This window comes from Sebastes umbrosus, chromosome 1, assembly GCF_015220745.1.
Source record: "Sebastes umbrosus isolate fSebUmb1 chromosome 1, fSebUmb1.pri, whole genome shotgun sequence".
Classification (NCBI taxonomy): domain Eukaryota; kingdom Metazoa; phylum Chordata; class Actinopteri; order Perciformes; family Sebastidae; genus Sebastes; species Sebastes umbrosus.
In genome coordinates this window covers 27,237,710-27,364,594 of record NC_051269.1, presented here as the reverse complement: position 1 = coordinate 27,364,594, position 126,885 = coordinate 27,237,710, and the positions used below count along the sequence as shown (strand labels likewise).

The 126,885-nt window shown below is 40.7% G+C and overlaps 1 protein-coding gene across 4 annotated transcripts; it reads right to left on the bottom strand.

Moving 5' to 3' along the window:
* Positions 1–13,055: 13,055 nt before the first annotated feature.
* On the bottom strand, positions 13,056–101,421 carry col7a1 (collagen, type VII, alpha 1). 4 transcript variants are annotated; one of them, XM_037781834.1, is made up of 119 exons: positions 101,099–101,421; positions 92,143–92,215; positions 91,853–92,033; positions 91,077–91,233; positions 90,895–90,988; positions 90,629–90,787; positions 90,328–90,485; positions 89,896–90,025; positions 88,982–89,101; positions 87,801–87,956; positions 86,734–86,853; positions 86,471–86,620; positions 81,498–81,614; positions 80,913–81,059; positions 80,623–80,748; positions 80,359–80,505; positions 79,125–79,247; positions 78,724–78,990; positions 78,388–78,531; positions 78,143–78,274; positions 76,886–77,032; positions 75,602–75,733; positions 75,370–75,519; positions 75,136–75,272; positions 74,888–75,014; positions 74,645–74,788; positions 73,309–73,478; positions 73,078–73,119; positions 72,374–72,400; positions 72,235–72,279; positions 72,008–72,127; positions 71,853–71,924; positions 71,736–71,771; positions 71,601–71,654; positions 71,385–71,456; positions 71,058–71,171; positions 69,698–69,724; positions 69,545–69,598; positions 69,364–69,435; positions 69,221–69,280; positions 68,753–68,788; positions 68,625–68,669; positions 67,433–67,468; positions 67,296–67,340; positions 67,135–67,170; positions 66,957–66,992; positions 66,821–66,853; positions 66,648–66,719; positions 66,494–66,550; positions 66,266–66,301; positions 66,084–66,164; positions 63,931–63,966; positions 63,750–63,794; positions 63,587–63,658; positions 63,405–63,449; positions 63,281–63,316; positions 62,446–62,487; positions 62,207–62,287; positions 61,998–62,033; positions 61,864–61,899; positions 61,530–61,610; positions 60,805–60,840; positions 58,746–58,817; positions 58,545–58,589; positions 58,143–58,178; positions 57,094–57,129; positions 56,478–56,582; positions 55,981–56,037; positions 55,512–55,547; positions 55,384–55,419; positions 55,241–55,288; positions 55,104–55,139; positions 53,159–53,284; positions 52,761–52,970; positions 52,639–52,674; positions 51,401–51,445; positions 51,145–51,261; positions 50,985–51,056; positions 50,800–50,844; positions 49,611–49,646; positions 47,452–47,487; positions 47,311–47,355; positions 47,166–47,198; positions 46,334–46,396; positions 46,170–46,205; positions 45,545–45,625; positions 45,357–45,425; positions 38,201–38,236; positions 37,444–37,503; positions 37,283–37,327; positions 37,156–37,191; positions 34,028–34,063; positions 33,884–33,943; positions 33,647–33,772; positions 33,496–33,567; positions 33,228–33,263; positions 33,080–33,139; positions 32,922–32,966; positions 31,693–31,728; positions 31,519–31,554; positions 31,145–31,201; positions 30,968–31,039; positions 29,444–29,515; positions 29,277–29,312; positions 29,107–29,187; positions 26,663–26,716; positions 26,300–26,353; positions 26,123–26,185; positions 24,849–24,911; positions 24,582–24,698; positions 21,856–21,933; positions 20,832–20,885; positions 20,653–20,701; positions 20,435–20,443; positions 16,958–17,041; positions 16,506–16,631; positions 14,688–14,870; positions 14,119–14,301; positions 13,056–13,988 (listed from the first exon to the last, which is right to left on the bottom strand). In XM_037781834.1, exons 2-119 carry the CDS (start codon positions 92,204–92,206, stop codon positions 13,960–13,962), a joined length of 9,258 nt encoding a protein of 3,085 aa, XP_037637762.1. In that variant the 5' UTR covers positions 92,207–92,215; positions 101,099–101,421; the 3' UTR covers positions 13,056–13,959. The 4 variants fall into 4 exon arrangements, with proteins under 4 accessions (XP_037637762.1, XP_037637755.1, XP_037637775.1 ...); XM_037781827.1 differs by lacking the exon at positions 49,611–49,646 and adding an exon at positions 49,286–49,321; XM_037781847.1 differs by lacking the exons at positions 14,688–14,870; positions 49,611–49,646 and adding an exon at positions 49,286–49,321.
* Positions 101,422–126,885: the final 25,464 nt, after the last annotated feature.

Sequence of the window (126,885 nt, the reverse complement as noted above, 5' to 3'; positions counted from 1 at the left end):
AAACTAGTGATTGAAATATACAGTTCCTGCTCAGATGAAAGGCACTTGAGAGGCAAGATCGATCAGATAGACATAAGAGGAGAGGAAGCAATAAACATGAACGAGTAGTTCACATTCACTGAATTCCAGCTGATACAGAAGAACAAAAATTAAGTGCTTTGATGCAGACGAGTAAAAAAAAAAAAAAGCGGAGGAGTTGACACAAAAGAAGAGAACATTAAGAATCAAACTGTGCACCCTGATAACTGTATGCATGAGATGGCATGAGGAAGAAGAAGGGAATGAAAGGATAAAAAAATCTTTGTGAAGCCATTGTGGCTTGACAAAATGACCTTGAGCCGAGGTTTGAGGGAGGCAAACGCTGAGCAAGGGGCACGGGGCAGACAGAGAGGATTATGGGTGAGGTGGAGTGAGAAAGACAGCCAATAAAAAGAGCTAAAGCGAGAAAATAGATGAAGCCAGTGAGGGAAAGAAGGAGAAGTGAATCTGCAGTGGCTGTTTGATCAGAACCCAACCAATTACAATGATGCATTATGAAAACGAGGAGACAAATTTACCTTTTCCCAGCATAAAGAAGAGGAAGCAGGGCACACAGAGGGCGACTCACTAAATGCCACCTTTGAAGTGTATTTGTATAAGCCTGTGGTGTCCTGCCTGAAGAGGGGGCAGACTGACAGCTTGATTTACCCTCTCATTAGTGCACCCAGGAAGTAGCCCTGGACCTGCACAGGGGGTCTAATATTGACTGTGTCACCATGACTGTGTGACCGGCCACGGCTGGCCAATCACCTTTAACTGGTATTTTGCGGCGACTGTAAACTATAATTTTTTTTTTGCTGCATGCCCCACTGTGAGTCCACCGGCTGCTGCTTTTCAAATAAGTGTAATGGGCTGTGAAATTAGTTTTATCTCTGCGCACAACATGGCTACAGAACAATTCTGGACAATCTAGTCTCCCTAAAGGCCGGGTTCAGGAAATGCATTTTCACTCTAAATGACACACATATACGTGCTTTAGTTAATAACACATTTGACCAGCGCGTATAGGTTTCAATAAGACAGAAACACGTCTTTTCATTTGATTGGATGATATTTTTGTCCGGTAAGGACAAGTTGGCACAGGTGTCTGCATGACTACGCATTCACCTGTGCTCCCGCAGTCAAAATCAGTCAAGACATGTCTGGTTTGATTGAACCACAAAGGGACTGTGTGATGGATGGAAGATGAGACGCGCACTGACCTGTCACTTCAACCCATTCTCGGCCCCTTCCCACCTGACCCGCGCCTGTGCGGTCTGCTCTCCCTGGGCACCATCTCACATCCACGGCCCTGTCTTTCGGCTCAGCCCTCCTGTTCCTTGTCCACACGTACAGCCTGTCACTTCCCTCCCATCCTGACTCAGCTGCACTTCAATTCTCCAGCAGCACAGCAACAGCAGGGCCCTCCTGTACCCCATCTGCATGCATAAAGATGGTAATGGCTCGCGGTCATCATCCTCAACCATTTTCAACTAGCCACTACGTCTACAAACTGGTGTCAGTGTTTTCTTTAGGGTGCCATTTGATTCAGAGTGAAGATATTACTTGAAGCCTGCCTGAGATAATATTCTGAACAAGAGAGACGGAGCCCTGGAGCCCAGTAATCCAAGCTGATACATCCTCACAGACAGCTTTCAAACATCCATCTACAGAGACGAGAGGAGAATAATCTTCTGTTTCACCTCACCAGTCTTTCTTTCCATCTCCATTAAACTACAATTTCTCTGCATCAGTGTCATCCCTTTCTCTGCGTGTTTTAACATTCAGTTGTTGCAACATATTCAGTCAAAGAGGGAGCCTTACTTCACACAAATGTTAATGAATCAATAGGCAATTACTTAGGGAAGTGGTCGCATGAGCCCGGTTAGGGAGCAGAGATCAGAAAAGTCATTCAGGTAATGATCCCATGGGTCCACAGCGACAGCACAATTTGAGTCATTAAGGGAATGAAGAGGGAAAATGAAGATTATTGTATTTCCAAGCCGTTGACCCGAAGTGAAGTAGAGTCCAAAGCTGAGGACAAACTTTACTTATCCAAAATCAAAAGTGAAATATGAGCTGGAAGCTGCAGAAGGATCTTACTGACAAGGACGTCTGGCAACTCAGGCTACTGGCTAAGTGGGGTCGTAGGTCAACAGACTGCGCTGCGAACCATGTCTGAGGGAGTGGGGTGACATTGCTGATAACACAAACAAACTGAGAAGTTTAAAGGTGCTCTATACGATATCCAGAGCATCAATGTCAGAAAACAACTATTTTCTATGTAAAGATATAGAGGAGTAATGTCTACCTAAGCAGAGAATGAAGTCGGTTATATACGGCGGTTACAGCTGATAACGCCGTCCCGAACGACAGCGCTGTTACGGAAGCGTGGCACCCACCCTCCGGTTCCCCCAAAGTTAACACCTTTATCTCTGTCAGCACTGTAGTCATTGTTTTCACTGTTAGCGCTAAATTTGACAGAGAGTAACAGAGTCTACAACCATGCTAGCAGCTCTTTGAGTCTTGCACTTTGGCAGTAGTTTTAGTTGAGTGTGTTAGTGTAACAGGGTTTGTGTGTACAAACCCTCCGCTTGCCATAAATTCAGTAGTGTAGGTGGATTCATGAGAGTTTCGCTCAAGGTAAGTTGTTTATCTCCGGGCTCAGCATGTAACAAATTCATCTCAATATGTCTTCTGTATAAGCATGTTAGTGTTGTGACCTCTTGAAATGATGCTATGAAATGTAATGAGTGTGGATGAAATGCATTTTACAGAATTAAACTGGTCAACTAGTGCACTCAATAAACTAGGTGGCTGCTGTGTTAAAAATAACTTGTTCATCTTTTACAGGGTGTCGAGTCTGAACCGGACCGTTGGGATCCAACTGTTTGACTGACTGCAGCACAGAAATAGAAGCAGGCACCCCGTCCATTGTTCCTCCACCCAACACAACACAAAGTCAAAGAGTTGCTTAACCAGCCACTTTCAGTGGTGTCTGTCTGACCTCAGTTACACCACGTTGCATTAGCATGCTAACATTTGCTACATGCAGTTATCAAATTCATCATTTGGGCACCGTGGACATCTGTACCAAATCGTGATGGCAATCCATCCAATAGTTGTCGAGACATGTCACTGAAAAACATTAATGTCAACCTGCAGGTGGCCCTAGAGGAAACACCAGGGGATCAACAAGGTCAGTGGGATTTACCTTCTGGGAACCATGAGTGTCAAAATGTCATAGCAATGCATCCAACAGTTGTTGAGATATTTCAGTGTGGCCCAAAGTGGTGGACCGACTGACAGACAGATGTGCGTTGCCTTCCCTAGAGCTACATCAATAGAAAAGAAAAGACCACTTTCCGGTGAACTTTCATACTGCCTTAGTTTAGGCAGAGCACTGAAGTTGCATTTGCATGTTTGCTGACTGGCATTAGGGCTTCTTTCATGCTACACAATCACAAGCTTATTGGCTACCAGCTGACTAGTAACATCCAATCCAATCTCAGAACCCATCGGCCATCGGTCTGATGATGGATAAGCCAAGGTTGTGGCTAGAAGGTAACACACAAATTGCAAAACTCTCGCAAGATGGTTAAGGTTAGGCATTGACCTCGAATGGTTAGGGTTAGGAGAGGTTGTGTGAGCTCGTGAGAGCTTTTTGCAAGTTTTCACAATTTGCGGGTTACCTTCTAGACACCACCCTGGGACAAGGGGCTATAATTCTGGGGATTTGGTGTAGTCAGCGGATAGCTGGGCCAAGACTTCCGTTTCTGTACGCTGCTCATTGTTTACAGTCTGATTAGCAACTTGAGATGCGAGACTGGAGTTGGAGTTGAGGGACGAAGTGTACGACCAGATTGTTCCACACCTAGCAAGTTTACAAGCAAATTTGAAACCAATAAAAAGCTAAATCATTATGAGACGATAGCCGATGGATTCCCAGATTGCATTTCGGCCATTGCGTTCCGCTTCTTTTGCTCTCCACATGGACTGTTTACCTGCATTCAACCTAAGCCTGCTCGAACATATACTACTCTAACTACAAACAGAAACCAGAACGCTTCTGGTGGCAAAATCTTGTCTTGTTGCCTACAGATTCTACATATGAATGCAAAAATCTGCAATCATACAGGTGTACAGCGTGGCCATTATAACCCGACACTTCTCACTATCTATCTGCTGATGTGCTCATGTGTCATCTGCTGCTGCAGCTCCCTACACCACCTCAGCCACCACCCTATTGCTCGTTACTGTTGACTTAACAAAGATTTATTGTTCATGGACTGTATGTTTGTTCAAGGACGATTAGTTTTCCCATTAATGCTTTAAATCTTTCAGAGCTTCCTCATAGGAGGGAAAGCATTTTCATATGAAAATATATCACCAGAGTAATCAAACTGCAGGGACAACCCATGGACCGCCTTGTCATGCTGCTACACCACACTATCAGGAGCAGGTCTACATGTAGGTGTTGCACCAGTTCCAACGTGCAGGAAGTGCCTTACAGGATCCTATCTTATTGCCATCTCCCCCTCTCTTCCAATAACCAACAATTTCCACCACTCTCTGCTTCCTAGTCAGCTGCAAAATTACAGATTACAGATTTGCTTACAGTCAAGAGAGGGAAGTGGATCACTGGGAGGGAGCGGGGGTGAGAGAGAGAGAGAGTAATGGATGGGGAGAGCTGAGAAAACTAAAAAAGTTTGAGCATAAATTGAAATAGAGCATGTGCTGCTGAATGACAGCAGGGAGAGATGAGAAATGGCATATGCTAATTCAGGCTTATGCGCCTGAAATATCCCATGAGAGGCTTTTAATAATGCTGAGGCATTGTGACACTCAGGTGGCCACCATGCTCATCACTGCCATAATGAAGAGAAATATGCTAATAGCTGACTCATCTGCTGGAGGAAGAATCGAACAAAGTAAACAAGACTCTTCGCTGCCCTCTCTGTTAGTTTATGGAGGAGATGGACGGCAGAGGAGGCAAAGTGAGGAGGAAGCATTTAGGGGGAGAGAGATGGATGATGGGATGGAGGGAGGAGGTGCTGCCTGACATTACTGTAGAAATGAGTTGTTCAATGCAAATTCAAAAAAATTAGACGCAATTAAATGTCTTGTTTATAACATTTATATGTACACAAATACTTAAACAAACAAAAAAAACATCTACAGAGCCTTTAGAAAGGTGTCGAATGGCAATTGATATATTTAATCGTGATTAATCACATGATTGTCAATAGTTAATTGTGATTAATCACACATTTTTTTTTTATCTCTTCAAAATGTACCTTAAAGGGAGATTTGTCAAGTATTAAATACTCTTATCAACATGGGAGTGGGCAATTATGCGTGCTTTATGCATATACTGTACATGTTTATATGTATTATTGGAAATCAATTAACAACACAAAACAATGACAGATATTGTCCAGAAACCCTCACAGCTACTGCATTTAACATAAAAAATATGCTCAAATCATAACATGGAAAACTGCAGCCCAACATGCAACAACAGCTGTCAGTGTGTCAGTGTGCTGACTTGACTATGACTTGCCCCAAACTGCATGTGATTATCATAAAGTGGGCATGTCTATAAAGGGGAGACTCGTGGGTACCCATAGAACCCATTTACATTCACATATCTTGAGGTCAGAGGTCAAGGGACCCCTTTGAAAATGGCCATTTCCTCACAAAATGTTAGCGTAAGTTTGGACCGTTATTCAGCCTCCTTCTGACAAGCTAGTATGACATGGTTGTTACAAACAGATTCATTAGATTCTTTAGTTTTATATGGTGCCAGTATCTTTATTCTAGCTTTAAAACTGAGCTACAACCTTAAAATCACAAGTAGCATTAAGGAATTAAAGAAATTAGAAGCATTAAAATGAATTTGAGTTATCTCTGTGGAAGATATCCAACATTTGGTTCCCACTTCTAAGAAGGCTTGTGAGCCATTAATAAAACAACGGTGGTATCACGTGGTATCTCTGGGTCGTCAGTTATTGTGAAAAAAATTGATAAATGGCTGAGATTGACGGTAAGTGCCTGGCAACGACTTGTTGTGAAGTGAATGCAATGGAACGGGGGAGAGAGAATGAGTGAATGAATCTAGTGGCTGAATGTTAACAATGTTATCAATAGCACCTTTAATGCACAGCTAAAGCCTTTGTGACCTTCATTTAGCATTTTTAAAGGATCTCAATTTTTTTTTAAACACACCATAAAGCACCATTCTGTCACGCACAAAAATCTGGATTCACAGTCGGTGAAATGTGAGGTGATCAGAGGTAGGCTGGTGTGTAATATCCATCTGTAATTGAAACCACTTTGTGTGAGAGTGCCAAAAACCCAGAGAGGTTATCCCAAATGCTCAGATCAATAGACTGAATAAATGCTTAGACTGGCACAACTCTGGGTGCTCAAGTGAAAGACGTACAGGACAGAAGAAACTTCCGATGCCCTGTCCACACTCACAAACTCCAGGAGATCAAACAGAGAAAACGAAAAGGTCAAAGCATCGGGTGAATCTGCTGTGAACAGCACGCACAAGCTTTGCAGTAATCCCACAGTTTCTTTTTTTTCATTTATTTCTCCTGAAACTCACACTAGATGAAGAAAAGCATATGCACCTTAAAAGGACCCACACACAAATGGCTCCTGTGTTTTTGCTTAATGAGCGATACGTACAGCAAGTAGGACAGAAATAAAGATACAAGAGATACGGATCATATGCTAATATGGCTGAGAGGGTAAAAGTGAGATTGAGCACATTTCTAGCATGTTTCATTGCTATAGCAACAGCCTTTGTACTTGTGGAGGGAAGTGGGTGGCAGAAAAAAAAGAGCAAGAGTGAGAGTGAGAGGAGTGACGGAGAGAGAAAGAGAGAGACTTTGGCTTGCTCCGCTCTCTTGGCGAGGTTCTACCAATCCAGATCCCTGCCAACCCAGGACCCTGGGGCTTTAAACAGTCAAGGTCACTGAAGAGGAAAAATGAACAACTCCTAAACGTGTTTCTGCATACTCCACATCCGAGGGAGGTGATGAGGAGCAGTCCTGGTTCACACAGACAGGGGGAGCCACCATTGTACTCATGGCGTGTGCATGATTGTCCTCCACAAGACCCACTAGAAGTATCATGGTGGCTGTGAAATACCCTTGAAGGGTCACGGATAGTAATCCTTATTGTGCCTCATTTGAAAGCCTCAAATCTTATAGAGAAAAGCAACATAATATTCTGTATTTGCAAAAAATTCACACACAAGCAGCCCTGAATGTGCTTCCAGTTTTATGCAAATCCATCAATAATGTTGCATTCAACTTAAACGGCAGCAGTAGCAGCAACGCTGTTATGGTGGGAATTACAATAACACCAATAGAGCTCAGCACATAAATGCAGTGAGGCGGGCACTTAGTTCATATTAAATTACAATTCAGTAGTAGCCAACGTTCACACACACATTAGCATAAGTCTGCAAAGGACAACCTTGAGTCACGAAATCAGTGTGTGTGTGTTTAGAGAGAGAGAGAGCCCTTAGGAGCCCCAGAAGTAGCAGAGTGAATATCAAATTAGTTAAGGTTATTAAAGCTCCCCTCGTTTCATAGAGACCTAAGTTTGCAGTCAGTCTTCTACAGTCAGTCCCCGCACATACACACACATATACACACGGCCGTGTACTTCTATCTTTGTGAGGACACTCATTGACATAATGCATTCCCTAGCCCCTTAACCTAACCTTAACCATCACAACTAAATGCCTGACCCCAACCCTTACCCGTACCCTAACCTCTAAACCTAATTCTAACCTGAACCTTATAACCACGTCTGAACCCTCAAACTGGCTTTTGAAGATATGTCCGAAAGTGAGGACCAGCCAAAGTGTCCTCACTCTGAAGGTCTAAATCTAAAATCGGTCCTCACAAAGGTAGCTGTACAAGTACACACACACACACACACTATCCTCACATGTCCTCTGAAAGACTTTCGGGACCGCTCTAAAGGCTTTTGGTGTCTTGTGTAAAGCTCACTAGTTACGGCTGCCGAAATCAGTGACGGCTGCTATTTTTGGGTTATGTGAAATGTATCTCTCTGACACACCAATCATGAAGAAATGTGTGTGTGTGTGTGTGCGTGTGTGTGCCAGTGAGCGTTCACACACGCACACACACATGCACACAAATTCGATAATAACAGACGGGAGGAATGGAGCAGATTGGGGGGAAAGGCATGGCAGCAGAGAAGTGTGAGAAACATACATAAATTTATACATGTAGGTTCGGCAGCAGCAGGGTTGTATTACGGTGTTATGTCAGTGTATGAGTAACCACTACAGTGTGGGTCATATTACATAAGTCAGCCTCGCTGATGAAGCTGCAGTGCTTCAGGTAACGGTTACGTAGAGAAGGCAGCCCTCATGCTGTGGTATCATAGGAGGCTGGTGCTTTGAAATTTAACAGTGTTTAAGTACATTTGGAAATAAAAACCTATTTAGTCCGACGGTGACGCAGCTCTCTTTGCACACAGCTACAGAATCTATTTTAAGAGGCTGGATAGTCTTAAAGAAAATAATAGGCTTCATAATTTCATAGTATTGTTCATTTCTAGCTGCAAATATACTTAGACAAAAGCATGTGGACTATGAACCACTATGCATGCACTCGACGTTACACAGCTACTGTAGCATGCTACCAATGTTAATAAAATATGCCGTTGAACTTTTCACTTTGAAAATAATGTAATGTTATAAATGTGACTCGTCTAGACTGAACGGCGAAAAAAAGACAGTAACTCAGATATAAAAACACTGTTTTATATCTACAGTGTAAATTCTCCCTGCGATGGAGTTTCTATTCATCCGTAAAGAGATGCATTTCCTTGCGTTAAACACTACAGTAAGAGGTGTAATCAGTGTACTACACGGATTTACAGACACAAAACAAAACTGTGTGGAAACGAGGTGTTAGTACTGTTACAGCATGACAATCTGTGCATGAAAAAAAGTCCTTAAAGAAATGTTTTTTCTGAGTTTGGTGTGGAAGAACTTGCACAGAGTAGACAGCTGAACCCCGTCCAACACTGGCCAGACCATAAATCAGTGTCACACCTCACTAATTCTCTTGTGGAAAGCCTTCCCTACAGAGAGGTGGCTGTTATGCAGTAGCTGCATACTAACGCCTCCGGCAGCGGCCTGTCTTTGTCCATCACCTGAGCAATTTGAAGCCTTTTCCCCCGTATTTATCTTTACATCCACAATCACTGTCAGTATTGTCGTGATCATGTCCTCGCCACAGTGCGCATAAATTTGTTAAAGCTGTCACACAGCCGCTGCCAACACATGCAAGCACACAGCATGATAAGGTGCTGACTGAGATAACTTTTGAAATGAAGTCAGGTGAAGGAAGAGGACGAGGTGACGGCGGAGCTGCGTGAGGCCTGTTGGGGTGTGATGAGGTGGATACGGAGCCGGAGTGTCTTCCACCAGGGGAAATCAACCAAGGGCAGAGAGCATGGAAAAACCAAGGGGGGAGGAGTCGTGGCCAACAAGCAGAAAATCCTCTCATTAATAAAATCTGCTGATGAAATTAGAACATCTTGATCAGTCACACACGCACACACACTGGGCGATTTCTGATCTCCTAATCTTCTCCATTAACCCTTTCATTGACAAATGATGTGGTGAATTTCCATGACTGGAAAATGGATGAAAATTTTGTGTGCACATGGACGCAGATCATTGAGGCCTCATCATTTTATTTTATTGTCAAACAGTCTGCTAATAAGAAGGTCACAGGCTCAAAAGCTAAGTGTCGTGCATGGCTAACATACTGTTTACATTTAAAGTTAAAAGCTGTAACGATTAAAGGAACAATGTGTTACATTTCGTGGGATCTATTAGCAGAAATGGAATATAATATTCATAACTATGTTTTCATTAGTGGGTAATCATCTGAAACTAAGAATCATTGTGTTTTCGTTAGCTTAGAATGAGACCTTCATACATAGGAAGCGGGTCCTCTTTACAGAGTCCGTCATGTTTACAGAACGGATAAACCAAACACTGGCTCTAGAGAGAGCTTTTCATGTTTTTACGTTACCTTAAGGCCACCGTAGTTCTCTGACACAGTAACGTGAGCCACAGAGTGCAAAACCAAGGTACCGCCAGCCGCCGTCTGACTTCCGTTGCTCCTAAAGCAGTGTTATTATGGAAAGGATGACCTCTGAGCGAGGCGAATGACGCTACCATGGGTTTGGACTCAGCGGCTCACGTTACCGCAGTCTTGAAAAGGATGGAGTGAGCGGAGGAACACTCAGTTGGTTGCAATCTGCAACCACACCACTAGATGCCACTAAATCCTACACACTGCACCTTGAATAGCTAAAATCAGAGAATACACCAAACTAGTTTTTACTCAAACATTTTGTTTATTAGAAATGTCTTTTAACATGTGCCATAATACTAAAGAAACAGAATGGTTTGAACCACATAAAAAACCACACTCTTCCATCTTCAATAAACAGTACAAAAATACCTTTAAAAATAGCACCTTTTTCTCTGGCAGGTAAACATGCAGTCGTGATCAGAAACACAACTTCCCCCAAACAATAAAATACATTATATGTACAAAATATTGGCAGAATATTGTGCTTGATTCTTCATATTTAATACAAATGATAAAACTATATCCATAATAATAACCCAATATAGATGTGCTTGCATAGTTATCATGTAGAGAAGTGTGAGGAGTTATTTCAGGCACTTGGGGTTCTGGAAGTTTCTCTGCAGATGGTATTAGGTGACTTGCAGTTAGAGCACTTTTAAGGTTGGAGGGGGGTTGGTTAAATTCATTCATTTCAACCATGTTGAAAAAATACTTTAGGAGAGAAGTCATTAGGCTCGTTCGAGATGAACTGCGCGTTGCCTGGAAAAGTGGATGAGATCAGGCGGCAGCAGCAGGAGGCGGAGACAGAAAGATGCGGTCAAGTCGGACAGTTTCAAGCCGTTTTCCAGCAGCGTTCAAAGACTTTGCAGGAAGTCTCAAAAATAGTGACATCCTGTTAGATCCGATCTGTAGGCTACTTGTAGTTTGCAGACCTCGTTCGGATTTATTGCTTGTAAATATATGTGTATATAATATATGTATCTTGCATTGTATTCTATCCATTATTCCTTTTATGTCTGCCTTGTAAAGCACTTTGTAATTGCTCATTGTGATAAGTGCTTTATAAATAACCTTGAATATAATTATCATTATCAACCACACAAGTTGTATTTGTAAACAGGTGAAACCTCCATTGCACAATAGAGACTAATAGCCTACAATCTCGTGGTAAATATTACAATTACATAGAAAATCGAGATTTTCTACAACAGGTGTTGTCAAAACTAAGAGGCGATCAGCTCTTTGATCAGGCGACAGATGGGCGTTTCCCATCATGCCCTGGGTCTTGCAGTCGACGCCTGGCTCTAAAAACTGCGGCCGCCTCGATCTCGTGAGGTTATCGTTGCCCACGTGTGCATGACGTCAGAGCAAGTCGGACAGAAATCCAACCGGTATGCATTGTGTGCCGATTGCTGGGGATCGATTCTGCTTAGACCTGGCTCATCTCGAACGAGGCTAAGTTCAACTCCCAAGGAGCACTGCCGTAAAAACAACAACCAATCACGGAGCGGTGTTAAGGGCTGAAGCTAGTTGTATCAAGTTATGAGAGTATTAAGTTTCTTTTTCTGCTTCTGGTCTAGATATACATACTTTCTGTACAGTTTGTCATACAATGTTATTTTTCTTTTGACTAAAGGGATGTAAAAATATTCCCAGAACCCACAACTCTGCCCACTATGCTACTTTACTAAGTAGTACGGACAGTTAAACAGTCTGTACATATAAGGAGTGAGCTAAATAATAAAAACACCTTGTAACAGCATCCTTGCAGTAACTACCAGTCTGGTGAATAGAGGCTGTAGTTTGTAGTTTGTACAGTCCGTCAACAAATTGTCCTGTCATGTTTAATTCATTGTTGCTGAGGGTCGACTTGTGTTTCTCTTTGCTGATGCAGCTTTCATGTTTTTGGTTGTCATGATTTTTATTCTTCTCTCTTTGACACTTTTACAATTCAACAACTACTGCAAATCATGATTACAAAGACACAAGTGAGTAAGATGTGTCAGCTTTACTAGAGGACAATCGGACAATCACAATTTGTATTAGTGATTTTTTAAGGTAACATTTTTGAAGAAGCACAGCGGTAGAAGATAGAGATTGTTGCGTTGATGGTGCATCAGACTCAAATCATTAGGACATAGAGCAAACATAAGAAATCTTCATTAGCAAAGGAAAACACTGGTCACATTTAGACCTTTTTCCTTTTTAAAGGATAACTTCAGTACTTTTTTTTGACTAATGGAAATGACAATTTTTGGAACTGGTCCAGAATTGAGGGAGTACGCTGCAGCCGCCTGCCGCTGAACGAGCTGCGAGGCAATTGAGCAGCGTTAATGTAACGTTACGTTCACTAAAAGTGCTTGTTTTTGCTACTGACAGAATCAGATTGTTATTATAAGTGTCTGAGTACATTATGGAAAGGACCCTACAGAAAAATATAAAATGTTCTTAACCCTGTACTTGATCCGGTCTGTTTGTTATTGTTTCCAAATCCCGCTTAAGGAGGAGTCTCGCTGTGAAGTCTGAATATCTGTATACTCTGGCTCAAATAAATATCGGCGGTCGTCGAATTCAATAAGACTTTGGCCACACTGACGAAATCATCTAAATATTCAGCCATGACATTGAAAATGTTTCAGATAACACTAAGCTACGCTTTCTATACTCCAACACAACAATACCATGGAGGTATTCCACTATTCCACTGTTGTCTTCCAGCAACTCATCACCTCGCCAGATTTCAGAATGAGACTTCTCCTTGAGCGAGACTCTTTCCATAATGTTGTCAGACACTTATAACAACAATCAGAGCCTGTCATGGCAAAAACAAACACTTTTAGTGGACGTAAATGACGGTGCCAGCTTGCCCCAATAGCACCATATTGCAGCTTGTGAGCAGCTGCTGTCTACAGCGCTCTCCCTCAATACTGGACCAATTTCAGAGATTGTTGTCCCTATTAGTCAGTTAGAGACAAAAACATGGGAAAATAGGGTCCTGGGTGAGAAATACTGAAAGTACCCTTTAATGTAATCAATCCAATCAATGGCAAAATTTAATGACCACAAAATAAAATGAACCTGCGTCAAGTGCTCGGTTTACTAGTGTGGATTTGTAATAAAGATGTACTCGGAGGAAGTGTGAAAAGTGTGGAAAGAATATTTTCATTTTCAAAATATGCACCTATTGTGACAGATTTAACCATTGTTTTCTTGTTCTGATAATAAGTGGAGTGACCGTCTCCATGTAAACACACATAATCACTGAACAATACTACAAACTACAGCCTCAAAAATTACCATTGAGTTAAAGAAGCACCATGAACTTCACCATATTGGTATATACTTAAGGATATTGCATTATACTGTAAGGTGAGTCAGGTTTTTCCACTTCCGTTCTTTATGCAGACATAAGTCTTATTATCTGTGTGCAACACAATGGATACTAAAGGTACTTTACAACAATACTGTGGCAAACTGAGAAAATCAGGATGAAAGCAAAGACACTCTTCTTCAGTGTGCAGATGTACTACTGCACAAAAAGAAAAGTAGTTTTTAATCTAATAAACACTATTTTGTCTTTTTGCTTGCATGGTTTGGAGAACATAAAGCAAGTGGTATCCCCCCCTCAACCTGGGGTAAAGTTTGGTTGGGTTTATAGAAACAATAAATAAACAAAAACAAATCTTGACCATTGACATTTGAACAAAAATAATGATCTATAAAAGCTTTATATAAAAGGCTAACATTCCAGTGGCTGAGGAGGATTTGTCCTCAATCATCGTGCTGTCTTCAAGGGATGAGGACCTGCACAACAGATCACTCGTTAGTCTGCATTCATTCAATACCAGACGTTAAGTAGTATGTGTGTGTGTGTGTGTGTGTGTGTGGGTGTGCGTGCGTGTGTGTGCGTGTGTGTGTGTGTGTGTGTGTGTACCTTCGGCCTCCCCAAGGCAGAGCTCCTCGCACTCCTCCAGGTGGAGGAAGCGGTTGTCGTTTCCTTCACAGCCGCTGTAGATGAAGGGCCTGCAGGCCTGAACCTGATTGTTAAAGTACCAGCGCATAGTGTATCGTCCACAGCTCCCCTCCTCCATGGGCAGCAGGCACAGGTCTGCTGGAGCTGCACAACACACACACACACACGTGAAGAGTGTGCACGCAGAGACATAAAGAGGCACATACAACAAGAAAAGGGCCGGCCAGGCAGAAATAAGCAGAGGCAGAGCAGTAATAAAGAGCAGCGCACCCAAAACAAGCATTCATGACCACAGAGATCGAAACTCAATCTACACCAACCTGTTTATTCCAATCATAATATATGTTTTAGCTGTACAGTAACTCATTAGCACTGATATGTTATTCTTTGTTTTTGTATTTAATTTTACTGGATGCATTTATGCCTTTAAGTCAACAGCAAAACAGCCGACGCAGCCGGAGACATGCAGAGAGGACCAGACACCAGGCAATAAATCCCCAAACAGGACAACCGCACATGAGCTGGTTTACCTTCCCCTGTGACTCTCCTCTTGGACCTGACTGATTTGGACTTGACTGCTTTCAGAGGTGTAACTTTGGCTGCTTTCTGAGCACCAACTCTTGCTGTTTTCTTAACATCAACTGTGGCTGATTTCTTTGGTTCAACTTTGACTGTTTCAGTCTGTTTGTCAGGTTCATCCTTGACAACATCACCTGTCAGCGCGCACGCACACACACACACACACACACACACACACACACACAGACATACAGCAAAGACACATTCAGTATAAATAGAAAAAAAGGAGAAAAAATACATTAATGTGATAACGGATTTAAAGATCATGATCTATGTGAAAGTTCACAGAGTCATGATGGTATGTACGTTTAGCAGGCGTGGGTGAGAAAATATGCACGGCCAACATGTTCTCGTAATGACGTGAAATGAGCGCAAAGTGAAACACACACACTTGATATGAGACACACTCCTCCAGCACAAATTGGATTATGTGCCAATTGAATAAACCGAATTATGGGATATGAGCACAAATTTGACACGCCGTCTTCTGTTCATCACATGAAACAGAGTTTTGTGAATGTTAATAGACTAACATAATTTAAAAACGTGGGAGTAACAATCAGATTGACGTATTTCTTTGAAGTCAGGATAATAGTTTGGTCGCACAAACTTGATGGTATAAGTTGGGAGTTGAACAAATGAGGTCAGATGTATGTATAAACTTCCACTGTGTTGTTTAAATGCTCAATTAAAAAGGTACCCTGTGGAGTTTTTGACCACTTGTTTTCACAGGTGGCTCCCCATTTTGTCTGTGTAACATGGATGTAAACAATATGGATTTCAAATTCTTCCAAAAATCAGCTTTGGAAATATTTTATTGAGAAGGAAAAACATTCATAGGCCTTAAAGGGATAGTTTGGGTGTTTTTGAAGCGGGGTTGTATGAGGTATTTATCCATAGTCAGTGTATTACCTACAGTAGATGACAGTCGGCGCGCCCCCCAGTTTGGAGAAACAGATAGGAGTTACCGCACGGGAGCAAAGCAATGTACTGCTGTGGACAGCAGCAAAACGTATTTTAGACACAAAAGGCCCATCTAAAAAAGTGTACGCTATATTGAGAATATTTTCACAGCTTTACGTTGTCATCAGAGAACCCTTTCCGATGAGGAACTGAAGCCATTGTATCCATCTATGCTCTCAACAAAGCCACCAGACTCCATTGAAAAAAACTGGAATTTCATCTTGCAGAACACAGGAGTTGCAGGTCTACCGCTGCCTCGATTGGTTAGTTTGTTTGTGCTTTCTGCAGGAGGTAAAATTACTGTTTTTTTGGTCTGGTTGCTTTGGTGAGAGCATAGATAACGACTTCACGTCCCCGTCGGAAACAGAGACTGTTTAGCTGTCTCATGGCAAGGTAAACTGGTCAAAAGATTCTAAATATAGCGTATATTGCTTTGGTTCCCGTGCTGTAACTCCGTCATCTACTTCAGGTAATACACTGACTAAGGATAAGTACCTCATACAACCCCACTTCAAAACACCCAAACTATCCCTTTAAGCTGCCCGTGTGCTTCTTCAAAACTGCTTGTCAGATGGTTGTATAACTTCCGATCATTAAAAAAAACACCACAAGGTGTTGTATTTTATTCTGGGAAAACTTATTTTTTCACTTCCATGCAGGGAACACACACACACACATGTTGTTCAGACAATGTGCTCATTTCACAAATTTCACGCGAGACCAGGTTGGTTTAGGTGGTGCTCAGTGTGTAGGAAAGTGCTACTTCAATGCACGACAGCATTTGGAAACGGTGTGAAACAAGGTACCGTCACTCTGGTTGGCAGAGGGATTGAAGTAGAGCAGCTCTGAAGCAGGGTCGTCGTAGGTCTCGATGGAGTAGATGTGCTCGTAGTCCGGGTCGTTGGTGTTCACCACCACACGCAGCTCACGGCCTGAGAGAAATGCAACGTCACACAGGTCAGAGATCCTTCACCTCTGTGTGACGACCTCCAAGCTTCAGATAGAGGGAAGGCTCAACTCAAGAAGCCTCTAAATGCAAGCACAGAACAGTGAAACAGAGACTACGCACTAATATTTGTGAGATATAGAATACACAATATGTGACATAAACATAAATGGAGTCCTCTGTTTTCTTGCTGAGAAAACCACCCTGTGCTCAGAGGTCTCCAGACGCAGTGCCACCAAGTTAAACCTGTTTTGTTAGAGACAGACACACAGATGAAGACTGATAGGCAGAGGCATGGACGGACACACTCACCCTCCTGACCCTTCAGGACCAGCTGTTGCTCTGGTGCAGGCCGAGCCCTGACCGGGGGCTGGGAGCGATTTACCGGGCCTGAACCTGAGAGAGCCAGATAGGACGGGGAGGAGCGAACAGGGACACCGAGGGAGCAGAGACAGGAGTCAGGGAGCGAGGGGGGGACCAGGTAAGTGTTACACAGGAGGGAGAAAAGGAGGGCCGGAAAGGTAACATGTAGTAAAACCTTCAGACACGTGAGCCAACAACAACCCCAAAGCCCCACAAAAAATCATTCCACCGTTCCAACAGACGCACCAGCTAAAAGGATTTACAGAGTTTTTGCAAGACTGTTCAACATGTGGAGGCAATCTTCCAAAGACTGGCCGTAATCCTTTAAGGACTCAAGTCGCTGCCGTACGGACTTGTGTCGCACTCGAGTCAAACAATTTTTGACTTGAGTCCAAACCATCGCTGATTTGTACATTATGAAACACACAACTATTTATTAGGTAATAATAAATAAATTAAACATGAGTGAAATGTTTGTTTTGACCTCATTCTCAGCAACACTGCATATTTATTAACTGCTGCTTCACAACACTGGTGAAGTCCTGCATTGATTAACAGCCCACAACAAACACATGAGTTCAAACTTTGGGAAAGTTAATCATTTTGATGTTTTCACTCATTTTCTTTTTAATTAATTTACTTTAAAATATTTAATACGGCTGAACGATTTAGAAAAAATATCTAATTGTGATTATTTTGACTGATATTGCAATTGCAACATGATTTGCGATATTAGAGGGAATGATAATTTTTACATCATTATTCTCATTTTCATTGAAAAACATTAAAATGTTTAGGTGGGATTTGTACCAAACATAGATGTTTTCTAAAGTCTTTAGAATATGATGTGTAAGCCAGAACATCTCTACAGCACCACAATATTTAATTTAAAATGGTATTTTGACACACATTTTGCCTTTAACAAATATTGTGCCTCCTGCGATTTGAAGATTGCAGTTGGCTTTACTGCGATTTGATAAAATTTTGATTCATTGTGCAGCCTTAATATTTAGTGCTATCCCTTCTCACTGATTGGAAAAAGTACATTATTCAGTCTTTTAGTGTATGTTTATATAATATACAATATAATCAAAGGCCATTTGTCATAACTCTTTGAATGTATTTTGTATGTTTATGAAAGTATGTATGTTTAACATGTATGTAAATTTGTTGAACAGAGCTGCGTAAAGATGCAAAATTAATTTCAGTTTAAACTGACAATAAAGTTGTATCACATTGCCTTGATCAGAGCCTTGTGTCCAGTCAAAGGCGTTTATCATGAAGATAAATTAAATATCAAAAAAGTTTTTATAAAAGGCACTTAAACCTGCAGTAGGCAGTATATTTTTGGCATCATTGGGCAAAAATTCCATAATAACCTTTCAGCATATTGTAATTCAAGTGTTCCGAGAGAAAACTAGACTTCTGCTCCTCCTCATGGCTCTGTTTTCAGGCTTTAAAAAATCTAGCCTGTGACGGGAGACTTTGACCAATCACAGGTCATTTCATAGAAAGAGTGTTCCTATTGGCTGTGCTCTGGTCATGTGACCGGTACTTGATATTTTTAAATCCTATTTGCTCCAATCTCGCCTACTTCAGCTTTAAGACGAAGTATTTTTTTTAAGATCAATTTGAAAAAGTCTTGGCTATTGGGCCTCATGCAAGAACCTCTCGCACGAACAGATGTGTTCCTTGAGTGGTTAAGGAGAACTTGTTGCATTCCCCAATTTTCAAATATTTTGAATTTTCTCTTGGATACAAACCTGTCGTAGGTAGGATTAGTCTGCTGTTATCCAAACCTAATCGTTTCACTGATGGATTGTATATTTCATTACTCTGAACTGAAGCAATTTTGAGTTTGAAAATCCTGAATGAATTACACTTCATAGTTGTGTTGACATCATGTTTGACTCTGACATTCAAATTTAAATATAAATCTAAATGTATTCATATGGCCTATCATCATCTTGTTATTGTATAACATTACAGTATTAATATGAACATCTCAAGATGCAGAACCAATTAAATCATGCTCTAATTGAAGGTTAATTTGTCTGGACGGCACGAAAAAAAAGTAAGAGAAAGATAAGACAAGAATACAAAAATGTTGTTGCACGTGGCCCAATGTCTGGCTAACTGAAGGTCAATTTGTGTCTGTTCATACAGTAATAAGGTCAACGGGGAGTGTAACCAGGTGCATTATGGCTGACTCACTTCTTTTGGATGCATTAGTGCGTCCGGCCCTTGGAAGAGAGCGCGTCTTTAGACAGCGTGCTGATATATTGTCAGAGAAAGATGAATTGGACAGGACGTGTAGTCTTTTATGGTATCATTGGGGCAATAATTATGCTAATTCAGGTAACACTTCATTTTAATTAGGTGATACTCAGCAAGTAACCTATTTGACATTTCTTTGGAATTACTACCAAATTACCCCAATATTTATCAAAAAGCTATCAAAAAATACTTTATTATAAACATTATTTAATAATTATATTCCGCTATTTCCCAATAAGCAGTAATAAATAGCTGGTAATTTATTTAATATATTTTCAGGAAAAGAATACAAAGATAATTGATATGCTTTACTTCCATGTCTGCTGGTAAATAGATAATAATTAGCAAATAACTTATTTGAAATTTCTTTAAAAACTCCATGAATCATTACATTAACTACCAGGTTACATTTGTGTAGACAATAAGTCACACAATGGTGAGATTTGTACCTGATCAGAAGTGTCTTCTATTAGTTTTGGTTTTCCACCTCCGATGAAGAGCAGCCGCCTCTCAAGCCTAAGGGCCCTATTTTAACCATTATATGCTGTTTTAGCATATATTTATTAAATAATGTTTATAATAAAGTAATTTTTGAGGTAAATTTTGGGGTAATTTGGCAGTAATTCCAAAGAAATTATAAATAGGTTACTTGCTAATTATCACCTAATTACAATGAAATTTGTGGACCTGTAAAATGAAGTGTTACCTAAATTCACAATTCCCCTGAACGCGCTCTCATTTACGCACAGGTGGCATTCATCATGTTTACGCGGGTCATTTACACCATTTTCTGAAGTATAAGCCCACGTACGATAAAAAAAATAAGAGAAAGTTAAGATAAGAATATGAAAATGTTCTTGCATGAGGCCCAATAAGCGCATTTTACACCACCTTGTTACTTTGTTCAAACAGGTAATATAACTATTTTTGTGTGCATGAGGTTAAACTGATCATTTAAACCACACACAAAATGCTTCATGAGGGCAGATACCCCAAAGCACTCTAAAGATATATGATACATGAGACTGACTGCTCTCTCTACAGTCTCTGCAGCAGCATATGTGGTACAGTATACCGCTGTGACTCATGCTAAATCACAGCCCGTCTGTCCACCCTTCTCTCATCTGCTGCCGTCGAATGCTCACTCACCTCCACACGCTGAGGATCAGACAGATGGACGGGAAGGAAGCAGAAAGATGGAGAATAAAAAAAGGTCAGCTTAAAGAGTCATGGCATTGTTGTAGCTTCTTTTGTATCATGCTTTCAGAAAGTTTAGCTGTGACTCATATGCTGTGATTTCCGTCTGAAGTTCAACTTGGGGACAACTCTGTTATGAATTAGCAATGCGAGCTGCACGAAAGACTCACCACAGTGCTGACTCATCTCTGAGCGAACGTACTCTCTGACCTCATACTCCTGAATTCAAAATAAAAAAAGGGGGAACAGAGCAAAGAAACACATTTACAAACACAACCCTAATATCAACTCTGTATAAGTGTGTGTGCCGTCTTCAGATTGAGCCCCGCGGTAAGGCTCAAGCACTGACCGTCATGCCTGGCTCTCCTCTGTCTCCCTTGGCTCCATCTGGTCCCAGCTCTCCCTGCAACATGGACAGGTATTAGGACACACAGGCGACCCACAGAGAGGCTCGCAGCACAGTACTTCATTAGGTTGAGACCAGGTGCAGCACATGAACTAAATGCAAAGTCAAAGTGAAAGGTTAAATCTGCAATTGTGACTGTGAAAAAGGTTTTCTCAGTCTTGACGTCCTGTGTCTGTGTAAGGCAGGCGTATTCAAGGGGCCGGACATTTACATTTCCTAACTGATCTGCAGAGTAGATTAGTAGATTATTGTTTTATTAAAGATAATGTTGCATTTAACATCTTTTTTTATTCAGTTTGACTCTCCTAAATTCCCACTGCTTGAACATCCTGCGTTAAAACTTTTTAATAAAATAAGTATTTCTGTGTTTAACAAGACATAACTAATGAATGGGCTAATTAGCCTACTAATAAAATAATGATCTTCTAATAATCAAACAATGTAAACACCCATAAACTCAGAATGTTATCAGGTTATTTATATAAAAACACAATGATATTGCTTTTAACCATCCGTGACAATAGTGTGAGTGGTAATGTTGATGAACGGGAATAAACTATCTTGGAAGAAATTATTATTATTATTTAAAAAAAATAAAAATACTTTGTCATATTTATGAATGCCAATTAAATAGGCCTGGTGTATGGGATCCATTTGGTGAACAAAAAAAAACAAATTCAGCGAGGAAAGCTTTAATAATATGTGGTTGTCATTTCAAATAACCAGTTTTTGCTCCATACAAATTTAACTGTCAAAGCGGTGAAGTCTGGCGCTGAGGGAATTCAGTCTCCCAGAAAAATGTGGACAAATTGTCCCACTGTGGGGATGTGTAATACTGGAAGTAATTCAGCGCTGTGTGATGGTATGTTTTTGATAAGGGTCCCAAGAATTTTGTGACCTTGGTATGTGGTTTTCCTATCAAAGATGGTTGCCAAGAAAACAACCAGGAGACGAGTGTGACACTGACCGCCTCTCCTCGCTCCCCTGGGATCCCTGGGATACCGCGTGGACCCACCATGGAGGGACCGATTGGACCTCTCTCTCCCTGACAGACACACAGGCAAAACAACATTACAACACACAACATGTCTGCAGTGCACAGGTGTAGTATTACATATGTATTACATTACATATGTCCCACTGCCTCTTTATACACAATCTCTGGACACAGGTGGTATTTGCTTGCATAGTTTCAGTGAAAACAAAAGAAAGATAACAGTTTATTTTGCACTCTATTTCCATTGTTATCTTTCCGACTGTATTTACAGTGGTGGACGAAGTACTCAGATCTTGTACTCAAGTAAAAGTAGCAATACCACAGTGTAGAAATACTTCTTACTAATAAGTAAAAGTTACGCATTCGAATATTTACTTAAGTAAAAGTACAAAAGTATTGCCATCACAATATAGTTTAAGTACCGAAAGTAAAAGTACTCATCATGGAGCAATGGCTAATTTCAGAATAATATATATTATATTATTGTATTATAATTATTACTGCATTAATGCGTACATCACGTTAATGTCGAAGCTGGAGAAGTTGCAAACTACTTTATAAACTTTATCTGCTGGGTAGCTTGTGAATTTCCACTGAACATTAAAATCTTATTTTTATCTTCTATTATTTTATCTATAATAATGGTAATATTTTGTATTATTAATCTGAATCTGCAAAGTAACCTGTAACTAAAATTATCAGATGAATGTACTGGAGTAAAAAGTTAAATATATGCCTCTGAAGTGTGGTGGAGTAGAAATATAAAGTAGCAAAACATCTCAAGTAAAGTACAATATCCTAAAATTGTACTTAAGTACAGTACTTGAGTAAATGTACTTTCCATCACTGTATATTTACTGTACTTATGCGGCTTCAATCCAGACACACAGTATCCAAAAGTTAAATTCACAACGATGCAGACATCAACGCTACAGAGAATACAATTTCATACTGTAATAATGCAGTTCTGGTACATCATGTAATTATAGGTTTATAGTGTTTATTGCTTTTCCATCCTTATTAACAGATCAGATGCTCAGTTTTCAATTCCGAATGCACCAAAGCAAACAATATTGGTTTATGAAAATAATGCAACTAGGTTGACTCAAGGGAGGTGCGCCCATCAAAGAGACTCAATATTGCCCTGCTCTCCTGTCACCAGCTTCCTTTATTTACTTGATGATGCAGCAGACAAGCCAGTCAAACGCAGGACCCATCAAACTGTCAATCATCATGATGAAGCAATACACAGCAATCAAACAACACTAGCAGGCAGGTGAAGAAGAAACAGGAGAACAGTCTGAGGAGAAATACAAAAAGACTGTATTCTTTTTATAGCCGTCTTGCATCATATTTTTAATGTCACAACTGTCAAAAACAAAAGTTTTATCTTTGTTGCCACTCACACACCTCTGACTGCTGCTATTTTGTGCACTCACGTAGTGAAGCAATTGACACTTTTGTCTATTCTTGCTTCCATTATACATTATTTTGCTTTGCTAGATCGCCATCAAATGTGTGCACAGTCATAGTTGATGGTGCACCCATTAGCTGGTGTAACAAGGACTTTAATATTATGTAATGATATCCTATCTCATCTCTTTAATAGACCTCTGCCCTCGTAGATGTGACCTAAGTGTAGAATTAGCCGCCATCAAGCCAAAGTAAGGATAAGCCCTGTTTTGACCGCAGGAACTTTCCTCCAGAACTAGGAACCTTTTGAGGAACTGATTGCCTTTCGCTAATACAGGGACCAGGGTCTATATTAAGTTCCGGGGACATTTCACCCTACAAAAAGGCCCTGGTCAGGGGGTAGTACTATCTGGAAGTACAGGCTTTGCTGTTGGCTTCTCGACGCATTTTAAAAAAGACAGAGAGAAAAAGAGAGAGAGAGAGATTGCACGCTAGCGAGCTGAGAGGGCGAGCAGTAGAAGAGACTGGCAGTGCAGCGGTGCTGTAAATGAGAGAATAAAAGTAATTTTCTGATTGTTTCATGGCGGTTACGTTCTAAAGCACAAATAAATAACATGGCCATCTGGAATGAAGCTAAGTGAGAGTGGTGTGAAAATGGTCAGCAAACGTCGCTTTGTTTCTTTTACGTATCACAACAACAGCTTGTATATCTGCAGTCCTCGGTCTTCCGGTTTCTCTTTTTGAATGACGAATACAGACAAAACGTACGTGGTAGTTGGCCGTCGGCTGTAGTCTTTGCAGTGTGTTCGAGTGCAGCTTTTTGGCCAAAACAAAGGCGACGTGAGGCGACTCAATTGGGGGCGTTTGTCGACGCCAGTTCTTTGATGACAGGTCGGTGTGTCTGGTTTAGTTTCATTTTCCTCCTCTGCATTTCATTCATTACATCCAACGTGCATCAGTAAATATATCCAGCAGTAAATGCCGTTTATGTCAGTGTTGTAATGTTTATTTTTTTTTTTAAACATATCCTTTTGATGAAACTGGCGGACAGACTGGAGTGCAGGCTTCAGAGTGTGTTTACCACCGCTACCACCAGCAGCTCTCGTCCCATGTCATGTAGCTTTTTCATACGTCAGTGGACTAATTTGCCTAATCTTTGCAGGTCTTTAAACCGCGGTGAAAATGCAGACAACAATGGGCTGAAGTAACTTTTAGTTCCTTTAAAAGTAGTTCCAGGACTAAAATTACCAGGAACTTCTTTGTGGAAACCTGGTTATATTCACCTTCTGTCCCTGGAGCCCCTCTGGGCCTTTAGCACCAGCTGTTCCCTGAGTGCCAGTCAGGCCTGGGACCCCATCCACTCCTCTGGGGCCAGGAGGACCAGGTACACCAGACGGACCCTACGTGAAGCACAGAGACAGTTAGCTGTGGATCTCAAGGTTTCCTGTAGTTGTGAGGATGAGCGATGTTGTGTTTCTGATACATCATATGGAGATATAATATGGAACAGCACGCATACACACACTGTACTGCTGAAGTTAGACACTCACCCTTTCACCTTTCTCTCCCTGAGCTCCTTTGGGTCCTGCAAGCCCGTCAAAACCACGGTCACCCTACAGAGACAAAGAAAAGTGGTTACACTTCATATTGGACACATTTAGAATTAATGAAGCCTCAGAGACACAGATAGACTCGTCTTTTTTAGGGGGGTAGGGGAGCTTTAGGGGGAGATAGCAGTTCAACCATAGATGTCACATAGAAGTGGTGTATATCATCTCAAAGCTGGGAACCTGAAGACTAATTTGAGATGCAGCTCAGCACTGTGTGTCAAGTTGTTCTAGTCACAAATCAGAAAGTAAAAAATAAATAACTTATATAAAGTGTGTAAAGGCTAAGAACATTATGATAGAAGTATATAATGGTCATTCCCATGCTCTATTATGTCTCATAAGTTGTTGCAGAAATGTTGGGGTTGATACCAATTGTTACAAAGATTTTGTGCTAAATTTAACCATTTTTTACCACTCAAGAATTGATAAAAATGATCAATAATCCCTCCAAAATACCACATTAAGACACCAAGACCTTGAGGAACACCGTAGAAAAAGCCATGCTGTGATTTGGTATCAAAAACTTTTGACAGTTGGAGAATTGTGCAAGAATTACATTTTTCGGCGATTGGATGGCGAGCACTTCTGTTGTGGAAACTGATCAGAAACCCCCTTATTGTCAATCTACCTAGACAAGCCATTTATGCTCTGAATCTTCTTGGTCTCTAGTTTGTGGCTGTAAAGTTTCATGAGGCTGTGATTATCCGAGAGGTCACAACAGGTCATTTTATACAGTGAGGGCAAGTTTTAAATAAATGCTCTCACTACAATGAATTGGCTACTATGGGGACTAATATCATCACACATGAATACAATTGGGCTCATGTATGCAGAAATATTCAAACAGATCATTTTTAGAATAGGCAAAAATAATAGCGCATGAACATTTTTTTTTGTTTTTGCCCCAAAACTGCATGTGATTATCATAAAGTGGGCATGTCTGAAAAGGGGAGACTCGTGGGTACCCATAGAACTCACATACAGTATATTGAGAAAAGGGCCTTGCCAGCTTTCTCTCGACAAAATTTAGCCTAACCTTGGAGAGTTATTTACAAGTTCGGTTGGTACCAATGGATTCCTTAGCTATTGTAGTTTCATATGATACCAATATATTCACTCTAGCTTTAAAACTGAGGCCGCTACAGCCTCTTGAATACAGTAATATCGGCCGGGATCACCGGTGATCCCGCAGCTCAAAGTTATACAGCACATACCTTGGGACCGACCAGTCCTTCTTTTCCAGGGGTCCCTGGGGCCCCAGAAGCTCCGAGATCGCCCTGGAAAACACAGAGAGCATTCCTGTGGATGCCCAATCTTTAGGAGCACACTGGTACACAGATATAATACACCACATAAGGACTCTTTTTCTACCACAAATATATTACTCATACCTGTTCACCTTTTCTTCCTGGTAGGCCTGATCGTCCATGAATACCAGCATCCCCCTGCACACAAACACTCAAGATTCAATCACTTTCCAAGTACTTACCACACAGTACATGACTCATACATGTCTGACTCACAACTTTGTCAAGTTTGATGTATAATCACAACAAAAGGATAGAGTATCTAGCTTCACGCACCACCAGCTATTAGGGAAATGTTAACATGTTTCTTTCTTCATTATTCGGGCAGAATAAAATCCCACAGTGTCAAAATCCCATTGGATGTGAAGTTATCACTATACCATGTCTACATTCATGCTCATTTCTTCCTCCACTAAATCACATTTTCTCCGTCTGTCTCAATCCCACCTTGTCTCCTTTGGGTCCATCGCCTCCACAAGCCCCCTTGGGTCCTCGGTCACCCTGGAAACACACAAGTGCATCATTGACAGAGGCATGTGAAGAGTCTCAAAGGGACAAGATGCTCCGAACCAGCCAGACAGAGAGTCCATCCACAGACGGTACTTTAACCTGCCACTCAGACTGAATCATTGTCCACGAGCACTGACATACACAGCGAACATCACCCAACTAGTCCAGCTGGTTCCAAACAGCGACGGATGTGACGCAAAACTGGGTGCTATCATTCTCCTGATAATGGGTGTTGAGACAAGTGCAGCAATACAGCTGCAGAGGACCGGCTGATGTACTGACGTACAGGGTTTTTTCAACACAGTTTTTCTTTTTAAATTTTTAAAAGTGGCTACTAATTCATAAAACTTTTACACAGTAACTATAGGAGTCTTTTGTACACACATAATTTAGCAAATGGCACAGAAACTTAAGATAACTAGAATTATCGCTTTGCGGTTATATGCCTCCGTCAACATCCATGTCTGTCTAAAACATCATCACTTCATCCTGTTTTGTGAGGTCATAATGACCTTGACCTTTGACCACCAAAATCTAGATTTGCCAGATTTCAAGAAATCCCCTCAAGGCGTTCCTGAGATATCGCGAGAATGGGACGGACGTGAGGTGACCTTGACCTTTAACCTTTGAACACCGAAATGTAATCAGTTGATCGTTGAGATCAAGGGGACGTTTGTGCCAAATTTGAAGAAATTCCCTCCAGGCGTTCCTGAGATATCATGAGAAAAGGCCAGACGTACAGACTTACAATCCAAAAACATAATGCCTTCAGCCATGGCTGTCGCCGGCACGGAGCCATAAAAATTGGCCAACCATCATATCTGTACCCAACTATGGAGATATCCTGTACTCCCATGCTGCTCATTCTACTTTAAAACTACAAGGAGATAGTTATTGTACCATTCATTGTACTATATGAAAAAGTAGGATGTTCTTCACTGTACATACGATCATTCTTGTGTATAAATGTATTGTACTAAAGCTGCGTCACTATCTCACACCTATTCTCAAATTCAAAACAACTTTAAACACAGAACCAGACAGCCAGACTGGTTAACTCATGATATTGGAAAGATTGCCTTCCATTATTTTCCACCAAGAAAAAAGAATTAACTTTTAAAGGAATATTTGGATATTTTGGGAAAGAGAATTAGCTGAGAAGTGATCAATATCACTCTCATGTCTGTCCAGGCAGCAAACTCCGGGTCTGAGAAGTGAAGCCAATGCAGAAGTGTCTTAACCTTGCATTCTTTCTAATAGCCAGCAGGGGGCGACTCCTCTCGTTGCAAAAAGAAGTCTGATTTTATAGAAGTCTGAGAAAACTACGCCTACTTCTCACTTGATTTATTACCTCAGTAAACATTGTAAACATGGGTTTAAGATCTCAATCGAGAGTTTCAAGTCTTCTTCAATACAGCATGATGTTCATTTAGTAAATTATGGTCCCATTTAGAGTCAAATAGACCATAAAGCAGGGTATACTTTAGGGTGTGGCTACCTTGTGATTGACAGGTCGCTACCACGGCGTTGTCCGGTATGGGAGTTGTCCGTGTTTTTGTCTTACAACTTTAACCAAGAAATGCTCTGGCACATAACCTCCCGTAAAACGGCGAATTGTCGTTTTTAAACTCATTATTATACTTTTGTATGTATAAAACAAATATTAAGACATCTAGAGGTGCTGGAAGGTGGAAAAATAAATATTCCTTTAAAGATTCAACGTCTCATCCTACTGAGTAATTTGATACTTTCTACCTTTCTAGAGATGTCTGTGATGGAATTTTTCTCACTTATTTTTTATTGCAACCATTACTGCAAAACCAACAAATCACAGAAATGCAATCACAAAGCAATCACAGACATCACAATGTAATCATAAACCTGTTGATGATTACATTGTGATGTCTGTGATTGCTTTGTAGGTATATGCTTGTGTGTGACTTGCAGTGTTACCAGGATAGTTGTTTCTCCTGCTGTACTCTGGCCTCTCTTACAAAAGAGATCTTTATCTCAATGAGATTACCTGATAAAGGTTAATACTAATAATAATAAAAAATAGCCTGCCAACACCCTTCTGAATCGCGCCCACATCTTTGACTCGTTCAGTGATTCAAATAGAATTCAAATGAAGTGAAAGAAAGAAACAGGAATTAATTCCATCAGGCTGAGCAAAACACCCATTTTCGGGTATTAATCATCATAATGTTGGGGTGAAAGCAAATATTCTGCATGGATATTTTTAATTTAATCCTCTGCAATCATATCAATTTGATGCTATTATCGAGTTGTGACCGTCATCACCGACTCCTGAAAGAGGCTTCAAGGTTGAAACCACACAGAATGAACAAACACCGTCTCAAGCACACACACACTGATAATACCTTGACTCCTCTCATTCCTAGGACACCGAGCTCTCCCTTCTCCCCCCTCAGCCCCATCAGCCCGTCTTTTCCTGATAAACCCTGGAAGAGAAAACATCAGTCCATCAAAGAGAGAAAACCACACACAGAAAATGCTAAATCTGTATTTGGATGGAACTAAATCCACAGACCGATTCACCAGGTACTCCAGCGTGGCCGGCTTCTCCCTGCAGAGAGACGACAGAATTACAGTAATTAGAGCAGTCAAATTATTACGTGTGCCGACTACCGCCTGGCTTTGCTATTAATCATGACACTGATTTAATCACAATGATCATCCATGCTCAGCGTTACTCGCCTTCTGTCCACCGGGGCCACGGGCACCCGGGAATCCTGTGGACCCTCTTTCTCCCGGCTCTCCCCTCAGACCCTGATGTCAAATACACAGAAATATGCATATTGATCATTTGTAATATCAATACACTGACCTCTTGGTTATTACAACATAGGAATATTGTTTGAATGTCATCTTTTCCTGGTTGTGTTACAGTTAAATAATCAATTGATGCGCCTGCTTGGCCATCAGATCCACGTTACTACTGTCAATATATCATCCACCCCTAATCTAAATGAAATACTGTTAAAAGGCAAACTATCTAATGCTGAAACAACTAGTCTAATAAGCAATTAAGATAAATCACAGACAACAATTTTGGTAATTGTTTTCTCGAGTAAAAATGCTCAACATTTGCTGATTTCAGCTTCTCAAATGCAACAAATCCTGAAGCTTTCTCTGCTTCATATCAGTGAAAATTTAATATCTGAAGCTGTTTTGGGATAAAACGAGAAATGTCACATTGGATTTTTGGAAATTCAGGAGGGCATTTTTCGGCAACACTTTATAATAATATAATAATAAAATACTTTATAATAATGGTAAATTGATAGTTAATTAAACTTAAACAATGACATGATAATTAATAATGTTTATTAATTATTAATAATGCTATAGTTTGTTATTTCATCATTAGTTTGTGTAATGTGAAATCATTTGTTTATAAATTATGTATTGTATCATAATTGTTGATAACAATTACATTCTAATTACATTAGTTAACTATTTATTAACTGTTTATTGTTGCACACATAATAACCTTTTATATACTATATTAAGTATTTGTTAATGATTACCACAAATATTTGTAAAACATCTATAAACATTACGTAGATATATGGAGCAGAAATCAATTATTAACCATTAACAAACTATTAACTATTTATCTAAATAATGTTAATAGATAGTTTATAAAGTATTTATCAATCATAATCATCAGTTGCGACTTTATCATAGCCGTCCAAATAATGTTTATAGACGGTTTACAAACCGTTTATTAACCATTAACAAATACTTAATATAGTATGTAAAATGTTAAAATGTCAGTTACAATAAACTGTTAAAATCTAAAAAATTATGGCATTACGAATAATAAGTAAAAATTATTATCATTTCATTGTATGTTAACAGTAAAATAACTATTACTATAATATAGCAAAGTTTAATTAACTATCAATTTACCATTAATTAATGAAGATTATTATAAAGTGTTAAAGATAATTCATTGACAACAATCTTGGTAATTCTTATCAAGCAAAAATGCTCAACATTTACTGATTTCAGCTTCTCAAATGCAATAAATCCTGTAGTATTCTCTGCTTCACATCAATACAAATTTAAAATCTGTAATGTCACTTGGATTTTCTGGAAATGCAGGAGGACATTTTTCACTATTTTTTTTACATTTCTTTCACCAAACAAGTAGTCAATTCCTAAGAAAAACAGCAGATAACTCAAAAATGAAAAACTATCACGTAACAAACTTACCTGCTCCCCAAGAGGGCCCTCTTGACCCTTCACCCCTTTGTCTCCCTGCACACCTTTGGGTCCCCTGTCACCCTAAAATGGAACAACAGTGACATCCACAACAAGCAAAACCAAATATACACTGTAAGAACAAACGTGGATATTTTGTTATATTTAACCATCCAGGCGTTCACTGACCGTTTCACCTTTGGTGCCCCTTTCTCCAGCAGGTCCTCCCACCAGCACAGTGTCGCCCTGTGAGTGACAGTACAGCTGTAAACATCTGGCTTCCCCCCAAAGCCAAAACATCCACACACAATGTTTCATCCTGTTACCTTTTCTTAAGCGGTGTCACTTAAAGTATCACAGCTCATTAACATTGTATGTATTCATATATTCCTCCTGCTCTCTCATGAAAGAGCTCTTTCAAAACAGCCACCGCTGATACAACGCGTCTTATTGTCCTCTTTCTCCATATTTTTGTGTCAATGTCCGCTTTACAAATATTAATATAAAAAGAGAGAAAGAGAGTGAGCAGTGGTGGAGCTTATTAGATATTAAAATGCACACACCTTCTCTCCTTTGTCACCTTGCAGCCCGATGTCTCCCTGAAAAAAAATGATTGAGAGCAAAACATTTCATTCAAGCGTGTCAATTTAATTCACCACTTTACATGAGCATAATGCTCAGGGGGGACAGCTGGCCTTATGACACATTAAAATGGGAAAAGGAGTGGTAGTATTCACCTTCTCTCCTCGAGCACCGCGAATCCCAGCGGGACCCTGATGAACACACAAACACACATATTCCCATTATATACGGGTCCACACAGAAAAAGAAAATCCATTCATGTTTCTAACTCGAGGCATGTTGACTTTGGTCAGACAACAAAACTGAAATCACAATAATGTCATGACTCCTCAGGGTGTACAGTTTGATTAAAGGGTGAGCACAGGTTCATCTTGCTCTAAAATGATGGACACTGCAACGCTGTGAGGGAGGACAAGGCCTATTGAATAATTAGTTTACAATCTAATACATTGTGTCCTTGTGAAGAACAGCTCTTCTATCATCACCACAAAGATTTATGCAGGTGTTTTTTCCAAGTGGGCAACCATCCGGGCAAAGAACGTATATTGATAAGAGGTGAAAGCGCTCAACAACGTTCCATTGCAACGTTAGCGCCAAGCAGCAGAGCTATGCCTCCGCCATTTTGGACTGAAAGCGACTACAGGTCACCAGTAAAACGTCCGCCTACAAAGTGCCTTACAAAAATAAAACAAAATTATTTCTATTCTATTGTCATATTTAATGTCTCTACTGAAATGGCCTGGGTTGAAAAATACAAATATTATAAATATGCATGCTATTATAACTATTTACTTACTTATTTATTTAACTTTTTTGCCCGGCCGCTTCCCGGAGGAGCATAAAGTGAGCGATGGACTTAAATAGAAGTTAGAAAAATCCAGCACACAGATTTTGAGAGCAATCTCAATCTTTTTCAGGTCAAAGACCTCCAAAATAGATGTCCAATAGAACACAGACCATGGATGTATAAGAAGTTGCCGAACTCGAAGCTTCGAAACGGCTGTCCACAAACCAATGGGTGACGCCACGGTGACTACGTTTACTTGTTATATAGTATGTTTTTTCTCTTTATGCCTGCGTACATACAGCCTTTTAGGCATTTTGAAAAACAGAACACTCAAGAGATGTTGAAAGCCGAATGTCCAGGCTTTTTTTCTGGCAGAAAGGCGCTTGCGGGGCGCTGGGGAGCGCTTTGTCCACAGTCACGACACCAGCGCCTTTCTAAAAATGCGGCCGTATATGCTCTCTCCTCATTGGGAACAATTGAAAAATTATACTGGCGTTCAGAAAAGGACACGCTATATGGACACTCAGCCTTAGTGGAGAGGCTTGTTGGTGTATGTTGTGTTCCTGAGTGATGGATAAAAAAGGAAACACTTTTTACCGTTGTCCCTCTCTCTCCATCCAAGCCAGCACGGCCCTCCTCCCCCTAAGAAATGACAGACAGAAAAAGGCACACAAATACACCAGTTTCTATCACCCAGAGGCAGATTCATATTGGATCACATCTCCAATGATACACGGATGTAACTGATGTCTTACTCTGAGCCCTGAATCTCCTCTCTCTCCTCTGGGACCGGGGACGCCGATGCCAACCTCCCCCTGGCAACAGAAATAATATGAACACCCTTCAAAAAATCCATTAACATTTAAGCAGCTAGACAGAAATCTGTGTTGCTCGGATAGTCACCTTGTCCCCTTTGACCCCATTGGTACCAGGAGAGCCCTGGAAAACAAAGTATTGGTCGTATAAATCATAAATCATCACTCATGTTTTAGTCCATTTCCCTCTCTCTCTCTCTCTGACCTTTTACTTTAAAAATATCACAACCATCTATAAGCAGTCATCCAACAACAATCCAGACGTCCAGCAGGATCACAATAAAGCCTAAATATGGCTACTTTTAGCTGAAACTAGCTACTAATCACAGTGTAATAAAAACAGGATCTAGACTTACTGCCTGTCCAGGAGGTCCAGCAGGACCAGGGGGTCCGACATTTCCTGCACGGCCTGCAAAGCCCTGGAGACCCTGAAAATGAGACCTCAATAGTTGAAAACCAACCACAGATATTAAGACAGTATTGTGCATCAGCAGCAGCTCCACCAACCCTCTCCCCTTGTGGTCCAGGAGATCCTAGTTGTCCAATTTCTCCTCTCAGGCCTGGCGGCCCAGTAACACCTGACTTCCCCTGCAGCCCCGGAGGACCAGCTGGACCAGGAAGGCCTTGATCGCCCTGAAATTAAGTGTGAGTTATATTGGCACATCTGATAATTCACCTTAACTGATCAGAAAGGTAAAACATAAAGTAGATCAACCTATGTTGCACCACATGCTGTTAACTCACCTTTAAACCTTGAGGCCCGACCCGACCAGGAAGACCCCCCATTCCGATGCCCTTCTCTCCCTGCAACACACATTTTGTCATAACTGTCACATGGATTGGGTTCGATTTCGGGCAAATTAATAAAAACACATGACAGCAGTTTACCTTATCTCCTTTTGGGCCAGAAGATCCCTGTGCGCCCTGCATGATAAAACAAATATGGGGGTGTGAAAATAAGAATAACTGATTGTGGATTTTTTTAAGACCCATACCAATAATATTAGCAAGAAAACGGAAACATGCAAATCAGGCCTGGAATTGCATCATTTTAGGGGCAAGGCCACTTGGCCTTTGGTGTTGTCAATTGTTGTCAAAAGGAGAAGGAGCCCGTTTTGGGTACATCCCCTCAACCAGCTATGGAGACACTCTGTGCAACGCGCTGCGGCTCGATCAAAAATAGATTAGGCGGATATTTTTAGCGGAGCTTCTGAAACGTGCGGCGGCGTGTCTGGTGGAAACAAGCATTGTCTGGCGACCGCGGAGCAGCTGCGTCCGGTGGAATCCAGGGGTAAGATTTGTGTCAAACTATCACAATAAATAGTCTGGTTTTTCTATGGTTCATACCAAGGTCGAAATCAAACCCAACACTGGTGATGTGCGCAGCAACAAAAGACACTGGGGTCTAAAAAACGTATTAACAGGAAGGAAGCAGAGGAGAAAAACGGCGAAATCAGCTGGGGTAATGCAGGGGGGGCACCAAGGACACTGTGGCCGTAGGGCACATCATTTTTTGGAGGGGCCCTGGTGCAAACTATTGTTTGTTTTTTTAAATTAATATTTATAATAATAACAAAGTTTGTTTAAAGGTGCTAAATACGAGATTGGGAGCATTTCTATTGCTTCCACACAGCTCTCAACATGGAGACAGCTGAGTGGGGGAACCAGAGGGTAGGTGCTATGCTTCGGCAATAGCGGCATAGGTCGGAACGGTGTTATCAGCTGTAAGCGCCATATGAGCGCAGTGCAGAGCGGAGGCCATGAGCGAGCCATTGGGACATGCTTACATGCACAAACATGCACAAAAAGGTGTGTGCGGCTGGCTGGCCGGCGATGTCAACAAAGCACAGAGAAGCTTGGATTACAACACACACGGAGGGAGAGTGACTTCATTCTCTGCTCAGGTAGACATTACTACTCTATTTCTTTACATAGCAAATAGTGTTTGCTGCTATATTAATGCTCTGGATATCTAATAGAGCACCTTTAAATAGTGTTAAAAATTTCTGCATGCCCCCCAAATATCAGTTTGGCATTCATTATTATGCAGGTGTAGACACGTTCCATCAGTATTGGTGCGTACCGTCAGCGGCTTGGTTGTCATTACACTTAACATGCCTCGTTAACCTCAAGGACGACAAATAATCAAAAGCTCGAGCATCAGAGGAGATTGGTCTCAATTACAGCTGACACTTTTAGACAGGAGATCTAGGGACTTTAATAGCAGTGCTGAGGAAAAATGGTTGATTAAGGTAAGTATAAATAATTGGACCGACTTTGGAGAGGATGAGTTTGACATAAAGAATCCTAGTTTCAAAAGTGTGGTAAAATCTTCATACACTTACTTGTATCAATATACATTTACTGAATTCTTGTTTGATTTTGGGATAACAGAAATGTCAGTAGAATGCGATTACATAACTAGGATGAGTAAAACGTCCAATTTGGAGCTGATTACTGCACAGGCCCTCCGAGCAGAACCATGCTAAATATCAATATGCTGCGCTTGATGATTTTAATATAAAAATCTGAGCTGGATGTTGTTGAGTAGTTACTAACATCATTATGGTAAAAACAAGCAAAACCCTTTTTTTTCACAAAATAGTAATCATCAAGGATGTTAAATAACAAATGCACTTTGTTTAGTGTTTCATCAAGTTCATGAAAAAGTAAATATTCTTGAATAGAAGAACACCTTGGCTCAATAACGGATCAATAATAGTTATCCTTAATAATGATTCTGGAGCAATTTAATTTAAAATAGATATAATTGACAAGGTAACTATTTATACACAGATCACCGGCGATCCCGACTGACATTACTGTCTTTAGGAGGAAAACTGGCATAGCTATTTTCACAGGGATCCCTTGACCTGAGAATGAAAATGGGTTCTATGGGTACCCACGAGTCTCCCCTTTACAGACGCTTTATGATAATCACATGCAGTTTTGGGCAAAAATCATACAGTTTTTTGAATGCAATATAAATGTGTTAATTCCGCCTATTCTAAAATGATGTGTTTAAATATTTCTGCATACTGGAGTCCCTAAACTGTCTTGGAATTACATAAATTGGGTATCACTATAAAGCTGCCTCTCAATGTAAGCAATGAGCCCAATTATATTCAAGTGTGATGATGTTAGTCCCCATAGTAGCCATATAATATGGTGAGATCATTTTTTTTTTTTTTTAAACTTGTCCTCACTGTATAAAATGACCTGTGGTGACCTCTATGATAATCACAGCCTCATGAAACTTCACAGCCACAAACCTACAGACCTAGGGCATTCAGAGGATGGATGGTTTTCCTAGGTATGTTGACAATAAGGGGGTTTCTGAGCAGTTTCCAGAACTGAAGTGCTCGCACAAATCTCTGAATGTCAAAAGTTTTTGATACCAAATCACAGCATGGCTTTTTCTATGGTGTTCCTCAAGGTCTTGGTGTCTTAATGATGTATTTTGGAGGCAATATTGATCATTTTTTACTAATTCTCGCGTAGTAAAAAATGGTTAAATTTAGCACCAAATCTGTGTAAGAAATGGTATCAACCCAAAAAATTGCTGCAACAATTTATGAGACATAAGTGAGGATGGGTATGGTCATCGTATACTACGATCATAATGTTCGAAGGCCTTATACACTTTCACAATTTATTTTAATTAATTAATTAATGTTTGTTTCTGATTTATGAGTACAACAACTTGACACAGTGCTGAGCTGCATAGCAAATTAAGGACAAAGATGGGTTTATGTGGGTCACAAATTGTACAAATATAAGCCATCTGTTGATTAGTAGACATCTTTGTTTACATCCTGACTAGATTTTACCTTAAATTACACTGTACTAACGGCAGTGTGATGAATCTTCACTGACAGATGATAGCATTAGAGCTTTGGGATCAATGCGAGGCTATATGTACACAACTAAAACCACATTCAGTAATATAACATGAGAATCAGTTTAAAATAAATCCTGAAAAACAACAACAGTGTCAGTGGAAGCTAATTACTCACATCTTCTCCAGGCTCTCCTGGTTCACCATCCACTCCCTAGCATGACGACAGATAACATGATTGTGAACATGTTGTTGTGTTAACTTTAAGAATATGTGTTGCCCTGCAGCATGACGGTAGTACTCACTCTCTCTCCTTTGTTGGCAGCAGCACCTTTGTCTCCCCTGTTACCCTGAAAGACAGCAGTTATGATACGGTGTTAATGAAACGGCACTTGACATTGTCACACTGTCTCTGTGGCACTGACTGAGAGTGAGCCTTCAGGGTTAATGCTTTGGTCAGACTCACCTTTTCTCCAGGTAAGCCTCTCTCTCCAACGGTACCTGGCAGTGTTTGACCATTAAGACCCTGCATTACAAGCAGAAAAGTGATGTCAGCTGCATTCAGCCACTGCCTCCTCATATACACAGATCAGCCATCACATTAAGACCACTGACGGATGAAGTGAATAACATTGATTATTTCGTTACAATGGCACCTGGCAGTGGGTGAGATATATTAGACAGCAAGTGAACATTTTGAACTTTGAATTTTGTGTTGGAAGCAGAAAAAATGGGTAAGCGTAAGGATGTGAGCGACTTTGACAAGGTCCAAATTGTGATGGCTAGACGACTGGGTCAGAGCATCTCCGAAACTGCAGCTCTTGTGGGATGTTCCCAGTCTGCAGTGGTCAGGAAAAGTGGTCCAAGGAAGGAAAACCGATGAAACGGCGACAGGGTTCATTGATGCAAGTGGGGGGGCGAAGGCTGGCCCATGTTGTCCGATCCAATAGAAGAGCTACTGTAGCTCAAATTGCTGAAAAAAGTTAATGCTGGTTTCCGATAGAAAGGTGTCAGAACACACAGTGCATCGCAGATTGTTGCGTGTGGGGCTGAGTAGCCGCAGACCGGTCAGAGTGCCCATGCTGTCCTAATGTTATGGCTGATATGTATAATCTTTTAGTCTTTCATTTCCGGACTAAGCTGCGTTATTATGTTACACAATGGAGGAAAAAAAAGGTTCATGTAGCTACTCCCACGTTAATGCCAATGAAATAATGACTCACCCTCTCTCCTTTGGTTCCAGGGGGTCCGGCCACAGCCTGTAAGTGTGCAGAGAAATGGAAAAAATAATAGTAATTAACTGTGCAGCGTAATGTGGGTTATTGTTCGTGAAAAGACGTAAAAGTGTACGTAAAAGCATTAGTATTAGCTATTAGCTTTTCCAGCTCTCAGAGATTAAGAGCCTTAATGTCTTCAGGAAGAACTCCCACTGCTACAGCACTACGCCACAGTGAACGTGTTTGACAATCTATACTCTTCTTCTCTGTAGGAGGAAAAGGTCTTACAACAATTTGCTTAAAGGGTAACTTTGGTCCTGGACCCTATTTTCCCATGCTTTTGTGTCTAATGGGAATTGGTCCATTACTGAGGGATAACGCTGTAACCGGCAGCAGCGAAACAAGCTGTGAAGGCAAGTGAGCAACGTCAATGTAACGTTACGTTCACTAAAAGTAATTATTTTTGCCACTGAAAGGTTCAGATGGTTATTATAAGTGTCTGACGACATTATGGAAAGGACCCTACAGAGAAATAAAACGTTTTTCTTAGCTTTCGTTTGATCCGATCGGTTATTGTTGATGTGTCCAAGTCCCGCTCAATCGCCCATCGAATTCAAAGTCCTCATCCACATTGTGGAAATCATCTAAATATTCAGCCATGACCTTAAACATATTTAATATAACACTAACCACTTTCTGTACTTCAACACAACAAACTGCCCGGCTGGCACTCGTGTTTCCACCATGGATATATTCCACTATTCCACCGTTGTCCTCCGGCAACACGTCACCTCGCCAGTATTCAGAACGAGACTTCTCCTTGAGCGAGACTCTTTTCATAATGTTGTCAGACACACATAACAATCAGAGCCTGTCATGGCAAAAACAAGCATTTTTGTGGACGTAAATTAAGGTACCAGTTTGCCCCAATACTGCACCATATTGCAGCCTGTGAGCAGCTGCTGTCTACAGCGCTCTCCCTCAATACTGGACCATCTTTAGAAATTGTTGTCCCTATTAGACAGTTAGACACAAAAACATGAGGAAATAGGGTTTAAAATATCAAAGTTACCCTTTAAGAGATGCAATTCTTGTTTAAATAATCTGCCTATTCAATTGTACTTGACAACCAAGGAACAATTTGCCGATAATGTCGCTCAGGAGTTACTTTGTGATCAAGTGATGTTCCTTTTTTTGGTGTCCCAACATTTTTAGACTCCGTCTCGACAGTATGACAACTGCCAGGAAAAGTTGTCTGGGTCAAGAATGAGTCAATGAAGCAAAAAGGAAGCTCTAGTTCTTGCACTCAGAAGCACTGAAGCCAACTTTACACAACAAAGCTTTACACGTGACTGTTATCAAAGTCCATCGCAGCTTTGGAGCTGGAAAATGCATTGTCACTTCATCTTTGTTTGTGTGTGTGTGTGTGTGTGTGTGTGAGAACAAATGGTGGAGCTGCTGAGCAGATGGGCAAGTGTTGCCTTGTTATTCATCAAACTAGTGAACTCACTGACAGTGTCACGGTGGCTCTGTCCAAGGTGCTGAACCTGAGGCAGTCAGCAGTGAGGGGAGCTGTTCAAGACACTAGTCACGATTCATGTCAACATTACAAACAACAGGAACGGCAGCGAATACCGAGTACCTGACAAGCAAGCTCCATCTTTGTGTCTTTATCTTCAGACACTTGAGAGAAACTACAACACTGACGATCAGAGGCTGCTGGCAATGAGGAGTTTAAATTGCTGTCGGGTGGCCTAGTGGTGAAGACAGATACCATATGCTGTGATCGCAACATCTCTGGTTCAGCTCCAGGGATGTCAGAACTCCTCGCTCTGAGAAAAGCGACAATATGATATGAATTTAGGACACATATTCACTGAGACATTATGTAAATGCTTTTAAAGCCACACAAAAAACTACTCTAATGTAGCATGTGAGCTTGAGAGCAGCTGCCTGCTAGCATACATTTGATAAAAAACACCTAGGGGTGCACCTTTTGTGAAATTCTAAGCCGATACCGATGTTTAGAGTAACAATTTAGCCGATAGCGGGATACTGATGTTTTTGTATATTTTGTTTTTATCAGGGACCTCAGACCTCTTTTAAAGTAATTCAGCATTTCATTACGCTGTCTGAATAAGCACAAATTCAATAATACACATTTATGAAACGACCTTTAATATAGCCTTCTTTCACATTTATTCAAAAGCCTTTTTAGCACTATAAAACTACCTTCATGTGCTCAATGAGAACAATGTTTCAGTATGTAGCCCAACAAAAATATACATTTTGTGAAACATAAATGAAATGTAAATGTAAACGTGATTAGAAACATAAGCAGTGTTTCAAACACGTAGACTTTACTTGTGAGAGCCGCCCATATATTAACGGTCGCCCAAGTATGTGGCGACCCATTTTGGAATTTTTAATCAAAATTATTTTTTATCTGTCCGAGAACGACAGCATCTGCAATCAATTAACTAGTGGGCTACTTTTAAGCCGCCGAATCAGCAGCTGGTTACTGTTGTCCGAGACCGAGCAAAAATAACCAACACAACATTTAGCCGGCGCATAACTGATGCAACACAACAGTTAAACATCGGCCACTAACAAGTGCCATCTTAATTGCCGATAGGCCTCGGCAGTCAACAAGGCGATTATCGACCAATACCGATAAATCAGTGCATCACTAAAAACACCCCATAGAGGCATCATGCAAAAGAATATGATGAAGTTTTACAAGCAAACATTATTCAGAAGAAAAAGGGGTTGGAGCAACAAACGCTACTGGAAACAATACAGAAGTGTGATAAACTCCGTGGTTGAATAAAAATGTGCTTCGGATGCTTAACTGAACAGTTCAAGCCTTTCTCCGTACTGTACTGCCAAACGGCCATTTCATCTCTGAAACAGCTGCTCCGCATCTGTACAAGCGAATCACTGAATTCCTATCATAATGCTTGGAAAACATTGCGGTTTTAGAGTTAATAGCTAGTAAATGTGCATGCTAATACATGTCATTATGAAATCTGGCAGAAAACCTGACAGACTTGAGTTTTGCATTACAAAAAGCTGCGCTCGAGGCTAAAAAGTTTGATTGCTCCTGGCTCAGACGTGGAGGGGATCTGCAACACAACAACAGCAAATCAGAGTACAGATAAGGTCAGGTGCACTCATAGGGTACTAACAGTTTTGTAGCAGTTTAATATACGTTTATATGATACAATGTGTCCGATTGGTGTTGGTATTTGCAGTGTAATGATACTGATATTGCAAATAAAATAGTTATATTGAGCCATGTCTAATAAAAAGTGAAAAACAGAGATGATTTTGACTCTACATTATGAGCCCTGCAGAGAGGAAGTTATGAATGTGTGTGACCTTCTCTTGTCATTTTCAGTCTCACTGAGCTGAAATTTGGCTTAATTGAGATCCTCATCATCAGAATTGGCACAGACGTTGTCGCGCCGAGCCAATCCCTATTAACAGATGTCTGCAGTCATTCAAATACAGAGAACTGGCAGGCAATAATATTTCAGTGTCGGTGGTAAGGTAGTTTCCATTTGAAGGCCGAGTGACGCTGATGGCCGAGCAGGGTCGTGACTTATTGTAATGTTGGGAGCATATTCTAGGGAGAAATATTCAAATCAAGTAATAATGGGAGCAGCTACGTTGGAACATCCAGTTCACTCTGCTTTGCCAATTCCTGCCAGAGGTTTATGATGCGTGATCATGCATGATAAGATGATGATATATCAATATATCTGTCAAGACTCTTTTCCAGGCTCTCTTTCTTGTTAAAGATTTATTCTGACAAGCCATAAATGTAGTTTACATCTCATCTACTTCAAGATATATATGGATAAGGGCTGGGAGATATGGAGAAAAACAAATATCACAATATCTTTGATAAAATACCTCGATAATGGGATGATATTGTAGGATTTGGTGCTTTTACGAAATATTTACACAGTGAGATTTTTGATAAATAATCATCAGGAATGTGGATATAATGACTAAGTGGGTAAAGACAAATAATAGAGCAGCTATAACAGGCTGGTAAGTTCGGAAAATTACATCACTTTACGATATTACAATATCCAAAATCTGAGACGATATCTTGTCTCATATCACGATATCCATATAATATCAATATATTGCCAAGCTCTAATATGAATTAAAACAAGACAATCCAGAGCAGCGTGTGCCACTTGCAGACTGGCTGGTTCAGGCTTAAATAGAACACTAAAGCCAATTATCCATAAATGTATGCAAGGATTTAGCTGAAATTCACATTCATGGTTGGCTCCTCTGTTATTTTTAGACTGGGAGGCACTACAGGCCTCTACAGGGTTTTCCCCCATTTAGCTGCAATAAAACTCCAGGGCTGTACTGCACCAGATAATATAGACCTGGGAGAGTAGTGTGAGTGTAAGAAAAGAGTGACTAAATATCGTCCTGACATGTGAAAACTCATTTTCCTGGGTGAGCAAGTGCCAGAGAATTTGCTCTTTGAATGTCAATCAATAACAGTCGTATAACAGAGAAATCCCACTGAGACAGCTCGCAAGGGAAGATGGAGCTCTTGTATTTCTGCCTAATCCCAGCTCAAAATACCCACTGAATGGGAAGGATGTTAAATATTACAGTAGGTAGCTCACTGACAGACAAAATGTAATTTAATATAACAGTAGAGTTTTGTAAAAGTTGTGTTTGTCTCCTGATGAATGAAGACCAAATACAGATGTATTCTCACTTTCAACCGCTCAGACAGGTAGAGGTAGTTGTGGTACCACCACAGGGCACTTTGAACACGTTTTCACCAGGATAAAATTCATAAACCACACCTAAACATTTCCCAGGTTAGAGATATATAACCGACCCCATCATCTGCATATGTAGATTAAAAATGAGAAACAGAAATGAGAGCAGGTCCACAATCATCTGGTGTAACTCCATCATAGCACAATGCTTGTGTTTGATGTTGCTACAGTATGTAGAACACAATTTCTGGATTCAATAACCCTTCAATACCACAAATTTATGCTTTACCGATTGTATTGACTTTACTGTATTTAAAGGTGCTAAATGTGAGATACAGAGAGAGTGGGTGCTACGCTTTTGCGACTACCGTCTCACACTCAACATGTGAATTTAAGCACGTTCATGCATGAGTGTATATATGATTTATGTTTTATAGGTGTATGTACATTGTGACTTTGGTATGTTGTGTGATGCAGTGGCTTGGAGCCCAAGACGAATTTCCCTGTGGGACAATAAAGTATATCTTATCTTATCTTATGCCGTTGGTCAGGACAGCGTTATCAGCTGTTATCAATGTATGAGAGCTAGCCAGTGGTGCACGCTCTCATGCACAAACATGCACTAGAAGCATGTGTTGCCAGCCCGGCTAAGTAAATGATGGGTACTGAAGCCCCGGTACTAAATGAGCCCCGGGGCAAATTTTTTCAAGACCGTAGTATCGATAAGCTCCATGTTAAGGAAATGTATTTCCTATTTATTTAGGCTACACAAACATTATCTTACAACTTTGATCTCACAAGCTCTGTTTCTAATTTGTAATATCCACAGGAGACCCTGCTCTTAGCGACAATGGCTGAGAGAACAAAACGGTCCAAAGTGTAGTTATACTTTAGTCAGTCGATTCAGACAATGCTCGTTGCCAAAAGTGCAACGAGTCTTTTGCCTGTAAGGGCGGAAACACAATCAATCTGTCCAAACATCTAGCGAAAAGTGCATCAGATACCGGTGGAGAAATGCAACGTTTTCGACAGACTAGCTCATAGTTCATCCCTCATTGCCCCATCCACCATCATTACATCATAGTTTAATAGTGTCCTGTCTGAAACATGACTGTTTCTTATACTACAAGTAATTGTTTATTTATTTATTTTATATTATAATTATCACATTATAAGTGATTTGTTCAAAACAATGCTGTTTCTACTCGAATGAATCTATATACAGTATATATGCCAAAATAAAGCAATGTTAATTCTGTTATTCATTCATTATCTGTAACCGCTTATCCTATTCAGGGTCGTGAGGGGGCTAGAGCCGATCCCAGCTGACGTTGGGTGAAGGCGGGGTACACCCTGGACAGGTCGCCAGACTATCACAGGGCTGACACATAGAGACAGACAAACATTCACACTCACATTCACACCTTCACACAATTTAGAGTCAGTGGTCATGAACCTAACCTGCATGTCTTTGGATTGTGGGAGGAAACCGGAGAACCCGGAGAAAAGCTACGCTAACACAGGGAGAACATGCAAACACCACACAGAAAGGCCCCAAGCCAGGTTTGAACTTGCGACTCTCTTGCTGTGAGGCGACAGTGCTAGACACTGCACCGCCTTGGAGCCCGCTCAAGGACACTTTCGACATGCAGACTAATTCTGTTATTAATTTGTTAAATTTTTTTTCTCTTTAGAAGCGTAAGAGTAAGAGTAGTAGTACCATTAAAATGTTAACGATACCCATCCCTATAAACAAAGCATGGAGAAGCTCGGATTACAACACACACAGAGGGAGAGCAACTTCATTCTCTGCTCAGGTAGACATTACTCCTCTATATCTTTACAAAGACAATAGTTATTTGCTACTATATAAATGCTCTGGATATCGTATGGAGCACCTTTAACTACAGGTTACTGACACTATATTCCCTCATCAACAGAGAACGTCTATTATCTAACGATTGGAGCACTCATCATGTTCCTCTCCCTTCAGCCTCACGGCTCACACTGCTGCATCCTACTCAGAGATATCAGAGTTACAATATCAGTTTACAGAGACAGCTAGCAGCACCATATAACCAACTAACAGCGGGACTCCAGGACAACATTAACAAGTGTATAAATTGCAGGGGAATGTCTCTGGGTTACAGGCAGCCCCCGCCCCAGGTGGACAAACAACAGCAGCCCGACCACGGCCCCCTGAAGGAAGACTCGGAATAGGCATCAGATGAAAACTCTCGCAGAAGGAAGCTAATAATAGCAACACATAAATGTTTTTTTTTGTCACTTCAGGCAGCAAATCATTCTGTAGCTGGGATCCAATAAAAGCAACCACAAAACCAATTTCATTGACTGTCCTCTTCGCCAGAGGCTGCTCGGTAGATAAAGCATGTTCTTACCTTCCCCGGAGGGCCGCTGTCTCCCTGCTCCCCCTTTAAGCCGGACTGGCCTGGAGGTCCAGCAATGCCCTGAGGAACAAATTACACAATGATGACACCGAGGAGGACCTGATAAAAACAGCATACTACACACTACATATACAGTTGACTACATGAACACTGGCACATAGAGACACACACACACATACCAGCTTTCCTGGTAATCCAGGTATTCCTTCTTTGCCAGGCACCCCATCTCTTCCAGGGACTCCAGGTTTACCTGCTTCACCCTGAGGAGCAGCACATACATCAGTATGTTTAATATATGTGTAATCACAAGCATGTGCAGTCACGTTCACATTTGAATGCACTACACAGGTTGCAAATCATTTAAAAAGATCTGTACAGCTGTCTTCAATCTGGTGCCCAATTCACCTCGAACACCACAATTAATATGGATCAGTTATGGGGTCTTCACTTGTTTTATATATTTAAAAATAGTGAGATACTATTACGCAAACAGCCAACAGTTTACAACAAAAATTAAACCAAGAAAATGGTGATGGCATGCTGAGATTGCTTGTTTTTCAGCTGAAGGTACAACAAATCACATGTTCTGTGACCTGCTATTTCTAATTATGAACACAAACGCAGCCCTCCTTTCATCATTAAAGGCTTGGTACACATGTTTTGGCATTTTTATTTAATTACCTTCCCATTTTCAGTTATAATTGAAATGCCTCAGGCTGAGAACATTTCTTCAATTTCACACTTCCTCACTGTGCTCCACACAGCTCAGCAACAGTGGCAACCAGATCAGGATCACATACTCACCACCTGTCCTGACAGTCCTGGAGGGCCCTGTGGACCCTGCAGGGAGAAATAAATATAGCGGTGAGAAGGAACACAGTATGATACACACCGTGAGAGTTTTGATCAATTTCATGAGAAAACATGAAAGCAGTTTTCCCCGGAAGAGAAGCCGTGGGGACACTTACTACAGCTCCGGGGGGACCTGATGGTCCTGGCAGACCTGTGCTCCCTTGGGCACCGGGAGGACCCTGAAGACAGGAGAAATCAACTGCAGATCTGCTCTAAACCTTCACTGTCTAGATTGTAATGTGATTAGGCGCTAAGGAAATTGGGTAACACTTCATTTTACAGGTCTGCAAATTTCATCGTAATTAGATGATAATTAGCAAGTAACCTATTTCAAATTTCTTTGGAATTACTGCCAAATTACCCCAAAATTTACTTCAAAATGTATCGAAAATTACTATTATAAACATTATTTAATAATAAGATGCTAAAATAGCATATAATGGTTAAAATAGGGCCCTTAGGCTTGAGAAGCGGCTGCTCTTCATCGGAGGTGGAAAACCAAAACTAATAGAAGACACTTCTGATCAGGTACAAATCTCACCATTGTGTGACTTATTGTCTACACAAATGTAACCTGGTAGCTAATGTAATGATTCAGGGAGTTTTTTTAAGAAATTTCAAATAAGTTATTTGCTAATTATTATCTATTTATCAGCAGACAAGGAAATAAAGCATATCAATTAACTTTGTATTCTTTTCCTGGAAATGTTTTAAATAAATGTCCAGCTATTCATAATATAATTATTAAATAAAGACAGCTAAACATTTAATATTTAATTAAGTAATTTTTTAGGTAAATTTTGGGGTAATTTGGCAGTAATTCCAAAGAAATTTCAAATAGGTTACTTGCTAATTATCACCTAATTACCATGAAATTTGCGGACCTGTAAAATGAAGTGTTACCTGTAATTCTCTAAAAGATGTAAAATACCACTGGAATTGTTTTACCTGGACGCCAACACCTGGCTCTCCTTGATTACCCTGTGACAGACACAAATGTTTTTATGACTTTGTCCAGCAAGCCATAAACAAAAGAATTTCAGCACACATGCTGCAACACGTTCAGTAGCACGGCGATATGCAGCTAACTCACCTTCACACCTAGTGGACCTGGAAGTCCGTTGGGACCCATGGGGCCCTACAGTACATGAAACACACACCACCAACATGTAAACTGATGCTGTGAAGAGTCTTAATGTGTATACGTATGCTTCATCATGTGTGTGATACTTACAGTCGGCCCCCTTACGCCAGGCTCTCCTGGGTTTCCCTAGAAGCAAAATACAAGTCATATACAGTATATATTCACATCATAAAATACTCTCTGAAACTGCACACAGGCCACATTTTAAAGAAATATTTTGCCATCTTGGAAAAGCTTATTGACTTTCTTGCTGAGCGTTAGATGAGAAGATGATACCACTCTTATGTTTGTCATTAAATAGGACTTTCTGGAGCCTCCACTGATTGCTTGGCAACCTCACGGTGATGACAGAATATGAACGACAACGAACAGATATGACAGTTGTATTGACTAGGGTCACTAGAGGCCCAACGATACGATATTATCACAATACATATTGTGATTTTAAACATTTTGCAATAAGATTTATTGAGATTTATTACCTTACTCAACATCTGTTTAAGATACAGTTTTCACGCTGTTCATCTCACTTCAATAATTTTGATTGCAGGAAAATGGGATTGATAATCCAGCAGACAGACTGACCAACACATGCATTAAGCACCTGACAAACTAAACTGTTTGTATTAGAGTCTACGTAAAGTCCAACATAACTGAATGCGAACTTGTGTGGGCTGGACTACTGTACCATTGCAGGTATTTTGAACAATGCAAATTGCAACAATGCAAACAAAATTATGCAGTCACTTCATCTCACATTTTTACCAAAAAAAAAGAACATGATTCTAAAATCAGAAATATTGCATCATGCACCTGACAAACTCAACTGTTTTTATTAGCGTTTATATTGTATTTGCAATATTGATAGTTTCTATAATACAGTAAAAGACTGATACTTGACGTCCGTGTATCCATACAATATTGCAATGTAAAATATTGCGATACTATACGGTATTATATATTATATTATATATATTATATATTTCCCCCTACCCCTAGTATTGACCTTCTCATCTAACTCTTAACAAGAAAGCAAATAACTGCATTTCCTAAAATGTCCAACTATTCCTTTGAGCAACATATTTATGCATAAATATGTTTACAAAAATTGAGCGCTTGTATAAAAAAATATGTTCTTTTTTTAACAACTCAATATTGGACAACATGGAGTTTATATAAATAATACACAGACGTGTCACTGATTGACGCTCTCTGGGAGACACAAATATACAAACATCTGACTGACTGGTGACAACAGGTAGGACAACACAAACACAGAGGATCAACAATGTCAATAAAGAGACACTCGCATGGTAAGCTCTGAAAAATCAGTGCTGTGAGAGGGATAAGCACACAACAGACAGCAGCAGGAGCAGCTGCATGCACGATAAGCAGACTCAAGCGAAATGACAACACAGTACTTTTTAGAGTACCCAATTTCGTTTCCCCCTCTACTATTGCGCACTAGATCCTGGCGAGAGCTTCAGCTCAGGATGTCAGCTGACTTCCTTTCATCTCCTCCAACAAATCTGTGGTGTTTCATACATTTAAAATTCAACTTTTTCGAGTTTGACACGGATGCTTTGGGGACAGTTGGTCTTGATTAATATTTTATGAGGAACCGATCAAGGTCTGACTCGTATCCCAGACCCCAGCTCCCAGAATACAAATGCATTAAGATTAAAGTGGTGAAATTTGCCTGGGAGGTACATGACGATGTTTGCATCCTGATGATGGGTTGTTCTAGTCTCCTGTTGTTCAATGTGGATACATCTTTCAAGCTATTTCCTGTCTAAGCTAAAGCCCACTGGTATCTCTAAAGCTTTGGTCCATTCCCCTCTTGTATCCGATACCACAGTGACAGGTTCTCCCAGCCCTCCCGCCTCCAGAGCTCAAGCATGCCAGCCAGCAGCAGAGAACCTACCGGTCTGCCTAGAACTCCTGGGAACCCAGGCAGGCCCTGGAGAGGATGAAAGACAGAAGGAAGGTGGATGATAGGAGGGTGAGGAGGGAAGACAGTGTTGGAAGAGGGGAAACAGACAACATAGAGAAGGAGATGGACACATATGAGGAGAGAGAGGAAGTGTGAGGTGAGGTGTTAGCTGCACAGCTGCAAACGGTTACTGTCTAAGATCTATGAAGACTCGGCCCAAGAGGGAGAAAAGAGCGCTCCGTCAGCCAACCCAGTGGTTTGCTCTGAAGATCAAGCCTAAGAGGACGGCCCCTTCACTGGGTTACTGGTTACTCACTGGTTGACCTCGAAGACCAGCGGGCCCTGTTAGGCCCTGCTCCAACATGAAGGGAAGGAAAACAAAAAGTGTGAGGAAGTGCTTAATACCTCTCCTCTCCTTCCTTTGCATGTATTCCTACGCAATCATGGCATACAGTACATCAGCTGTGTTTGGGCTTTTAGTGATCACTGTAAATACTATGGTAAGGAAAAAGATAAAACCTTAAAGGGATCGTTGGGTGTTTTGAAGTGGGCTTGTATGAGGTACTTATCCATAGTAGGTGTATTACCTACAGTAGATGACGGTCGACGTGCCCCCAACAACGAGAAACAGACAGCTGGAGCAAAGCAACACAGTGCTGTGGATGGCAGATAAACGTATTTCAGCCACATAAAAGAAAGGCTCACCTTAAAAATTGATATCCATTTAAGTGTACGCTTTGTTTAGAATATATTTTTCACCGCTTTATCTTGCCGTCAGACAGCCCTTTCCTCCTTTCTGACAGGAAACTGGACTGAAAGTGAGACTTGTATGTGCTCTCTCCAAAGCCAGCAGACTCAGATGACAAAAACAGTACAGATATGTTTCACTTTCAGTTCAGTTCACCGTCGGAAAATATTCTAAATATAGCGTGCACTTAAACTGATTTTTTTAGGTGAGCCTTTCTTTTAGGTGGCTAAAATATATTTTTCTGCTGTCCCCGTCCACAGCACTGTATTGCTTTGCTCCAGCGCTCCTGTCCGTTTCTCGTTGCTGGGGACGTGCCGACCATCATCTACTGAAGGAGATACACTGACTATGGATCATACAACCCCACTTTAAAACATCCCAAACTATTCTTTTAAGGTTTCCTCTGATGTTAACTGGAATCCTGCTGGTTTAATATTTTCAAAAAGCTGAGAGGGTGCATTATGTCTTTCATATGAATTAATACTCCTATATTTACATATGACAATATTGCAAATTAATTTAGGCAAATATGCAATAAGAAAGAAAATAATTAATATATTATTAACTATAACTATATATTGTTATTCTCATAAGAAAAAAACACACTTACCAAGTCTGCTGAAAGAAATATTCACTAAATAGTTACACACGTGTCTCTAAACCAAGAAAGTCATTACTATATCACACTCTACTACAAAAACAGAAAGCACAATTTTGCCACATACAACTTAGCTCACATCCAGTACTTCACACTTACCGGTTTCCCATCCTGACCTGGCTTTCCTGGATCTCCTTGTATTCCCTGAAATGAAAAAAACACAGATTGCTTCTTATAATCCTGTCATAGATTTTCATCATGTCTTGAGTGTAGTAAGAGTAAGATCAAAATCAGATTTTCTCCCTTTAGGAGTCTGTGATTATTACATCTGAGAGCCAGCTCACCTGCGAGCCATCACGTCCTTTGTCTCCAGACTGTCCTCTGTCTCCTTTATCGCCACGAGATCCCACAAGACCCTGTAAGACGCATTAAAAAGTAGCTCATTTGCATATAGAAACTTGTGATATATGTGATAGTATTATATATATTACGTGTAAATCTTACCCGTTCTCCTTGAGGTCCCGGTGATCCTGCAGCACCAGGTTCTCCCTTCGGTCCTAAAACTCCTGGAGGGCCTCTGGCCCCAGGCGTACCAATCAGTACTGAGTCAGCAGATGCTCCCTACAGTGCACACACACACACACACACACACACACACACACACACACACACACAAATGCTTATGAACTGTGTCCTATTTACAAAATGTGGAATCTCAGTAGTTTTACTTCACTAATAACAAGTATGAGAAGAAGTTTACCTTTTGACCTGGTGAGCCGGACATTCCTGTTGGCCCGGTTTTACCCTGAAAAAACCCCAAAAATTCTCAGTTAAGCGTGGAAGTTTTTACATAAAGAGTGCATTTCTTGGGGGACCTCTATGAGGGGGATAACATGAAGTCATACACAGCTCTGAAGCAACAGTTTGATTTACCCCTTCATCAGTTTTGGAGGTATCTTCAAATGAGGCATCTTTTAGATCACACATGTGGCTCAACTTCTTCAAAACCCCCTTACTCGAACTGGGTTTAATTGGAAAGGGTGCTTCTGAATCACTCAGATACTATGTCATCTAATCTTAAAGCGTTGTGGGATATAGATTTAAATGTATCATTTTCTGAGGAGGCATGGACAAGAATTCTAAGAAATTTAAAGACCAGAGAGATTAAAACAAGACTGGTCCAGTTTAAAATTATAAATGAAATGTACTGGACTCCTTCACAGTTATTCAGAGCTAAGCTAAGGGAGAGTCCAGAGTGCTGGAGATGCAACGGGAAGGATGGCACTCTGGTACACCTTCTGTGGACCTGCCCAAAAGCGCAAGATTACTGATCAGCCATAAATGAAAATATTGGTGAGGATGTTCCAGTTTTTCCTAGTTTGTACATTTTGGGTGATCCCCTACCACTGTACGAGCTCCCCACATCAAATGCAGATTGGATTCATACGGCTCTTATGCTGGTTAGGAAAATCCTAGTTCGTGAGTGGAAGTCCGCGGATTTGCCCCCCCCCTGAATGTATGGTTCGGTCAACCGGGGACTGTAGCAGCATATCAGAAATTGTCTCTCCATCTCAATAACCAGGTGGTGAAGTATGCTCAGAAGTGGGGAAAAAACCTGGACTTTGTGAATGGTCAATAATAAACTAGCTTAACCCCTCTCAGATGTTGGACCATCTGTGATTACCTGTTTGTTTGATGTATTTGGCTGTGTGACTACAGCCAGTGTGACCTTGTGTATGTTTCCTTTTATTTTATTGTTGGTAGGATCAATTTTTATTTTAATTATTATTTATTTATTTATTTTTCATTTTGATTATATAATTTATGACATTCTCATTTCTTGTCTACTTCTTGTATCGTTTCTATTCATATTGTACCACTTGTACTGAAAATGACAATAAACAGTTGGTCATAACAAAAAATAAAACATGCATTTCTTCTCACTGACTTGATGTGGAGGACCAAAATAAACAACGTCAATGTGACATAAACACTTACAGATTCTCCTTTTTCACCTCTCTCTCCTCTCTCCCCCTGAAATACAGATATACACGATATTGGAACCGAATCATGTTCAGTCCATAATAAATCATTTGTTTACCCAGCTCTCCTCAACTCACCTTGTCTCCAGGTCTGCCAGACTCCCCCAGTTCCCCAGCTCGCCCAGGAACTCCCGGTATTCCTGGTTTACCTGACTCTCCAGCGGACCCTGGGGGTCCCTCTGGCCCTCGCTCTCCAATGGCTCTACCTGTAGGCCCGGTTGCTCCCACGGGTCCTCGCTCCCCTTGATCCCCTTTTGTTCCTCTCTCTCCATGAACACCACGGGAACCCTGGTGCACAACAGGAAATGGAAAGAGATAAACAAATCTAAATTTCAAACTGAATTATGTTGATAAGACATTTTAATAAACATCGAAATGGAGAGCACCATCTGGACTTGCTATGATCTTACTGGGGGTGTTTATCAATTTTTTTTATTTTTAATGTAAGCCTCCAAGATGCCCTTAGTCACACTTACATCTGCACCAGATAGTCCTCTCGGTCCGGGTTCACCACCGTCTCCTTTTTCACCTTTCGCTGCCTTCTGCACTGTAGGGGCCCGTGGTGATTCCTTCGTGTCCATAAGCACCTTCAACTCAGACGCCTGTGTGGAGGGAAGAAAAGGGAAATGGTTGGCAAGAGCTTCATAACTTTCAGCCAGACTGCCTGTGAAATGCTTTAGACAGACAGTAAATGGTTAATAGAAATGGAGGTTAGCAGACTCCTCCACACTGGCGGGGCGACGTTTATTCGAAGAAGTGACAATTCAGTCATAAACCGACGACTGTCATCGGTCAATCTTGGAACCCATCGACTATCTGCCTCTGGGAGCAACATTTTTGGGGTTCTGGTGTAGCTCGCGGATATCTGGGCCAAGACTTCGTCTTCTGTGCGACGGTCATTGTTTACTGTCCGATTAGCAACTTGAGACTGGAATTGGAATTGAGAGACGATGCGTACAACCGGATTGTTTCACAGGTAGCCAGTTTACAAGCTAATAAAAAGCTAAATCATCATCAGATGATAGCCGGTAGATTCCCAGACTGCATTTCTACCAATACGTTCCGCCTCTTTTGCTCTCCACACGGACACACATCAACATGTCCTATTGCCTACAGATTGTGCATGTGAATGCAGATGTCTGTTTATAGAGTTTAGTCATTGGTCTACGTCATGCTGCTGTGGGTTTTAACTACTTGAAGTCCTATTTTTATAATGCCCATAAACCAAGAGCCAATCCCATATTTTACCATAGCAACTCTGTTAATCCACTTTTATTGGATTGGAGACATTTTTATTTACAAACTAATTGAGGAGTTATAAATACATCCGGAAGCTGTAAATGGCACGATGACACTTACAAGAACAAATGGACAAATAAAAAACACCCAGTAGCAAAATTTAATTTCCATTAGCAAGACCATTCTGGTAAAATATTCATCCATATATCCATAATAGATACATGAGTAATAACTGAGACTAAGGCTGTTAGGCATTAATAAAAATGCAGTTAAAATGCTCTGACGCACAAATTAATTTTGACATTTGGTATATAAATATGATTAATATTGCATGCTTTCTTGGCTATTCTGACCCACAATCCTCTGCACAGCGGATATATGGGCAAGAATGTCAAAGTTCAAGATGCAATGTAATGACAAAGTAGTATGTCATATTGTATGCATAATGCATGCAACAGTACGTATTTTCCAAGGGCAGCTGCAGCATGTACTAACAGTAAAAAGAAAAACTATGTAAATGGACTTGCATTTATATAGCGCTTTTCTTTGTCTTTCGACCACTCAAAGCACTTTACACTACATGTCAGTATTCACCCATTCACACACTGATGGCAGAGGCTACTAAGGTGCCAACTTTGCCCATCAGGATCTAATCTAAATACTCATTCACACACTGATGGCTATGCCTTCGGGAGCAATTTGGGGTTAAGTGTCTTACACAAAGACACATCGACATGTGACACGGAGCAGCCAGGGATCGAACCACCGACCTTCCGATTGGTGGACAACCTGCTCTACCCTCTGAGCGACAGCCGCCCACTATGTGATTTGGAGCATAGCCCCAGTGTTTGGTTTTGTCCGTTCTGGGCTACTGTAGAAACATGACGGAGCAACATGGCAGACTCTGTGACTAGGACCCGCTCCCTATGTAGATATGAAGGGCTCATTCTAAGTTAACGAACACACAACGACTCTTAGTTTCAGGTGATTATACACTAACGAAAACATAGTTATGAATATTATATTCCATTTCTGCTAATAGATCCCCCGAAATGTTACACACTGTTCCTTTAAATGACAACAAAATACTGAGAACCAGAAACCGTTTTACACCTTTAAGCGCTCAACAAACAGAAATGTGACAGAATCATTCAAATGCAAATTGTGTGGCAGCCCACATACCGGAATGCCAAGGACGGCCAGAGCCTTCTGTACATCCTGGTAAGACAAATAAGCAAACATCAGTCAACAGAGAGGAACAACACTGACGATAAATGAGTCACCACTGAGTCATGACAGGTGACGTGCTGACGTCTTACCACTGCTGTCCCAGGTTTGCCTGGCATCCCGTCCTCTCCTGGGTCTCCCTGCCAATAAAAAAATATCAAATTGTCAACACAAAACACATAAAAGCTCACGCACGTCACACTTAGATTACAATAGGGATGGACGTTTAACTTACAATATCACCTTTGAGGCCAGATTGACCTCTATCCCCCTGGAACAAAGAAAGTTTGAAGGTCAAAATAAAAAAATGACGACTAAGTGGTTACTGATCTAAAGAGATCAATACAGACAAGTAGGACTTACTCTGGCTCCCACAGCTCCAGGGATCCCAGGTATGCCCTGAAGGACAGTGCAAGGACAATGATAAAACATCAACAGATAAGACAGTGGGAGGGCTGCAGCAGCACACAGGGACAGATGTAGATAAAAGACACATCTCTGCTGCTTCATGTGGGAGAGAGACGCTGCTGGGGACAACATGACACATACAGATATCCGCTACTATAGAGGTTTTCTAGCTGTCGTTTCTGTAAAATGACCTTTGCTATGATAGTATGCAAAAAGAAACACAATCGTATGAAAACACAAGTACATGCAGAGGAATTCTGTTGTATGCATACTGATGTTTATCTTCCAATAATGCACATTAGCCCTCAGAGGTCCATATCTTTCCAAGCACACATCGCTTCAGGAAAAGCAGCGACTGTAATATGCATTTTAAAGAATGTAATTAAAAACAATGTCAGAGTGCTGCAAAGTCATGCATACTCACAGGGGTTCCTGGAGGCCCCTGGGGGCCTGGGGTAGCTGCTCCTTTAGCATACACCACCTAACAGACAGGGACCATGTTTAGATCAGTAAAGATGACAAACTAACATTCCCATTTATGATGCATTTCAAATGTAGGGCTGCAATGATTAATCAATTAACTATTAAATGTATCGTTAACTATTTGGATCACAGTTTAATCGGGTCGAGTAATTTCTTAAGAGAAAAAAGTGAAAATTCTCTGATTCCAGCTTCTTAAAATGTGAATATTTTCTGGTTTCTTTACTCCTCTATGGCAGTAAACTAAATATTTTTGAGTCGTGGACAAAACAAGACATTTTTGGACGTCATCTTGGGCTTCGGGAAACACTGATCCACATTTTTCACCATTTTATAGACCAAACAACTAATCGATTAATCAAGAAAATAATCAACAGATTAATAGACAATGAAAATAATTGTTAGTTGCAGCCTTATCAAATGTGTCTACAGCAATCAAACCTGTCCTGGAGGACCAATGCTGCCAGATGCTCCAGCGGGCCCTGAAGGGCCAGAGGGTCCGGCAGGCCCAGCAAGGCCCCGGTCTCCTTTCTGCCCGTCCCGGCCCTGGAAAACACATCACACAACTGAGACTCTCTCTACACAGGGTTACTTCCTCTTGCGCTACAGCCGAGCCTGAACTATAAAATCAAAGCAGGTGGCCGCTGCCACCCCTCCACTGATGTTCGAGAGATAATTAATGTGAATTTGCACATGAAAACAGCACAGCACTGACATTTGGTGCCTCTCTGGATTCCTCTCAGAAGTGGCTCCCCCTTAAAGGCTAGGCCTGATCATTAGAGGCTAGTGAATTTATTATATAGCTGCTTCTGAGAAGCCTATTGATTCGGCAGTGAGTGAGAGTGTGACGGCAATGTCAATGTCAGAGCAAACTGCAGTTGATAAATACACACTTGAGTGGGGAAGTAATGAGGAGAAAAGAAAGGAGGAATGTGTAATACAATAAAGTCAAGGATCAATACAGGATGCTGAGGGTGAGACAGACGGGGCAGGTTGACAGGACGGACAGCGCAGAAACAAAGAGATGAGGATATAAAAGAGATTTAGCAAAACTGACATCTCTTCCAGCTGCTCCTGATTCTCCTTTGTCTCCCTGCAGATTAAAAGACAGCAGAGTTAGATTCACAATGAAATACAGACATAATGAGAACAATCTTCATAAACACTTGTCTAACAAGACTTGGTGAAAAACTATGACCGTGTATGGTCAGTCTGTGGATTTGTGGCTAAATTGTTACACAAATAGTCAGTGGTCATGTCTTTAATGTTTAATCCAGCAGTACATGTCCACCAGGTCCGGCAAGGACAGTAGGGGAAACACTGCTCCACTCAACTGGCCGTTCAAGCGGTGACGTACACAATCATGGACTGCACCTGATTGGTCCATGGTTTTCTGCTTGCCGGCCTGCTCATAAACTTTCTATTATTCCATCTAAACAATCCACCAAAATCTACTTCTGAAAACCTTTTAGGCGGTAAATAGGCGATGCCGCTGCTGAATCTCATTTCATTTTAGAACTAAATCACCTAGTTTCACAGATTGGTCCAAGTTTTGTGAGCCGGATGTGTAAAATTGAGATTTTTCAACTTTATGCAAAACAGACCACTCGTGCCGGTGAGTGGAACGGCTGACATGCCCCCCTGAAAACATAAACAAAGGACTGTTCCTGCCTTCTCATTTTGAAAGATCAACAACCAATGAGGAAACTCCAACACTCGACCAATCGTGTAACTTCATCTCTCAGTCGGTCACTCAGTGACACAGAGTTGCGTTTGTAGGGCTGGTCCTCTGTGGTCCAGCCAAAAAGACACCAGTCCTACCTACTGTAGCTAAAGTATTGATTGATTTCATTGATTTAGTCAATTTTGTTCGGGGTTCTACATGAGGTGTGTCCTGTAGTATTAAAAGCAGTGTAAACACTTCAAAATAATATTCACAAATACCTAGTATTTTATCAAAGATGCTACACTTTAACAGACATCATTCACAAGAGGATATCTAGGAAAGAAAGTTTATGGATTTGTCACATTATTTATTGAAAAGAATCCTTAAACGTCATCCTATCAGTGCCAGACGATCGTATAAAGTGATAAACAGCTACAAACCTTCCTCCCATCTTCACCTGGCACACCGTCCTCACCCTGTAAGTCAAAACAAAAACGCATTACAGACTCGAACAAACAAACAAACTGAATAATGGCCGCTCTGCTGCAGGAGCACTCAGGTAATTCAGTGCCACTACTGCTTTAGAGACTCACTTAAGACGGCCATTATGCAGCAGACCCCGAAATAAATGTCCTCACTGCTTTATTGTCGGGGCCATTACCAAATTAGAGAATGATAGAGAGACAGAAAAGGACGAGCACCACTGAACAAGATTCATATTGTGACTGTTCACAATAAATATCAAAGTATGTCAGGCAAGTCACTAATAAAATGCCCAACATGTCATATTAGAGTATGTCAGGGAGAGCGGATGTTACAGTCAAGATGCTGAGGAAAGTTACCATTTTGCCAGCAGAACCAGGTTTGCCATCTTCTCCTGCTTTACCCTGAAATATAACAACAAGGACATTGACACATAATGAATAAACGTGGTCGAAAAATAGACTGAGATGTAAAGAAACAAAAGAATGAATGAGAGTGATGGAGAGATATGTAAAGGTTAGTGTGTCAGTGTGTGTGCGTGTGTGTGTGTGTGTACTCACAGGTGTCCCTGCAGTGCCTGTAGGCCCAACAGGTCCTGGTGGACCCTGTTCCCCTCTATTTCCTGCTAAACCCTGGAAACCAAACCAACACACATCACAGTGAGTGGTTTAATCCATAGAGATAGAACAGAAGTAGAACAGACATTCAACTGTTTGCCGTGATAATTTGACTAGCACAAAAAAATGGTGATTGTTGTTAGTTGTTATGGTCGTGTCTAGAGGGTTACACAGAAATTTGCGAAATCTGGCAAAAAGTACTAAAAACTCTCACGAGACTCACTGCCCGACGACCTATCCTAACCTTAACCATTCAAGATCATTGCCTAACCTTAAAGCTTCAGTAGGCAACCATTTTTTGGCATCATTGGGCAAAAATTCCATAATAACCTTTCAGCATGTTGTAATTCAAGTGTTCTTAGAGAAAACTAGACTTCTGCTCCTCCTCAAGGCTCTGTTTTCAGGCTTTAAAAAAAATCTAGCTTGTGAAGGCAGACTTTGACCAATCACAGGTCATTTCAGAGAGAGAGAGTGTTCCTATTGGCTGTGCTCCGGTCATGTGAGCGGTGCTTGGTAGTCCCCAAGAGATCTCAACACGGCTGCCGGGTCACAAACTTACTAATTTTACAGCTAAACCGCGCACTACAAGATGATTCTGAAAACATTTGAGGAGAGAAATAGGCATTACAGTAACAGAATATTGATTCATATTTGATCAGCGCTGCCTAGTGTGACCGTTTGATCGGAGTTCGCAGGTGACTGACAGCCGGCTCTCGTAGACAGCAGATGGACAGCAGACCTCAGCTCTTACTGCTTGTTTTCCTCCGGTGCTGTGAGATCTTGCAGATGCCATTAGGAGCACCGGAGGACAAAGAGGCACATGATTTTTTTTCAGGTAACCTGTTTCATGTACTACTGTCACGATATAGTGACCATTTTATAAAAATAGCTTTTTTTAATCATATTTGCTCCAATCTCGCCAACTTCAGCTTTAACTACTCAAGGTCAATGCCTAACCTTAACTACTCAAGATCAGTGCCTAACCTTAACCATCTTGCGAGAGTTTCCCAACTCACGGGTTACCATCTAGACACAACCAGTTGTCATGGTGACAACGCACGGCAGCAGAGGTAGTCACAGAGCCGAATCAATGTCTGTTGAGGCCAATTCATACTTTCTTTCTTATAGTAGCATTACTTGTAAAAAGGACAGCCAGCATGGCGTGACTACACACACACTAGACGCCGACACTGTTGTTTTACACGACACGCCAGAATAAGTGAACCCACGACTTTACAGTTAGGTTAGCCCGCTACAACAGTTGCAATGGCAACGATACACATAAAAACGGCTGCCGCTCTGACCATCCTGCTACGTTGATTTGTAATTCTCGTTCTACTCCTATTCTATTTCTATGGTTGAATCTCACTTTTATTCAGACTGCTGCTGAGCTAAAACTGATTTAGACTTTGCAATGCATTGTGGGAATGAACGGAAAGTTAAAAAGAGAGTTTAAAAATGTATAATTTAGTAGTTTAAAAGCGCAGCAACACTTACAGCAGGCATGACAGAAATAGCAACTGCAATTTGTTTTGGATGGACAGCAGCAGTAATAGAGCTGTCATGTAAGATTTAGACTCTTTAACTAAACTGTAAGTTGAGCAGTTGAAGACTTTCAGAATCATTATGATGGTCAATATTACATAATAAGTCTCCTGTGAAACTGGACTGGCCTGGAGAGGTCTCTCCCTACAGTCGGCTTATGCAACTGGCCACAGGAGTGAAGACTGAGTTTTAACACCTCCACAGTGCCCTCTGCAGCACGGACACATGAAGTGCATATACTGTGAATGACTGCAATTCAGGTGCAGATGTGTGTTTGCAGAATATGGAAAATATGAAGAAAATCAGAAAATAAAATTAATTTAAACTGCTTACTGAAATACAAATCTCAGAACTAAAGTGAGCATCAAATATCAGCATCTATTGTCATATGATTATAGATAACTAATACAAATCAGGGCCAATTGTATTTTTCAAACACAGGAAAAATTAAACTCACATCTCTCCCAGGATCCCCCAGTTTCCCAGGATCACCCTGTAACACAAAGAAAACAAATACAGTGCATCAGCTACACACATTCACCACCCAGTGAGGCTCGACATACAATGTGTTTTATTAGGGATGCACGCTGATATCTGCACGTCATCACTATCGGCTGATAAAGGCTTTAAAATTAAATATATAGTATTGGCCAGAAATGAACATTTCCTCCGATATGACAGACCGATAAGATGATGCTTATAGGTGCATGTGACGCAAACCGTTGACCAAGTGGGTGCAAAAACAAAATATGTCTGCTGTGTGGAGGTACATTGTTTTGCAACTTGTAAAATTTGCCCTGGTGCCTATTTGCAGGACTGTTTCAGGGACAGCATCATCCGAGCCTGTTGAAGCAGGATGAATTTTTCTGATTTGTTTGAACATGTTACATAAAAATAAATATGGCATGTGTTACATGTAACCCAAGTTGAAGAGATGTGTACATTTTGAAAAGCATTTTATTTTATGCCTTCATCTGCCATTGGGCCATCACAATATCACAATATCGGGTTTTAAGGTATCAAGGTTGGCAAGCATGACGTGATGTTCTCTGCAATTAGGTGGCAAAAATATGTGCGTATGTCAGCATCGGCCAAAATGAGTTGGAAAATATCGGCATATCGGCAATATCGTGCATCCCTATGTTTTATAGTTTGGGGAAAAGATGGCATAAACTGAAGTACCCTCGAACCAGGTGGTCCAGCAGCACCTGGTTTACCATCCAGACCAGGACGTCCATCTAACCCGGAGGTTCCTCTTTCTCCCTGATCACACACACAGGAAAACCACATTTACATTACAGTCAGTAAGAGAACAGTTTAAGTGGCTGAATTCAACTTTTGGCTGTGAAGCTTTCTGCCAGTCCGTCTGCACTTCATCCCACCAGGAATCCGCTGCCTAGGTCACAGAATCCGGTGGGATGAAGGACAGCAAGTATTTTTCCAGCATTGATAAAATGACATAGGTCAGTTCAGTAGGCGAGATTGTGAGGACCAGCCACACTGATTGATATCAAACCTTCTCTCCAGGCGCTCCTCTTTCCCCTGAGTCACCCTGGAAACATTAGAAGTGAAAGTGATAATATTAAATATTTCAGATATCTTGTTATGAGAATTGTGATGTAGAGGAGCAGTGACGGAAAGCAAACTCACTCTCGTGCCAGCAGGTCCCCGTTGTCCCTCGGGACCCTTTATAGACAGCAGGGAAAGAACGAGAAGTCACAAAGGATCATCAGTCAGGCATACCAAATCAACAGGGAAAGAGGTCAGTGCGCATACAGATGCATATACTGTATGGTGTACTGTGGCTTATCAGATGCTCAGGGAAGCATTTGCAAATTGTAAGAATGAGGCAAACTCACTCGTAGGCCTGCTGCTCCGGGAATCCCCGCTTCGCCTTTCAGACCTTTGCCGCCGTGCTCTCCTGGGTCGCCAGCATCGCCCTGGAAATCACAATGACGTAAGCTGTAACTTTCAGCTAATCGTGACACTTTGTAGGAGTTTTTCCACAACGTCTGCAATGACTACAATGGCTGCAATAACACTGGATTTGGGTGATACTTACTGTAGCTCACAAGCTCTTCACGGGTAGAGTACATACCTTCTCTCCTCGCTCTCCTCTCAGCTGGCCTTGGATGTCAGCCTGTTGAAGAGGACAAACATGTAGTATCAGAATTAGGCTGAACTGTAGTTCTTTCAATGGTAAGAAGATGCTGCAGACTGTACTTCCTAACTCTAGTTTACTTTGATCAAAATGCTTTATTAATTATCATTATGGTTTGTTTTGTTTTGACCTTTTCCACTTCTTGATGGCCAGCCACAAACTATAGACCTAGGGCATTCAGAGGAAGGATGGCTTTCCTATGTATATTGACGATAAGGGGGTTTCTGAGTAGTTTCCAGAACAGAAGTGCTCGCCATCCAATCGCCGAAAAATGCAATTCCTGCAGAAATCTCCAAATGTCAAAAGTTTTTGATGGCACAGCATGGCTTTTTCTATGGTGTTCATCAAGGTCTTGGTGTCTTAATGTGGTATTTTGGAGGGATTATTGATCATTTTTATCAATTATCGGGTGGTAAACAAAAGGTTAAATTTAGCACCAAATCTGTGTAACAAATGGTATCAACCCAAAACTTGTTGCAACAACTTATGAGATATAAGTGAGCATGGGAATGACCATCATATACTTCTATCATAATGTTCTAAACCCTTAAACACTTTTAAAATTTTTGATTTATGACTAGAACCGCATCTCAAATTAATCTTCAGGTTCCCAGCTTTCAGATGATGTACACCACTTCTATGTGACATCTACTGTTGACCTGCTATCTTCCACTAAAGACCCCCTGTTCCACCCTAAAAAAAAGAAAGAATGGATCTATGATAAAAAGGGGTTGAGTGGAAAAGGTTAAACAATTCAGTGCGACACACTCACCACTTTTCCTGGTGGTCCTGGAGGTCCTTGAGGTCCCTTGAAGAAGAGAGTGAAACATGTGAATCCACTAACAGTAGATATAAAGTTGTATGAGCACTTTGTAAAAATAAAGCAGACAACAAACCAGTTCTCCATTCTCTCCTCTCGGTCCCGCGGGTCCAGGGCTGCCCTATGATCGAACACAGGTCAATAAATATGCTGAGCAGCTGACCTTCCTCACTGTGTCTTCTCTCGGGGCTTCAGTCGAAAAACACAAGAGCATATTGAAAAGCTGTCGGTATGATGATACATAAATGAATGCCTCACATTTCGTCCGCTCTCTCCTGGGTCTCCGATGTCTCCTTTCTCCCCTAATCGACCTGGCTGACCAGCCAGTCCCTGAGGGGGGTCAACAAAAACGTCCGTGAGTTGAACTTTCCATTGATGGTAGATTTAAAGTTTTAAAATGTGTCAAAGACACTTGTCCTACCCTCAGTCCTCTTTCTCCTGTCTTCCCTGGAAGTCCAGACTCCCCCTGATGAAAAGCAAGTTTAAAACAAACGAGACATTTGCAGTGACATGTACACACTAATCTTTATGAATAAACACTTTTTATGAGGAGAGTGGACGTTGCAATGTTGGCATCAATAAGAGGAAGAGATCATACTTACAGGTGTGCCTTCGTCACCCTTCTCTCCTCTGTCTCCCTATAAATCATAAGTATAAATAATAATTAGGTCAATCAATTAAAATATCGAATCGCGATTAATAGCATGATTGTCCATAGTTAAACGTGATTAATTGCAAATTAACCACACCTTTTTTATCTGTTCAAATTGTATCGTAAAGGGAGATTTGTCAAGTATTTCATATTCTTATCAACATGGGAGTGGGCAAATATGCTTGCTTTTGCAAATGTATGTATATATTTATTAATAGAAATCAATTAACAACACAAAACAATGACAAATATTGTCCAGAAACCCTCACAGGTACTACATTTAGCATAAAACAATATGCTCAAATCATAACATGGCAAACTGCAGCCCAACAGGCAACAACAGCTGTCAGTGTGTCAGTGTGCTGACTTGACTACGACTTGCCCCAAACTGCATGTGATTATCATAAAGTGGGCATGTCTGTAAAGGGGAGACTCGTGGGTACCCATAGAACCCATTTTCATTCACATATCTTGAGGGCAGAGGTCAAGGGAACCCTTTAAAAATGGCCATGACAGTTTTTCCTCGCCAAAATTTAGCATAAGTTTGGAGCGTTATTTATTCCTCTGCGACAAGCAAGTATGACATGGTTGGTACCAATGGATTCCTTCGGTTTTCAAGTTTCATATGATACCAGTAGCTTCACTCTAGCTTCAAAACTTCTACAACCTCCGAAAGATTGATTGCGTTAATTTGTTAAAGAAATTAGTGGCGTTAAAACAAATTTGCATTAATGCTTTATTATCGCGTTAACTTTGACCGTCCTTATAATAATTAATTCATTTTAACTGGGAGGAAACTTTAATTGTGTTAAATAAAAAGAAAATCTACAACATCAACTAAGCAGAGAGTCAGAGAACACATACAAAAGAACTTGTGAGAAAATGTCATGTCATGCACACAGAGCGTTGTTTTTACCTCTAAAATGACATCATTAGAAAGAGATGCATGTTGGGAGGAACAGAAGAAAGCTTAACAGACGGTCTGGTCTTTGATTACAGCACTGAGAGCAACATGCAATAACAATAACTGCTATAATAGTACAGTGCAATGTCTTATTTCACTGTGTATAAAGGAAGAAGAAGAAATATATGATAACATGATAACATGATAAGCTCACTAGAGCTGCAACTAATAACTTTCACTATTGGTTAAGCGTATTTTCTTCATTAATTGTTTGGTCTATAAAACGACACAAATTTGTGAAAAATGTTGCAAATTCCCAGAGCCGAAGTTGACATCTTCAGTCCAAAGATATTCAGTTTACAATGATATAAAACAGAGGAAAGCAGAATGTCCTCACATCAGAGAAGCTGGAACAAAGGAATGATGGCTTTTTATGCTAAAAATAACTTAAACTTAAAGTCAGCCATCAAAACAGCTGCCATTTAATTATCATCCAGCCCTACTTCCTACTGTATGTAGAGCAGAGCTTCCCAAACTTTTTTTCTGGGGACCCACTTTTTAAAAATGCCAAACTATCACGACCCAATTCACAATAGGCCTCATCTATAAATCAGGAGAAGAGCAAATGAATGTTCCTGACCATTGTTACTGCCATTTCCGCATCATCTTATATTATCTTGAATAGGTAAGTCATTTCAAAGAGATATATGTTTGATAAATCACAACTTTTATTAAGTTTTCTGCATGTGTCATTGAAAAAATGTACATATGTTAATTACTTTATAAATGAGACCAAATAAATGCATTTAGGCAGAGTTAACAGGCTCATGTTTTTCCTCTCATCAGTAAAACAAACAGACGTACGCTAGCCTTTCATATTAGATTGAATGTTATAAGTAAGCCACAATTATCAGAAAGATACGAACAATCACGCTCCCTCATGTGGCTCAAAGGTGTACTGCAGGTATAAATAAATAAAAGACAATGGAAGAAATTCTGCAAATTTAATTGGCGACACTACTAATATCTCCTGCGACCCAAATGTGGGTCCAATGTGAGAATGTGGGAATGACTGTATGTAGAGAAAGCTAACAACAACATATTGAAAAAGTTGTGGGAAGCAGTTATTGTTGAAGTGAATTATGCTTCTTTTCACAGTTAAGATTTTAATGTATCCAGACCCCGTACACCACTCTCACCTCTTTCCCAGCAGGACCAGGCTTTCCAGGGGTTCCTGGCCGTCCATTCTCCGCTCTCTCTCCCGGTTCACCTGGATCTCCCTAAAGAACCGTTAAAAAAACAGTTTGACAATCAAATAAACAGAAAGACTAAAAAAAAAAAAAAACGCACAAAAAAAAACCAAACACAGCAGGCCTCTCACCTTGCCACCCGGCCTTCCACTGATACCAGCCTGTCCCTGAGGGAAGAGCACATGTTTTATGTATTTTGGGTTTGAGCGATTTGGGGCATGACTTACACTGACAGGTGGCACAAGGGAATGTTTCATGAATAATGGATGGCTATTGTCAGGAATATATCACAGCACCTGTAAACATTATGATTGGGACATTTGTTGTTCTGATGAAGAGGTGCTACGACGTGAACTTACTCTCTCTCCCGGCTCTCCTTTAGGTCCGACAGCTGCCGCTCCTGACCCTGGAGACCCCTTGAAAAATGACAGGGAAGGAAATGCCACTGAGACAGATGTCAGGCTGTAAGTGTACCGCACACACAAACAGCATCATCATGCCCTGGTTGCTCACCTTCTCTCCTCTCTGTCCCGTGTCTCCTTTATCTCCCCTCGCCGCCTCGGGACCAGGCAGGCCTCGGTCTCCCTGTGGGTGAACAGCGGAGAGGAAACCAATCACATTGAAAAAAAACTGAGCTTTGATACAAAATTAAATGTGTCTTACGAGAACAGAATTTGATTGCTTACCTGTTCCCCTTTCTTCCCAGGAAAACCTGGAGTCTGCATGATTTTAATAATACAGCAAGGACTCGTTATCACAGACAAAGACGGAGACAGATAAATTATTATATGTCATGATTTTTTTCCTTATCTGATAACTCACACTTCTGCCGGGCTCCCCGCGTGCACCGTCGATTCCCTGGGAACAGACAGGTGCAATTGTTCTTTCATCTTTGCTTAGAAAATTCATTACATCACATTATGAAATGTTCTGAGATGGAATCACGTTCCTATTGACCCGCTGCTCCTCGTACGATTACACTTAATTTAATAAGTCTCACCTTTTCTCCCGGCACTCCGCTGGGCCCCGGTAAACCCTGATGACAAATGGAAACACTCATTCATGAGACCCTCTTTGCATTTATTACAGTCAGTGTGCCTTTTTGTTTCATATTTGCTGCTTGGTCTGATGTCATTAGCTACATGGAAGTCAGTCACTCACTCTCAATCCTGCTGTTCCTGCGAGGCCTGGCTTCCCTGGGTCCCCCTGCGAGACAACGTTATTCAGATAACAGCACACAGGACGCCAACAGTTGAACTAATTTAAATTAAGAACTAAAACAACGCTGCTCTACTCACTCTGTCCCCGGTTTCACCAGCCGGTCCTCTCTCCCCCTGCAGAGAGACACACACACAACAACAGATTCACTGATTGTCTTCAAGTCAAACTGCATGTTCTGTGACTCTTTTTTCATTGTCTGATTTACGGTCAACAAAACCTGCATCTTACAGAAAACAGTGACTGTTCTTGTTGCATACACCTTCTTCCTCGTCGACGCTATTTGCATAAATAATAATCTAAATAAATACATTAAATTAAATGAAAATTTATGTTTGACTGTAATGGTCCTCAAACCTAAATTCTATGCATCGATTAGTTTTATGTTAGAAGATAGAATATTGTTTATAGATAGATTTTTTCTGTCCATCTTAACTCATTAATCACTACATTAGCATTGGAAAGACACTATTGCCTATTATGGTCTTGATACAGACTCGACTGGACCTGGTCTTGGACTTGACTTGGACTCGATTAAGTTGGACTTGACTACAGCCCTGCTGTATACAGTACAGTACAGTACATTATGCTACTTTGAAATGATCCTGCTGTAAATGTGCTACAGTTACTTGGGATGGTGAGTTGTGTATCAACATGCATGGGCTCATCTACAAATAACTATTATGTGGGGAAAAGTGAGGGATTCCTTTTATTCCTTTTATTTATTACCACATTTACACTCATTGTGCACAACTATGAACATAATCCTGCACAGACACACTTCCATCTCATTCAAAAGAGAAAAAAAAAGAAAAATGGGATAGTAAGACCTTGGAATCGACATTAAAGCTGCCTTTCATTTCAGGTACAAGCAAGTTGTCTGCAGCATTTTTCTTTTTATTGAATTGATGAAAACCGACAGCCTACTGCGTCTCCACCTTTTTCTAACCAACATTTCCTTACTTTAACTTTTCAGACCAATGTGTGCTTGATGAGACGCACATCTGGCTCAGCAAGATTGTTAAAATCATCCCATTTTGACCTTTTAATTTTGTTGAAATTGCATGTGCACTTCCCTGTGGTAAAATGCACGACTACACCTGGTGCCATACTTGTGAATATGGACCATAATCATTTAGACTATAAACCCTCATCCCCCCCCCCCCCACACACACACACACAGACTCTCACACACATACAGAAACTCACACACACAGACTCTCACACATACAGCCATGCACATACTTGACTGACTCTCATCACGGTACTCACCCTGTCTCCCTGGGATCCAGGCTCACCTGGCTGCCCTCGGTCACCCTATCAGAATACAGAGAGCGACAGAGGTCATGACTCTATTAACAGCTTACAGAAGAAGTGATTTTTTCTTACCTTTATCTTACCTTGCCACCAATTTCTCCTGGAGGCCCACGGGGACCCTGAAAGACATGAGCAAAATGCTTGATCATAAATGTACTAATTCCATCAAGGAGGTTATGTTTTAGTCATATTTATTCATGTGTTTGTCGGTTAGTTAGTTAGCAGGGAATCTCACAAATAACATGAGATATTTCAGTGAAAATTGGGCCATGGCCAACAAAGGAACTGAGTAGTTTTAACTGTGATAGCGCCACCATGTGGCCATTTGTAAAGCACTTTATACCTTTGCTCCCAACTCCTAAATTGTGAGGAAGAGAAGCATCTTAACCAGATGCAGGTCACAATTTTTGAAATTGTAGCGGGCGTGATGAGGATTGTGTAGTAGAGGTACAGTATGTGCTCGTAGTACTCTCTACTGAATTTATATTGTGCAAAAACCGGATTCATCATCGTGACATCAGCCATCTAAAATTGCTGTGTGCTCAACCTACCCTGTCTCCAGGCTCTCCTTGCCTGCCTGGAGGTCCAAGAGCCCCATCACCACTATCGCCCTGAAAAACAACCACAAGCCATTACTCTGAGATGAACACCTTGCATGCTCCAACGCTCACATACTGAATCAATCTGCAGCTACCTTTTCTCCTTTGCTGCCCTGTGGTCCTTCTGTCCCTCTAGGACTCAGAGGCCCTGGAAGACCTGGAACACCCTGATAATAAAAATGCAATTAGTAAATGCAAAATACTCCCCCACATGCACACGGAGTTCATCTGCAAACTAGACATGTCAGCACATTGGCAGTGATTGACAGCGCTTACTGGGGAGCCCTTGTCGCCCTTCACGGCCACCCCGCTGCCGACTCCTGGAGGTCCCTGTCAGCAAAGAGAGATAACAGCTGAGGATCATTATGCGTGTTCGCTCCTTGGGATATTTCTGCAATGAGAGGGCAAGCTGGTGACGGTGTTACTCACCCGATCTCCTGAGCTGCCCTTGTCTCCCTGAAGAAAGAGAAAGAGAGAAAGAGAGGATGCTGAATGTTGTTGTTAGGAAACGTTTCTCTATGATGACCCAGGACATTGACTTGCTTCATGTTTATACACACTCACTCACAGTATCTCAACATTAAGGCAAACTAATAAATGGAAAACTAATGAAAACACAGTACCAGAACGAATACTAAATTATTGACATGATATAAATAAGTTCAATTATTTTTAAAAAACATTGCTTTCTTTACTGGGGAATTAAAAAACTGTTGTAATGCTAGTGTGATTCATGGGAGTTTCCAGAGAATCTCTCTTCCCATATACAGCATGTACTAGAAATACCATCAGTATCTGTCTCAACTACTAAATATCAAAAATGTATTTTGGATGCAGTGGAAACTATAGAAAGAGTGAGGTCTACATGCAGTCCTCTTTCTCAAATTTGCAAGGAAAAAAATGATAATAAAATCATTAAGATCTCTATAAAAACCTTGACTTTTGAAATTGAAATTATACACTAAAAAATATATTGTGTAACAAAAGCAGCCCCTAAAATCTCAGCCGTTCCTGGCACATACAGTAAATGCTTGAGCCTCCACTGAAGAAATACGCAAGTGGCTCAATGCTACCACCATGTGCACAAGTCTGACAATAACAGTTTCATCTTGGAGCCAAAAGACTGAACACAGCACACTCATGTTTAACAACCAAGCTGGCTCATATGTCACTCCAAAACATAATGATCTTCCAAAACATGACCAAACATTGCTAAATCCAGCTTCTTTTTAAAGTTATTTTGGAAAAGCATTTATTTCACGTTCATCATTTTAGATAGTATCAGTATTACTGCAAGTAGATTCACATACAGTAGCGTTGTGAACACTTAAAGGATCAGTGTGTAGGATCTGGCGGTATCTAGTGGTGAGGTTGCAGATTGCAACCAACTGAAGCCTCTCCCGTGTGCCAAGCATGTAGGAACTATAGTGGCCAACGTGAAAACGCGAATGGCCCTCTCTAGAGACAGATTTTGGTTTGTCTGTTCTGGGCTACTGTGGAAACATGACGGACATGGCTCTGTGAAGAGGACCAGCTCCCTATGTAGATACAAACGGCTCATTCTAAGGTAACCAAAACACAACATTTCTTATTATACATTAAAGAAAAACATACTTATTAATATTATATTCCATTTCTGCCAATATACCCCCAACATGCTGCACACTGTTCCTTCAAAGAGTGATGGGATGCTCATAGTATTTGAGACAGGTGTATTTTCAAAGAAACTCTCAAAGAGCTGATAGTATGCTAAAGTTACTTTATGGAGAGAAGCAGGGAGGAGGCTAACCTTGATGGAAATTCCTGGTGTTGCTTGTATACCTGGGCGACCATCCTGACCAGGTGTCCCCGGAAGTCCAATACTACCTTTGCTCCCATCGCTGCCTGGCCGTCCAGGAGTACCCTTAATACACAACACAAACACTGGTTAGTTAGTACATCCAAAATATCTAGACAGCTACTGTACACCCGACTTCTCTACTGCAGCTGCACATCACTGTACAGATGAGTGTGAGGAGGGTTTTTGTGAGTAAGGCCCACTGTATGATTTAGGATAAATATGGCCATACAGTACAAAGCAAACTTAGGATTGAAGTCACTACAGTTTGTTTCTTACCGGTATTCCCGGTATGCCTGACTCTCCTTTTCTCCCTGGAAGACCCCCTCCTATAGCCGAGCCTGGTTCACCCTGAAGCATCAGCAAAGTATGGTGAAAACACACACACATACACACACACACTTCACACATCACTTTGATCTCTGTGTCTTTCAAACTGGCACAAAGAAACTACAAACACTTGTGAAAAAGGTTAGAATTGAACGCTCAGCTCACCCTTTCACCTTTACTGCCTGTTGGCCCTTGAGGCCCTGACACACCTGGTCCACCCTAGAACAATAGAAAAACACTTAGGAAGCACTGCCATTTATACTCAGATATACACCTCTGTAGGTGAGAAGAGTTACTCACTGGATCTCCTCTGACACCAGGAATGCCCTGTGAACCCTGCAGACACAAAAACAACATCATTTTGTAAACTCTACGCTAATACGACAACATGAACACGGTTCTGGTCCCGAGACTCACCGGGACCCCAGCATTTCCAGAGGAACCTGGTCGTCCTGGCAACCCTGGACTTCCATCAATGCCAGGAAAACCCTAAAGTGAAAACAAACTGCCTGTTACTTCAGTCCTCATCAAGGAAGTTTGTATAGTTTTGGTGTGGCCTTAGCTGTACTCACTCTCTCCCCCTTCTCTCCTTTCACCCCCCCTGAGGGGTCAATAGTGGTAGTTTGGCCTGGTTGACCTGGGCGTCCATCAGCTCCTCTGGGCCCTTCCCTCCCAGGCAGACCATCACGACCCTACATGACACACACACACATACATATGGACATCACATTAGTTTGTACTGTACAATCAAAAAATCAGTACATTGCAGTTAGTAGGTCAGAGCTGACGAATGACTCACAGGATCTCCCTTCCGTCCATCTGTACCATCTCTGCCTCTCCCACCCTGTGGAGTCAGACAAAAACAATGTCACCTTAACAGCTGAAAATACAAGTTACAAGGAGAGTGGTAAAACATTTAGAAACTTTCTGCACTGTACCGTCTCTCCACGTATTCCCTTCTCACCCTAAAAGAAATTGGAAAGATTAAACTTAGAGATCATACAGTAGTGAGGAGGAGCCAAGAAAACTTGAAGGATGTTTCATCAAATCTACAGTACGCTCATCAAAGCTGTCTCTATTATCAGGGGTTCAAAGGTTTTAAAGGCGCAGTGTGTAGGATTTGCAGACATCTAGTGGTGAGGTTGCAGATTGCAACCAACTGAGTACCCCTGCGCTCACGCCTCCCTTTTCAAGACTGCAGTAACGTGAGCCACTGAGTACAAAAAATGTGGTAACGCCATTCACCTCACTCAGAGGCCATCATTGCCATAAAAACACCACCTTAGAAGCAATGGAAGTCAGACGGCGGCTGGAGGTACCAAAGTTTTGCACTCATGTTGGAGCGTGTTGGAGAACTACGTGAAAGGCTCTCTCTAGAGCCAGTGTTTGGTTTGTCCGTTCTGGGCTACTGTAGAAACACGGCAAAGCGACATGACGGACTCCATAAAGAGGACCTGCTCCCTATGTAGATATGAAGAGCTCATTCTAAGCTAACGAAAACACAACGATTCTTAGTATCAGGTTATTATACACTAATGAAAATATAGTTATGAATATTGCATTCCAATTCTGCTAATAGATCCCTCTAAATGCTACACACTGGCCCTTTAATACAGTATGAAAGTACAGTTAGAGAACTCACCTGAGGGCACTGAACGTTACACTGTTCTGGACCCGGACCGGGCTAAACAAGGACAGAGACATCAGGAGAGAGTTTTTGTATTATAGCCTTCTTTATTACAGTAATTACATTCCATGCCATATCCGTAAAAAAGCCACAAAGTGACATGAACAACATGCGTCTACCGGTCACGCCAAGCTTGAAAAACAAGATTACAGACAAAACATGTGCTTTCTCCAGGTTTCTTCTTACCTCTGGTATCCTGGCAATGCCACAGAGCAAGTCTGCCAGCTCAGTATGTACGGTGTCCAACTGTGCTGCATCACGGGCATACAGGATGTTCTGGGTGCTGCCGTCCGTCACTGACCGACGTAGCTCCTCGGTATTCGCCTGGTCTATACCCACTGCTAACACTGTCACACCTAGCAGACATACACACACCAAAACATTTGTGTCACAGAACAGAGGTGGACTTTTTGGATTTGTTTGTGTCGTATACGAAGAAGGGTTGTCTGTGTTTAGTAAAGTATCTATATATAGTTTAAGTTCTTGTGAAATCAGAAGAAGACAGAAGATGATTTCCACCTTGTTTAAGTTCCAGATGGGGGCATCTGTCACAGGGTTGGTGGCTTAAAGAAATACGTCACTCACACACTGACCATTTGTTTATCAATTACTCATCGTGTGTTACCTTAAGGTCTTGAAGAAAACTTTATTTTTCCCGCATGCCTCCACGGTGAACGAAGAATCAAAAAACGGAGAAAAGTGTTGATGAATTGATGTAAATGGGGGCCGCGTTTAACAACAGCAAAACTATATCAAAACATCCGTTTACAAACTCTCCCACAACTTCTTCAGTATAATCCTAGTCTCGTTTATCCAGTCGTATGCTTCCAAACACATGCATCTTAGTTAAAACCTTACTATTTGAAACACTTCAGACCCGTACTGACTGACTAGTAGCGCGCCTGCGCAACTGTGAGACTTTTTCTGCGGAAGCGTTAAAATAGTACGGTTTTAGAGAAGATGCATGTGTTTGAAAAGTAGTGGGCATACGACTGGATGTACAAGTATTGGATTATACTGCAGGAGTTGTGTGAGAGTTTGTAAACAGATGTTTTGATATAGTTTTGCGTTTTTTAAACACGCCGGGCCCCATAGGAAAAAAGATTTCTTCAAGAATTCAAGGTGACATGAGGTGAGTAATTGATACAGACCTTTCCATTGCCATTCTGTTGCTAGGGCAACAGCTTTGGTCCAAGTTTACTTCCTGTCAGCTACTGCATTCATAAACATTGCAACAGGAAATACAATGGGCCCTATTTATAATGTTTATGTCGCCAAGTTTGAAAAGGTCTAGACAAAATGGTCATTTTGTCAGTGAAGTATTCCTTTAAGACAATAATATAAAAAAAAAAAAAATCCATTTACATACACTTCTGTGACTGAAATCTTGAAACTAAATAATCCAGATGAAGCCAACTATAGTGATCTGGTGGGTGCAGGTAGTTACATCCAAACAGGTTAAAGCAAACCCTAAGTTTCATTCACAGATGACTACAGTGTGTCTGCTTGTTGGTCTTCACACCTGTAGCTCTGAGACCGCTGGCTGCCAGAGTCAGGTTGTCAACTGATTTTTTGTCAGCGATGATGACGACAGTACCAGGGACCCTCGGTCTTCGTCCGGCTGAGGGGGTCAGAAGGTACTGCCTGGTGTATGTCACCGCCTCACCTGCAGAGGGAGACAGACAATATAACAACTCCTAACACACACACAGACATACCGAGCAGTAAGTACAGAAAAGGACCATCAGAGAGAAAAAAAACTGACCAATGTTATTCCCGGGGCTTTCATCAAACGGTGTGGACTGGATCTCTTGAAGAAGTGTGTCAGACCTGCCGTGGCGATTAAGCCGGAACCATAATTTGGGTCTGTAACCGTAGACTACAACTCCCACCTGAAACAGGCAGAAAATAATCAAAATGTTTGCAGTGGACAGATAAAAATGACCGTCTGTGAGCCGACAGTATTGTACCCCTCCATGCCCTATTTTAATACTTATTCATCAAGAGCAGTACCTGAGAGTCACGGTCTCCGATAGTATTGAGCGACCCTGCTGCACTTGTGAGGAGTTCGCGCAGAGGTCTTGCGAGGCTAATGCGATCGGTAGATGCCGGCACCAGAAACACCACATCCAGACGGCCGCCCACACACACTGCAGACAGAGAGAGAAGTTTCTAGGGATAAGTACGGTATCAAAAGGTGTTTATAGGTATGCTAAGTATATGAAAGAGGATGTGTTGGTGTGTTACCAGTGCGTTCATCAACAGAGCTCTCAGTTCCAAATCCAGTTTCAAAGGAGGGCTGCACGGTGAAGCGATAGCGACGGCCCAAACGCAGCCCAGTCACCTGGTAAGAGCTAGACGAAGCGGGGAGCGAAACTGACAAGCCTAGACCAGTATCTGAGAGATGTGAACAGTTAAAATGATAGGACTGCAGAGTCTTAAAGAAATAAATTATAACACCTATAATAACATGTTTCACCTGTCTCGTCTCTCCAGCGCAGAATATATCCTGTGGCTCCCGGTAGTGGAGTCCAGCCAAGCCGCACTGAATTCTGAGTAACCTCCGCCACTTGCAGAGTTGTGGTACGTACGGGGGGAGAGGGGGTACCAGCTGTATTCACAGATACAGAGAAGCAGCATTGACATTTGATTTGACATTTCATCCAATATATTTGTTAAAATATAAGATTTTGTATATGGTACAATATTAAAGTATTGCACACAAGAAAGACAGTATTTGAATGCTTACTTACACATCAAGTTCAAAGGCTTCTCTGTGACTTTCAAGGTTTTACTTAGTGACTAAATATTGGCATGTTTTAGGGTAAGACTTGACATTATACAAGACATTATGGTGTGCTGCAGTACAATGCAATATGCCAGTGGTTCCCAACCTATTTTCCTTGAAGACCCCCCAACTTGTATCTAAGAAAAGCTGAGCCCCCCGACGTCCTCATCCTGAAAAAAATTACAAATCCTCGAACAAAATCCTCAGTAATTCAGTGTTTTAATGAGTTTTATTAAATCAATTTTCTTTAATGAATAGAACAGTCAGTTTTGTCCACATAAATAAAGTGATAACTCTTTGATGGATTCACCAAGTGAATGCAGATACATAATATGATCTCTTTTTTTGTAACAACTTAATTAATTTACTATATTGTTAGAGCCAAAATAGATTGTTTTGTTATTGTGGTGAAATGAATGTGATCTATAGTGTTGTTAGAGTGCTGCTAGACTTTCCCGTTAATACAGGTGCAGCCCTTTATGTGCGTCAAGCGGGAGAGAAAATCGTTTTTTTGACCGCAGTGAAAATAATGTTTTTGAAAGGCTAAACACCAACAAATATGGTTTGCAGCAGAATATTTTGTTAGATGTTGCTATTAAGTAGCAAAAAATATTTATTTTTAAATAGTTTTATATACAGACTTTTGTATAAATTATCCACAAGTGAGTTATTATGATTTTAGTTATACATGAGCAAACCTAAGTTTGACAACCTCAGAAAAAACAAATTCTGGCGCACCCCCTGTGATCTTTGGCGCCCCCCTAAGGTTGGGAGCCACTGCAATATGCAGTATGTTATATTTTGCTATATTTAGTATTTACTACATTCAGCACTGTTAAATCCATCTGTTCTTTTAATTATACTTTTAAAGCCTTACATCCACTGTTTATTTTCTCCAGTCTACACACTTCCGAGGGTTATTAAAACTTGCCAGAACCTTGAAGTAAAGTCTGAATATAGGAAGACAGGACTCACGTGTGGTGACTCTGACAGTCACTGGGGTTCCCTCTCTGTTTCGAACCAAAGCCATGACCCGCACCTCGTACTGGACTCCGGGGTCCAACCGGTCTAAATCCACCGCTGTCACATCTCCCCCCAGCAGCTGACTGCTCTCCTCACCACCTGCAGCAGATAATAGTCACAGCAGGGAGTAGTGTGACACAGCCTGGCTGTTATAAAACATCCATCACAGGAGAAAGCCATTTCATTCTCATTAAATATTTAAAGGGATAGTTTGTATGTTTTGAAATGGGGTTGTATGAGGTACTTAACCATAGTCAGGGTATTACCGACAGTAGATGACGGTCGGCACACCCTCAGCTTGGAGAAGCATACAGGAGTACGGGCACAGAAGCAAAGCAATGTACTGCTGGGGGCAGCAGGGGACGGGAGCAACAGCAAAATGTATTTTAGCCACCTAAAAGAAAGGCTTACCTAAAAAAAAGTCAATATCAGTTTAAGTGTACGCTATATTTAGAATATTTTCACCGCTTTAACTTGTCATCAGACAGCCCTTTCAGACGGGGGAACTGAAGCTGTTGTATCCATCTATGCTCTCTTTCAAGTCACCAGACTCCATTGACAAAAACAGTAATTTTACCTTGCAGAGCATAAAAGGTGCTGGTCTACCACTGCCGATTGGTTAGTTTGTTTGTGTTATTGTGCAACTTTGATGAATCCAAACTAACCCTTTAAAACACCAAAGTCACACAATAACACAGAGCAACAGATCGAGACAGCAGTAGACCAGCAACTCCCGTGTTCTGCGAGCTAAAATTACTGTTTTTGTCAAAGGAGTCTGGTGGCTTTGAAGAGAGCATAGAAAACGGCTTCAGTTCCCTGTCGGAAAGAGTTGTTTGACGGCAAGGTAAAATTGTGAATATATTCTAAATATAGTGTACAATGATAAAGATTTTTTTAGGTGAGCCTTTCTTTTAGGTGGCTAAAATACTTTTTGCTGCTGCTCCCATCCACAGCGGTACATTGCTTTGCTCCCGTGTTGGTAATCCTGTCTGTTTCTCCAAGCTGGGGGGTTGTGCCGACCGTCATCTATTGTAGGTAATACACTGACTGTGGATAAGTACCTCATACAACCCCACTTCAAAAACATACAAACCATCCCTTTAAGGGCAGATTGATGCTTTGAATGAAACTTTGATTATTTCACTAAGATGTGAGATCTATATGAGAGGATTTTATCACAAAAGTGAAATGGACCAGCAATAGATCTACCGTCCAGTCTCCTCCAAGACACACGATAAGCCGTTGCTCCCTGCACACCAACCCAAGTGACTCGGACAACCTCTCCTCTGGCCTCCTGGACCTGCAGTGATGTCACCGTCCCAACCACAGACTGATCTGACTCTGAAGTTTGGGACAGGAAACAATCAGTCAGTTATTCTAATAGCCAAGTTTCTTCCTAAAGACACTCTGGACAACAGCAGTAATGTGCATTTGACAGATCAGATTGACGGTACCTGTTTTGATACTGAGGGTGGATGGACTTCCCTCTCGAGAGCCAGTAAGTGAAGAAACTAATACACTGTAGGCTGAATCAGACTGTAGTCCATCAATGGTGTAGGAAGAGACGTCTGCGGCCACGTTACGAGTTGCTTCAACTCCTGCACCAGCAAAACATGGCAGAGAGATGGAAATGTAAGTCTTCCTCCAACTACAGATACATGAGGATAGAAAAGGCTGACAGCCTGATCACTATCCAAATCTAAACTAAACTTTTACACTTCTTTATATTGCCCTGTTATCATGTATTCTGGTCTGTAAAATACTGAGTATTAATGCTAATCGTTGCTTACCATCATCACGGCGCCAAGTGATCTTATAGCCTGTCGCCCTAGTGGAACGCGACCATGCAATGCGTATTCTCTGAGATGTGACGTCAACGATGCGAAGGCCAGACACTGATCCACCGTGGGGATTAGTCCGACTAGACAGTGTGACCACCTCTCCAACGCGCTGATCAAGCATAGATGCAACACCGATTACCAGCGCCTCATCTGGTGTTAGGCCGTCTATGGTGAAGGCTGTGACCTCCGCCCCCACAATACGGGACTGCTCTGCACCTGCAAGGTAGAATAAAATAAAATAAAATAAAAAAATCCCGCATATAAAAAACTGACTATTGATGTAAAAGATGAATACAATAATACAGGATTCAAAAGGATAAACTGACAAACACATTAACATTAACACTTACTGTTGCCTTGTCTCCAAGTAACCCTGTAACCTGTTGCCCCAGGAGCAACCGCCCACGCAATTCGAATTCTTCGACTGTTTGCGTGTGTCACTCTGAGGTTTGTCACTTTGCCAGCAACTTGCTCTGAAATAAAAAGCATACAGGGCCTCATGTGCCAAAATTCAATGTATAAAACTTTGTATTTAAGCTTGAGTATTTCACATCTAGAGAAATAACAGGTAGACAAAGAAAAGGTTGTTTATCAAAAATCCCAACCAAGGCTGTGAAGCCCACAAAGATATTCACAAATATGTAGACACATATGTTGGGTAATTGTTCCTTCATTTAGATATCCACAGATATACATAATATACTGATCTACAGTACCTGTGAACAGCATTTAAAAGATCCAGTTGTGTTGATATTGCAAAATGAATTAGATAATTTGATCCCAACACCCATTGTGAATGTATAGCAAAGTAATTGTCAAATATCAAGATAAAAAATAACAAATTAACCAGAACAGAAGAGGATGAATTACGTTGAAAAACCGATGGGTATTTAGTCATCTGCTGTCCAGGACTGGCTAATTTTATCTTCAATTTTTATTTTATATTATCCATGGTAATCATTATTCTTGCACTTGTTTTACTATGTAATCACCTTACATTAGTGTATACTCTATTATAGTGACAACTCTCTGGTGGCTAAACAACTACATCTAGTTCTTTTTTTTTTTGTTCTTTTTAGTTCTTTTATTTTTGCAAATAATAAAATAAAACAAAAGAGAAGAGATATAATAAGATAATATCATAAGAAAATGCAAAGGTGGGTTGATAAAAAACCTTGAGGGCTTGTAAAAGGGACCCTCCTAACACTGAAATTAAAGACAGCTGTATATGTTTGTCACCAATTTACAAATAGACATCTGTATTTTTAAAATTTCTAAAAGAAAGAAAATAACAACATTTCCAAACAAGAAATACTAGAGATAAAAAGACCAAGGAATAAAATAAAATAAATAAAAACCAGGATTATGAGAACAAATATTTGCACTGCTTTCTTACACTTCACTGCTGTTTTTTTGTTTTTATTTTATTCTTATGTTTTTATTCTTAATTCCTGTGTGTATCGGTATTTTGTATGTGTATGTGGATGCTTAAGTTTCCCTTGGGATAAATAAAGTATCTATTATTTACAGGAAGAGGAAAACAGGATGAAGCACACAGCAGCACAGTGTCACCGCTCCACCCACCTGGTTTGATGTAGACAGTAACCGGGTCTCCTTCATTTTCTCCCACCAGCGCCGTGACACTGACACCATAAGACACTCCCACTATCAGATCTCTGAGGTCAAGGGTCGTCTGGTTTCCAGGGATAAGCCGGATTTCCTCTGATCCCCCTGACATGACATGAAACAGAGACACTATTTTCACAAGCATGTTTTCATTCATATTTGGGCTCTAAAAAAAAAATCTAAATATATAATAAAATAATGAATAAAAATCAGTCAGTGTACCTTCTGTGTTCAGGATAATGATGCGGTACTGTGTGGCCCCGGCTACACCCGTCCAGCCGAGTCTGACAGTACTGCCCAGAGACTCCACAACTCTCAGGTTGGACACTCTCCCCACTGGCTGCTCCTCTGCAACACCACAGGATTAGGACACAATGGATAAAAGCACAAACAGTTTTAAACTTATCTACAGGAAAACATATTTACTCGGAATTCAACCCCATTACATTTATGCCACATAAATCAACCCTAGATAAATTCAGAGTTTCGTGCCCCCAGGCTGAGCTACTGACCTCTGGATGTGGTGGAGACAGGTGTGGCCTCCTCGCGACCTTCGTACAGGGTGAACATGGTGATGAGATATTCTGTGTTGGGCTGAAGGCCTGTTATCTCATAGCTGGTGGTGGTTCTAGGAAAGGTCAGGCTCTGGACACGACCTCCTGGAGACACAACAACGGTCCACCATCAGTGGATTTATGTTCAATATACCTACAGTCTCAGTATATACTTCCTACTACCTGCAACTGCTGGCATTGAATACATTATTTGGCTATATTTCAGTCAGATCATGCATTAATAAAAGAATGATTAAGTGATACAGTACAGATAGCATTACTGTTGTCTATAACACAAACAAGGTTCATTAAAATCAGTCACAAAATGAGATTTGAAGCATCAACACTTTCCTTTTTTAGGCTTGATGTTGCATTTGTTAGCACATATCACTACATAACCAAATCCTTTCTTGTGATCATAATAACAAAATGTCCATGTTGTTCAGCCTTCCTTAAAACTACAGACTGTAACATGTAATGTACAAAAAGACTACAAAAGGGACAAGTGATTGTTTGAGTGTGCGTGTGACATGCACATCTGACCTTCTCCCTCCCTCCATTCCAGGCGGTACCCTTGAGATGACTGAATGATTCTCCAGGTGAGGCGAATAGAGGAGGGGCCGGTGGTTGCTGCTCTGAGCACCTGCTGCTCCTGACGCTCTGAGGGAAAGACATAATATATGATTGTAGTTATGTAATATATCATAAATTAAGCTCTATTCCCATCAATGAAATATGTTAAAGGATAGATTTATATTTTGTCTGTCTTACAACAATAGTGAAACACAAAGAGTCCCTTCCTAAAGTGATTTCAATGTAGGTGATGGGGGACAAAATCCACAGTCTCTGTTCTGTGCAAAAAACAGCAGTCTAAAGTTTAGCTGAAGCTAATATGAGGCTTCAGCAGGTTAAATTAGTCAAATCAAGTGGAAATTGTAAGGATTGGCCGAGAGGTGGAAGGAAAACACACAGAGGCCAGATGTATCTGTATGTTTCATTTGAAGTTTACATAACACCAACAAGCAGGCTGGTGTTGGTGAGTTTGTGAAAAAAAAACTATATACAAAAAACAACCAAAACTTTTCAACTTTTCAAAAGAACATGATTTCATTTATAAGTCAACAACAAAAAGGCCCATGGCTGTCGGGCAGCTGTAATATGGATAATTAACAAACATGATTAATCAAAGTAAAATATAACCAATAAATTAATTTGTATGGAATCTACTAATAAATATGGTGAGTGGTTATTTCATTAAGGATGTGAATGATGACAGTAAGCATACTGAAAGGACTTATACTAGTAGGTTTGCATGCTATACCAACATCATGTGCTAATTATGCTAACATAAATGGGCTACACAACTAGGACTACAGATCTATTGTGCCGGCAGGACAGAATAAATAACAGAGCAGCAGAAAGGAGGTGCCTGGTCAGTGTGCAACGTAGTTAGCACCGACAGGTTTCTTCCAAAGTTCATCTTTTTGGTATAAAATTCCCTCCTTGTGCTTCCACAGGCGGTGTTACCTTGCCGAGCCATAGCAGAGGGATAGCAACACAAAGTGGGAACTTGGTATTAAAAAGCCCTTAACTTTGAAAGATATCCATTTGATTTGACTAACTCAGACTTTAGAATACATTTTTGCAAAGAACACACATTTATTTTGCTTTAAAAAGGCATCTCTTTATGGCCAGTATGGACAGAAAGAAAGACTGCAACAACCAGTAACTGAATAACCTTCACCATACATACAGTATGGTCAAGAGAGTATTGTATTAAGATGGATTTGAGAAAACGTGAAACTATCCTTAGAAAATATATCTGCATATAACTTATGTGGCTGAAATGTGAGTATGCACTCTCAAAACAAACTGAAAAACAGTGCATGTATATAATTATTTTATTTGTAGAAAGACATTGATTCACTGTAAACAACTCTGAATAAAGAAATGTTTTGCTTGCTTCTTTAGACTCAGCCAACATAACCAATATGTAACTTAATCATCACACAAACGCCACAGTAGCAGTTTTCATTTGATGCTTACAAAATGCTACCGCACCCTACTCTCCAGAGGTATCATATGACCAAGTCATGGTTTTGCAAATCCCAAGTAAGTCTATAGTCTTTGCGTTCAAATCCCAAGTCCTAAACTTTGAGTTTTGAGTCCTAAACAAGTCATAATGCATTCTTCACCTAATGTAATGCCATTTGCATCTGTAATTTTCAACCCGCACATCTTGCATACTTCAATTAGTTTTTTTGTTTACCACCGCATACAGCAGTTTTTGTACTCAAACAAAATTATCTTTGGTATCAAGTAGTTTTAAGTCAAAAGGCTCAAGTCCAAGTGAAGTCACAAGTCATTGGTGTTAAAGTCCAAGTAGAGTTGCAAGTCTTTTTTGATTTTTGTCAAGTCGAGTCTAAAGTCTTCAAATTTTGACTCAAGTCCAAGTCGTGAGACTCGAGTCCACATCTCTGCTCTTCTCCACTCAAATTTCTACAAAAGATACTAATCACATCCTCATATAACCATCCTTCTGTCTGTAAAGATGTCACACCCTGCAACATCCAACTTAGCATGGTATCATGTCTTATGCGGAAGGCTGACATTTACAAGACTGATGAGAAAATAAATTGTGCAACCGTCACTGTCACTTCATGTAAAAGATTCTGTGAGGTGTGAAGAGAAACATGAGAGTTGGCCTTGAAGTACCTAAACTCAGATTGATATAATTGAGTATCTTACTGGCCCCAGAGCAAAACAGCAGAGAACATCTCAACCAAGTAAGTGATCATGAATTTACATGCCACTTTGAAACCCTTCCAAACCCACAGTTCATTTGAACAACAGCCAGATGCAGTACTTTAACATATTCACAAACACCACAAACTGCACATTTTCATGCCAGAACTTCGTTGGGGTTCAAGAATCTGTTGCAAAATGATATAAAAGCTACTATTTTGAGGCGGTGCCCATATTCCAACACTGACAGCAAAATAAATTAGTTACTGAGTTTTGGATTTCACACCTCTGCCCTCAGGCTGCTGGTGTAATGGACTTTGTTCAAAGAAATGTTCCCTGTGACAAAGAAACTAGAATTACTGCCTTGCGGTTGTATGCCTCCGCCAACGAGTGAAGTTGCAGTTTACATCCATGACTGTCCAGACTCATAATATACAGTATGAAGTAAAGACTTTGAAGGACTTTAATAAAAAGGTATTAAGTGTATTCTTTGGCATAATGGAAGTTATAACTATATTGGCATGTATGATTCTAGTGAGAAACATGCTGTCTTCACTTAGACACTATTTTTTACAGCGGACTGACAATTCCTGAAGCGCAATATCAGCAAACCAATGAGCTTAATGTGGTGGACTACTAGAGGACCACCTGTCCTGGTTGTCATCCAGGGAGAGGAAGTGAAGAGTGGGACTCATACAAGCACCTCGGAGTCCAAATCAATAAAAACTGGACTGGACTCCCAACACTGAAACTCTCTTCAGGAAGGGACAGAGCAGACTGTTCTTCCTGAGGAGATCCTTCAGTGTGTGCAACAGATCTTCTATCAGTCTGCAGTACTAGACAGTGCTCTGTTCTTGGAGCTGAGCCGTCTAAACAAGCTGTTAAGGAAGGCCAGCTAGGTTATCAGGTTGGATCTGGACAGTGTGGAGACAGGGGAGGAATCAAAGCCATCTCGGATAACCTTTCACACCCTCTCTACAACAAGTTGTGGCAGATTGGCAGCTTATTACAGAGAGAAGGATGAAGGACGAGAACAAAGCCTGGGAGGTGTTCCTCATCGGAGTTGAGGGTCTAAGGATAGAGGATGTTGTTTGCTTTACAGATTGTGAAGCCCTTGAGGAAAATGTTTGATTTGTGATATAGGGATATATAAATATAATTGATTTGAGCTTTGTTTGTTGCCCAAGATTAGTGTCAACAATTCAGTATGAGACCAAATGTGAAATATAGTCAAAATCTACCCTTCTGTTTCTGGAGCTATGGTGTTGAATAATGGCCAGAAAAGTGTTTTTGAACATTATGATGTTACAGTGAAGTTGACCTTTGGGATATAAAATGTCATCACTTCATCCTTTTAGACGTTTGTGTGAAATTGCGTCATAATTAGCCTATGAATTCTTGAGTAATGGTCAAAAACACGTTTGGTCAGGTAACAGTAACCTTTGACCACCAAATTCTAATCAGTCCTTGAGTCCAAGTGGACGTTTGTGCCAAATTTGAAGAAATTCTGTCATGGCCTTCCTGAAATATTGCGGTAATATGAACGGGAGGAACGGACGGACAACTAGAAATTGACAGTAATAATAAAAATGATCACACAGGTCAGTCCCTTGAAGAGTTTCTCTCTGATACTGTATGTGGCCACAGATGTTTTCTTGTTTGCGTGATGAACACGTCAACAAATCAATGGGAAAGTGCCGGTGTCAGCGAGGAGCACACAGGAAAAGAACAAAGTCTTCAGACCAGTGGCTGCAGACGCCCACTGATGTCTCTTTTAGGCCAGACAGAGAGTCAGACTACACACTAACTAATTCAACATTTTACTCCATAACACATGTGCTTGGTTGAATGCCAGACAAAGCTATTTAAATGGTTGGGGATGTGGAAGAAGATAAACATAACCAAAAATCCATTTAAAAAAATTAACTTAAAATGTCATGCAGTCTTTGATGTATTGTTTAGAGCTGAATGTTAAGCATCCTACATGTAAAAAAACGTAAGCTATTGCTGAATATAATAACAACATATATGCAAAAAAACATGAAGACGTCATTCAATGTGGTCCTCTATAAAACCCCCAAAAAATGTCAACATTTCCTAATGAGAAGGAACAGACAACTCATCACAAACCACAGACACCGCAAATATGTGTTACTCTATTGGTGTACACAGGAACAAACAAGAGAGAAACAAGCTGAGCTAAAGTTTAAGTTACTGTGGTGTACAGTATGTAGAGCGCTGTATACATCTCACTTCTTTGACAGCAGAACTAGGCCACACGGACGTTTTCAGTCCTCCATTTCTGCCAGCTGTCTGATCAGTGGCCCTGCAGTGACTCAGCCTTCATTCAAATAACACTGGTCCGACTGAACTGACACCATATGGGACTTACTCACGAGAGACAGATGGTGTGTGTGTGTGTGTATAATGAGTGTGTAGGTGTGCACAAAATGTTCCTTAAACAGAACTAAACAGTAACATGTGAAGGTTTTCAGAAGAGGGACAAACAGCAGAGAGGGTTGATTCATCTTCTCCATCCCTGCTTCCTGTCCCTGTACTTAGCAGGACGCAACAGAAGGCAAGCTCCTCTTCAAAAAACATTATTTTAATTTTTATTAAGAATCACAAAAAACAAAAATAGAATATCATTTAGTGTATTGTGTCAATTAGCGGTTTTGGTGTGTGTAACTGTGAGTTTGAGAGGGAAGAGGGTACAATGAACACGGAGACAGATGTTTGGGGTTGTGATGAACTAGTGAAACCACACCTACCTATCTTGAAACTGGCTGTTGCTACAGGGCCCTCTATGTTGCCCTCATACAGCGGGATGATGGTGACGATGTACTCGGTGTCGGGCTGCAGTCTGGACAAAGTGTGACCGTCGCTGCCACCAGCAACCTCCACAGACTCCACATTTCGACCTTTGTGAACAGAAAAACAAAAATATAACGTCGGTGCAAATTTGTAAAGAAAATAAATAAAGAATATTGACTGGCAGATGTAAGATGTTGTTTGATGTGTGCTTTGTCCTGACCTGTAAATGGTCCCCAGACCAGACGGTAGGACCGCGCACCACTGACGCTCCCCCACCGCACACGAACACTGCCCTCTGACTCCGTCTCCACTGATAGCTGCTGCACCGCCTCAAGGCGCACTGACACATGCAAAAACATGAAGACACAGACACTTTGCTAATTATACTGAAACCCATTCCAACCACAAGGAGACAGTATCATTATATATGTGCTGCATTACGTAAGGGAAAATGCCCTACGAGGTGTCCATTATGTAAGGTATAATGTACAGCAAGCCGGTCATTGTTGCGTAATAAACCCCAACAGGATGATGCAGGTGGACCCCGACGCATCGCCCTGAAGGGGTTTATTCTTGCTGTACATTATCCTGCTTATTACACAGCTACAAACATAAGAAATCAATAAGTTGACACAAAAATGGTCCTCCAGAGTCTGACATCAGAACTGTGTCCATAGCAACGGTCTGTTATAAATAGCGACGGTCAGTTATACATAGCAACGGTGTGCTATGAAGAAATAACAGACTGTAGGATACTGTGATTGCCCAATCAGAATCGAGAATTCAACAAAGCTGTATAATAACAGGAATTCATGGACGACGTGTGCGTCGGACGGTTTGCCTCAGCAAAGTCCATTAATTCCTGATAATGCACAGCTCGAAGGGCATTATCCCGCTTATAACATGGTCACTTACCAAAGAAAAAAAAACTTAAGACCATTAATTCATATTTTCATGACAAGTTTTTCCCAATCCATTCACTCCGTTTCCCTGGTAGCCCTGAGGGTTTTGCTTATACCTGGAAAAATCATTACCATCCCATAAGGTTCTTATGCAATGGAAACATTGATCACTGCTCCAGTAAATAGAACGAACCATTGTATAAGTTCATATACTGTACTATGTACATATAATGTATCTAACAATTGTTTTAATATTGCTCAATTTTTTAACTTTATTACAAAATAAATAACCATATCATATTGTGTCTATCTATTATTACAAGCATTTACCATCATCATTTAACAGTATCAAAGACGTTAATAATGGGCCACAGGGTGGACTCACATGTGCGGGCGTTGAGGATGGACGGGGATGCAGAGTTTCGGGGGAAAAGGGGGTAGAGGCTGACGACGTACTCCGTGTCGGGCTGAAGTGTCTCCAAGGTGACAGATGTGGAGTCTGCAGACAGAGACTGCTCCAACAGCTGAGCATCTGGCTGACCTGCTCTTCCAACCACACAATAGACAGAGCAAGCAGACATGGAGGGCGTGCAGAAGACCAATTAGTTCACTGATAGCAATCACAAAATTATACTGTACAGTATGTCATTAGACAAATTAGCTGACAACGAGCTGAAAAAATATGGGATGTGTCCTCACTTCATTCTCAAGTATGGCAGCAAGCCACCTGTGGAGAAGTGTTGTTCAGAGACAGTGCACAATTTGAGTTGTGTTCATGTCCTGTACAGTATGTGCTTGGGTGTCTGTCAGTATCTCTCTTGTTTGTTTGAGTTATCAGTGCGAGTAGCGGCAGACACAGGAACAGGTAGAAACATCACACCTCTCATGGAAGGACACACACCGGCCTCATTTATATATTCTCACACATGTGCCAGCCTAACTAGTCAGAAGAGGAGCTCCATGTGAGACTGGCACTCCTGCCACATGTTTCGGAGGGAGAAACTGTTTATCTCAGCCCTCAGGGGCCACTTTTCTCTCCTGAATCACGGCATAAGCACTCAGACATCTTGACACTGTTATGATCTACGCCACACCCTGTCTCTGGAAATGTAAGGATGAAATTACTGCCGATCTGTGACATAAGTAAAGGTTTTCTCTGTCTGTCTTAATTTCAAGTCTGGTGATGATAAAACATATTTGATATTTTAGGTAATGATTGGGTTATTAAAATCCTAACTGACAGCCAGTGCCTGAGGGTGTTAAAGAGGCTCATGTTCCCCATACCCAGCCTTGACTGCTGTACATTCTCAACATGTTTCCAACTTGCCACCAAAGGTTAACTGTTATTGCTTGCTGTTGCTTCTTTCCCTCCTTCATTTTTACTCTGATCATTCATTCTGCTGAGATAAGTTTTTGTGACACCATGTACTTCAAAAGTACATGGTGTCAGTTTTTTTTTTAGTTCAAAAGAGGAGATGTTGCTGATCTAAGTGTTAGATGAGAGGTGGACAGAAAGAGAAAGACAGGTAGACAGGAAACAGATGCATAGATATGTGTGTGCCTGACCTCTTGGTCCATAGGTGAGTCTGTAGCCCTGCACAGGAGACGAAGGCTTATCCCAGCCCACAGAGAGAGAGAAGAAGCCGGCCTGGATCAGGCGCATACTGGTGACCCCCGGCAAAGACCCTATATGAGGAGAAATAAAGACATTACAGGTGTATGACTGTGATTAGTTATTAATTATTTTTTTTTAAAACTTATTCTATTCTATTATACATTACTGATCTTAAAAGGTTTTATATATAAACAATTCAACATGAAAGTATGTATAAAAATAAACCAAAGCAAATTGAAATAATAATGACACTGAATATAACCAATGAAAATAACACAAGCATATTGAAATAAAACTAAACATGGGTTACATACTCTATAAGATCACCTTACATAGGCACACATATTCAGTCCAATATACATAGGAAAATATACAAATATACATAGGAAAAAAATCCAAGATAAAATTTACTGATTATTGTATCTGACTTTAAAGAAGACAGAGTATTTCAGGGTACCACATACAACCCATTTCCTTTTCAAGTATCTGATCCTTCAATTATTAATCCCACTGTTTAATGTCCCAATTACCTCCATTAGTGGTGTCCATCTTTCTATAAAAAAATACCTCCGTTATCTTAGCATATATGTAATTTTTCCATTGTATGAATACTTGCACTCAGCATAGGTGGGGGGATCCTTTTAAAGCCATCCAATTGCTTTCTCTGCTGCTGCTATTAATAATATTTGGAAGAGGTACATCCTTTTCCTACCATGAATTACATCCGGTTTCACCCGAAAAATCACTATCAGAGGGTCCCTTACCAATTCAACATCTAATAGTTTGTTCACAGTGGTAAAGATTTATATCCAAAAGGTATCTAACAATGGGCATTGCCAAAATGCATTCTTCACTTTTCACTCACTGGTTCGTTGCTTGGCAGCAACAGACTCCCCCACACTGTTGGGGTATTGGCTGATGATAGTCACCAGGTAGTCGGTTCCTGACCTCAGCTCTCGTGCGGTATACGTCCTCTGACTGGCAGAGACAGTATCCTGCAGAACGAGACAGGGGTCATTTTAGTAAACATTCAAGCCTGAGACAAGTTTTTGCAAAGTGAATGACTGAAATAGATGGATGAGCCATGACATTCTTCTATCTTCGTCATGTCTGCCAGGGGAAGGGAATTTCACTCTTTGCTCTGCCAAATATTAATCTCTACAGTATCTACAAGAGGATCCACCCATTAGACATGTTTATACTCAGCCTGAAGGCACGTGTTTCTCTCGCGATTTGCTACTTCAATCTAGGTCATCTCCATGTGTCAGGAATATTCTCGCAAAACACCTGGACTCACCTGACGCAGTTCTGCTGTGATAGGCTGGCCCAGGCCAGAGAGTGGCACATACTGGACCACATAGCCAGTCAAAGGCCCACCTGCTGCACTCCAGCGAAACCGGAGAGTATCAGTAGTCTGGCCTGTGAACTGAATGTTGGACGGACCGGAAAATGCCTCTGAAAGGAGAGGAGAGGGTGGAAGCAGGATGAGACATAGATACAATTAAATGCAGGTTTACAGTCTGATATAATGGATACATATTTGTGACTGTGTGTATTTTAATATACTGATGTTATGTCATTTAAGGTAACCCACGTACCATCACTGGCATAGACTCCTCCTGCTTTGAGGCACACTTGGGGGCTCACAAGAGGAAGAAGTGTGTTAAGCAGTTTGAAGTCCCCAACAAAGGAGGTGAAATCACTGCTGGGTTGGGAGGAGATCTGAGCCAATTCATCCATGTCTGCACTCTTTATACCTAACAAACCGCAGAAAATTGACAAAGTCAAAAAGAAATAGTGGCTCATAAGCAACTCTAAAAACTAGTCTGAGTGAGAGAGGAGAGGCGGCAGGTGAGACACCTACCGACGGCGAAAACATGCACTCCTTGACTGCGCAGCTTCTGTGCTGGTTCCCCCACGCTGTCTTGCGACTTCCCATCTGTGATCAGGATAGTGATCTGAAAGTTAAGGAGGAGCCATTAGAAACACAAGAAGTGCTATGTTAAATATGCAGTTTTTATAATTATGAATAACTGCTCCTCAGACCTTTGGGACATCCCGACTGGACGTAGGGTTGAAGAAGTTATCTGCGACAAACTTGAGACCAGCACCAGTGCGTGTGTTTCCACCCTTATAGTTCAGATTCTCTACAGCGTTGACCAGCTCAGTGCCAACCAGGTAGGTAGTAAATGTAAACTCAACTCTGGAGGGAGAGAAATGTGCATTAAATACAGAAATCTGCACCTGGAGATCATTTGACATAGAGTGCTGCAGGGATGACATACTTTTGTAGGCCAACCTGGAAGTTAGCATCACAGAGATTTTTCCATTGGGTTTTAGATTATTGCAGAAAATAAGTTCTGTAGCAAACACATGCTTATGATACTTACACATTTTGATCAGCAAGATAATCTTCACAAATGAACACTATTTTTATGATTTCTGAAGCGTGAATGCAATCGCCAGAAGTAAAAAGCTAACATTAGGCTATAAACGAATTACATCACCACCACTTAGCTAAAGGCGGACTTGTGTTCGGCGTGATGACGTTTTGTAGCTTCATTTAGCCACTTGTTAGCAACCTCCTTTTTTAAGACACGTAAAAGCTAGATATTTTGTATCGTAGAACAAAACCTTAAAATCTCTTAATCTTGTGTTAACCACAGACCTTATTTTCACCCATTCAAAAAAACCATCGACTTCGAGACGAGGGAACCAGAAGAGCAAAAATGATAACTCATTTCTGTGTTTAGGTCTCATACCTGCAGTTCTTTATTGCATGTAAAGGAAGAGATGATGTGAATATTAATCCTGTCAGTCACCTGGAAGTGTCGCTGTACTGTATGGCCCCAAACCGTATCCCTGTCTCGCTGACAGAGCTGGCAAATGGCTTGACTATTCCAGCCATGAAGCCCTTCACCTGCAGGAAGTTAGCTCGGCCAATACTGGAAGACCCATCAACCAGGAAAACAATATCTGCTGCTTGCACATTATTACACCTGCCTGCAAATACAAAAGCGATGGAGAATGCATGTGAGCACATAAACTGATACATGATGAAAACACTTTGGGCTGATGTGATGGTTGGGAGAAAATATAACATCATTTATACCCTGAGCTTCAGCCCGTTTCATGGAGGACAGCAGGACAGTCACAGTGATAAACCAGCTCCACATCTTCACAACCTGAGCACACAAAGAGCAGGTTACACCTTTTTTTTAAACAGTCTGACCACATTACAAAATTGTGATATTATACTGCTTTTACATTTTCTGTTAACATCCATCCATTCATTGTTAGTTAAACATTTTTTTTCAGTATTCATGCTTGCAGAAGGGTCTTGTTTTTGTAATAATTACTACGCCTCGTTTCCTTGTGTCTTGAGGTCATATTAGTCTGTTTTGTATCCGTCTCCTGTTAGATGAAATGCTGCCATCCCTCAGCTTTTCATCCGCATCAAATTTCCTGTTTCTGCTAGTCACCTGATCTTGTCACTTTCCTGTTCAGCTGCATCCCATTAGTCATTTATTCCTCAGCATATGTTGAGGATAGTTCAGCCCTGTTATTTGTCAGATTGTCTATGTTTCCTTTGAGTTACAGCCATTGTTCCTGCCTGTACCTGTTCTGAACCACCTACTGTGGCATCTTTGATATCCTGCCTGCCAGCCTCGTCTCTTTGAACATGTTTTCTTGTTCTAAAGGTCTAAAACCTAAAGACACATTAACACCTGTAATTATTATTCCTAGTATTTCTATGACACACACTTCAATCATAAAGTTTGTCTATTATTCTGCCATATATACACAAATGACACCAACAGTGTTATGCCCTGCACAGCTTACTCCAGTCCCATTTTGCCCTTCCCAATTTGAGATGGTTTCCTGATTAGAAATTAGAAAGCTAGAATGCAATGTTTAGTTGTGTTTTATAAGGCCTTATATTACCATGGATGATGATCTTAGAGGATCATATGATCATACCTATGAACTCTCATCATGAAAACTGTCAACACCAACATTGGATGCCTACAAAAATGATTGGCAAATACATGTATACACAACAACTCATTCTCCCTGACCTGCAACCCTGAAACTCAAGTTTATAAAATAAGAATTATACTATGGTTCAATATGGTTATAATATGGTCTTTTCAGATTAAAAACAAGTCCACACAGTGTGTCAACCAGATGAATACTTTCATACTCTCTGGCTCTCTACATCATACTTACATTACATATTTCAATAATTATGTTTGTGAATAATGAGTAGGATATCTGACGTCCTCAGCACCCAGTGCAAGTGCACACCGGGGCAAGCGTCCCTCCGGACCATCCACTCTAGCATCAACCATCTTACTTCTGGGTGACCATTCCTCCTTAAACACTTCATTGTAAAAAAATATGAAGCTTGACACCAAGCTTACTAAATGAGCACACAGCAAAAACATGCTATTGGTGCATGCACGCATAGTGGTGCTAGCGATTTTGCTACTACATCCTACCTGCACAAACGATATGTCATTATGAAAGCTGAGACTCCATAGATTCCAACGGTATAAGTCTCATCACTACGAACAAAACTCACTGATCCAGCAGCCGAAGAAGAGAAAAAATAAACTTCACTTTATACAGACATAACCATAAATTATGTCTTACCTCTATTATCTTTGCTGTTTCGTGTTTGAGGGTATATCAACGCTGCTAATGGCTACTCCAATGTCTCAGGATCATTTTTGAGTCAATTCCAGCTGTCTGTATTCATTTGCATGGCACAGAGGAGCTTTTGCACTCTGCCCTCCTCCAGCATCTAACAGCCTATCCTCAACCTTGCATATGAAAACACGGTTTTATGTCTCCATCTGGTGGATGAGTCGTGGTACTCCACTCATACCTGTCTAAATGTATAGAGGTCTGATTGATTGAATTTTCAAAGAAAAGTCAAAACCAGTTATATTGAGATGACTTGTAAATGAAATTAAATGAGTTTTACAGTTACCTGAGAAAGTTTCAAATGGCACGCAAATGGTACCCAAATGTACCCAGATGGCCAATTCGAACAATCCGCCTAATCCGCCTTAACATGCCTCTACTAAAACCTCTTAAACTTTGCTCGGCTTCACTTTATTAGCATCAGTCTGTGCACAGGTAATGTTCAAATGTTGTGATATGGTTTGCTAGATGTTTTGGGCTGCAACTGCATCATTCCAAAGAAATATTCACTCTAAACGTGTACAGCTTTGTTCGGCGGATATGAAATCTTTCATTTATGCTGTCTTCTATCTTCATTTACTCTGACGCAGTAACATACTGATGCTTACACCTCCGCAGAAATCACAAGTGTTACCTTTATTATGACACCAAGATTATTCAAATAGACTTAATAGTTGCAGAGATACACTCACACACATTCATTTTGGGCATGTCATTTTCAAGCAGTGGCATGAGCCAGAGGCCTAGAGCTTAAGAAAATACAACACAGCAAACACCTCAGACACTCACAGTACGACTATCAACGATGATCAAACTTTTCCAAGACACTTGTTTTTGCATATTCTGAGCTCAATCCTTTTTACATCTGTCCATCCTGACACTAATTCAAGTATGTTGGAAACACATTAGGGAATATCATGATGAATATCATCCGTTTATGTTTTACTATTCATTACTTGTAGTATTTATTGTGTTTACCCTGTAAACTTTCTCTGCTTTGTATTGTCCTTGTGATGTTGTTTTTGATTGTACTGCCTTCTAAAAACAGAATCCTGAATTTGTAATAACTCAAAACTTTATGCACAAAGCATTTCTGAAATATTTGCATTGTTTTGAATATCTCTCCCCACATGTCCCATCCGGTTTTGACTAGAATTAAGTGGAATTATGAAACAAAAGAATCAATCAAAATACCATCTCCTTCTGGCTCATACTTAACACTTTAGTATAAGCTTTTTTTCACTTTAAATAGTGAAAATTGAATGAGGTTTTCTCCCTGCTATGGATGTCTAACATTTGCTCTCAATTGGTCCAGGAGTTACACCACAGATTGATGTCTCTGTGACATTGCTGCCCACTTTGGCAAAATAAGAAAAATACATTAATTTAGCTGAAAATACGTATGAATGTGGTAAGAAAATAGCTGCTGTGTTTCAAAGACCTCTGGGAAAAAAATGAAATTACGGGATACCGTACGCTGCAAACAATAGTAGACTCATGTAATGTATGCTGAAGATGAACTCCCTAAAATGCTGGTCCTAACCTGCATTAAACTGCTGCTGAAAGCGGTCGGATGCACATATTAACCTCCACTGATGTGACATTTACATTTTACAGAGCTGCATGTGTTTGCAGATGACAATACCATTAGTGTTAATGCTAATTGCTGCCATAAACTGTCAAATCAAAAAAGCCCAATTTTTCCTCCTTATTGACTTCACTTGTCATCGGGGTCTTGCATAAAATCTGAAGAAATTGTATTTGAGGTGACTAAATCTACATTTATGCTCAACGTCACCAACTGGTTAAAAAACATTCCAAGACTTTGTTGGTATTTATAATTTACACAAATGTGCATGCCTATTATCACTAGGTTTCCATTTTAACAGGGCATACATGGTACACTATGACACATAGAAATTAACGCGATAATAACATGTTAATGCAAATTCGTTTTAACGCCACTAATTTCTTAAAAATGAAGATACTGGCATCATATGAAACTAGAAAAACCTAAGGAATTCATAGGAACCAACCATGTCATACTAGCTTGTCACAAAGCAGGCTAAATAACGCTCCAAACTTACGCAAAATTTTGGCGACGAAAAACTGGCCATATTCAAAGGGGCCCCCTTGACCTCTGACCTCTAGATATGTGAATAAAAATGGGTTCTATGGGTACCCACGAGTCTCCCCTTTACAGACATGCCCACTTTATGATAATCACATGCAGTTTGGGGCAAGTCATATACAAGTCAGCACACTGACACACTGACAGTTGTTGTTGCCTATTTATTTATGCTAAATGCAGTACCTGTGAGGGTTTCTGGACAATATTTGTCATTGTTTTGTGTTTTTAATTGATTTCCAATAATAAATATCTACATACATTTGCATAAAGCAGCATATTTGCCCACTCCCATGTTGATCAGAGTATTAAATACTTGACAAATCTCCATTTAAGGTACATTTTGAACAGATAAAAAATGTCTGGTTAATTTGCAATTAATCATGATTAACTATGGACAATCATGCGATTAAATATTTTAATTGATTGACAGCTCTAATATAAATACAGTATATGCAGAGACATACAAACTAATAATGCAATGCTGCCTATAGCATACATCTTCTCTCTCTCTCTCTCTCTCTCTCTCTCTCTGTTATCTTTGCCCTCAACAGAGCAGATAAACATTTTGTTTCAGGAGTGAATGACGTAGATCATTCTTCTATTCACAGCATGACCTAAAACACCCTCAAACTGTACTACTGTATGTCTGGAACACAGATGCCAGAACCGTCTGGACAATATGTAACATTTTGAAAAAATGCATCAGATCTTTGCTCTTCTTTGAGACGCAGAGAAATGCAGGACTTTCTCATTGTAGATTTTATTTTTGGCCTGTGTCACCTTTACACATCATCAGTGTCACCAACCACTGCTAACCACAAGTTATGAACAAAACTATCCCTCTCAGCCAATTTCAGTAGCAGCCATCATCTGATGAGAGAAATCCAGTATGGATGTGGGGCACTTCTTTTCATGATAACCTTTATTCACATTCACCTTTTTACAGAGGTGCTGCACGTCACAGTGGCTACCGCAAATAGCTGACAGATGTTGAGCCAACAAACAAAACCTCTGATCTACTCCGTAGAGCTATCGTAGCTAGAGTAAACATCATCAGGGTCAAAACCATGAGAAACCACTTAAGTTGATGAAACCAAATGTATAAGTGAGAGCAGCAGAAAAACAGCAGGCAGATTTTCTGAGCATGTATAGGAATGCAAAGAAAATCAGCATCATCTGGAATTTGGTTGTTTTCATTGTGGTCTTGTTAGAAGAGCACTGACCTGAACCAGACTGAATGTCAAAATGACTCCGTCTGAATTAGCACACATGAAAGACAGCTGTAGTGCATACATGTGGACAGGCCTGTTAACATACAGCAGATATAAATCTACATTAGAGGGCCCCCACTTCGTTGTACTGTATTACAATTATTATAGCAATAGCTATTACGGATAGTTTGACATTTTGAGAAACACATTTATTTGCTCTTGCTAAGACTTAAATGAGAAGATTGATACTACTCTCATGTGTGTCTGGTCAATAGAAGGCTACAGTCAACCACCTGTTAGCTTAGCTTAGACTGTTAACAGGGAGAAACAGCAATTCCCGTTGTCAAAATGATGTGGATTTAATTACTGCACCTGGCCAAGAAACAGTTTGGCACGTAACCCCTCATAAAACCACAACTTGTCATTTTTACACTTTAGTTTTTGGATGGATTAAACAAACAAGATAACAACATGTTTATTAGTGAGTATAGGAAGTGTTGGTAGGTGGATTTTGTTCTTTTTGGAAAGAGCAAGGCTTGCTGTTTCCCATCCGTCTCCAGTATTTATGCTAAGCTAAGCTAAGTGTCTCCTGGCTTTAGCTATACATTTACCTATAGACATGAGAGTGGTATCAATTTTTCTAATCTAACTGAGCAAATGAGCAAATTTCTAAAAATGTCAAACTATTCTTTTAAGAATTATAATATACATATAGTATAGGAAGGATTGCACAACTCAAACTGATGCATGAGACATAGCATGACGTTGCACAAATGACAATGTCAACTCAGGATAACTGTAAGTTCAACCAACCACAACACGCCCAACCTCATCCAAATGCAGCAAACAGTATGGCATGGCTCCAAATCTTTCAGACTTTCTGAGATGATCCCGCAAATCACTGACATCAGGTGACAGCTCCCCCCCAGGAGAAGAAAAGAAGTAACAATACTGACACAAAAAGCAGAACAGACGCATGGCAGATCGACATTGTCAAGTTTGGAACCATAACTCTGCACAGAGATTCGCTCAGGAACTTGATACACAACTGCAAACAGACTGAAAACAGAGTCTGAACCACCACTGATACTGATAACACGGTGCAGTGCAGCAATGATCTAAAAACTTGCATAACTGAAAATAGACACCGGAATGCGTTGGTCGTTTCCTCTTTTAATTTGCTCAAGAATGAAAACTTTCAGACATCCCCTGAAGCCAGAAGCTCATAATTAGCTGTAAATGTTTGTTCCCTCTGTAAGATGCAGCAGAGCCCACAAACCCAACAGTGTGTGTCCCAAACACGCAGCACACACATTAAGCTTAATACGTTCCAAATGTAATGCCCTTTTCCCTTTTCAAGATTCAAAGTATTTATTCTAAGACTTCTACACCTATAAAATTAAATTATGTACAATTAGCTCCCGATGAGTCACATCAGCTTTCCCACCTTTGATGCTATTTTTCTTTTTCCTGTGGATTCTAATGAAATAATGTGTATTTCTGGTTTCATTATGTAAGCCTGGTGTTGAGCCCACCATCTATACCACAGCCTATCCGGAGCCCTTACATCGTGGCTAACTTAACAGATCATAATTGAAAGGCATTAATGATGTGAGGACCATTAAAAACACCAGCTGACAACTAAAAGAAGTGGCAGTAAACGCCGAAAGCATCACAAAGAACAGACTCCTTCCTCTTCCTGCCGCTCCCGCAACACGCCCACAAACCCTACTCTATTTTCAGGCCCTCTTCTAATGTGTGAGTGCATACAAGTATATATTTTCAAATAATTTGTTGAAATAATGCACTGGGCTAAGTGAAATGCCAATTGTGGAAGTAACCCACTTCCTCTAATAAACGCCTTTTTAATTACAGCATATGTAAAGATATTCATCATGTACATTCCTAGACTGCCTCAACACCTGGAATTTTAAAAGGATGAAGTAGCTGGCTCATGTATGGCCACACCCACTAAAGGGCACCTGGGAATTAAACCAAACACACAGGTTAAAGGTCGATGTCTTAGTAGCAAAGTGCTGCTAAAAGCCATCCTAAACAGAGATCAAGTGAGGACTTAGTGTCAAAAAAATCAACCTGTACACAACGGCATTGAGAGAGCAAGAAAAGGACTTTTCAGGGACAGGAAGAAAACAAGATTAGGGCTCATCCCAGAGCTTCTGGTAAGAGCTGTGCAGAGGCTGAGCTGTGCTTTCTGAAAGCTCGGCTCAGGCAGGATCACAGAGTTGTGGTTTAGTAGAGATGCCATTCTCCCAGGGGGGCGTGCAGGCCACTGCAATGTGACAGAGTGCAGGATTGTGTAAGAGCCAGTCTCCCTCAGCACAACATCAGTCATCAGGGACAGAGGGTGACACAAGTGGACGAGGGGATGGAGGGGGTCAGAGGAGGGCAGGGTGTCACAGTAAATTACCAAAGTATTCCTGTAAATTTGCTCACACACCAGGATTTTGTGTACTTGGATGCCAAAAGCTGCTGGTGGCAAGAACAGTAGAGCCGTACTCTGAGGCTGTCTGGGAGTAAAAAACAGGGCAGAGTGATCCTGTAACCTTTGACCTCTACCCTCAGGTCAAGTACAGCATCTCTCACATCCGCCATTAATGGATTATTAGTCGGTTTCTTCATCCAAACTAAACAAAAGTAAGTACTCAAGACAGGCTTCTGTGACCCCTTGTTGGAACAAGTTTGAGCTGATCTTATCCTCCTTTGTAAGTATTTCAGAAGAATTGAATAACTATTAAACGCCAGATGGAATAAATCAGGGAAATAACCCCATTCATCAACGGGTTATCTCCTTCTCATTCAAAGACATGAATGGAGACAAAAAGTTAAAATCCTCTAGTTTGCAGACAGTTTAATCCAACATAAACACAGTGAACAGATATTTAAGCACCGGTAATAATCAAAATAGGCACATATCCACTCAGAAAAAAAGTTCTGGCTGCAGAAGTTTACCACAAAAAGGCCCATTGTTGATACAAATATTTAAAGTTTTGCTCTTAAAAAAGATCTGAAAATAATATTCTTGAGGACAACAGGAAATTTCCCTTTACAACCACATCAAACACACATTAACCAGAAGCAGTCCTCCGCAGATGACACACTTGGGATCAGTCCAAAGCCATCCGCTACACTACATACAGGGTGGCACGCCAACAACTTAACCAAGGATGGCTGCAGCAATGCAGTGAATGAAAAGATGAGCGAGACAGTGGAGAGGGTGAAGGTGAGGCAGAGAGGAAGAGTCTAATCAGTCCTGCTAAAAGGTTTTTTCCAGACATAATAAATTCCATGTCATTAGGGGATTTCTTGCTGTTGCGTGAGAAAAACCACAACAAAGAATACTTAACAGCACAAGTAGAACAGACAATTGAAGCCAACCAAGACACAAAGGCAGAGGAGGAAGCGGAGGAGTGAGAGTCCCTTCCTCTGTGCAGCATCATGATGTGTAGCTGGAGTAATGCCCTATAACTAAATGAGTTCAGCTGAGGTCATCCTGGCTGTACACTCCCCCGTTGTCCTGTGCAACTGTAATGAAGACTAATGCAGACAGGCCCAAAGGAGTATAATTACAGGCTTTGTTGGGATGAGACATTCATTCATTTAAAAATGCATTATAAAGTTTTTTTTAGTCTAATCACCCAGAGGAGTTGTCTGATATATTAAATTTCATAAAAAGGTGAAAATGAGGTGACTGTTCTGCCAGATCTTGTTCAAAGTCAAGCTTTTTGCTGCAGGGAAAGCAATATAGGCTAAGGAGTGGTGTATTGGCCACAATTCAGATACAGTTCAGATAAGGGCTCTACAGTATAAATGGTATTACCAGCATGCACATATATGAGTAAATCAATGCCCAAAATTGTCATCAATACATGTATGATATAGCAGACATATCAATAATAATGTAATGTAGCTTACAAATGGTGCACAACTCCAATTCTCCATAAATTGCCACAGAGCCCAGCTCAGGACCTCATCTCCCCGCCTCTGCCTCATCTTACCTGGGGGATATGTGCTCGTTGCACCGGGGCCAACAGCCTGCCTCTTCTTCTCACCTTTCCACCTGTGGCATATCCAGCCAATAGCTCTCCGTGTATAGTGACAGTAGTATTCCCAGTCACTGGTGGCCCAGTGCCACAGCTTCAAACAAAAAAACAAAAGCACAAGGCAAATCCACGATCATCCACTGTATAGCTCAATAGCTGCACTCCTGTCCTTGCATCCCTGCAGGAGACTGTAAAACACTGTTTTCTGCTTCCTGAGGCTGCCTCTCTTCTCTGAGCTGAACACAAGCAGCAGCAGCAGCAGCAGAACAGTCCAGACTTGTTCGGATGCCTGAAGGGGAGTCCTAAGCTCTCCCTTTCTGATTTTTTTTCTTCCCCACCTCATTCTCTCTCTCTCTGCCTCTTGTCCCTCCCTGCTCCTGCTCCTGCCTGCAAGCAGCCAATGTAACCATGTGGAGCTGAAACAGTAATCTAATAATTCAGCTACTTTTTCCAGGTAAAAAAAAACAAAAGAGGTCAACCAACGTGGTTTAGTCTCTTGTATAAATGCAAAGCAGGAACTTGAATATTGACAATTAAAAACACCAAAAAAAAAAAAAAATACTATGTAGAGTTAACATGCATGCAAACATTTTCTCAAAATATATATTTAAAAAAAAATAAAGCTACATTTATATTTAAATTGTATTTTACCCCCAGATGTTTCTTGTTTTTATGATCCCTCTGTTGATTGTGTCTTATTCTTTGCTGATTTATTGTTTTTTTGTTTGTTTTTTTCTACTGAAAAGCACTTTGTTACCTTGCTTAGAAAAGTGCTATATAAATAAAGTTTATTATATTATTATATATTACTGAAGATCTGATGAAATGTTTTTGTTTTTTTACGTTTTTCAAAACATTCTATTCTATTCACACCGTAGCTTTGGTCTCAAGGGCCGGAGTCTCTGCTCTTCTGCTCCTCTGCTCCTCTGCCTGCCTGCCTTTACTCAGCTTGCTCCACCTCACGTGGATGCGCGCTCACTACACACTACAGAGGAGTTGGTAGCTCTGAGAATATCTAGTGAATGTACAGTGGACGTTTGTGCAGAAATAAATGCTGCAGCTCCTCCAGACCAACAGAGGTTTCCCGTGTCTTGTGAAGTGACGGGGCTCCGCAGCGAGAAAAGTTATCGTCTCTGACCGGGTGCCGGTGTCTCCCCTGTTCCCTCCGGCCGCGGTCGGGAGGCTGAAGCAGGAAAAGCCAACTCTAGGATCAGCATTGATTCATGGAGAGACCTTCGTCTGGTCAGCTAACATTACTGCCAAGCAGCTGAAATATAGAGTGATATTGTGGTTTTAGCTGACGTGTGTTGCCTCACTGTTTTGATCAATGCTCATTCATGTCTATGTAGAGCGAGCACAAGCGCGAGCCCGACGCTGACTTTCGTTGACTTAATGGCCACAGGTGTCGCTGTTAACAAGACATTTTGATTCTTACAACAATCCCCACAGATCCACCTTAACTTCTGTTTTAAAAGTTGCCTTTGTTTGGCTTTGTTTAATATGCAGGGGTAGGTTGTTCCATAAGGAGATACAGGTGGAAAAAAAGAGCTTCTTGCTATTTTACTTTGAACAAGAGGAACACTGCATGACATAATGCTTGCCCTTGTGTTGCAATTACGTTGGCTTCCAGCATGTCAATTTGACAGTTCATATATTCTGGGGCCCTCGATGCTCACTTGTTAGAGGAAATTGCCAGTTAAGGCCTGAACAGAACTTACGCCATAGGCAACTGTGACCTCAGTGTGCCAGGTTGAAAGAGATTCTATTTTAATTGTTTAGGTTATTAATTTTCAAACCAAACTCAGGACTTTTAAAGGGGACATTGCTAAAATGGAAATCCAGAGCATTTCTCCACCTCAGGGAGTTGAGTAATCCCCCTGCTTTTTTTATTTTATTTTAAAGCAAATACAATTATTACATTTTCCAAGTCAGAAAATACTGAATAACCACTTCATTTCCGAGATGTGGGTGGTGATTCAGAGATCTGGAACCAAGCTAACGCTAACAGCTGACACCAAATAGATGTGAAAGTTAGCTGGCTAGCACCCTTTGCAGTGTGAATGGCAGTATAGCTAGCTTAATGTTAGCAGGCTAAGTCACTCACTGTACATGGCCCCCACTAGAGTATTAGCTAACTTTCAACTGTTTTTATTATTTATTTGGATAACTAAACTTTTCTCCCTAATAGCAGTTTTGTTGTGCGGCTGCACACTATTTATCAAAAGTGTGACTGTCGTAGAGTCACGGACTGAACACAGCAGACTTTTTTGACTTGTCTAAGTAGGAAAAGCACAGGTGTTACTAATAACATTAATGATGGCTAAGTTGTATTCATCTGTCCCTGTAGGCCTTGACAATGAGTCAGCATACCAGGACCCTGAAAAGTAGCTTATGAAATTATTATTTACACCTGTGCTTTTTCCTGACATGTAAAAATGCAGTGAAAAAGTCTCCTGTCAATGTCACACAAGATACAGTTATTATTGGAGCAAATAAAAGTCAGAAATTGCGAGAAAGGTATGATTTTCACACTTGTCTTACTGAACCTCAACAAGGCAGCATAATGTGTTATAGAGTGAACGGGAGCGAGGTGCTTGGCTAAAGCTAATCAGCAGCAAGATGCCTCCCTTCTCCACGGATGACTACTACAAACTTCTACAGAAGATAGCAGTGCTGGAAACAAAGATTATCCGGCTCGAAGTGAATGCGGAGGTGAATGGACTATGTGGGAATGAAACCACTCTACCACTGACTCAAAACAGTGAACTGGAACAGGCTAATAGAAAGCTAATTAGCACCAACAAGACCACCAAGAATCAAGAAGGGGGCAATAAATCGACTAGTAGTCCTCCCTGGAACGCTCTTGGTGCAAAGCCAAAGCGTAAATCATGTCCCTGGGAAATGGGAGGAAAACTTACAGGCAGAACCCAGCACCCTCAGATATATGATGCGACCGGCTGGCCTGCATTAGCATCCGAGCATAGTGCCTCATCAACCCCTGTACAAAGTAAGGTCCAACCGTGGACAACTGTGAAAGGAAGGATGAGTAACAAACCTCCCCAACAAAGAAGTTTGCAACTGGAGAACAGATTTGCTCCACTGTTGCAGGACCCTGGATCTCGATCTGATGCCCTGGATAATCTCAACTCTTCACACAGCAGGGTAAGAACCAAAAGCAACTCTGAAGGTAAAAGGCTACAGGGAAAGCTAACAACTGGGCCTCAAACTCAAACTCTGATTGTGGGTGATGCTGCTGTTAAAGATGTGAAAAGCATGTGGAGTAAAGACATCAAAGTACTCTGTTTTCCCAAAGATATGGTCTCTGATCTGGCAGAAAGAATCCTGGATATTGTGACTGCACACCCAAATGTGAAAAATGTGGTATTGCACATTGGGTCGAATGATGTTGTGAAGCAACAGTCTGAAGTGCTGAAACGGGACTTTACTGGTCTGCTAAACACGGTCAGCTCTGTGAATGCTCAGGTGTTTATCAGTGGACCCCTGCCGCCAATCAGAAGAGGAGTCGAGAGATTCAGCAGGTTGCTGGGACTGAACACATGGCTTTCAACAGCATGCAAATCCCACTCAGTGCATTTTATTGACAATTTTAACTTTTTTTGGGACCGCAGACATCTCTTCAAGGCAGATGGACTCTGCCTAAACAAGTCAGGAGTAAAATTGTTCAACTCCAACCTATTCTACTTACTGCGTCATTCATCTGTTCCCTCTGCCAAGGACGCGAGACAAGAGGAATCACCACTGGAGGAAGACACAACACAATGTGCCAGGGGACCTCAAGGAGAATCATTTCACCCCCCACCACAAGCCAGCCCTGGGATACAGCAGAGACAAGAGGAGGCGTCCTCATCCTCGCTTATCACCCTTTCTCCCTCCTCCCCCCTCTTGGAGTTCACTGACCACATGAAGGAGCTGGTCAATGCTGGAACTAAACTTACTCCCCGCCCTACACCCATTTTCTCTCCCATGATCCCCCCACGAGGTCGACCTCGAACAACTTTGGCACTATCTCCACAAGCACGACACCTACCACCTCCATCCCCTCCACAATGGAATCAGCCTCTGTCTCCGCAGTCTGATAAGGATGTTCCTTTACAAAATGTTGCAAGCACAGATTGATATGTGCTGGGTCCAGGCTTCAAGGCTAATGATACACGTGACTGTTTCCAGGAAAAGCTGGGGCCCTGTGTGATGAGAGCTTCTTCTATCTCAGTTCTAATAAGTAGTAGAAAAAGAGAATGGTGAATCTGCAAAGAAACAGGAAGATTTTTACTGATTGTGCTAATTTATCAAATTTAGCATTGATTCCTTGCCAGCCAAACCATGTCCCAAAAAATAATAATAATGCTTCTAGCACATTAAAGCTAGCCCTGTTAAACGTCAGGTCTTTGGCAGGAAAAAGTTTTTTAATCAATGATTTTATTATTGAGCACAAGCTTGATTTTATGTTTTTAACTGAAACTTGGTTAGACCAAAATAACAGTGCAGCTGTTCTTATCGAGTCAACTCCTCCCAACTTTAGTTTTATGAGCGAAGCTAGAATGCATAAGAAAGGAGGTGGAGTTGCCATATTGTTTAATGATTCTCTCCAATGCAAACAGATATCTTATGGACATTTTGCTTCTTTTGAATATGTCGCTCTTCAGCTGAACTCCTCTTCTCGAGCTTTGTTTCTCAATATCTACAGGCCACCTAAATACTGTGCAAACTTTTTTGATGATTTTACTGAACTGCTGTCTGTAATTTGTGTTGACTTTGACTGTGTAGTCATTGTTGGTGATTTTAACATCCATGTTGACAACCAACAGGACAGAGGGGCCAAAGAACTGTGTCAGGTTCTTGATAACTATGGAATGAGTCAGCATGTGACAGAGCCCACACACAATAGGGGACACACTTTGGACTTAATCATATCAAAGGGCCTGAACATTTCCAAGGTTGTAGTGATGGATGTTGCTCTGTCTGATCATTCATGTGTATTCTTTGAGAGTACTCTTCCTGTGCACAGGAATGATAAGACAGAGGTAATCACAAAAAGGTATATCACTGAAAATACCAGTGATCAATTTGTTCAGGCTTTCTCTTCCACACCCACCCTCCCCTGGACCTCTGTCAATGAGCTTGTAGATAATTTCAATTCTAAAATGACAAATGTTATTGATACCATTGCACCCACCACGGTGAAGATTGTCTCTGGTAAGAAAAAATCTCCATGGAGAAATACCATGTTGGTAAGAAATGAAAAAAGAGAGTGTCGAAAAGCTGAACGCCAGTGGCGGAAAACAAATCTACAAGTTCATTATGACATCTATAAAGAGAGACTTTGCATTTATAATTCAGAACTGAAAAATGCAAGGCGGTCCTTCTTCTCTGACATCATCACCAAAAACAATAACAATGCACGTGCCCTGTTTGCTACTGTCGACAGGCTAACAAACCCTCCTGTGTCAGTAGCCTCTGAACTTTTATCCTCCAGGGCCTGCAATGAATTTGCTTCCTTTTTTACAGAAAAAATTCACAAAATCAGACAAGCAGTCACTTCCTCCATAGCAGGTACAGGATGTTTGTTTCCCCTGCGTCCACTTAAACCTGGTGCAAATACCATGACACAGTTTTATCCAATAAATCAGACATACCTGGAGGAAATCATACAACATCTAAAATCCTCCTCATGCTGCCTTGACATTCTGCCAACAGGCCTTTTCAAAAAAGTATCAGATTGTATGGTCTCAGAGCTTTTACAGATTGTTAATGCATCTCTTGTTTCAGGAGTGTTCCCACAGGCCCTGAAAACTGCTGTCATCAAACCACTCCTCAAAAAGAACAATCTGGACTCATCAATAGTAAATAATTACAGACCGATATCAAATCTTCCATTCTTGTCTAAAATAATTGAAAAAACAGTTTTTCAAAAATTAAATAGCTTTCTGGCACTAAACAACTCTTTTGATGTCTTCCAGTCAGGTTTTCGACGAAACCACAGCACTGAGACTGCTCTTGTTAAGGTCTTCAATGACATCCGATTGAATACAGACAGTGGTAGAACTACGGTTTTAGTTTTACTGGATCTCAGTGCTGCATTCGACACGGTTGACCATAATATATTACTAGACCGACTGGAAAACTGGGTGGGTATTTCTGGCATAGCACTCAGCTGGTTTAAATCCTACCTAAAAGACAGGGACTTCTTTGTGTCTATAGGTAATTGCAAATCTGAGCTGAACAAAATCACATGCGGAGTTCCCCAAGGCTCCATCTTGGGGCCTCTTTTGTTTAACATCTACATGCTCCCACTGGGTCAGATTTTTGAGAACAACAAAATAAATTACCATAACTATGCAGACGACACACAAATTTACATAACTCTATCACCAGGAGACTACAGTCCAATACAAGCACTGAGTGAGTGCATTGAACAAGTCAATAATTGGATGTGCCAGAATTTTCTTCAGCTGAACAAAGACAAAACTGAGGTTGTAGTTTTTGGAGCCAAAAAAGAAAGATTAAAGGTTAGTGCTCACCTACAATCTGTGATGTTAAAAAGCTCAGACCAAGCCAGAAACCTTGGTGTAGTCATGGACTCAGACCTGAGCTTTAACAGCCATATTAAGACAATTACAAAGACAGCCTTCTATCACCTGAAGAATATAAGAAGAATTAGAGGACTGATGTCTCAGCAGGATTTGGAAAAACTAGTACATGCATTTATCTTCAGCCGACTTGACTACTGTAACGGCGTCTTTACCGGTCTTCCTAAAAAATCGATCAGACAGCTGCAGCTGATTCAGAACGTTGCTGCTAGAGTCCTCACTAAGACCAAGAAAGTGGATCACATCAGTCCAGTTCTGAAGTCTCTACACTGGCTGCCTGTCTCTCAGAGAATTGATTTCAAAATACTGCTGCTGGTTTACAAAGCACTAAATGGTTTAGGGCCAAAATACATTTCTGATCTTCTGCTGTGTTATGAACCATCCAGACCTCTCAGGTCATCTGGATCAGGTCTGCTTAGTGTCCCCAGAGTCAGAACTAAACATGCAGAAGCAGCATTCAGTTTTTATGCACCAAATATCTGGAACAAGCTCCCAGAAACCTGCAGGACCGCTCCAACTCTCACTTCTTTTAAAACAAAGCTTAAAACTTTCCTGTTTGCGGGTGCCTTTTATTCTGACACTGCACTATAACTTTTACTCTTTTGAGTTTTATGCAATTTTAGCTTCTATCCTAGCTTTTATTTTTAGCTTGTTTTTATTTTCTAATCTTTAATGTTTTAATGTTTTTATGTTTTTATAACTGTTTTAATTATTTCTTAATGTTCTTTTGCATTTTGTCGCAATGTTCTTGAATGTTTCTGTAAAGCACTTTGAATTGCCCTGTTGTTGAAATGTGCTATACAAATAAAGCTGCCTTGCCTTGCCTTGCCTAGAGGAGTTGGGCTTCAACATGGCATTCTCAAATACAGTCCAACTCCTTTTAGCCTCTTCTCAGGTCTGAAGGTGTCATGAATGTGTTCAGCTTCTGGTACTGGATGGATTTATGAAGGACAATCTAAGTCCTGATCTTCTCAAGGTCCTCCTTGGTTCTATCAGCTGACCCTCATCATAGCAATTGGCAGAGTAACCATAATGGGAAGGAGAGGGATGGCCTGTGTGACTGAGAGTTCAGAAACAGTCTACAATTCACATGTATTTTTGAAGGAGACCAACCTGGCAACAGGAGGAGAAGGATCAAGAAGGAGATGAGAGGAGATGTTTCCTCAGCATCAACCACAAGCTCTGGGTTTACTGTAGCAAGGTGGTGGGTTCACCTATAATGGGTTCTAGTACAGTCTGGAAAGAAGATGCCTAGTTATGGGTGATTATTCCTACATAATCCCCAATGTTTACCAAAATTGCAAAAAAAATAAAGCCAATATAATATTTTCCAATGCCCCCTATAACAGAGTCAGATTCCCACCCTTTGCCCAATAATGGCGTCTTCGCCCAATGTCAGCTGGGATCAGCTCCAGCCCCCCGGAACCCTGAAAACTGAAAGCGGTTACTGATGATGGATGGATGGATGGATGGATGGATGGATGGATGGATGGATGATAATGGCGTTCTGAGATTCATTCAGTCAACAGATAAATTTGTTCATCAGATCTCTCAATGGAGCCTGGAAAGTGCAGACTCCTGCATTACAGAACAACTCGCTTGCACTACACCACCTGTTTTTATTCAAGTAGGCCTAATATAGATATTGTTCATGGTAATTAATAGTCTGACAGAGTCAGTCAACAGACACTCCTTGATTCTATTATCTTCTTTCCAAAAACCCCACCAGCCTCTCTAAGGCTCAACCTCTATAATTTGAATCAACACAAATTACACTTCCTCATCATTCTTTACAGACAGCTTCCCACTGTTACCTCTAATTAGTGTGCTATTTATTGTTACCATGGCAATACCTGTACAGCCCTGTTCTGCTCTCAATGGTGGTACTATTTCAGTACCGTATGATTCTTATTTTATGCATTTTATTTGGGTAAACCAATGATTCTCAAAGTGGGGTCCGGGGAGCCGAAGGGTTCTGTGGCAATCTCTCAGGGGGTCCGCCAAATAATTTGCTACGAGTTATAAAATTGTGCTGTATTATTAAAATATGCATATCTACAGATGGAGACCACTTGCGCAAATAAAACACGCATATTGTGCCCATTACTCCCATCCACGTTAGCTTTGGGCCAATAGAAACTCTGACATGATTGTGACACACAGCAATAAGTTAATTTTTAGGTTGAAGCATTTATTGAAAGTCAGCTTTAGACTGGTAAATTTAAATGTCTGCATTTATTAGGACTGTGTCAGTCTTGCTACTGTTCATTTTCTGAAAGCTTTTAAGATCAATTACTTGAAATATAGGCTATATATGCTGTTAAGGTTAGTCCAAATGCAATATGAATAAAATCATGCTCTGTTTGAAGTATTTAGGTTGAAAAGTTTTAGAATACAAATAGTTCCAATGGCATATAAGAGTAAAATGGTAGTAAGCTGCTTAATCGGTGTACAATTATTAGGCAAAATGTGCTCTCCTGTAAGGGGTCCCTGGCCCCAAAAGGTTTGAGAACCCCTGGGGTAAACCATGTCACAATGCTACTCAACAAACTGTGTTAGTCTGCAATGTGTTGTACTTTATATATTGTGTATGGAGTGCTGCAGGAATGAGTCCTAAAACCCGGAAATTCGTAGCATGTTGGTACTTCCGGTTCCCTTGTCTGGAAGACAATAGATTTTTTTTTAATGGGTTTTTAGTTAGACACCTGAAATAAGGTCTGTGGTTAACACAAGCTGAAGAGATTTTAACATTTTGTTCTACGATATAAAATACGTCAGTAAAAACTTCACTTGTGAATTTGTAAGCTTTTATATGTCTTAAAAAAGGCAGTTTCTAACAAGTGGCTAAATGAGACACGCCGCCAACTCGTCTGCCTTTACAGCCTCGTTGTTTATACTCGCGTTCATGCGACTGTGTAGTTCGTTTATAGCCTAACGTTAGCCTTTTACTTCTGGTGATTGCATTCACACTTCAAAAATCATAAAAGCGGTGTTCATTAATGGAAATTATTTTACGGAACAAAACGTGTAAGTATTATAAACGTTTGTTTGCCACAGAGTTTATTTTCTGCAATAATCCAAAACCCAATTGAAAAATCACGTCGGCTTTTTGTCGAGGGAACCAGTGCAATTCTAACGGGTTGGCCAAAAAAGTGCTTCATCCCTGCAGCACTCTATTGATGTCTCACTCTTTATGGGTTTTGCTGTGTGTGAGGTCCTGTCCTGTGCTAAACAAGGTCATGATGGTTGTAAATATGGCTGCACCAATAAGACACTTCTGTACATAGTAGATAAAGTGGTTTGTTTTCTGAGCTCTTTCAGGCCCCTAGCATTACAGATTAGATGTGCCATTTAACTTTCTCATGAAATTATTCATGTTGGCACAAGACTTTTGTAAGCGAAGCCACAGTATTAACATACACATTCTTTCAGTTTCTTTATGTTCTCCATGTGGGCATAGTCTTACAATTGCAATGTACTGTTTGCTAAATGACAGTAATGCCAAGTGTAATGATAAAAACACACTTCCTGCTCAAATGTATGCTGAATTTCTTTACATCCATTGCTTCTGATTTAAAGTTCATCTTGTTCTGTACTATCAGAGAGAGGAAGACGACAGAGGCTGGTGTAAACAGCCAGGCAGGCAGGCAAGCAGACTGAAGAAATCTGTGTGAGGCAGATGTGTTACGCAGCTCTGGATCTTTTTGAACCAGCCAACAAAACTGAAACCGTAACCATGCTGCACTAATAAAAACACATTCCAGCACTAGAATGTGTGTTCTCCCGACACTGCTTTTTTAAGCCTGTGTCGTTTAGGGACAATAGAGACAAGATGACTTGTGGTTTAAACTGCTTCAATTTGCACTTTGCACACGATTCCCCCACCTTTAAATCTTCTCCTTTGCATATTGTCATGTGGCATCCCTCTGTCTTAATCACAACCAGAACAACATAAACGACTACAACATAAACAGCCTAAAGGTCAGGAACGACGACTTTGTACCGGAGGTGCATTTTGCTTGAAGACAGTTACCCTATGCACTTAAAAAAAACACCTGGCATGCTCAGCAAACCCACCTGACGGGGTATCATATCTCAGTTACACAATATTATGTCATAGCTGTGCAGCCAGGGGAAGATATCAGTGAACAGATATAATAACATCCCCAACAAACCCTCTGGCCAACACTGAGCAATTTCTGTCATTGTCTGCCAGCTCTATCACTTCTCATGCAAGGATTCATAATGTAGTTCCCTACCAAGAACACTTCCCCCTTTTTATCATGACATATTTGCATATAAATATCAATGTCATACTTTTTCCATATGTAGGTCTTGTCTCTTTAGACTCCCTCATTCCCAAACTTTCCAATCTCAGTTTAGTTTATTCTACCGAGGATCCAAAATATGGAATTCTCTATTACAATAGTTACATATTTTACATATATTATATATTTATATATTACATATATTATTTTACATATTTTACATATATTACAATAATTCTCTATACAATTACATTGTCATATACTGTACATACATGAAATTTGACCTCTGCATTTAAGTATTTTAGGAGCCGTTTACATTTTCTGAACATATTTCCACCACATTTTAAAGGAGTCCTGAAATCAGTTCTTCTAACCAACCAATATTTTCCACATGGACCACCTATATAAATTGGGTCCAACCAAGTCTAATCTTTGATCTTCTATTTTTTATTATTTGTGTTTATTTTCTCCCTATTTTCTTTCTTATTTATCTTTCTTAAAAACTATTCCATATCACGAGTGCATGCTTGTTTAAGCAGCAGTGGTTAGAGTTGGAAATATGAAAAGTTATTTTTATAAAACTGTCACTATATCCTGACAGTAGTGCATGTAGCAGGTAATCTGAATAAAAATCATGTGCCTCTGTGTCCTCCGGTGTCCTTATGGCATCTGCAAGATTTATGAGCAGCTGTCAATCACTTATTTAAAGCCTGAAAACAGCCATGAGGAGTTGCAGAAGTTTTCTCTCAGAACACTTGAATTACAATATGCCGAAAGGTTATTATGGAACTTTTACTCAATGATGCCAAAAACCTTCTGCCTACTGAACCTTTAAGTACAGTGAATTAAGGGGGATCTTCTTGATGTGTTTCTGTGTCTGTGTGTTTGATCCAATATATTTGCGTAACAGATGGGTGTTTATGGGTTGCACTGTTGTCAAGTATTTTGCTAAACTATGTTTTTTTTACTATGTCTAAATTGTATACAAATGTGTATATTGCATTACTGTAATTATTTCCTGTAATATGCCGCTCAGAGAATGCCACTTTTCAAGCCCCTGGGGGGGGGGTTTAGGCAATTCTCCTTCACATTCCTTTGCAAATTATATATTATATATATCTTTTATATGTGTAAATAAAGAAACAAACAAGGGTTCAGTGTGGAGAGGCAGCCAGTAGGACCCAGCAAACATATAATATGTAATGAAACAAGATGAGTAAAGTAGGCATGAAGTGTAGCGTGTTATATGTGAAATGAATTCCTACAAGCAAGCTGCTGTCAATCAACAGGTGTGAGCATGTTTTATTATGAGGGAATGGGTTGGTTAGATACTTAAAAAATGTTAAATCATCAATTACCTACAATTTGTCAGACTCAGTAGAGCATTACAGATGTCTCATTATCCCTTTATAGAAACAAGTATAATTGGCATCTCTTTGGCAATACCTCTGATTTCAAAATAAGATTTCTTCTGTCCTTCAAAATAAAAGAAGTGTTTTAATATGCAGTCTTTATTTTTTTTAAACTCAAACTTTATGTTTATTACACAGCTTTGTTCTCAATTCTGATTGGTCAATCACAGAGTTCTACGGTCTGTTATTTCTTTATAGCAGACCGTTGCTATCTATAACAGACCGTTGCTATGGGTGCAGTTCTGATGTCAGACTCTGGTGGACTGAGTAATAAGCAGGATAATGTGCAGCTAGCGGGTCATTGAAATAAACCCCGACAGGGCGATACAAGACCCCATGTGAGCAATTTGTTGATTATTTTCTGTTTCTTGAAACATAATCAATTTGTAAATCAGATAAGACATAGGAAAATGGATTTATCACATTTACTTGCTGTCTTAGAGTTCTGTTTTTTCCCATGGTTGAGAGAGGAATGCAAAGGGACTGAATTATGACATGTAATGTCTGTCTCCTGTGCTTTCTTTTGTGACTGACACTGATCTCTCCATTCTCTCTCTCCTCCACCAGCGGTTGCTCGACATGTTTAGCTGATTTAACTGGATTTGTGAAGATGTGAGACAACCTGGGGGATAGGAGAGATTACAGAGAGTGAAGGTTTTTTTTCCTGAAGGGAGTAATTTTCCCTTTCAGCTTTATAAATATGCTATTGTGTGGGTGGATTTGGTGTTTTTTTCTGTGATTGTGTATACATGTCTGAGTGCAGACCGGTGACAAGACAGATCGGCTTACGATCATGTCATCCGAGACAGAACCAAAGCTCAGAGCGTGTGTTTGTTTAGAGATACCCTTAAGAACAATTTAGTCCTGACCCTGGCTGTATTTCTGCTGCAGTGACATGAAGGAGGGATAGTTTACCTCATCACAACTCAGGAATTCACAGGCTCACACCTCTTCTTTAGTTGGAGAGTATAGAGAGGAGGATGAACAGCTACAGGCTCTCTTGTGATCCTCAGTCGCCTGCAGCTTTCTCTCAAAATACCACCTGTCCAGGAGACAAATAGCCCAGTGGGCTGCTCTCATTCCTCCATTGCAGAGGCTGGCGATTAAAATAGAGGACAGGACAGAGGAAAAGTAACATGGTTATGCTGACAGGACAGAGGAAAAGTAACATGGTTATGCTGACAAGACAAGAAAAGTAACATGGTTATGCTATAACAAATGGTAAATGGACTTGCATTTATATAATGCTTTTCTAGTCTTCCGACCACTCAAAGCGCTTTTAGTTGTTCCCTGGGTGAGGACAAGAAAACAGTATATGAATGGCGGCCAATTCCTTTCTGTGTGGAGCTTCAATGTGTGCAGCAAATAGAGTTTTTACAACCAAGATGTCAGGAGATTTAATTCCTCGTTTCAAAATTGAAAGGCTGGCACAACGGTGGTGCATGAGGCAAGTTTGCGGGGGTGTAAAACTGACATTTTGGCATGGTGGTGGAGCTGACGTGACCTAAATCCATTAGTTTCTTGCACTTTACAATGTGAATGTGCACAAACTGGCCGTCACACTTTATTCAGGTCGTCCAAGTTGGATATTTAAGTGCGACACTGTTCAAAGTCACAATAATGTGGCGCACAAAAGTCACCTGAGTTCCCACTCGATATTCAGTTTCTGGGCTACGATTAATGTCTGGGTTGTAATTCATTTTAGAAATACAGTCCAGTAGACTTGTTTCAGGCTTTAGGTCAGTCTAGGGCTAGGACCAGTTGCTAAGCAACCAGCAGAGACCCCAATCTTCTCATCTAATCCTCGACAAGAAAGGAAATACTATTTCCCAAAATGTGGACTTTTTCCTTTAAAGTCAAGTTTATTATTTCATAATCCATACAGATGCATTAAATATATAATAAGTTCTGCTTTGTTAAACATCTACTTTTTGAAGAAGGTAGAATGATTTGTTTGTAAATTAACTCCAAATTATCTTTGAAAGAAAAGGCCTCTTTACAAATTCATAATTAATTAATATTAATAATTCATATTATTAATAATTGGATAGGGACACAGGAGACACCACAGACTGACATCTCACAAATAAAAGCAGAAACAGCTGAGAGGATGTTTTCTGCTTTGTAGCTATGGGAAGCATATGATGTGAGCATGGCTACATATTTTCCCACACGCAGCACACATGGGCATAAAGACACGACACATGCTGCGCAGACAAACAAAACAAATAACAGAGGAATCATAAAACAAATAAGTCGTGCATACCAGTGAAGCAAAAGAACAATTGGCTGGTGACACATTCAGAAGTGAATTAAGCGAACAGCTTTGACTGAAACCTGCATTCATCAGACAAAAGAAACATATTAGGACATTTAGCTGTACGTAATTGTAAAGAAATGGTTGAGTTAGTAAGTAAGTAAGTAAGTAGTGGCATGAATATCTGTCTGCAACAGTGTCTATTTCTGATACTACGTCTGGGGGTGATATGAGACTAGATGTTATCATAAAATCGTGATATGGCACAAGTGTTGTCTTTTCCTGGTAAAAAAGGCTGCATTACATCATAAAGTGATGTCATTTAATTATAACTTACCAGACTGGCTGTTCTATGATTTGCATTTAGTCATTTTATCCATGATTTTTGATTATTTATCATAAATCTGTGCATATATTTTTGTGAAAGTATCAACAGTCAACCGTACAATATCGCCGCGATATCTAGGTATTTTGTCAAAAATATCATGATATTTAATTTTCTCCATATCAGCCAGCCCTATATGGGGGTTTGTTGTTGTGATGCAATTTTATTACTCTACTCAGGAGGTATTGTATTTTATTTAGGAGCAGATCATATAGTACCTGGCTGAGACACTGTTGGCATAAAGTCAACTTTATAGTATATTACAAAACCTAAAAGAGAATTTTTCCAAAATTAGGGAAAGGGGAATACATGTAATCTAAAATGTCATTTAATAGATTTGAAACACTGGTAAATTATAACTTCCTGTAGGAATTGTGCAGGAGATGTTCATGTTTATTCTTGTTTACGATTCTGAAACTACATCATTATGATAATTTATGGTATCTTCTTTTGGATCTGACTAAAACAGGTGTGTTGCTGTGATAGTCAATGTTACTCTCCTGGCACAAGGCCTGTGTACACACAGGTTCAAATCAAATCATGTTATGTTATCATACCAACCTCTTCCATGTCCAACCTGACAGTCCCACACACGCCAAATTGCATTTGAAAAATTGCCAGTAAGAAAGTCTTGACATGCCAGCTTGGGAATACAAATAGATACACGTGTTGATTATAAATAATACCAATAAAACTTTGAAGTTAAGTCACATTGTGTTCAAAATGAAGAGCATACATGTAGGATTTAAAAATAACGTGCAGACATTTCAGAAGAAATAACATGTCTCCACATTTTACAAGAGAACTATGAATTGATAATAGATCACTTTCATAATCTGTTTACAAAACACCACATTATGCTTTCAAGCTAGATATCTGAGAGCAGCTCAGCTCATTTCCTGTAACACCCTGACATTCACAGCTCTGTTCTCACTGAGCTGCAGTGGAAACGCTGTGAGGCGAGAACAGAAAGCTGCAGCTGATGTTAATACTGAGTTTCTAATAACAGAGTAGATAACATGTCTGAACAAACTGATGGAGACAATGGCACCGTCTTTGATGATTCACCAGTTTGGCTGGGTTGTTCACATCCTCAGTAATAGCACTGGTGTGCATGGTTACTCTTGGCTGGAAGATCTGACACGTTTTAAAGAGATTTAAAGACAAAACCTCAGGATTAAACCAAAGTGACTTCTAGCTGCTTAGAGATAAATGTTTGCATCATTTAAGTCTTTTATTTCAGGAATCACATACCTTCACATTTTGGGTGTTGTCCTGCTTTTACTTTACTGCAGCTTTTGAAATAAATACCACTTTACCTTTCAAGCCCTCCCATAACTCTCGATAACAACAGGGTTCAGAGGCTTTAAAGTCGACTTGCAAATACCACAATGATCTGGTTACAAGAGTTATGTATGTGTCTGTTTGCAGATGCTCATCAACCCCAGCCTCTTCTAGAGTCTCAGGCCTTCAGATGAAACAATAACTGATCATTTATGCTTACAGTTGACTGTTCACCATGAACACTTTTGTCCTTTAATGAGTTTTACAGCCCGTCATTGGACCTACAGTAACAACTTAGTGAAAGGAATATTTTCACATTTTGGGATATACACATATTCACTTTCTTGCCGAGAAGATCGATACTCTCATGTCTGTACGGTGAATATAACGACAAATCCACAGCAGCGTCGAAGTGCTGCCTGCAGCAAGCTGCCATACAATGTCTATGACATGATGCGGCAGCCGCTTCCGAGCTTAGCAAACTGCGGCCGTTTGATTCTGCGGCGAAGGGCAGCCAAACAAAAGTTGGGAAAAGTTTAACTTTTAGCGGCAAAGTGCGGCCAGAGAGGACCTGCAGCCAATCAGTATGCATGGCGGTACTACAACTTCCGTGTCCGTCACGTGATGCCATTGGGCCCAAAAATACTTTTTCCCATAGACTTACATTGGGAAAGAGAGGTCTGTAACTTAGCGGCAATTTTTTTTTAGGTGAATCAACTTCCCAGTACGAACACTCTAATAGCCCTTATTTAAATCATTAGGTCATAAAAGTTGTAAAACGCACTAATAGCTGAATCCAGAGTTATTTCCCTTCCTCCGTTCATGTGAATGAGACTCAGACCGAGGCTGGAGTGAGGACTGGGAGGCGGAGTTAGCAAGCCGTGACGACACCATGACGGTTGTGACCCTTTGATCGAGCCATGTGACCGAGCGGATGCTACTGTGCCTGCTCCATGGGCCCAATGGATGCGGAACATCGCTGGAAGATCCAGGTACTTTTCCAGTCGGAAGTCGCGCCATTTTGGCTTCATGCACCACTGAGACACTTTCATAGGAATGAACGGAGCCTGTCTCCAACGCTGTATCCAGTTCTCTTTATACAGCCATGCCTGTGACATGTTGACCTTTGTTACAAAGGATTTCTTTCCGCCTGAAACACATGAACACGCTTCCCGGCTGCAGAACAATGAAATTATTGCGGCGAGCCACACTTCCTGGGATGAATTCGGCATAAAGCTACGGTCAGCAGCTAGTTAGCTTAGCTTAGCACAAAGACTGGAAACAGCTAGCCTGGCTCTGTTGAAAGGTAACAAAATCCACCAACCAGCACCTCTACCGCTCACTAATTAACACATTACATCTCATTGTTTAATCAGACCAAAAAGTGTAAAAACAACAATTCGCCGCTTTACAGTAGGTTACCTGACTATTTCTTGGACGGGAACGACTAGGCCACCAGCTGAGACCCATGGAAGTTATAAGGTTCAAATCCAGCTATGACCCTATAGCTGCATGTTATTGCCCCTCTCCTATATCCGTTTATTTGTTGTTGTGTCATACGGTTTCACTATGTAATAAAAGCAAAATGCCTTTAAATATAATATGAACAAACCTTTTGTTCAGTCATAGAAAGTCCTTAATAATAGTGATGAGTCATGTTATAGAGGTTCAAAAGGTATTTATCAAATATGAGCTGCTGTCATAGTACTGTGTGCATTAGACACTTTTAAGAACATGTAAGTATCAACCTCCCAGACAATAATGACAGTAGATGTGGTAAACAAAACAAAAACAAGTAAAATGTAAGCAGATATTTAGTAAATCAACATGGTAGATTTGGGGAACTTGAAGCAGAAAGGCTCAGACTGAGCTTTGTACATCAGTCAGAAACATGAAAAGAGATCAATGTTAGTCACAGGTGGGAAATGTTGAGGTTTAGCTTAAGGGGCTGTGTGCAGTGACTGGATAATCCCTTCTTTGACTTTCAAACAGATGACTAAGAAAATCCTCGCACTGCGTTGTCTCAAACAGACATTTGGGGAAGTTTCTAAGAAACCTGTCTGTCTCATTTGACTGTTTATGGGTTAGAGCCAACAGATAAACACAACAACTCTCTGAGGTCCTCTAGTGTTTCAGGGTAGTAGTACAAATTAATTTCACATCAGTAATTACTGCAGAGAAAGCCTGGAGTGTTGGTTAATATCTTAGACTGTATGTAAAGACGGACAACATGACAGCTGCCCAAAGTGAAGCCAAGACATCTCGATCGCCCCCTGGTGGCTGGCTGCAGTATAGGTCATTAACTCCGCCTCCTCCATGTTAGCGGATGGGATATGGGCAAAACTAAAAAGTCAAAGTACACATCAAATACATTTTTCCCAAAGATGGTGTCTGTCATTTTAGGTAGTTCTTATCACGCTGACGTATGTTCAAGTGTTTATTTTTCTGATAAATTTGGTTTTAATTAGTTATTTGATGCTATAAAAAGGGGGTGAGACGTCATGATTGACAGCTGTGATTCTCTCTCGCTGACAAGCTGCGGCCGTGCTCGCGATTGGTTCGGACGGGTGACCTTGATACTGCGGCTCCACCGCCCAATCACTACTACGCAGACTCTGGCTCCAAATGACATCAAAATCTCAAGATGGCAGTTCCTTACCTCTCCACTTTTGAGGGAGCCACTGAGTCTGATGGGAGGATAACATTGACTTGACTTTATAAATGGTGCATGGCCATGATTAATGATAAAATAAATGAAGGGTGCAGTAGAAGGCAGAGCATGTATCATATTATAAGTGTATCATTGTTTGAGTAAGAGGAGCAGCACGGCGTCTATGAGTGCAGGTTACATACCGATGTATAGCTGTACAACAGAAAGTAAATGTAATACTGTGTGCTTGTTAGAGCTTGTATGTGTGGATATTGATGTGTGAATGCCTCTTGTTTGATGACCCAAAAAATACCCTTCATCTAAAGATGACTATGAAACATATGATAGCATCATCACAAGTTAATACAGGTCGTCTCTTTGCAAAGCTGAGCATGGTAGTGTTACAACAGAATAGAAAACATTCATTTCCAAGACAGAAAAAAAAAAATTATGGTATAAACTTTAAGTGTTAGAATTAAGAATATGTAATAAAAAAATCTAACAGAAGCTGTTCACTATGAGCTCCGTGGATTTTAAAATGTTCCTAATGTAATGACCCACTTGTGACTCCATTTGTGTAGAAATCTGTTTAGAAATATACTGCACCACCAGTAGAGAGCACCACAGGACAACGACACTTTGTTTCATTTTCAATCATGCAGTGTGACCAAAAACTGTGTAGTTTAGGAGTTTAGGGAAGTAATGTATACATGTTGGTATTATATGGATGTCATCATAACTGTGGAATGGAAATTCACTGAAGCTTCAATGCTAAAATGGCTAGGGGAATATTCTGCAGGCTTGATGTCAATCTGAGAAGACTGCAGTGGACATACGAGAGTATGAGAGGCTGGCAATGTAGCTCAATTTTGACAAAATATCATTACAGATTTTTTCAATTGCTATTACACACTAAAATGACACATAAAACAAAATTATTGAAACTGACACTCAGAGAGCAAAACCTCAGCTTAAGTCTCCAAAACTGTAAACACATTTTCTGCTTTGCACCCAATTTGCAAGTCAGCATGGCACTTTTGCAACACACTAGACTAGGAGCTGACCCGAATGCTTCGAAGCTTCGACCGTTGCCATGGTATTCAACTTCCAAATCACTATTCGAATGCTTCGTTTTTTAAAATTTGTGTCTGTAATAATGATGTATAAAATCCCCAAAAAGCAACAAAGTAAGGAATAAACCCGCAACAATATTCATTACTCATATTCAACATTAATAATTATTAGTTATTCTCAGACGGATATCGCTGTTTGTTGTGTGTAGAGTTGTGTGTGTACAGTAGTAGTAGTAGTAGTAGCTTCGAAGTCCAAAAAATGGTATACGGGACAGCCCTACACTGCACACGGTTCTCTACATAAGACACAGGAATCAGAAAGAAAGTCACTTGTTTTTCCATTTCAAAACACTACCATTCAAAATGACTCACCCATGGACCGATTTGCCAATACACGCACCACCTGCCCAAACACCGTAATGCTTGATTGTCAACCAACAATGGAAGTCAACATAGCAGAGAGAGGCCAGTTTTCAAAACGTGCATTAGCATTTGAAAAATAACTGTAATTCATGTTTGAACAACAGACTTTCTTTTTGGCAATTTTTCAAATGCAGTTAGGCATGTGTGGGACTGTGAGGTTGGACATGGAAGAGGTTGGTATAATAACATAACATGATTTGATTTGAACCTGTGTGTACACGGGCCTTATGCCCGGAGAGTAACATTGACTATCACTAATGTTTGGCTGTGTTTATGTACTATATTTTATTTAAAATGCATCATCTTCTGATTTTCAGTGCAAAATGCAACCTTTGGAAACGCATGTATGCATGGACAGATTTTTACAATGTGGAGAAAAATACATATTTTCATCAGTGCTCAGGACAACACACTCTTGTGTGTTGCGTTTGGTTAATACATTCATGTACTTTACTCTGACAATATATCTGAAAAAATGAAAACCAGATTATATCATTAGAAAAGTAGAAATGTTAAAAGCGTTTAAGATTAATCAGAGCAGTGTGTAACTGGTTCAGACAGAATCAGATCGTATGAACCATGTGTGAACGCCATACGGTGACAAAATTGGGTTTTCATAAATTATTGTACAGTTTTGAATTAAGTGTTTCATTTTGCAAAAGATCTGAGGTGTTCTGCTACTTGTGTATGTGGTTGTATGAAATGTGTTTAATGTTTTGAGAAAATGAGCCTGGATTTAAAAATTGTGCTTAAGCAATCGTCAAAGAAAAAGCTGTACACTACATCGTCCCTAGAGAGCAGCAGAGATTCAGACTTTAAGAGTATTTGAGATATTTTGTTCACATAGCCTTGTGGTGATCAAATCTCTGTAGTTACTAATACAGAATGGCCACATATAGCCTAACATGTAATATGTATGCATGTATAATATAACATAAGGAAAACAACAGGCAGAATACCCAGATGATGTCACACTGTAAATGCCAAAGTTCAGTTTACTCAGAGGATTTAGATACTTAAAGCAGAATGGAAAGCTTTTGTTCCACGTCTCCCTGACCTTTTGTTTAAAACCAACAGAAGCGGTAATCTGTCCGATCAGCTGAGGATGAGTGGGTTGTTGCCTCATCATTTGAGACAACACATTTAGTCACAGACTTTAAAGTTATAATACGTACGAATATACGATAAGCTGCTGCAGGGGTGAAGTTTTCCACTGTAGAACAAACACACTCATATCTTTCGATGTCATTTGTTTTCCACCTTTCTGGCTTCCTCCCAGAGTTGCCGCCGTCATGTCCGGACATGTCAGTTCGTGACACTGCAACAAAAAAAAAAGTGGAGCAATAATGGGCACGTCGTGGATTAGAGAGTCCTGCCCATCCTAATGCTTTTGTGAAATTCAGTCTTGAGTTTTAATGAGTTATTGATGCATCATTATGCTTCAGTTCTCAGACACACACAGCTGGTAACTTAAACCACTGCTGCGCTTTTATCAGTCTTACATGTTGTGAGAGCAGATGAATAGATATCCATTTTTCTTCCACAGATTAATAATACACACACCCATCGAGATGTGTTCCTTTCATTCCTCTGATAAATGAGTTCTGCAGTAAATAGCACACAACAAAAAGTAATAAAGGCTTTGGGGATTCCTCGTAATGGGTGAGAGGTCTTTTCTGTCCTCAAGAGCCTTCTGAATGGACTCCAGCCTGGTCTTTTTTGTACATAATCACATAGACTTCCCCCTACAATCCTTTCAGCCCTGTTGCACTCACACACAGTGAAAGGCAGCGTTCTTCCCTCCAGTGAACTGCAGGGTGGACAAATGTACATAAAAGAGCTGAGAGCTGAGTGATGGGGGACTTATAGCTGTGGGGAGAGGTCTGTGAGGAGGTTCATGTCTTATGGCTCTGATACCTGCTCAGGTTTATGATTTATTGACGTGTTGAGAGTTACACTAGTATCCTGTTACCAGTGATGCAAACTGAACTGGTGTTTTCCAGACATTTGTGTGTAGAGGGGGCAGCTGGCCTTAGAGCTCAAACCTGCATCTCTTCAGCTCTCACAACGTCAATGAAACACACACTCATGTGGTTTATCGTTTATGGCTCCTTGTTGCACCATGTTTAAAATTTGAAACGCTAAATTATATGGCAAATGGTAGATGGACTTGCATTTACTGTATAGAGCACCTCTCTAGTCTTCCGACCACTCAAAGCGCTTTATACTTCATGTCAACATTCACCCATTCACAAACACACATTCACACACTGATGGTATAGGCTGCCATACAAGGTGCCCGTTAGGATCTAATCTAAATACTCATTCACATACCGATGGCACAGCCTTCGAGAGCAATTTGGGGATCAGTATCTTGCCCAAGGACACTTCGACATGCAGACTGGAGGAGCCAGGGATCGACCCACTGCTCTACCTGTGAGCCACAGCCACAACATTGCATGTCACGGATGTCATTTAAAGGACCAGTGTAGAACATTTTGGGAGATCTAATAGCAAAAATGGAATATAATATTCATAACTATGTTTTCATTTGTGTTTAATCACCTGAAACTGAGAATCGTTGTGTTTTCGTTAGCTTAGAGTGAGCCCTTCATTTCAACATAGTGAGCGGGTCCTCTTTACAGAGTCCGCCATGTTTCTACAGGAGCCCAGAACGGACAAACCAAACACTGGCTTTAGGGAGAACCTTTCACGTTTTTACGTGATCTGAAGGCCACCGTAGCTCTCCGACACGCTTGTGAAACTGCAGTAACTTGAGCCTCAGAGTGCTAAACCGTGGTACCGTCAACACTGATTTCCAACCATTTTTTGACACCCAAAGCCGTATCACATGAGCTCAAGCACACTGTTATCGACATCACCTGTCATGTGACAAATATGTTCATTTGAATAGATTTTAAACTGGATATTATTTAACACTTTCAATTAAGCCTATCCAAATTGATAAATTAGATATTGATATAAAAAAATTCATATCAATATCCAGTTTGCGTGATTAAAACTACCACTTGGACGTTTCAACAATTATTATTATTACTTTTCGCTACCCATTTCGACCCTTTTCTGCTCACTTGCAACTAGTTTTCATGCACTCTCAATCACAGTGTGTGTTGTCAGCAAGGTGTTATGACTGACTCAGGTTTGTGGGAGGTGTGTCCTGTACAACCAGCCTGTTATTGTGACAGTAAATACACTAAAGGTCGGCCTCACACCAACTTGTAATCCTGTGTATTATTATTTTTTTCAACCCCTGGTTGGAAATCACAAATTTAAAACATCTAAATATCTCATGCAATGTCTGATTGGCTTTTAATGATCTCATGATATAATGAGCTGTAATATAATATGTGCGTTTACAATGTTGCTGTAGAAATCTAAGTTTGTTACACAGAACCATCTGAGAAGCCGTCATTTGAAACTGTTTGGAAAAGGGCAGGCACTTTAAAAAAAATACTTGGCAGGTGATTGGATGAACCATCTGTCAATCAAGCTCTGGCCGAAGTCAGTCGGGAGAAGAGCGAAAACATCTTTTCCATCAAGAAAAACCTTCAGTGCCGTTCTTTTGCTCTTCTTTCAATGGAAAAATACTTTCCAGTTCTGATGTAACTGATGCTATTGCAGCTACTCTAACCCCTTATGAGCCATCATTGTTGTTAGGGTTTGCATCACACACACACAACTAAACCACACCTGTAGCTGCCAGTAGCTTCTTACAGGCTGCTGATTGGTCTGAGGTCTGGCTTGCCGGACACAAACGCATTACTTGAAGCCTGACAAGATAGATTTTCGTGTGATATGTGATGCCATAATCCAGCTGCCGTGCGAGGTAAGTAGAAATCAGGAGAGACACACATTTGCAGCTGTGTGTGAATGAAGTTTTAAGGCTGTACAACAGAATATGGAAGAATAGTACCTGCTGTTGCAGCTGGCCTTCATTCCCTCATCCTCATTAATTCCCATTAAAACTACTGCCTCTTACCTTTATTCTGATATTGTACAGTACAGATGAAGAGTCTATGTGTTTATTCCTGACTGCAGTGCACTGCCATGTGATGACAGAGGACTGGCAGCCTCTTTCTGTCAGGAGGCCATCCCTCTAGAGGCGGTCTGGCTCACCTATCTCTGTGTGTCTGATAGACTCATAAAAACCCTGGCTCTTGGCTGACCGCAACACACACCTATAAATCACTGTGTGTGCATTCCAGTGTGTGTTTGTGTCTCACCAGTTGTGTCAATATTTTTATGTGTTTAGCTTTATGATTTTGCCCTGCGGCTTTGTTGTTGAGAAATCAACAAATCGGTAAGCAAAGCCGGTAATCACACTGTCACAACCATAAACACGTCACGGTCCTGGAAGTGTGCATGCGCAGATCGCCCTCACCGCACACTTCCTCATACAAGGTGGAGAATTCCAGCGAGAGTCATTTAGTGCGTCACAGTTTCAGTGTGTGTGTCTGTGCTTGTCTGAGGGGAATTAACAGCTTCGGTCATCCCCATACCTTCCTCTCCCTCTCTCTGGTTTCTCTGTCATCTCTCGTGCCCCCTGCCTGTCCTCCCAGATGCTCAGGGGCTTTGTTTGTGCTGCTTGTGTGTTTTAGGCTTCTCTTACTGGGCAAACACATGCTCCATTTTCTTGAGTGAGGTTTTGTCACTTTTCAGAGCTCCTGGTTTGACCCTCAAACACACACACTACCACATGTCCAAACACACACCTCAAACAACGCACTGTTTGTCCGGACAAAAAGGGACTATAATCAATATTCTTATAGTAACAATAGTTTACGTGACTACTTGTATGTGAAAGAAGTTGCTTGTAGTGATGAAACCCACAGAGAACTATCACCTCTATGGAGCTTATAGCATCTTTCAGCTCATTGTTTAGCTGTGCAGCCCTTCAGTTTTGGTTCATCAGCGTTGTGTTTAGCCGCAGCAGGCAGGCAGCAGGTTTTCAGTGAAAAAGCTCTTAAAAACCCTCCGTACACTTCCTGCTCAGCACCAAACAGCAGACACACAAAGTCAGCAGCTAGCTGGTGAACATAGGACATGTTGTCCAAAAACTATTAAAGTCAGTGAGCCACACCACTACACTGGGGCACATGTTCCTTCACCAGAATGAACGTGCAGCACTGTAATTTTTTGGTCAATCCTATATACACCATCCTGTTGCTGTAAATACTCCCTAGCCACTAGCTTTTTGGTCTGTCGTCATTCCGATCTGCTGCAGCCAAAGACTGGAACGATCTGCAAAAACTCTAAAACTGGACAATTTTATCCCCAAGTCTGCTTTCAAATACTCTCTTAAGGGCATTGTGGCTGATACATGCAGCTGTTTCCTGACCAAATATTATTCCTTCAGCTTTG

Excerpts from the sequence above, each read along its gene's own strand:
- col7a1 (XM_037781834.1), bottom strand. The coding sequence starts at position 92,206 with ATGTGGAGCTGGTTTATCACTGTGACTGTCCTGCTGTCCTCCATGAAA. Across the intron at positions 66,551-66,647 it reads CGGGACAGAGAGGAGAGAAG|GGGTCTCCAGGGTCAGGAGC; the intron begins GTGAGCAACCAG and ends TCATTTTTCAAG. Across the intron at positions 55,140-55,240 it reads GCAAACCTGGGACAGCAGTG|GATGTACAGAAGGCTCTGGC; the intron begins GTAAGACGTCAG and ends TTGTCTTACCAG.